This window comes from Medicago sativa, chromosome 3, assembly GCF_051527215.1.
Source record: "Medicago sativa cultivar Bolivia chromosome 3, Bolivia_mono, whole genome shotgun sequence".
NCBI lineage: Eukaryota > Viridiplantae > Streptophyta > Magnoliopsida > Fabales > Fabaceae > Medicago > Medicago sativa.
Genome location: NC_140751.1, coordinates 71,870,783 through 72,012,920, shown reverse-complemented (window position 1 = coordinate 72,012,920; position 142,138 = coordinate 71,870,783). Strand labels below are relative to the sequence as shown.

At 34.5% G+C, this 142,138-nt stretch overlaps 16 protein-coding genes, 1 non-coding gene and 1 pseudogene across 38 annotated transcripts; 10 read left to right on the top strand and 8 right to left on the bottom strand.

Annotated features, from left to right (window-relative positions):
- Nucleotides 1-8,584: 8,584 nt before the first annotated feature.
- On the top strand, nt 8,585-9,533 carry LOC146939880 (dual specificity protein phosphatase 1 pseudogene; annotated as a pseudogene). The gene has a single exon (XR_015031822.1). The product of XR_015031822.1 is annotated as a dual specificity protein phosphatase 1 pseudogene (transcript).
- Nucleotides 9,534-10,175: 642 nt separating this feature from the next.
- LOC146939879 (26S proteasome non-ATPase regulatory subunit 7 homolog A-like) lies at nt 10,176-14,677 on the top strand. The gene is made up of 10 exons (XM_085753434.1): nt 10,176-10,463; nt 12,387-12,479; nt 12,558-12,639; nt 12,927-13,023; nt 13,167-13,242; nt 13,385-13,443; nt 13,613-13,735; nt 13,957-14,014; nt 14,100-14,185; nt 14,328-14,677. Exons 1-10 carry the CDS (start codon nt 10,277-10,279, stop codon nt 14,394-14,396), a joined length of 930 nt encoding a protein of 309 aa, XP_085609560.1. The 5' UTR covers nt 10,176-10,276; the 3' UTR covers nt 14,397-14,677.
- Nucleotides 14,678-16,205: 1,528 nt separating this feature from the next.
- Nucleotides 16,206-18,757, bottom strand: LOC146939878 (putative acetyltransferase At3g50280). Its single transcript, XM_085753432.1, has one exon. The coding sequence runs from the start codon at nt 18,343-18,345 to the stop codon at nt 16,924-16,926; it is 1,422 nt and encodes a 473-aa protein (XP_085609558.1). The 5' UTR covers nt 18,346-18,757; the 3' UTR covers nt 16,206-16,923.
- A 6,273-nt stretch (nt 18,758-25,030) lies between these two features.
- Nucleotides 25,031-26,332, bottom strand: LOC146939877 (Calcium-dependent lipid-binding (CaLB domain) family protein). Its single transcript, XM_085753433.1, has one exon. The coding sequence runs from the start codon at nt 26,266-26,268 to the stop codon at nt 25,306-25,308; it is 963 nt and encodes a 320-aa protein (XP_085609559.1). The 5' UTR covers nt 26,269-26,332; the 3' UTR covers nt 25,031-25,305.
- Nucleotides 26,333-28,215: 1,883 nt separating this feature from the next.
- Nucleotides 28,216-28,842, bottom strand: LOC146939876 (uncharacterized). Its single transcript, XM_085749829.1, has one exon. The coding sequence runs from the start codon at nt 28,840-28,842 to the stop codon at nt 28,216-28,218; it is 627 nt and encodes a 208-aa protein (XP_085605955.1).
- Nucleotides 28,843-33,257: 4,415 nt separating this feature from the next.
- LOC146939875 (uncharacterized) lies at nt 33,258-38,704 on the top strand. Of its 20 annotated transcripts, none has more exons than XR_015031818.1 (11): nt 33,258-33,676; nt 33,886-33,961; nt 34,377-34,410; nt 35,011-35,153; nt 35,316-35,387; nt 35,748-35,870; nt 36,093-36,188; nt 36,292-36,502; nt 37,279-37,444; nt 37,745-38,113; nt 38,187-38,704. XR_015031818.1 is itself a non-coding variant. In XM_085753430.1 (10 exons), the coding sequence occupies exons 1-10, from the start codon at nt 33,627-33,629 to the stop codon at nt 37,793-37,795; spliced, it is 921 nt and encodes a 306-aa protein (XP_085609556.1). In that variant the 5' UTR covers nt 33,314-33,626; the 3' UTR covers nt 37,796-38,704. The 20 variants fall into 20 exon arrangements, 1 of the variants encoding a protein (XP_085609556.1); XR_015031817.1 differs by having other exon boundaries at nt 37,721-38,113; nt 38,205-38,704; XR_015031816.1 differs by having other exon boundaries at nt 37,721-38,113.
- Nucleotides 38,705-42,088: 3,384 nt separating this feature from the next.
- On the top strand, nt 42,089-45,235 carry LOC146939874 (coronatine-insensitive protein 1-like). Its single transcript, XM_085753429.1, has 3 exons — nt 42,089-42,908; nt 43,539-44,019; nt 44,178-45,235. The coding sequence occupies exons 1-3, from the start codon at nt 42,421-42,423 to the stop codon at nt 45,003-45,005; spliced, it is 1,797 nt and encodes a 598-aa protein (XP_085609555.1). The 5' UTR covers nt 42,089-42,420; the 3' UTR covers nt 45,006-45,235.
- A 3,621-nt stretch (nt 45,236-48,856) lies between these two features.
- On the top strand, nt 48,857-50,525 carry LOC146939873 (GLABROUS1 enhancer-binding protein-like). The gene has a single exon (XM_085753428.1). The coding sequence runs from the start codon at nt 49,137-49,139 to the stop codon at nt 50,304-50,306; it is 1,170 nt and encodes a 389-aa protein (XP_085609554.1). The 5' UTR covers nt 48,857-49,136; the 3' UTR covers nt 50,307-50,525.
- A 7,735-nt stretch (nt 50,526-58,260) lies between these two features.
- Nucleotides 58,261-59,231, bottom strand: LOC146939872 (uncharacterized). The gene is made up of 2 exons (XM_085757955.1): nt 58,722-59,231; nt 58,261-58,616 (listed from the first exon to the last, which is right to left on the bottom strand). Exons 1-2 carry the CDS (start codon nt 59,114-59,116, stop codon nt 58,274-58,276), a joined length of 738 nt encoding a protein of 245 aa, XP_085614081.1. The 5' UTR covers nt 59,117-59,231; the 3' UTR covers nt 58,261-58,273.
- Nucleotides 59,232-59,839: 608 nt separating this feature from the next.
- TRNAR-CCU (transfer RNA arginine (anticodon CCU)) lies at nt 59,840-59,912 on the top strand. Its single transcript has one exon. It is a non-coding gene; the product is annotated as a tRNA-Arg (tRNA).
- A 2,587-nt stretch (nt 59,913-62,499) lies between these two features.
- SBPASE (sedoheptulose-bisphosphatase) lies at nt 62,500-65,500 on the bottom strand. Its single transcript, XM_085753427.1, has 8 exons — nt 65,347-65,500; nt 65,058-65,177; nt 64,710-64,895; nt 63,838-63,919; nt 63,511-63,732; nt 63,246-63,346; nt 63,084-63,155; nt 62,500-62,925 (listed from the first exon to the last, which is right to left on the bottom strand). The coding sequence occupies exons 1-8, from the start codon at nt 65,443-65,445 to the stop codon at nt 62,644-62,646; spliced, it is 1,164 nt and encodes a 387-aa protein (XP_085609553.1). The 5' UTR covers nt 65,446-65,500; the 3' UTR covers nt 62,500-62,643.
- A 1,208-nt stretch (nt 65,501-66,708) lies between these two features.
- LOC146939869 (uncharacterized) lies at nt 66,709-68,401 on the bottom strand. The gene is made up of 2 exons (XM_085753426.1): nt 67,673-68,401; nt 66,709-67,563 (listed from the first exon to the last, which is right to left on the bottom strand). The coding sequence occupies exon 2, from the start codon at nt 67,330-67,332 to the stop codon at nt 66,823-66,825; it is 510 nt and encodes a 169-aa protein (XP_085609552.1). The 5' UTR covers nt 67,333-67,563; nt 67,673-68,401; the 3' UTR covers nt 66,709-66,822.
- Nucleotides 68,402-70,859: 2,458 nt separating this feature from the next.
- Nucleotides 70,860-73,294, top strand: LOC146939868 (uncharacterized protein At2g39920-like). Its single transcript, XM_085753425.1, has 5 exons — nt 70,860-70,985; nt 71,161-71,240; nt 71,533-71,980; nt 72,411-72,611; nt 72,759-73,294. The coding sequence occupies exons 2-5, from the start codon at nt 71,177-71,179 to the stop codon at nt 72,967-72,969; spliced, it is 924 nt and encodes a 307-aa protein (XP_085609551.1). The 5' UTR covers nt 70,860-70,985; nt 71,161-71,176; the 3' UTR covers nt 72,970-73,294.
- Nucleotides 73,295-73,518: 224 nt separating this feature from the next.
- On the bottom strand, nt 73,519-77,274 carry LOC146939867 (Myb/SANT-like DNA-binding domain protein). The gene is made up of 5 exons (XM_085753424.1): nt 77,143-77,274; nt 75,675-76,016; nt 75,055-75,585; nt 74,380-74,973; nt 73,519-74,295 (listed from the first exon to the last, which is right to left on the bottom strand). The coding sequence occupies exons 2-5, from the start codon at nt 75,987-75,989 to the stop codon at nt 73,828-73,830; spliced, it is 1,908 nt and encodes a 635-aa protein (XP_085609550.1). The 5' UTR covers nt 75,990-76,016; nt 77,143-77,274; the 3' UTR covers nt 73,519-73,827.
- A 3,116-nt stretch (nt 77,275-80,390) lies between these two features.
- On the bottom strand, nt 80,391-85,269 carry LOC146939866 (Transport protein particle (TRAPP) component). The gene is made up of 8 exons (XM_085753423.1): nt 85,128-85,269; nt 84,536-84,624; nt 84,185-84,248; nt 82,500-82,577; nt 81,105-81,181; nt 80,948-81,014; nt 80,748-80,855; nt 80,391-80,650 (listed from the first exon to the last, which is right to left on the bottom strand). Exons 1-8 carry the CDS (start codon nt 85,197-85,199, stop codon nt 80,621-80,623), a joined length of 585 nt encoding a protein of 194 aa, XP_085609549.1. The 5' UTR covers nt 85,200-85,269; the 3' UTR covers nt 80,391-80,620.
- A 4,241-nt stretch (nt 85,270-89,510) lies between these two features.
- LOC146939865 (LIM domain-containing protein WLIM2b-like) lies at nt 89,511-93,330 on the top strand. Of its 2 annotated transcripts, none has more exons than XM_085753420.1 (6): nt 89,511-89,633; nt 89,877-90,044; nt 91,227-91,332; nt 91,429-91,463; nt 91,562-91,651; nt 92,846-93,330. In XM_085753420.1, the coding sequence occupies exons 2-6, from the start codon at nt 89,910-89,912 to the stop codon at nt 93,053-93,055; spliced, it is 576 nt and encodes a 191-aa protein (XP_085609546.1). In that variant the 5' UTR covers nt 89,511-89,633; nt 89,877-89,909; the 3' UTR covers nt 93,056-93,330. The 2 variants fall into 2 exon arrangements, with proteins under 2 accessions (XP_085609546.1, XP_085609545.1); XM_085753419.1 differs by having other exon boundaries at nt 89,822-90,044.
- A 2,624-nt stretch (nt 93,331-95,954) lies between these two features.
- On the top strand, nt 95,955-99,262 carry LOC146939864 (NAC domain-containing protein 100-like). Its single transcript, XM_085753422.1, has 3 exons — nt 95,955-96,150; nt 97,003-97,283; nt 98,437-99,262. Exons 1-3 carry the CDS (start codon nt 95,955-95,957, stop codon nt 99,022-99,024), a joined length of 1,065 nt encoding a protein of 354 aa, XP_085609548.1. The 3' UTR covers nt 99,025-99,262.
- A 7,739-nt stretch (nt 99,263-107,001) lies between these two features.
- LOC146939863 (NAC domain-containing protein 100-like) lies at nt 107,002-118,988 on the top strand. The gene is made up of 4 exons (XM_085753417.1): nt 107,002-107,197; nt 108,091-108,197; nt 117,225-117,401; nt 118,224-118,988. The coding sequence occupies exons 1-4, from the start codon at nt 107,002-107,004 to the stop codon at nt 118,644-118,646; spliced, it is 903 nt and encodes a 300-aa protein (XP_085609543.1). The 3' UTR covers nt 118,647-118,988.
- Nucleotides 118,989-142,138: the final 23,150 nt, after the last annotated feature.

The following is a 142,138-nucleotide window of genomic DNA, read 5'->3' as shown; positions in this document are numbered from 1 at the left end:
GGAAACATAGAAGCTTAAAGGTATGGCAACAAGCAACAAAGAGTAGCGCTCAAATTTTAGAACAAGCAAAACATGTGTCAGACGATTGGACTCTAACTAATATCAAGAAATACTATATTGTGCAGCAGCATTAGGAAGTGTATCAAGAACAACAACTAATGTTGTGGCCATTGGCATGGATTGAATGCAACAACAAGAGCATACATGGAAGCGACATACGGTAGGAATACTAAATATAATAAGAGATGTGTACCCGTGATGATGAAGAAATATTTGTGTTAGGGACGACTTTATGGTTCACCCCATTGTGTTCCACAAAGGCTTTAGGCTTGCTACATGCTATTAATTGGATCCATGACTTACACTTACAACTTGAGAATGTGGATTTCGAGCTAGAAGCCAAGAAAGTCGCAAACCACTTCAACAAAAGCACCAATGACATTATAGAATTCGAAGTTATGATACATGAATGTAAAAACGTTGTTGTAATTTGTTTTTTTAACTCATACATACATACATATATATATATATATATATATATATATATATATATATATATATATATATATCACATTTAGTTGGAGACTAGTGAATGAGGTCTCTCACATATTATCTAGAGATAGCTCATTCTTTGCTAGTCCCCATATGTTTACTAAACAGTTAGAATTTTACGTAAAAAAATTGTGATAAAACAACCATACATCATGATGGTTATGTGTAACAGCCCGGTGGGCCCCTCGCAAGGCACTGCACCCACCGCACTGCACTGTTACTCACAAGCTTAATCACTAGCCCCCTCACCATACTAGTGTTTTTGCCTCCCGTGGGAATCGAACCTAGTACCTGGGGATAAGTACTACTTCAATGCATTCCCACTACCAATTGAGCTAGTAGCTCAATTGGTAGTGGGAATGCATTGAAGTAGTACTTATCCCCAGGTACTAGGTTCGATTCCCACGGGAGGCAAAAACACTAGTATGGTGAGGGGGCTAGTGATTAAGCTTGTGAGTAACAGTGCAGTGCGGTGGGTGCAGTGCCTTGCGAGGGGCCCACCGGGCTGTTACAATAAAAAGGCGCCTTTTTATTGTAACAACCCGGTGGGCCCCTCGCAAGGCACTGCACCCACCGCACTGCACTGTTACTCACAAGCTTAATCACTAGCCCCCTCACCATACTAGTGTTTTTGCCTCCCGTGGGAATCGAACCTAGTACCTGGGGATAAGTACTACTTCAATGCATTCCCACTACCAATTGAGCTAATAGCTCAATTGGTAGTGGGAATGCATTGAAGTAGTACTTATCCCCAGGTACTAGGTTCGATTCCCACGGGAGGCAAAAACACTAGTATGGTGAGGGGGCTAGTGATTAAGCTTGTGAGTAACAGTGCAGTGCGGTGGGTGCAGTGCCTTGCGAGGGGCCCACCGGGCTGTTACATTATGCATGTTGTAAAAGAGAAGAGAATAAAGTATTGGTGACAAAAAAAAGAATTTATTTGGACAATGAGAGTGTTGTTCCATACTAGGGGTGGACAAGGAACCGAGTCCGACCCGAAACTGACACAACTGTGTGCAAAAAATGACAAACGGGCGGGTTTATCCTGGTTGTCGGTTAATCGGTTGAACTGTCTCAGTTCTGTGTGGATATGCATGGGCGACGTCAGACATGAAAATCAGATCCATGGAGAACTGAAAACCGTCCGAGTAAGTCTTGTTATTTACTAAAAATAACATTATACAAGTGAAAACATGTGACAGTGATAAATCAAATATATTTTTTATTTATAAAATGATGAAAAGCCGTGTAGAAAGTACTAGTAACATTGGGAAAAGAGAACAGTAAATGTTGTGTGGTACAACTATAAACTTACAGGATTATGTCAACTTTTTGAACTTGTCAACAAAGAGCAGTTATTCATAAAATATCTTAAAAAAATCATGTATTATATTTGTGAGTTACTGTGTGTTAGCCTTGTATATTCATTTCTTTTTCAACCTCACTCACACCACACAAAAGGGAAATGGAATTGTACTCTAGTGGTGGAGACTGTTATGGTTATGCGACGAAATCATGATAGTGATGCTCATCTGTTCTTCTTTTTTTTCTTCTTCCAATCCGAATCTACCCACCAGCCACACCAATAAACCGAACTAACCGTAATCTGAACAAACCGAGACTTATGACGGACGAAAAAGAGCTGGTATACACCAACCGTGAGTTCATTCGGATCGGCGTTTTTGGTCAGTCATCGACTGAACCCTGCCGTTTGTCCACCCCTATTCCATACCATGAAATCTATGGATTTGCTGTTGGTGTTTTGAGTCATGAAGACGATATGGAAACCATATTTAATGATCCGGATATTCAACCTTGGATTGAGAACTGGAACTTAGTTAATCTTGAGGAAAAATATGAACTAGAGAATTTTATGTGGAAGAAGGCAGGGAAACCCACGCCTTGGATGTTGATAGGGATTTTACCTCCACCTCCTCCACCACTTAAGAATCCTCCATCAGATGTTTCAGAGATAATCGAGTCTTCTAGTGGAGGAGGGTAAGCTAATTAATTCCTAAATGAAATATTTTAGAATTCATAAGTTTGATACTATTTGGGTTATTTTCTTTTTGTATTAAGTTTACCTACTAAGTTATTAAGTTTTCTTTCTGTATTAAGTTTACTATCTGGGTTATTTATGTTAGTGTTTAGTATTGTAATTGCAACAAGTAAAATGCAATAAAGGAAATGTTTAGCTAATGAAATGTTTAGATCGAGCAAACTTTATAAATTTGATATTCACCAGCACTGAGCTGCTATTTTGAGATTAAGTATATATTTTAATGGTGAACAAATTTGTTAGATATTGAATACGTGCACATTGACCAAACCTGATGTTGTAAAGAATATTACATGGAAATGTTTAGCTAATGAAATTCTTTATGAAACAAAAAAGATATTGAACATTCAACGTAACTTTATTTTTCAACACAAATTGATATATAGAATAAATATTTATGAATTTTCATTATATTGTTTAACTACCAATACAAATTTGTTAAAAAAAATGTAAAATATATGGAACTGTATTTAGAAACCAATATTAACACAATTTTTTTTGCTTTTCAATTGTTATTTTCTTTTATATACAAGGAAGTTGAAATATAAATGTAAATATCAATATGCAGATTTAAGAATTCTAGATGATAAAACTTTGAAAGATTTCAAATGTTTAAATCGGTTAAATTGGTTTTAAAAATGATTTACTCGATTAAAAAAGTGTCGAGTGGTCATTAAATGGTAACGTTTTACAACAAATAATAATTAATTACCATTCAATAGGTGTCTCTAAACAATTGCTAACTGTCTAAAAAACAATTCTCTAAATAAATAATATGATCCCTGATCTACTTGGACTTAATAAATTTTACGCAATCACGAAGAGATTGTTAAAGCGAGATTATTTAAGAGGTTTGCATCTAAGTACTTTATACTTAACTATTGGATCATTAACACATGATCTAAGAAAATTGTTTAAGAAATATATATAATTTGCATGTTATTTCTTCCAGGAATTTCAAGATCATTGTTAAGATCATTCAAAAAAAAAAGAAGGAAGAAAGAAGCACTTGAAGTTCAAGATCATTTGTCAGGTTTATTATTCTAACAATATCAGCAATAGTAAGAAAGAGTTGGGAACAGAGAGTAAAAGAAAGTGCAAATCAACTCAAATGGAAGGACAAGCACTATTGAACCGCCATTCTGATGAGGATTGCTCTGGGTGTAAAGTGGAGCAAGCCAGAGAGTTGGGAACAGACCGTTCCTTTCAAAACGTGTCTTTAATATGGATCATTATCATTTCTGCTTGTAAGTATTGGACTATTTAAAATTATTGCGTGTTATAATAATAAATTTTGTCTTAAAAGTAAAAGTCAATCACATGTAAAAGTAAGAAATACACATATTTATATGTAAAATCATCTACTTCTTTATAATTTTTTTTTTATTAAAAACACCAATCACCCCATATCTAATATTATCATTGGAGAGCGAAAATAATAAAGAATAAAATGATAGATGTGGTATATTGATAATATGATAGATGAAGAGATATAAAAAAAAACAAATGAAATATTGAATAAGTTTGTGAAAAACAAATGTGTACAAATATATAACTGCTAGTAAATAAAAAAATTGATCAACAAAGGAACAACAATATTTCTATACAACATGATTTTTGCAATAGGTCAAATAACACGATCATTGCGATATGACAATAATTAGTTATTACACCATCACACACGTACAAAAAGTGAAGACCGTTATGCATACCTAGGCCCATGTTAAACTAACCATAATCTTGTACTCGAGAATAAAACTTAAACAAATAGTATATCTTAATCAAATTAAATTCTGGTATCAGTTAAAGTTAAAACCTAACATATGGGAAAAAAATTAGGAAGTAGAGAAAAACTCATCTAATACTCATGACTATATTGTAAAACTTTTTTATGTGAAGTTTGTTAGTTTATATGAACATACCATAATATATGCATTTATTATTAATGCCTCAACATTGCTAACTTTTAATAGTCGTAATGCAATATCTGTCACCTTAATAAAAAAAATCTTTCATTTTATCTCCTATAAAAGAAAAAGATTTTTAAAGTATACGAAAGAAAGTTGAAATGTTTATAAAGCGTAAGAGATGAGTAATCCCACAAAGCTAAAAATCAAACATAACAATATCCATTGGAGCAAAAAAAGATAGTGTACAAACAAGAAACAACAATAAAAACATAGCACCAAATGAAATTGAAGGAAACTCAACTCATGATATGGTTTTTGGTGTTTGACAACTGAAAACATGTTTCATGTCTAGTGAAATACATACCAAATAACATGGAACAAACAATGGAATAGGGAAAAACTTCACACCGTAAAATACCAACAAATTATAATGAAGTAGGGAGAAAACATTAAATGAGTTGTTACTTACTTATTTGAAAGTAGTAAATCTTTATTTATTTCTCTTAAAAATGATTCATTTTCCAACATAATCAGCAAAAATGGAAATGTTTGTAGGAGTGATGATGTTTGTAGGAATCCAGATTTTCAGTGTTTATGTGAAAATGATTGTGTTTTTTTTTCTTTTGAATTAAATGAATAATTTAAAGTTACTGTTTTGTTTTAATGAAGTCCGTTGATATTTTGGTTTAGAATCTTAGTGATATTTCATTCATACCGTCGTCACTTAAGAATTAATCAAATTTAAAATAAAAATCAGAGATAATATTATCAGTGCAAAAACCAATTTTTTAAAAGAGTGACAATTTAACCCGATATTGTGAAAAAGAATAAAGAATCTTCAAAGTTAGCTTTAAAATTCTTATGTCTCAATAAAGTCATACATATAATTTAAAATAAAAATAACTAAAGTTAAAACTCAATGTTCATATTGCCTACCATTTCACTTTCCATATGCTAGATCCCGGAGAACCCATGCAACATCGATCACAAGTTTATCATGAGTTATCACTCGATTGATTTTTCCATATCCCTTCTCCCCCCATTCCTTACCATGGGAGTTCCTGACAATCCAATACTTTACCAATTCTTCTTCTTCTCCTTCTTCTTCTTCTTCTTCTCCATTATTTGTCCATAGCCAACAATCATAATTGCATGATATTATTCATTTTTAAAAGCTTTTGCATCACTCGGTCCAGAATAGATGTCATTCTACAATTTTGTTAAAATAAGATTGAGCCATAAATTTGATTGAGAGGATGAAATTCTCATTTCTTATTATTTGAAAGATTTTTCTTAACAAACCAAAATGTGGTATATTACCAATGAAAAAGCTATTTGAATCGCGTCTTAGGTACCGTTTGCCCAGGTTTTTTTACGGTCTAAAAGCTCCTTTCAAACAAAGTTAAAATAAAGCCCTTTAAGAAAGAAGCTAAAGTTGTTTGGTTTCGTTATTTTTTTTAGTTTTAAAGTTATTTTTAAGTTAAAAGTTGTTTGGCAAAATATTGTACAAAACTTATTTCTCGATAATTTATTTCACAAGCACCTCTCTTCAAATCACGTTGAGAACCTTTTTTTTAATATTTATATTTCAATATGTTTTTTCTTCCATTTAATTTTTTTTAACCGGTCCATTTAATTTTCTTTGAAGGAGGGTCCATTTAATTTTATTATCTATTTTTGAAGGAATTTATTATCTTTTTATCACTTATATATTTAATTTCAATATCGTTTAATTATCACAACCTAGCAAATATTTTTATTCACGTTGTCATTGAAGACACCAAATATTTTTATTCCCTTTCTTCAACCTCTAAAATATATACACACATATTAGCGATTAGAGTAATACTTTATGTCAGTCTATCTGTTTTTTTGTTATGCTAATGCATATTTTTTTAAGTGTTGTGTAATACGTATAATTATTTTTATAAAATTTTGATTTTAATTAAAAGTACAAGTATAGATGGCTAAAAAAAATTATACTTATATATATTGTGCATATTTATATTGTAACAAACTATGCATATCTTAATGTCAAAAAAAAAACTATGCATATCTTTTTCTTATTAAAAAAACTAAACATATCTTTTTCAATGACACCAACAATGTAACAAATATAATATCATATAATATGAATTCTTATATTTTTTAATGACACCAAAAATATGGTATTCTTATAACAAAATTTGTTATAGAGTATAATCGGAAAAAAAAAACCAACTATTCTCTTTATATATACACACACCATATACATATTACATATATATTCTTCAGCTCCACAATCCTTTCACTGAGGCAGACGAACATATTATGCAACACTAAAAAAAATTATACACATTAGCGTAACAAAAAAAATAGACAGACTAACATAAAGTATTATTCTAAACTCTAATGTCTGTATATATATTTGCGAGGTTGAAGAAAGGGAATAAAAATATTTGGTGTCATTCAATGACAGCGTGAATAAAAATATTAGCGAAGTTGTGATAATTAAACGATATTGAAATTAAATATATAAGTGGTAAAAAGATAATATAATTCCTTCAAAAAAAAAGATAATAAAATTAAATGGACCCTCCTTCAAAAAAAATTTAAATGAGCCGGTTAAAAAAAATTAAATGGAAGAAAAAAGTATATTGAAATATAAATATTAAAAAATAAAAAAAAGGTTCCCAGTGTGGGTTGAAGAGAGGTGCTTGTGAAATAAATTGTCGAGAAGTAATTTTTTGAAGTAGCATTCAACAACTTTTGGCTAAAGCTCATTCCATTCAATTTTATGCATTCTAAAAAAAGTACCTTTTCAATAAGTAACTTAATTGATATTGTGTTTGGCCTAGCTTCTCCTTAAAAATGTAGAGAAGCTAAAAAAAGCCGGGTCAAACAGTACCTTAAGAACATTGGTTAGTATTTTCTTTAATCATTTATGCTTGTTCACGCTTTGACGTATTTGACTATCACATATCATCTGATAAATTGAGTTTTCATTTATTTGAAGTCATGCAATACAAATTAGAGTGTATTCAAATTATTTTCATATCATCTCAAATTCTCAATGCATGTTGGATTTTAATTTTATGGAATTACTAGAATATTTCATTAATTTGATGACTACAAAGAGGACCTAGAAGTCACACATGAAAACTAGGAACAACAAACAACAAAGTTCAATCCGTTTGTGATTTGTCCATTTTCCTTTTTTTATTGAGGAAACATAAACATGACCACTTACTTCAAATGGCATCAATCTGTTGTATTTGCATCGAGATCTTCATATAATTACTTGTAAATGTCTACTAAGATCTTGACCCTTATCTAATTTTAATTTGCATAATCATAAATTAATTTGCTGTTAAATTTCTTCAGTATTCGATCATAGTCAATGACTATACTGGTTGCTTAGGAACAACGCCTGATATGTTTCCACTTTCCACGTTCATTAGTTTTAAATACAATTAACGTTTTAAGTCTTCATTGATTGTATCCAAATGTGTTGTGATGTGGTAAAATGGTTGTGATGTGCTAAGAATTCGTATGGGTCAACTATGGTGCTAAAATTTTTCCCTTGGTTTAATCAACTAATAAATGTAAAAGACATAAAATTACACTATGAAAAGAACCATAAATTTGTATGGGTCAGGTAATATCACGGTAATAGTGTTTGGATGGATATTTAATATTAAACTTATTGATATTATATCGAGGTTTAAGTAATATTTTTAGGATTATGTAATATTATGAAACATGTCCTTCCGATTTACATACTATTTTGATGGATATGTGATATTTATTATGGCATTCATATTAGTCTTATTCATTCCTTCAACAAAAAAAAAATAGTCTTATTCATTTTGGATTAATTTTCCATATATTTAACTATAACAGTATCTTGTAATACGTTGTTGGTGACCCATCACACAAGGATTTATGTGTTTATATACTTATCAATCTTAAACAATTTCTAAGTATTCTTAAGAGCCAAAAGATAAGTTAGATTGACGATCAACTTTACATCGCATTCTTTCACTCTATTTATAATCACTTTTTTCACACGAAATGCATTGAAATGGCGGCAACGTCAGAAGCTATGAATCAATTCCTCCAATCATTGGAGATACGAAGACAATTAATCTTGAAAAAACCCCTAGTGATGATGGACAATATTCCCTGTGAAATTGATGAGGGTTTGTTTTTAGGTTCGGTTGATTATGCCATGAACAAGGTTGGTTTGAAAAATGTCAATGTTACTAACATTTTGATCGTGGCTTGGAAACTTCCACCTGCACATCCTGCAGATTTCATCTATAAAGTTTTATATGTTGCTGACAGAGAAAATACCAACTTAAAACAACACTTCAATGAGTGTTTTGATTTTATTGACGAAGCCAAAAGAAACGGTGGACATGTTTTGGTTCACTGTAGAATGAGAATATCGAGGAGTGTGACTATCGTTGTGGCATATTTGACGAAGTCTCGTGGAATGAGCTTATCCGAAGCTCTGCAATATGTAAAGAACAAAAGATCACAAGCAGCTCCAAATCGTGGTTTCATTCGTCAGCTGGAAGACTTTGAGAAATCTCTTCAAGGGTTTCATGGCGGAGTTGGTGGAAGGCTGGGGGTGGAGGGGCCAGTGACGGAGACCCCTTGCTGGGAAGAAGATTTGGGGCCCAGACAGGTTGTGGATAATGAGGAGAATGAGGAGGAGAATAAGAAGAAACAAAGCAAGTTTGACAGTCGTGCTGGAACGCGAAGAAAAACACCGAATGAACACGAAAAAGAAGAATGAATGAACACGAAGAAGAAGAGGGAAGAAGCATGCGTGGTTTTACTCACATTGTGAAGATGAAATATTAATTCAATGCTGTCAAAAATGGGGCTTCACGGGTTTTTCAAATGGTAGATCTATGCTTTAATTTTAGAGTTTAATGATAATGCCTAATATTTCCGCGATAATGGAATGCACACATTAATAATCTATGATGATCTTAACAAACATTTATATTTGACTTCAAAAATACTGGTGTTCTCTTTAAAAAATAAATAAAGATAAGTTAGATTTAACAATTAAATTGTCTGAACACCAAAGCTATTTTTATATTTCTTAAAACGAACGTTCAAACAAACACTCTCTGTCCGGTCTTTTTAATGGGGTAATGCATATAAATTACAAACATTGGTTTTTCTGAAATTTTGATTAAAATTACTTTGATTAAAATTATAGGTATATATATATATATATATATTTAGCATTTTCATATTGTAACAAACTATACCCATCATTTTAAATGAGACTAATAATAAAGCAAATATAATATAATTTCTTATCTTGTACAAAAATAAATAAAAATAAATTTTTATCTTTTTAAATGACAGCAAAAATGTAGCATTCTTATAAAAAAATTTGCTTAAGGGTATAATCGGAAGTGAAAAAGCTAGCTCAAAACCATATATTCTCTTTTCAGCTGAGAATCAGCATTTTTGGTTGGGGGTAAAGAGCAGAATTCTTGAAAATTTGAATTTAAATATTGGGCTACAGGCCCAATTCAATTTGAACACTAATTTGGGCCACTAGAAAACAAAAAAGAACACAGTACATCTTTCGTATTCGTATCGAACACGAAAAGAATAGAAAAGAAAAAAATAAAGCAAAATACAGCGGTGACTGGTTTGGTTAGTGGTGTTGCAGAGGGAAAATTGAATCGAAAGAAAACAGTAAGATACCGAGAAAGAACAGAGAAATCTAAGCTTCGAATTCGCCATGGATGTGATAAAAACGCAACAAATCTCATCACGTTCGATCGAGAAGGTGGTGGTTCATCCTCTAGTGTTGCTCAGCATCGTCGATAACTACAACAGAGTCGCCAAAGATACTCGCAAGCGTGTTGTCGGTGTTTTGCTTGGTTCTACTTTCAAAGGCACCGTTGATGTTTCCAATAGCTACGCTGGTTCGGATCTTTTCTCTTTTACTACACTGCTTTACATTATTTGTTTATTTATTTAACTCAATGTTAATGTTTTGTTGTGATGATTTTGTGCCCTAATTTTAGCAAGGCTAAGTATAGTTCTGAATTTAAAGTGAAATTTGCGTTTGTTCAATTTTAAATTATTTATGTGAAGAGGTCATAGAACTTGCTTAAGATTTGTTACATTTGAATCTAGAATTAGAAAACCTGATTTTGTTTTATGTAAAAATTAGTCTGAATGTGATATGAATTGAACCTAACTTCATGGCTCAAAGCGGAGGATTGCCCAATAAAGGGCATAGGAACCCCTGGGACGACCGAGCTAAACTGACAAGGTGGAACGTGGAACAGATGTAGGGACTGAATTAGGACTCGCTTAGTCCAAACACCAGCCCTTGTTACTGGACGGCCGACCTAGTACTAACGATTTATTTCAAGAAGGTAGGACGGACATTACATGGCATTACCGTGCTATGCCTAATCATTGCCAACGAAGGATAGAATATTCCTTGGGACCCACACTTCATATGGATTTGGGGCTGACAAATGATTGGAAGAGGCAAAAACCTAATGCAGATACTATAAAAGGGGGACTTTGCTTCTGGGGTAAGGGATCTAACCATTACACACTCAATACTCAAACTAAAACCATAGGCAAACCAGCCTTAAATATCAGGGCCAAACCCTAGGACTGTGTTCTAAACCAGAACATTGGTCGAATCTCTGTGCCAGTTATGTGTGATGGTTGAAGTATTTTTTTTAGCTTTTATATATATTGCTTTGGCTTTTGTGCCAAGACCTACATTTCTTTGTATATTTTGGTTGTCCCACAAGTTGTCTCATAAAATGGCTGTCCCACAAGTTGTCTCATAAAATGGCTGTCCCACAAGTTGTCACAAAATGGTTGTTCAAATATCATTTCTTATAAGAAAAATTTAACTATTTTGTGCACATCTAATTTTACTTTTTCAAAAATACCCTTACATTGATTCCTTAATATCATGAGGAGATAACCATTATAATCAGGGGTAGACCAGTAAATGTATTTTCTTTTTTAAATGAAATCAATAAAATTAAATGCACTCAACTTTCATCCTTAATAAGTACGAAAGTACATATTTTTGCTTATAATTGAGTCTAGAGTGAGTATATGGTATGATATGGTAATCAATATTTACTTTAATGTATTCTTCTCTATTTTGGTCCACATGTTTGCTACTCTGTGTAATGCCCATAGTTATTAGCAATTTCTTTGAGGCATCGTTTAGTATGAGATGGCTCAAAGCATGATGCGACTTGTTTGTGGAAATCTTAACCTTATTTGTTTTTTTAGTCTTGTTCTATGTGATGACTAAAGGGTTGTGTTAGGCAGTTGGCAACCAATGTAAAATTGGTCAAATCTCTTTAACTGTTCAGTATGATGGTTGAAGGATTGTGTTAGGCAGTCAACATCCAATGTTTATTCTTAGTGGAATCTGTATGACAGTTTTGTGTGATGGTTGAAATGTTTCGTTAGGCAGTCAACAACCAACATAAAACTTGGTTCAATCTCTATGACAGTTCTGTGTGATGGTTGAAGGGTTTTCTTAGCTTTGGCGCTTTCTTATTTATAATTTTAAAGAATTCTTGAAGACAGCTTACCACATTTGGGCTTCTATTAGTTTGACATGTTTGTTATATAGTATAAGTATGTATAATTATAAGAAATATTGAAGTTTCTCGTGACACTAGTTTCTCCACTGATCTGTTTACTGAGTTGGATATCCAATTGAATGTGTGAAATAATTACTTCAAATATAAATTTGGTTTAGATGATTCTATCATCTATGTGTGATTTAGAAATAGAATCAGCTAATAGAATATGTTAATTGTATATCTCTGACTAATTGGTTATCTATTCAACAGTGCCTTTTGAAGAAGATGACAAGGACCCTAGCATTTGGTTTCTCGACCACAATTATCACGAAGCAATGTTTTCCATGTTTAAGAGAATAAATGGTATGAGTTGGTAGAATTTTCATTTTCTTGTATCAATCTCTCCATTGAATATCTGATCTAAACAAACAATGTTTACAGCAAAGGAGCATGTGGTGGGGTGGTATAGCACTGGTCCAAAGCTGCGTGAAAATGACCTCGACATTCATGGGTTATTTAATGAGTATGTTTTATGAACTGAAATCCTGTGTGAAGTAATGTTTCAATTCTTTACCTTTACCCCATTTAGGCTTTAATATCTCCCAAAAATATTTGTAAATTTAGTGGCGGCAAATTCTTTACCCTTATACCCTTGTGAAAATGTTGTCATGATTTGGTTGGTGTGTTACAAGACATTTCTATATGTTGCTGCTATTGGGTTTGCCTCTTCACTTGCATTATTGTCTTCATCTGTGCTTTGTATCCCGGATCAATCTCTATCCAAATTGATCATGCTTTGGACTATTGCAGCTATGTTCCAAATCCCGTTTTGGTTATAATTGATGTTGAACCTAAGGAGTTGGGAATTCCAACAAAAGCATACTATGCTGTTGAGGAGGTTAAAGAGGTAGGGTTGAAGTCCCTTATACCCATGATAAAATTATTAAACTTCTATTTTTATTTATTGATATTATTGCAAAAACGACTCTTCTGTATATGGACGGTGGGAGAAGAGATAGTATTTTAATAGATAGTTTATTATGAATGCAGAATGCTACTCAGAAAAGCCAAAAGGTCTTTGTGCATGTGCAATCAGAGATCGCTGCTCATGAGGTTGAGGAAATAGGTATGTCATTTAATGTAGAACTTCTGCAATTTTCCATGGTTCATTTTTATTTTGTTTGTTTTTACTTGGGCTTTTGATTTTATCCATATAGTTGCTTGCTGAACATTTTCTTCTTTTATGAATTCTTCTTATCCTTGTGCAGGAGTGGAACACTTGCTCAGGGATGTGAAGGATACAACCATTAGCACCCTTGCAACCGAGGTTTTTTTTCTCCTTAAACAGATTCTTATTTATTAATTTCGTTTACTTCATTTCCTTTTTTCATAAAACAATCTCTTTTTGTATATTGTTTTCCCTGCAATGCTTTGTTGTGGTTTATTTTAGTGAAGAAAATGAATGCAGAGTGCTTACGCTGTAGCTTTTTACATAGGTGAGCGGAAAACTCACGGCCTTGAAAGGTTTGGATGCAAGACTTAAAGAGATAAGGAGTTACCTTGATCTTGTTATTGATGGAAAGCTTCCCTTAAACCATGAGATCCTATACCATCTGCAGGTTTGTTTCTCATAATCTTGCATATTAAATACTAATCCCTAGGCTTCGAATTGTTCGTGAATGTGGACCAACGTAAATAATGCTGATCCCCACCTCTAATTGTCAACCATGAGACATAAATGGATGGAAGAAATAATTGCGTCGAATAACAGAAGTTTTATTGTTGCTTTTGCTCCATTATTGTTTTTCCCCCCATCTAATTTCTTGCTGTAATTTGTTAGGACGTGTTCAACCTGCTACCAAATCTCAATGTCTCTGATCTTATCAAGGCTTTTGCAGGTTAAATTTTGTGATTTGATTGTATAAATATGATGTTTATCCGAATGTCTCTTCTAGATTGTTAATTCTTGTTCTACATGTGTAGTGAAAACGAATGATATGATGCTGGTAATATACCTATCGTCTCTCATTAGAAGTGTAATTGCACTCCACAACTTGATTAACAACAAGGTGAGATTCAGTATCATGAATTTTGGTTGAAGTATTATTTATCTTTGCTGATTTTGGCTCTATATTTAGGATTCATTATTATATTATATTTAGGATTCATCACTGTGATTTATTTGTTTTAATATTTGAAATGTAATTTCAGATGCTCAACAAAGAACATGAAAGGGCAGAAGACTCAAAACCAGCACCAGTACCAAGTGCAGCTGCATAAGGTTTCGACGATTGCAATGGGCTGAGCTCTAAAGGCACTATGATTGATTCCATGGACCGGGATTATTACATTTTAATTGCATTTGTCGGTCTTGAGCATATCTGATAGGGTAGAGAAATACAAGTAACATGGCATAATGATTCATTTACACTGTTTCCCGTGCGCTTAATTTCTGTATGTTACTCTTGTATCCTATGATCATTTTCTTAGCTTAGTATTTGTCGAAGAATCTATTATCAACAAGTGGATAAGGATCTCAGAAATGAAATCTGTCTCGTTAACTTTTTCTGATTATCACCTTTCCATCAAGTTAACACGCGAGCAGTGTTGTGAGTTGCAACTCATACATGACGTTGTGTAGTTAACAATGAGGAAATAGATTGAACAACCTTCACTTTTTTTTTTTTTTTAATGGAAACCGTTACTGAGTTTGCAAGTATATTTTTCTGATGAGAAAACAAAGGGAGTATGTTTCAGTCAGTACTTGACTCTCTAAATCTTTCCTATCATTTATGAAGTGCACTTCCATAAAATTTTGACAGATGTTTTTTACGCCACCCTATTTTTACGTCTTTATCTTTATTTAAGAAAACCTCGCTACACTGAACTTCTCATCCCCTTCCCCCCAACCCCCTCCCTCGCAAAGCACCATACCCTGAACCCTGCTCGAAGGCTCCCAAACCTTTCACCCTATGACCTTGGACATGAATTGTAAGCAACAAACTAAAAAAGAAGGGTCCCAAACCATACTCTCTAAACCTTTCTCTCAGACACTACTTTTATCAAATTGGTTGTTACAATTCCAATGGAATTACAGAAGAATGAACAAAACTACAAAAACAATCTTTATATAGTTTTTTTAATTGTATTTCCCAACTCAAATTATCTTTTGTTTTGATCAACCAAGCCATTGACGGCAATTCCCAAATTTGAAATTAAAGTGGATGACATAGCTAATGGTTATTGGAATGTGGTGTAATAGAAGTGTGTTAAAATGTGTAACCCTAGTATTTCTCAATCTAAAAACACCTTATGAGATAACTAAATCAAATTACATATTTGCTCATAAAAAAAATGCATTAAGCAGGTGCATATTTTGCACGTGAGATAAATTGCACTCGTTGTCCTAGGCTTTTCTAATTTCTACGATATATATGAATAACTGTCATTCATATACGTAACGGGATGCTTTGCCTTGGACCATAGCCGTTATCCCAATAGGTAAAACCCCATGTGATTCATTAATGTTCAAATCGAGTAGCACGCTTGGTCAACCATCTCTAAACCAAGTCATGACTATATTGGATTCTGCAGATAAATGGGTGTATGGGGCTGATAGTGAGTGACTAAGTTCAATTATATCTATAGGCATAAGCCTGTATTAAGAATTATGAAGTATCAAGAAATAGTCAAGGGGACCACGTATATATGTAAAAGATGGAGTGCGAGATTTATTTTCATCTCATATATTGATCGAAATATTGAATCATCAGTGATGCACATACATGCGTATATCTCATATGAGTCCAAACTGCAAACGCATAATAAAATGAAAGTACATTCGATAAAATTATGCATGCATGGGCATTGTAAGTGTATTGATACCGTTGTATTTGACTAGCCGGAAATCTTCATAGTTGCTTTCTCATATATTTTTCATCACCTGTTTAGGCATACGTCTTTGACTAGGTATGTACGGCCAACTAAATTTGAATGAACTACAATTATTATTATTATTATTATTATTATTATTATTATTATTATTATTATTATTATTATTATTATTATTATTATTTTTGAGAAAAAGAGTGTCGAAGCCCAAAGAAACTAGATGGAAATCAGTCTAGGAGTGACAACTCCTAACTAATCAACCAAATACATGGATTTAACTTGAACAAGACAATGCTCATAAAACATCAAAATAGACTCAAGATTGCATCCCATATTAGCCAACGCGTCCGCGCACGCATTATCTTCACGGTAGGAGTGCCAAACTTTGATTTTCCCGCGCACACATTATCTTCACGGTAGGAGTGCCAAACTTTGATTTTCCAATCCATAGCTTACATACTCCTTATCTTTTGTGTCAATCTCCAACCATACACACTTCCCATTTCCAACAAAATTTTTAGAATCCACATTAAGTTTAACTCTATAGTAACCTCTATCTCGAGCAATCTTCAAACTTTCATATACTTCCCATAGCTCAACAACACAGGCATTACAATCAACAATATATTTAGAGAAACCACACAACCACGTTCCATGCTCACCTCGGAACAAAATGGAACGGAGGAATTTCTACTCACGATTTTAAAACAGAGAAAAAATACAACAGTAATAATCAAAATGAAACTTATTGTGAGGGAGGAGCAATTCCTAATTTCTAACAATTACTCCATAAATTTCAAGACTAACTTTCAAGGACTACAACGTAACAATGGTTCCCAAAGTGCCATCACGGCGTTACAGTTTTATTCCAACTAGAGCAATTGACAATCACGCGCTTCCAACATTCTTCCACGTGTCACTGCTGACACGAAGCATAACCCAAAAACTCATCATCACTCTCGAGCCTTGCCATCGTCTCCGGCTCCAAAACCACCTCCACATCCACCGCACCACAACCTTTCCTCCCCGGAAACGCCGACATCTTCCCATCAAACTTATTCGCACCACCACTCCTCACCGCCAACGGCCGCCCCCACCCAAAATCATTCTCATACATCGGAAACCTATGCGAACTTCCCATTTGAAGGGTTGCACCGTCATGATTCCCCATCGGAAAACACTTCGGATCAACGTCCCATTTCAATGCGACGCGCCTCACCGTAGCACTATCGTACTCCCTCACACTGTTACTCAGCTGCATCGCACTCCATGTAAGATCGTTTTCAACGACTTCACTCGCTGATGCGTACGTGGCAATGCTTTGAATCGCGTTCCCGAAGTAATACTCTGATAACTTTGGTTCCAGACGGCTTCGAACATTCACAGCTATTCTATACGTCGTCGTTTTGGAACCTTCGAGTTTTCTTGCGCGTGTTACACATCGCCACATTAACGCGTTGAGAGATTGAAACGATGAAATCTCTGTCGTTACGACAGTTGCTCTTTCTGCAACCGTTTTGAATTCAGCATCGTCGTTTTTCATCTTTGATATTATCTCAGACACGTCAGCATTTTCCGGTGATGAACGGTGGTTAATGTTCTTATTCACCGTTGCTTTTAGCTTCTGAATTGATTCTCGAGTGAATGTGAAAATTCTCTCCCGGAGAGGAGCGTCGGCGTTGAAACTCACCTTGATTTTACCTTCCGGCAACTGGACAGGGACTTTCGACATCAGGATCGATTCCCGGCGGAAATCCGGGATTCTGGTGGCGTGTGTGAGTCCTCTGGAAATGTCTGCAAACGTGTTGAAGAAATTCCAGAAGGTTGAACCATCGGTGACAGCATGGCTAATAGCGATGCCAATGAAGATTCCATCGGCGAGGGAAGTGACCTGAACAGCCAAAATCGGTGAGAAATGAGCAGTGTAGTTGATTTTGTGGTGATAAGGGAAGAATTGTTTGAATACTGGATGGACATCAGTTGGTGATAAGAGGTCAGTGATAGTGAGATCAGTGGCACTGCCGTGGATGAAATCCACACCAGCGTCATTGCATGTGATAAAGATGTGACCAGCAGAGTCGGTCACGAAACGGCCAGCTAGTGGTGGGAAGATTGTTAGGGTTTTAGAAAGAGAGGTTTTAAGGTGGGGGATGAGTGTTTGAGAAGGGAGAGATGGTGATGTGAAGAGATTTCCCTTTTGGATGTAATGGCAACATATCATGTTAAGGTCTGAAATTGAGAGTTTGAGGTCTGTTAGGGTTGATTTTTGGTCTGGGAAAACAGTGCATTTTGAGAGGATGGTAACTGCACTAGAATCGTTAGAACAAGGTTTTGCCATTATGCTATATTTTACGTAAGAGAGCAGATATTGATCTTTCACTGTGATCACTTGGTGCAAGTTTTGTTCTTTTATGTGTGTTGTTTGCAAGTGATTGAGATGGTTTTAGACGTTTATTGTGTCTTGTTTTTATAGACAACCTTAAGGTGTGTTGATGCATGCACCCTATAAGTTGATGACGGGTGGTTGGTGCAACTTCTTAATAATTGGATTCTTTGCTCTTGGTCATCATCAGTAACCAGTGACCATTGGATCAAAATTAAACAGGTACATATTTTAATGGAAATTTTAATCTTTTCTTTTTTTAAAGAAATTTTAGTCTTTCAAATATTCAATATAAGCAAAAGTTGGTCAAACAAAATTGAAGTATTTGTTTCAAAATTTTGTCTAGATACATCAAATTTATTTGACTCACTTTTGGTTATGGATAGTATAAAATCAAATTTATTTTACTCACTTTTCCTTACGGATAGTATAAATAAAGTATCGATGAGATTTGAACGGTTTAATCTCAATCTAACAAACACAAATGTATTGACCGTATGAATGGATAAAAATTCGACTATGAGCAATCATGGTCTTGCAACTTCCCTTTTTTTGTCTTGACCCTCCATTTATTAATGGAATGGATCTAATTTGATAATCTTAAAAGACAGTAAAATTTGGCTAACGATTATTTTACTCAAATATGAACGTGATTCTTCAAACCCATACTGACCCAAGTGAAGTTCAAATTAATCAAAAACTCATCATATCCACAACAATAAGGGTTTTGTTAAAAAGTGTCCTTAGTGCCCTAAAGACACTTAGTAAAGATATAAAAATGAAAATAATTGATAATTTTAATTAGAAAAGGTTATTTTTTAAAGTTTTAATGTATTGAATACACCATTTCTAAGACAAAATTTCTTCTTTAATCTAAACAAGTGAGGACACTTGTTAGCATTTCCCTAATAAAAATAGTAGCATTCCCATTTGTATGATTGCTACTTTTTTTCTCTTTAGGATTTTTTTTTTTTTTGAGAAATTCTGTCTTGGATATCTGCACGTGGTTAATTTCAATCAAAATGAACTTATTAAGAGAGTTATTTCCCTAGAAAGGAAAAAAAGTGGGTTATTGCTTAGATTATAATCAAATTTTTTGCTGCTGATAATAATAGCAGTACTTTTATTTTAAGGAATAATAGCGGTACTATTTTGTATGATTTTTGCATTTTTTTCCCCTTTCTCTCTAGCTTATGTGCACATGGTTAATTTCAATCAAAATGAACATATTAAGTTAGTGAGTTATTGCTTCCTTAAAAAAAAAAAAAAGTTAGTGAGTTGCTAAGATCATAATCAAATTATTTGCTATATTAAAGTACTACTCCCTCCTCTCACTATTATAAGCAAAAGTTCACTTTTTAGATTTATTCAATAAATGATGTATGTAGTCTATATATAGACCACATACATAATTTATTGAATGAACCTAAAAAATCAACTTTTGCTTATCCTCTCTAGGTTATCAACACATGGCTCATTTCAATCAAAATGGACTTGTTAGGATAGTGAGTTAATGCTAAGATAATAATCAAATTCTTTGCTATTTGGACCAACATATATTGGGAATAGTTTTTAAGCTTTTTTACTATTACGTTATGTTTTTGTATATTTGTAATTATTTTGATGATATATGGATATTGGTTTGTAGTGAATAGTGATTGTGATTCTCTTCTTCTTTTTCTCCTATCGTACAATGTATATAGATTCAATTTAATTCAGTCACCCAGCACATACAAGCAAAATGAGGGATCCATTCATGATCGGATATGATCATATCATTCAAATCAAATCAATTACTTTGTCACGTAACAAATACAACTTGAAACTCATATACAATAGCAAAGTTAAATTCAAACTATGAAATTTTAAGTGAACGTGTCAAACCCAACAGTATAAACATTGTCAATTGAGTTAAATTATAGACAAAACAAATCAAATTTGTCACAAGGTTCTCATATCCAATAAATTTGTGTAATTAAACTTGAAAGCCATTTTACCAATTTTACGTTGGAGTGTCAATATTGAACTTTGAATTATGTGCGTTCTTCGATATCAAAATGGTTTGAGACGTTGGGTTTGTTGTGTCTTGTTTTTATAGACAGCCTTAAGGTGTGTTGGTGCATGCACCCTAAAGTTGATGACAGGTGGTTGGAGACCTTCTGCAACTTCCAAATCGGATTCCGTCCTATCAAAATTTTGACGCATGCATGAGTAGCGAGTACATTCATGAATATTAGATCAAGATTAAACGGTTAAGATTTTAATGTAGTTTTTTTTTTTTATTAAGAAGTTTATCGGCGTGAGGTCACACATTTAAATGTGGTAAATTAAGGTGTGTGATGTTTAAACTCCGACCCCTACATATAATATACATTGCCCTTACCATCTAACTTTTTTCTGGTGGTGGTTGGGTTTGAACCCCGGACGTTGCATACATTATGCATTGTCCATACAAACTGAGCTAAGCTCACGAAGACCCCTACCACCTAACCTAAACTCATGGAGACAAATTTTAATATTTTTAAAAATAAAAAATATTAGTTTGAAATTAGGAATGTTTGAACTCAACACAATGACCACTACAAATTACGTGAATGCGTCAAAAATATGAAACAAGCAATCATGGTCTAGCAATGCAATTTTTTTTTGTTGCTCATTAGCCCTCCTTTTTGAGAGAAATGATCTTTGATAATATTTTTTTAAAACAATCTAAAATGAGATATATTAAATCGAACAATGAATTTTATCCAACATAAGAAGTGTCAGAAAAAAAAATGGTCTTTGATAATCTTAAAGGAAAAGTAAAGTCTCGCTAGAGATTATTTTTGTTGGAACTCAAACATGGTTCTCCAGAACATCTCATCATTAATATTCACTTAAGTTTAATCATTTGGTTTTCATTTTCTTTTTTTGACAAATTGGTTTTCCGTTCTTTGTTGTAATGGGATTCATCATAGCCATAATAATTGTACTTCTATTTTGTAAGAGTCTTTTTCTCCAGGTTATCTGTATGTGGTTAATTTCAATCAAATGGACCTATTAAGAGGGTGAGTTACTGCTAATATCATAATCAGATTCTTTGCAATTTGGACCGGCATAAACAAGGAATAACTTCTAAGATTTTTGGACTATTTTGTAAAAAATAAAAAGATTTTTGTACTATTATGTTATTTGGACCAGCATAAACTAGGAATAACTTTTCAGATTTTTGTATTTATTTGGATTGAAAATTAACCAATGCATGAAAATTAACTTAGAGTAGCAACAAATGACAAAAATTGATGCTATTTAAAAAAGTTGGATAAAATGTGTTTCAAGAAGCCAATTTTATCCATAATTGACTGTTTACAAAATAGATTAATAATGTCTTTTCCAATGTAAATAAAAAGGTTATTTGCAAGAAATTCATCGTCCATTAATATGTTTATGACTATTGTCTGGATAATTTTTATTGATGAAAAAGTTTTCTCTATAGTTGTTATCGACATCGGAAGTACCAAACCTATACATATAAATCTATAATCATGCACCTCAATATTTATTATTTGGGGTAGTTGGATATACCAACCAATTAAAAATATATATATTATTTGAGGGTAGTCAAGGCTACTCCTGAAAGGCTATGCCATATGCCACAGATTACATACGTTAAAAAAATAAATTTTTTTTTTTAAAAGTTTTTAGTTTACTTTTAAGTTTGTAAGTTATTTGAATATTGTTTTGTTTTACGTTATAGTGCATTTTTTTTGGGTGGATCGAGGCACCATTGGTGCCAAGACTGCTGATTTAAGAACATGAACAAAGATCCCAAATCAAAAGTATCGGCTGCTTTATAACATTCATCCCACAAACCAGCACAAGGATGTTAGAGACAAGGAAACCTTCCCTATTCCTATATGAAGTCAGAGAGCAAATGGGGATTCCATTTTTCCCACAAGCCATACCAGACAGCCTATCACTCTCTGCATGAACAATGTACATGTTAACCAGAGAAGAATACCAAGGAAGCTTCCTAATGATCTCGCACCACACGTCCAGAGTCAGCACAATTCCTATAGGAGGAGCATGGCTAATCAAGACAACTATACACATAGAGCTAACCACAACAAGAAGCTGTTGTCAAAACAAAAACTACATCAAGAAGCATTTTTCGAACAATAAGTATAACACTGCAAATTATAATGATTTCAATGCACGTCTGGGAACGATGCTTGAGCCAATGGAGCCATTCTCTCATCTTGATTTTAGAATATCAGGGTCTATCTTTTCCAGGTTTATGGTGAATAAAATCTCAAGCGATTGGAATATGTATTCCTACATAGTTCACTGGAAAGAAGTTTTACCTACTGAAGGTTTGTGTACAGAACAATAAAGTATCACATTCAAATATATGGCAAAAAAATTTGTTTTCAACTTGAATAACCAAAAATGTAAACAAACAACCCACAACTGACAGAACATTCTTTTGTGCTAAACATTCTTCAGCCTTCACTACCAAAAAAAAACATTCTTCAGCCTTCATGTATTACGACAGTGAAGTAAGTTGCAATAATTTCCACTAAAAAACATACAGTATGAAAGATATAGTTCTTAGCAAGGACAATATCCATTCAAATCAAAAGATAAACAAAAGTACACTCCAACAACCACTATGAGCATAACCACAACGGAATGCTGCATCATTTTTGTTTAGCTACTGATACAAATTGGAGCTTCCTAATTTTCACAATGTGTCTACATTGCGACGCGGAAAAATGTATGTCACCACCAATCTAAACATAGGCTACATCATTCTAATGATACCTCCAATGAAATACGTACTCCCACTGGATAATTTGCTTATCAAATTAACTATCTCGATCATCTTTTTCAACACAAAAGAGCTGAAGTTCAATTATGTTTACCTATAGAGATTGGTCAGGACATGTGGATTAAAAGTGACAATGCCATTGCTTACTATATGAAGAGAGAACAGGGTGGTGAAAAACTCTGGAGTGAACAATCGCCAAAAGTGGTAATGTATGTCTAGCAACAACAAAGATACACATGCTTTTTAACATAAAAACTACGGTTTTAAAAGTAGAACTAAGTGAGAACCTATAGACCTTTGACATTAACCCATACATCAAGATTTCATTTCATTTATAATTATTTTACTCAATATTTCCATATCATTCAACAATGAATTCAACAAACTTAAGGAGAGCTGAAATTTTTTCAACTAATCATCCAAAGAACCTCAAACTCTTCAATATGGAACACGATTGAAAGGAAAACAATGCCATATGGGCTATGACTTCACTTTTGCAAAGTTAATTGATGAAAAGGCAACATAACATAATTAACACGAGCATATTATACCCATATTGAGTACATTAGGCATATATATAATAAAAAATGGAAACATCGCACAACATTGAGGAAGATCATGAACAAACTTATGCCACAAAATGATTTTGTATTATACAGACACTCATGAACAAAACCACAGAATATACTAGCCACACTTAAAAAGAAACCAACTTTATGTGTGAACACCCATACCTGCACTAGCACATCAGTACACTAAAAAACAATAATTTCACTAAAAAAAGACATGATGAAAGAATTAATTCTTAGTTCTTAGCAAGGACCAAAAGCAATATCATATCTATTCAAATTGAAAGATAAACAATTAAACATCAATACACTCCAACCACTATGCACGCAAACACGATGGAATACTCTATCACTGTGCATTTGGCTGCTGCTACCAATTGGAGCTTCCTAATTTTAACAGTGTGTGTACATTGGGACGCGAACAAATTATGTCACCACCAATCTGAACATGTAGGCTAAACTGTTTTAGTGATAGATCCAATGACACAAGTGCGCTCACTGGATAATGCATATTTGCCATTAAAAAAAAAAAAAAACTCACTGGATGATGCAAAATGCAAAAGAGATCAAGTTCAATTATGTTTCAGTAGTTGGCATTGGTTTGGATATGTGGATTAAAAGTGACATTGTCATTATTTACTATATGGAGAACCAGGTGATAAAAACTCTGGAGTGAACAAACGTCAAAAGTAGCAATGTGAGTCTATAGAAGAAACAAAGAAACACATGCCTTTTAACATAAGAACAGCAGTTTAAAAGAAGAACTGACTGAGAATCTATATACCATTGATATAACCACATACATCTTCATTTCAGATTTAATTATTTTACTCGATATTTCCATAAGCTCATTCAGCAATGAATTCAAATTATCAATATTGAAAAAGTCACTACACGCCCCAGCTGGTCAAATATTTGATAAATAAAGCAACATTATAAGCACCACAACTAAGTTCTAAATAAACTTATAGACAGCTGAAATTCTTAACAAGCAATCATCTCAAGAAACAAAAAATCTTCAACATGCCACACATTTGAAAGGAAAACAGTGCCATATGGGTTCACTTTCGCTAGGTTAATTTATGAAAAGGTAACATAGCCTTGAACCCATATCAGATACATTAGGCATAAATATAACGCTAAAAGGGAAACATCACACAACAATGAGAAAGATCATGAACAGACTTGCAAACTAATTCTGCATTATACAGGACCTATAGAAATCATGAACAAAACACAGAAGAAGCTAGCGTAGCCACACTTAAAGAGAAAACCAACTTTATTTAATTTTCATAATATAACTGGATGAACAATTCCAAATCATCACATCACATGATAAACATTTGCTTTCTTACTTCATTCATTATCATCTAGCATCAAATAAAGCAACATAGATGCATTCAATCCAACACTAAATTCAAATATATACATACATCACATATATATCTTTTCATATGTGCCAAAATAAACAACACCAGATAGATGATTAATTATCCTTCAAACTCCAAACCTTAGCAAACACCAGCCAAAAAGAACTCAATAATCTCGGTAATGCGCGTCTCCATAATCATCCCTCGCAGAAGCAACATCACTTTCAACCATATCCGCGAGCCTACGCTCTTCATACTTCATTCCTTCTTCCAGAGCAAGTCCACCCAGCGCCCCAGCAGCAGCACCAACAGCCAGCCCAGCTCCTAAGCCCATTTTACCGCCTTTTGGCCTCGGATCAAACGAGGACGAATATTCAAGCGGTGCAGACGGTCCACTCGGTCCAGCAGCAGCATAACTTCCAGTACGTTCGAAGAAAGGCCGTGGATGCGGCGGTGGTGGTGGATAAGCACCACCAGGATAATAGCCGGGAAAGTAACCGCCACTGGAATAGTTGTTATTATCAGAGTAATTGGTGTAGTAATTGTAAGGTGAAGGTGGTGGAGAAGGTGCAGAAGAAGAGTTTCCTCTGTAATAAACAAAGGAAGGATTTGAAGAATTAGGGTTAGGGTTAGGGTTAGGAAAAGGGTTAGGGATTGTGTTGTTATAATCAAATATTTGTGATATTGGTGGCGATGGCGGAGGAGGAGAGCGGCCAAGGAGGCTAATTTTGAGATGAATTTTCCCCTGCGGTCGACCCGAGGGTCGAACGACGGGGAATTTCTTGACGATTGTGGAGTGATGAAGGTCAGGAAGGTCTTTTAGCGGAAGACGGAGGGTGGCGACGAGGGGTTTAGGTGTATCAGAGGGTTTGGAATGGAAGATTTCAAGGGTGAGGGTGGAATCTGGAAGAGGGAGAGAGAGAGGGAGAGTGAAACGTTCGTTCCAAACGGGGGAGGTGTTACCAGAATCGTCGGATTTGGTGGCGAGACGACGGTCAGGATCGAGCCAGAAGACGACGTAGGGTTTGAGATCGCCGGTTTTCCAGTTGACGTTTTTGAGGTGTTTGGCGGAGATGATTGTGAGGTCGAGATCGATGGATTTTGACGGTGGAGGACGTGAAGATGCCATTGTTGTGTTTTGTGATGAGGTTGTAACTAATACTGGTTATGACACAATAGGAGTTGTATTAGGTAAGTTAAGGTGAAACTTATCCAATCTTTAATAGTGGAGACTAAAGACCAATTTTATTTCATTTTTGGAAGGTTGTGAAGACCAATTTCGCTCACAAATTGATCTTTCAAACAAATTAACTCAAAGTTTAGTGTGTTTGTAATGAGAAAATTTGATTATATATATTTTTTTAATTAAAAATATCTTTGAAGATTTAATTAAATTTGAGGAATTTATGTCTTTAATAAATATTTTTTCATACGCATTGGTCATAGATCAAACCTTAAAGTAGATGGATTACGAAACTCACGCATCTATCATTTATGTTATATTGTGTTGGTTCATTTTATAAAATTTATATTTAGTTGTTGTTTCTAATTATCTCAATTTCGTCCAATATGAGCTCCACGATCATCATCAATGCATACTTAGGCCGATTTGAATGGCTGCAATATGTAACACCTTATCTACTTAAATATCGGAGTGCTTGCAAATACCCTCAATTGGATAGATTGTTGTTCCACTCCGACCAATTGTTCTCAATCACACGGTATCTTTAGTTACAAGTGATTTGAATGGAAAATGTTCTATATTTAGATAGATTCGTATAAAAGCGAGTTGAATAAGAAAAATTTACTATTAAAATTATGTTTGGAGTCAAAAATTGATTTTAACAGGTAATATAGTCATTATAAATAATTATAAAGTGACATTTTTTTTATCTAAAACGATTTAAAATTCATTATTCATTTTCTTCTTCCTTCCTCCACTAACATCATAACTTGTCTTCTTCCTTACTCCACTAACATCGTAAATTGTTTAACATTATAAACGTGCAAATAGAACTCATCACTTTCAAATATCAGTGTTTGTACAAAATCTTACATCGAATCTTTGAGTACATAGATATCCAAATATATTTTTTTCTATGACAAGTTAAGTAAAGCTATCTACTTTTCTTTAAGGGTGCGAGTAAATTGTTTTGTTGCTATCAATATGGATCGGAGAAAGTAAGTTCATACACTACTCAACAAAAACTCATCAATCTCTGAAGCATAAGATTATGAAGTGCGCAATGCATGGTATTAGAATCTTAAACATCATTTATCGTCCTCCAATGACTTCTTCTCAACTGAGACCGTAACTCAATCAATGTTGATTCGACAAAATTGTATTTGTTTATCCTATTTTTATTGAATCAACACCAATCCTTCTGCTAAATATCGACTTAATTGTAACAACCCTCGGTTTTGTGGAAGTTTTGAGCCATTTTCAAACATCAATCTATTATAGATCACATATAATACTTCTCCTCGATCACAATATGTACCAGTTCTCGCCGGACAAACCACTTAAAAAATTCAAATTGGAACTGCCACTCTATATTTCTTTCAGTCCTCTCCATAATGAATGACATTGGTTTGATATAGATTGAATTGAAGGATCATTTTGGCAGCATTAAGATTGAACATATTGGTATTAACACATTAAGATTCACCATATTTTGGATGGGAATTCCAATGTTTTCACATATCCATTCAAGGGTCTAAACAAGCATGAACCATGATCCATCCATTTTTTACCAAGAAATTTCCTATCAAGATTCACAGCTAATTAACTACCAAATTCCATCTTTGCCTTTGTTCCAAACAACAAAAAACAAATTCCATAATTAGTACGCACTAGTTAACACAGATCAGTCATAAAATTTCATGATCATAACCACATTTTATCTAACCTCAAAATTTCACACATGAACAAAAATTAACACAAGCATAACAACTAGTATCAAATATCAATACAACTCCACTATTCACAAATGAGTTTGATTCAAGTAACTAGTATCATAACAGAAAAAAGAAAAAGAACTCATTACTCACAGAATCATAACAACGTAACTATCTCTCAATTAACAACATCATCTTCGAAAAACAAGTCATCAGCATAAAATTGAAGAGGTGTATCAGAATCACCCTTGATTCTCTGAAGTCTCATAGCAAGCAGAATACTCCCTTCAAGCCTCTTTCCATTTCCATCACTCCTAAGCAAAGGAAACGATCCAACTTTTCGTCGATAAAACTCCATGGGAACCGGAATCTTCACCCTCCCTACCACAACTTTACCACTAGAAGTACCAGGATCAAGCAAAGAATCAAACCTCTGTACCTCAACATTCAGAAAAACTTCATCATCAAGATTCTCTAACACGATCATATCATCTTGATTCCATTCAGGGTTAACACCTACAGCAATCTTGGTGGAAGCTTCTTCATCAGGCTTTAACCAATACACCACATTGTAAGCTCTATTGTTAACACTTGGGTAATTTTCGGGGTTGTCGATTCCTTGGGCTTTGTAAATCATCACATGCAAAGCAACTTTGAATTCTTCTGTGAGGATGGTTTTGCTCTTTTGGTCTGCATTGTTCAAGGGTTTTGGTGATGGTGATGGTGCAGACACACGTGTGATGCTGCATTTGCGGGCTTGTATTTCTGGGTTTCTTTTCTTGATTGGAAGAACAGTCTTGGTCATGGTGGAAACAAAGAAGAAAGGTTTTCACGTGCAAAACTGATCAAGAAAAAGAAGAAATATTTCTGGGTTAGGGCTCAAGAATTGTGAATAATGTGGGAGATTATCACAACTTGCAAGAAATGAAAATGGAATGGAAGAAGAAAAAAAGAGAGTGAAATTTGGATTTTGGATTAAGATTTGGAAGATATGTACCTGAGAAAATTTGGCGGTTCAGTTGCTTGGTTTTCTAACTTGACTTTGACTAGGTAGATTCTTCTAACTGAATGGATAACTATCAAGTAGAAAAAATAGGAGGAACACTCAAAATAACTAACTCACTCACTCATTAGATTTTTTCGGAATAAGTGTATTTAAGGTGTTTATTTTGGAGAAGGGGGAAACCTTTGTTAATTAAAGTGGCACATTTGGTCATCTTACAAGTGTTTCTGAGGAGAATTAAATTAATTAAATTTTAAATAATCACAAGGTTAAGATCTTATCACTAAACTATCACGTCTAATTAAATGACAAAATATTGACCTTCTATAAGACCTTCTAATGTTAATAATTTAAAGAGACCTTATATGATACATTGATCATTTAAAGTGTTTTGGTATATTAATCACTTTTTTTTACAAGAAGTATAATCACTTTCTTAACTAATAAGTTAATGATATTTATGTTCTATATGCATAACTTAATTGTTAGGAATATTTCATGTAATATGGAGGGATTAAGGGTCGAACTTTAGATTCTTCACGTATCTAGTCACTAGACTATTTGATAAAAAAAAATTAATGATATTTATTAGAATCGATGAGCTATTTGTAATATACGCTTTTCTTATCTAATTTTGTCTTAAGGTTATTTTATAAATATACAAAGTCCATGAAGTTGTAAATATAATTCATTTTTGTTCCTAAAATTTGTAAGGAGACCAAAATATTCTCAAAATTGATACATAATTACATATATCAACCCTTTTAATTAGACAAAAACACCATCAAGATTGAAACTTGAAAGACTACCAAAAAAAGATTGAAAGAGGTTATGTTAATCAGTTAAAAATTGAAATGTCGGTTCGATTACTTGTTAGTTTTTTTTTTTTTTTTTGAAAGGGTAAAAACTTGTTAGTCAGATGGAAAGAAATGTAAAAGCTTTCTTTTTTTTCTTTGGTTTGATAGTGAATGAAAGGAAACAAAGAAAAATGTACATGTGCCCATATTTAAAAAGGGTAAATGATTTTGGGTGATATTTTCACTTACAATTTAATAATTCATTTTATCTATTATGTTTACAATTTTATCTCTTGTTGTACTTTATTATTTAATTATTAATTAAAAAGAATGTTAAATCTCATTAAAATAAGAACAACAGCACCACAATAGGAATTTAAATTATTAATTAAAAAATAATTAAGTGTCACTAAAATAGGAACACCACTACAATATGAACAATCTTTATTTTGGTATTATTTGTCAAAAAATATTTGATAAAATTGATATATATCGTTTTCAATATGCAATTAAACTCGTTAGAAAAAGAAAAACAGATAGACATGGGCGGTTTCAAGGCCCGGCTAGCCTGGGTAGTTGCCCGGGCTCTGACCCAAATTTTTTGCAATTTCTTATATAAACCCCTATAAATGGGATAATTTCTTTAGATTTTTTTATTATTTGCTTGCGATTTCTTATGTAAACCCTTATAAATGTGTTGCGATTTTTTTTTTATCCACACTTTATAATAATCCTGGCCTCCGCCACTACAGATAGACGGACACTTTGCTCGTATTATTGTTGACAAACCTGACTATATTAAAGAAAAGTGGATATTGGACTTAGTCTAATTCAAATCAAGCTAAGCTGAGTTAAGCCAACTAAGTGGATATTGGCCCCATTTTTGTTTCCTATTTCCATTAAGCCCTTTGTCCTTTAAATTGATTTTGAGATGTATCCCATTTCACGTTATTATGTTGCTGTTGTAACTTGCTGCTTGTTCACTCCTCTTTTGTAGCTTAAAAAACTAGCTCAGTTTTCTCTATATTTATTTGTCATGAATCATCTTCAGGCTTCAGCTGTCAAAATAATTCAAATGGTATGAATAAAATGGCTTTTGAAAGTTTGTAAAGAGAAAAAGAAATATACTTGAGTGAAATCCATATACTTTAAAAATAGATCTTATATAAAGTGATAAGGTTCACCTAATAAAAAAGTGAATGTCAAAAAAACCGTTAGAAAACAATTGTTCCTATCATTCCTCTTCTATTAAAATATGATGATTTGAAATGCACCTTGATTATTTGGTCAGGCTAATTTCCTAGAAGGTAAACTCGTGCTAAAAATCACATGTTAGTTATCCAACAACACAAAAATCTCATGTTAGTAGAGTTACTGGTTTATTTCCATGCACAAAAGATGGGTTTAAGCACGCTTATTATATCTTGTTTTTTATTTTATTTTATTATTATTGGTCTAATGATCAACATATACTCACATAAATACACACGAGTGCGTGTGAACAAAGCTCAATTAGCAAGAATCACATTATATACCTACAGACTATGATCCAAACTCTTATTCTCCACTTATTCACCTTAAGATTTTTTTTTTTTTTGAATAAATTCACCTTAAGGGTTGGATTTCTAGTCATTGTACTATTTGACCAAACAAAAATAAAAAATACACAAAAGAAGGTGAAATTAGATGACCGAATTCAACATAGATTGATTAGATTCCACATGAAATGTTCTCAATGTCAAATCATTAAACCATAATAAGGACGACACGTATTTATGTTTTGTTTTATTTTGAGAAAACTTTTTTTTCTGTCTAATTTGTGTTAATTTTAGTATTTTACTTGCTATCAAACATATATGCTAGACTTTTGAAGTGAATAATGTGTGAATTTTTTGGAGATAAACAAAAATATCAGCATAATTACTTTTATTTTTTTAAAGGGATAAATATGTTTTTGGTCCCTATAAATATATTAACTTTTCGTTTTAGTCCCCCTAAAAAATTTCTTCGATTTTTAGTACTCCAAAAGTTTTCAATCTCCACTTTTGGTCCCTACTTTTAAGTCAACTCACGTGTAATTTGCATATTTTTGAATGAAATTTTCCAAAAATATTTAGAATATTATAAGAATTTCTCCCAAAAAAATTAGTATTTTTTAAGAAAACATGAATTAAATATGAATTTTTAAGCGCCGAAAACGTAAAAAAAAATATTTAATTCATGTTTTGTTAAAAAAATTATAATTTTTTTCAGAGACATTTTTGTAATATTTTTCTAAAAAATTTCATTCAGAAATATTAATGCTACACATGAGTTGACTTAATAATAGAGAACAAAAGTGGTGATGAAAATTTTTTAAGACTAAAAGTCGAAGATTTATTTTAGAGAGACTAAAGTGAAAAGTTGATGTATTTATAAGGACTAAAAATATATTTAACCATTTTTTAAATGCATAATCGTTAACTAGTATTCCATGTCCAATCGTTCACAATAGTTCATTTCAAAAATTTCACATTTTCTTCGTTGAAAAAAAATTCACATTTTCTTGTTAACACATTAAAATGAGCTCATATTAAAAAAAAAGTATAAAATATTTTTGGATAGTAAACGTAGTCTAAGTCTCATTTTGAATAATTAAAGGGAGCTAAGTTTGCTGCTAAAACAAATATTCTTTCTATGAATGGGTATGAGCCACAAATATTCTTTCTATAAATTATTTAGGGCACAAGTTAGTAATACCTTTTTTCTCAAAAAAAAAAAAAAAAGTTAGTAATACCTTTATTAATTGTCCATATTCTGAAATACAATTGGAATTTTGTTGTATGTGGACAAAAAAAAAAACTATATGATAAAAAACTTAGTTCACAAGGGTTCTGTAGTGAAGATCATGGTGCCCCCTACATATCATGAAGCAGCTATAAACATTGGTCCTTAATTGCCATAGGAAAGCTCAACCATTATTGTTGTTTTTCTCTCAGCTCTAGGCCACTACAAAACTAAGTCTTTGTCTCTCAACAAAAGATGTTCCTGCATAAAATAGTACTCCGTACAATATATTGGGCAAAAAAAGAATGGTGGGGATAGCATTTGAATATAGTTTGGACAAAAAGCCTCCTAGATTAAAAAATCTGAATAAAATATGAAGAGGGTGCAAGTTCTGATGTCGTTATCCTATTAAAATTTTGCTACTCAAGAAATAATACTCCTGCACAAAACAATACTAATTCACCATTTATGTAAGACAGAAGAATAGTAGCCCCCCTTCCCCAAAAAATAAATGGACAAAGTTGGCCTTCTAGATAAGAAACCTGAATAAAATATGAGAGGAGGATAAGAATACACGTTATGATGCCTTAACTCTTAATCTGATGAAAGGTAAAGTTATCAAGTCTAATATTAATTACATTATCTACTAAACTAGATAGGAAAATACATGTCCGTGGAAATTACCATTTTGCCCTTATTGGGGGCATTTTGGTAAATCAATTAATGGGAGCTGCCTACCTATATATATATATATATATGTGTGTGTGTTTTTTTGTTGATGAAGAAAAGAAAAAAAAGAAGAAGAAGGAAAACAGAACGGGACAGAGAAGAAGAGGGGTGAGAAGAACGGGAAAAGAAGGGAGGTCGAGGGAGATGAGAAGAAGAGGAAACGGGTACGGGAGAAAGAAGGGGGGACGAGAGAAATAAGAAGAAAAACAAATCCTCCTTCTTCTTCCTCAACTTGCATACTCCCTCTCACCCATAACTCACAAAACCCCCATTGTTGAGTAATTGAAGCTTTGCATGTATCATTTTCTTCTCAAATCTATCAACAGAAGTTACAGAGAATCAAGGTGAGTTGGGATTATTCAATTTTCGTTTTTGATTTGGCTGAACCACAAATACCCTTTTTTTGTTTGATTGGGTTTTTGTGTTTTTGTTATTGTTAATGAAATTGTTAATTATGTTGTTAATGTTGTTGATTTAATTGATGTTTTTTTCCTGGATTTTTCTTAATCGATGGTTTTTTTTTTGTGGGTTTCTGGAAATTATTCTAAGAAAGAAGATTGATGCAGATGAGGAAAGAATTGATGCAGATGGAAAGAAGAAGGAAGAAGGGAATGCATTGTTCAAAGCTGGTAATTGTTCTATTCTCAATCATGTGATTTTATTTAAACAAATTATTTATTTCAGATTTTTGATTTATAAGTTATCAGTTATGACTTTTGTTTGATGTAAAAAGTGAATTGATGTAAAAAATAAATGGGTTGGGAGTGGCACTCACCAAGTGTTTGAGGTAATGTCTCAATAACAATACTAATTACTTGGTCAAAAAATCCAAAAATGTTTTTCCATAATTTTTTTTTGGTTTCGATGGTGATTAAGGTTGGATGTCTCCAGAAAATTGTTTTATTGATTTTCAGGGTTTGATTTTTTTATTAGGGTTTTGTTTTGATTTTAAGAGAAAGGTGTTTGATTTGTTGGTTTGATGTTGTGTCTTTATTTTAGAAGGTGTTTTCACTTTTGATGATAGCCTCTAATTTCTTTAATCAGGTAAACAACATATATGATAATGAACTTAATTCTGGTAAGCACTTCTAATTGGAAGTGTTTGTTTACATATTAATTATTCAAATTCAGTTCTACCTAATTAATAATTAATTGCATTATTAAATGACAGAATCATCAGGTAATGCTGCAGATCACGATTTGGATTTAAGTTTGGGAAATTCAAATTCTAGGGTTGATGCTTTTTATAGTTTAAAGTTGATTGGTTTGGGGTTTGTTTTGGTTCACATATCTCTGACGTTATGTTAAACTTTCTTTCATTCATCTCTGACATTATGTGTAGATATTTAACTATCTATTATTGAGATTTCTTACAGTATCAAATGTGCAATTTAAAGTCTGTGATATTTGTGATAAGTTGCAGATTCGCATTACAATACAAGTCTACATTCTGTTTATAGGAATAATAAATTTGTGATATGCTCCATGTATTAAACTTTGGTGTCTTGCTGATGAGTTGTGTCACTTTGTTTAGGGATATTGAATTTTAAAGCACTTTTTTTTTTGCAGTCTTATACTGCAATACTAAATGGAACTTCATTTATTGTATAGTTAATAACCATGTATAGATGTCATAAGGTTTATTGTATAGTTAATAACCATGTATAGATGTCATAAGGAAAGGGTGACTTCATATCTGATAAAGAGATAAAGTATGTTATATTGGGAGAGAAAGCTAAGGCTCAGCTGATTTGTGACTCAAAGAAAGACATTGCACTCAGTTTAACTGAAATACAAAAGAATCCTCTGAATTATACTCAGGTTAGTCTATTGTGTCTTGAACCTTGTGTTTTACATATATCTAGAAAACAAGTTTAGTCCTAAATTAAATTGTTTCAAGGAATATTGCAAAATATGGACATTGCTCTTGATGGTTTTATAGCAAAATTGTTTTCTGAAACCTTGTGTTTTACTTATATCTAGAAAACAAAGTTTACAAGTGGTACTGAATTAGTTTGTTTTAACGCTACAAAGTCATCGATAAACTCACGACAGGTAATGAGGACTTCTGAGTCGCCTATGGAATCCAAGTATCATAAACTCCTCTGCTTCTGTTCATTTTTATTTCAAATATAGATGACTGATTTTCTATTTTCATTTTCATGCAGTAGCTTTGGATTGATTTGAATTCGATTTTGTTTCAGATTTTTTCAAATATTTTGATTCCCATAAAGCGTGTGGATCAGGATTCTACTGTTTATGACCTTGGTTTCGATGTTGAATTTTAGTACAGAAATTTAATCTATGCAACATATGTTGTTTGTAATGTGAAGATGGAACAGGTTGATTCAAAATTCAACACTTTGATTCAGTTCAAATTTGTGATTTCAATTTTCAACACCCTTTGTGGAACAGGTTGTAATAAATGGAGCAGCAAAGGAGGTAGGAAGAGCAGCAGTATTAGCTGTGACAAAGGCCAGAGGAATGGAAGTTTCTGGAGCTATTGATACTCAACATGTTGGGGAAGATATTGGACAGGTTTTTCTTTGGGAGAGATTATGGAAATAGTTTTATGATAGTAATAGATAGACATAGTTTTTAAAGCAATTTTTCATGGCTAAAGGAAACAACTTCAAGTGATAGGACAATAGGCCAAGATTGAAGACTATATTATGTTGAGAAACTCATAAGTTATATTTGTAGAATTATGCTGTGTTTTGGTAATATTTGACCATTGATTGTTTCTTCTTCACTATATAGGCAACATCATTTGGCATGAAAAGTGTTGTGTACATGCCGCGGATCAAATTGGATACGGTTGCAGCATTGTCTGCATTCTGCGAGAAGGCCAGCATGGTGAGCAAGGGGTGAGACTTATACATAAAGAACAAATAAATAGTCTACTTGAACTTAATTATGTTCTCTTTAGTCTTTTCTAAATATTTTGTTGTCCGTGCAGTTATTTCATACTCTAGACAAAACATACTTTAGACTAAATCTGCTACTACTAAACCATTTGTTCTTTTTTGGCATTTGGTTAACTATAACGTCGGGGTGTCTTGGTTGCTCCAACGCTTTCCATAGGATCAATATTATTACAGCAGGCTGCAATTTCAGCTTCTTTCCATTACCGCAACGTCGAAATTGTGGAATCCAAGGCTAATGCAAATGTAAGAATGATTAATTTTGATTTTCGTTGTTTATGTTGAATCCACTTAAAATATGAATGTTTGTCCGGATGTGATCTTATCAGGTGTTACGTTAATGCTAAAATTTTGTTAGCATTAGAAACCTTCTAATTTGTCAAGTACAACATAATTATTAAGAAAGTATAATATGCATTAAAACTATAATTTTTGTATGACATGAAATTTTAAATTGATGAGATATATGATATGAAGAAGATAACAAAATAATTTAGAGAAATTACACATTTCTTGGTATGTGCACTGTTTCAAAAAAACCTAATGTCGGCCTACCGATAACAATTTGGTTTGCTGCCATGGTAAAGAAATTTCTTAGATTTTCTATAGGTATAAATTTTTAACTGCATGATCTATGTCCATCATCTAATGTATGGGATCTAATTCTATTACTTTCCTTCTGATTTGTTTCATTGTGTTCTTCAGGTCTGTTCATAAATTTTTGTATTTTCATTAGTTAGTCCTCTGATACAGTTGCAAATTTATAACTAACCATTTTTTGAGTTGTCTTTCCCGTTGATCAAGGAGTGGAATATGAACATTGTTTGATAAATTTTAGTCTCTCTTTCCTTTTCATAGCTAAGCCATTTTTTAAAGGCAAACTGTGCTCTAAAGTTCTTGTCATTTGGTGAGGGCCAACCCCATTGTGCATGTGTTGTAGTCTACAATAGACAAGACAGTCTTACCTTGTCTGTAATGTGTTAAGATTCTAGCCAATATGTTTCTCTCTTTCTGGAAATCAGGGCTTATGACAAAGCAGCTCTAAAATGCAAGGGAAGAGAGGCAGTGACTAACTTTGATCTGAATTTGGGCATGGCGACTCCAGTACATGAACCTAAAGAAAACAAAGGATATCATCAATTTCAGACTGTTTCTTCTTACAACCTGCATCCTCGAAGGAGTTTAAAGGTATATAATAATTGAACTCTATTACTTCCAAATTTAATATATTAGTAAAATGTACATGTATTAGTCTAAATATAAGTGAAGAGTAGTCCATCATAATTTACTATGTTATTTTTCACCTTTCAAAGTAATTTCTTCCAGTATTGAAGTAAATTTGCATTTCAAGTAAATGGCATTAATTCAAATATTTAAGTTTCAATACCTATGTCATAAGATTTCCATGCTATTTTTTATTACTATGAGTTTTCAGTAGCATTGTTATCTTTAAACTTATTCCAGGTTTCATCCATGGGCTCTTCACAGGAAGTGGAGATCAAAGCCTCACAAGAGAGACTCAAGGAATTTCAAACCTGAGTTTGTTTATGGCTTGCCTATAACAGAAGATAGTTGATTATTGGTGTCTACAAGATAATTATGTTGCATACATAGCAGAAATTCTTTGAGGAAATTTGATTTGAATAATTGCAATCTTTTTCAAGAAATTAGAAGGATTCATCACGTGTAGGAGCATTCCCTCATAAGGCTGCACATCCTTGAAAGATTTAGACCTCACCCTTCTTGCTGCATACACCAGAGATTTTAACTTCTTCAGATTCAGTGGAATCTGTAAGGATTCTTAATGACAAATGCTCCAAGCCTAAGTGAAGATGCTATGCAAGCTTTGCAAATAGTGTAAGACTTCATCTTCATTGATGCTTTTGTTCTATTGCAACCTGCTTAGGTTAGCTCTCTAATTTTTCTGCAGATGATGATTACATATCAGGAGAAATGTGAACAATGATACAAGAGCCTTGATGGAGTTCAAAGCTGGAGTAAGGAATAAAATGAATCAAGTATGATAATTGACTCTGAATTGCTGCAAGCCGATTAAATACTTATACCATATAGCCTTGCAAATAGCTCAATGACAGATAACAAATGAAATATTTGATGGTGCTAAAGGTGAATAATATGCTCCCCCAACTGATTGGCCCTATGCATGGGACAAAATACAATTACTATGAGGTTGAGCAAATTATTATAAGAGTAAAGGAAAGATAATACTGTAATAGGGTTTCCAGATAGGATTGCCTATCATAAGGAGATACATGATACATGATATTAGAAAGGATCCCTGGCTTACAAATAGTCTGCAATGAAAAGGCCTATAAAATATCATCATATTATATTCTATATATATGAGAAACTATGAACTTGGATTATGTATGTATGTATTAATATGATGTATCTCATCTTAAATAAGATTTTTGAATTCATTTTGAAGCAAGACTTTCAATATATGCATGGCATCATCAACTATATTCCTATAAAAGTATGCTTTGATTCTATAGTAGTGTATTGGTTAGCTCAGATTTTAGAGCCTAAATTATTTTCCAACACAGTTGGAATCATCATTATCAAAGACATTGTAGTATAGGGAAGTATTCAGCTAGATATATAACTGTTTTCTATCAAATGCAAGTGGATTGTTGAAAATAGACTAGACAAATTAAAATTTGCAAGGCACGGGTTGTACCAAAAAATAAATAAATTCAAAACTCCATGGGTACCCATGGATACCTGAATACCCACGAGTACCCGTATAGTGGGTACCCACGAGGTTAGATTGACTCTGCATAGTGCAGGGGTGGTGGATCAGATCAAGTACACAATTCACAATTATTCTACTAAATTAACTTTACAATTATTAAGTTGTTGAAAGCCACTACTTTTCCAATGCACGTTTAGCCTTCTCAATTGTTGTCTTCGCTGAAACTTGCTTTCTATCTCTCTACAAAAAAAGTCCTTGACGTTTTCATTTGTTACTCGTGATAAGCCGTTTTGAACATTTCATTTTCTAACGCCTGATGTAGGAGTACTCTAAATATTGTGTTATGGTTTATAATTATCTGTCATTTCGCAATCTATCTGTCCGATATAATATTTTGTCAAAAAAGTAGCTAACCCCCGTGCGAAGCACGGGTTTGTAACTAGTTATATTATGAAATAATGGGTGCTTTGTGTCCTAATTGGAGGACCACTTATTCACCACTAGTGAGGTCTTTGTCGCTGTGATATCCCCCGTCTAGCTGTTGCTGGTGGGTCACAAGTGGGTTGGAACATAGATACTGTCACATAACTTCACCTCTACTCTTGATCAATCTGGAGTATTAAGAAGTGTATCTACATGTGTTCATACTTCATAGGGAGTTATGCATCGTAGTGCAAAAAAAATTGAAAATTGAATAACTTTCGCATGGGAACATAGATTAAAATTTGAAAATTGAATAACTTAGTATGTATATTTTTGTATGAATTGTTTAGACAAACTTGAAATTTGTCCCTAATATGTGAAAAAAATCCATGTGATTTGAGATAAATTGATTTCGTACGAAAATTCTGACAAAATACTACTAGTTTTCTAGTAGTGGTTGTACCTCAACATAGAACACTCCTTGTACAAGTCGAGCTTTTATCCTCTCAAAGTCGCTATGTTTAAGTCCAACTGCAACACAAATCAATATTATTTGGTCGAGTTGGTTCTAGAGAGTGTGGGTTAAGGAAGAAGCGAATAAGAAGGGAACTTTAGAAACCCTAGCCAAGGATCCGCGGGTTCTTAATATCTTGGTAAATAGTCGGCCTAAGTCCCTAAAATTCCACCCTAGAATAGTGCTACAAATACATATTCGACAATCTCAAATGTTAATAGTCATTTAAAATAGATGTATTGTCTTTGCATTATAAAGATGTTTGAATAAAAAGAAACATGCCTTATATTACATCAATAAAATTATTACATTATTTATAGATGTTCTTGCTAAGAATTTGGGGTCGGGCCTAGTCGGCAGTGTGTCAAACCATAGGCTTTATGTATGTAGTATACTTGTGTGTGTGTGTGTGTGGGGGGGGGGGGGGATGAATGAATTTAGGATTAGCTAGTGACCCCTATATACCGGAGAAGTTTAGGTCTTCCTGGGTGGTGGATGAGCAACGTATTTCTATATTTCATAAGTTTACTTGCTTATGAAGTTTAGCTTGCTTGCTCATAAAACCTCACTTAGGGTCTGTTTCGCCTTATCCCTTAAGTCAAGAGGGTACATGGCTCATATAATGGGTTGTCTAACTCTCTTATTGGGTATAGGCCACAAAAGAGATATGGGCTGAGTCAATAGCTCATCCTATAACCCCTAGAAAATTGCTCTTCTCCCATAAAAAATTGCTCACTCCCATACAAATTGACGAAAATATCCTCTACGTGACTTAAGTCACATTTGGTCACGTTCCAAACACCAACGTGAGTTAACCCACATTGGTGTCAAAGGTCATTCCTTTTCAAAGTGATTCCACTTATTTGCAGTCTTCTTTCGTTTGTTTTTGTGATTTCGTCGTCTTTGCAGGATTCAGTTTGTTTTGATTTCCCGTTTTTGTTCGGTGTGTTTTTTTACTTCTCGTCTTAGTGCGGTGTTTATTTGATTAAGATTGAAAGATTAGCTTTGAGCAAGTGCAGATCCAATCAATGACTTTGGCGTCGTCAACGTTGCAGGTATGGAGACATGACTATTCCAGAGACTCGAATATAGTTATATTTGTAGGCATATGTACGTTGTTGTTTTATGCTATTAATATGGATGTTGTGAAAGATTAGCTTTGAGCAAGTGCAGATCCAATCAATGACTTTGACGTCGTCAACGTTGCAGGTATGGAGACATGAATATTCTAGAGACTCGAATATAGTCATATTTGTAGGCATATGTACATTGTTGTTTTATGCTATTAATATGGATGTTGTGAGTTTGTTTGTAGATTCATCCCTTTTGTTTTTAACGATTTTGAATTTGTATTGTATTGATGTACACTATCAATTTGAATAAATGAATGTCGTTTATTTTTGTAAAAAAATATTTTTTTAGGGTCTTACTAACCACTGCCATCAGGGCATTGGTTAAGGAATCTACTAATAAAATTTTTGTCTCGGAAATATTAGATGTTACTTTTGATTAAATAATAATTACACATCTTTTTCATAAAAATTTATTTATTTTAGATGTTTAACCAATACCCTTGAAATATTAGTTAACATTCTCCTTTTTTTAAGGTGTTGGAGATTTTTTCTACTTACACTCAATTCACACGACTTAGGTAAATTAAACTAAGTTTGCCTACAATTGGATAAATCACTTTACATGATTTACGTAAACCCAATTTATGTACACTATTGTAAACTCATTTTAGATAAATACCTCAACTGGATCTGAATTGGGTTTAAGTACACTCTTTTTAGGAACCCAAACAAGAGAACTCAAAACCTTCATTGCTCTAAAAATACAATAGTAGGTGTACTAAATTATTCTTTCTAGTTCTAGAATTAAATTGTTATATAAGGTTAATTCCCTTAAAAATATCTCTTTGCTTAGTTTCATATTGATCGTACACATAGTCATAAACAATAAAATCAACTTGGAATAAGTGCAGCAGTATGGCAGCCACATTACCAATTACCACCTCCTCCAATGAATAATCTCAATCCATCAAATAACAGAAAAGATTACGTGTCACATCACACCACGTAACCAATGAATTCTGTAACAAGTTTTGTCGTTTCCTCTATTCCCTCTCCTTCAACCCCACCACACCAATAGTATACCACTCTCTCTCTCTCTCTCTCAAAACCATAATTCACAACAACAAGATTAAAAAAGATTAGTACACTTACACAAAAAACACTATCATCATCCTCACCTTCTTCTTTCTTTTCTTCCATTTAACCAAAAAACTTTCCACCTTTTTCTCCTTTATCGTTTTCCCCCTTATAATAGTAACTACCTCCCTCTCATCTCATCCAATCCAATCTCATCTCTTCAATCTCTATATCAATCTTATTTTCAAAGTTGACTTCTGTCTGTAACTATCTCTGTTAACACTCGTTGAGTCAGATAACCTTGAGACCCAACTCATCTAAAACTGATATAGATCTTTTCAAATTCTCGTTAGATCTATCTATGGCGGAAGAAGATCGGAACGTAAGACTTAACGGCAACCGCATCATCGACGTAGTCTTAGACTGTGTAATCCCTTACATAACCGATCCAAAAGACCGGGATGCAGTTTCACAAGTCTGCCGACGATGGCACGAGCTAGATTCGATGACACGAAAACACGTCACCATAGCTCTCTGCTACACAACAACACCGTGGCGGCTCCGTCGTAGATTTCCACATCTAGAGTCGTTGAAACTGAAAGGAAAACCACGAGCTGCGATGTTTAATCTGATTCCTGAAGATTGGGGAGGTCACGTGACGCCATGGATTAACGAAATTTCTCAGTATTTTGATTGTTTAAAGAATCTTCATTTTCGGAGGATGATTGTTCAAGATTCCGATCTTAAGATTCTTGCTGAATCGCGTGGTCATGTTCTTCAGTCTCTGAAGCTTGAGAAATGTTCTGGATTTTCTACAAAAGGTCTTGGATATATTGGTCGCTTTTGCAGGTATAAAAAGTTGTTAAATCTTGTTGTATTTTAATCATGAAAATTTTGTTTGGTAGTTCTTTATTACTATCTTTTGGTTTTTTGAGTTTTCAATGCTTAATTTAAACGCCAAGTGTTCTTATTTGGTTTGGTATTCTTGTAGCACAATTTTTTATGTTATTCTTCAATAAATCTAATTGCTTTTGTTTATGGGTGCGTCATGTGACAGATTTGACTATTGGATCATTATGTTTTTGTTACTATATCTCTAATGGGTTTCCAAAATATTTCATGGTTAACCTTACATTGATTATGCTTGTTTTTTTCTTGCTTTAGAAATTTGTCTTTTTCAAATTGATAGAATTTTTTAGTGATTGATCATTTTGGAGCATGTTTAAAGAAGATGAAGTGTATATACATCTATTGACTAAAACTTTGTGACAAATTTGTTTGGACTTACTTTATCCTTTCATCATCCTTTTCCCGTGTTTTTTGAATAAAATTTCGCAGGGTAATCAATGGTTTTATGATAAACAAATTATTATGTAGTATAAGTCTTTCAATTACAATGATCTGAGACATTGTTTCATGTAAGTGTATGCCAGCAGTTATCAGTTATTGTGACTAACTGTAAATTTTGGGTTTTGGCAGGAGTTTAAGAGTTTTGCTTTTGGAGGAAAGCACAATTGTTGAGAATGATGAAGAAAATGAGAACGAATGGCTACACGAGCTTGCCATGAATAACACGGTTCTCGAGTCTCTAAATTTTTACTTGACAGATGTTGAAGTCAAAGTTCAGGACCTCGAGCTTTTAGCTAGAAATTGCCCCAACTTGGTGTCGGTTAAGATTACTGATTGTGAAGTCTTGGATCTTAGAAACTTTTTCCGCAATGCAACTGCTTTGGAAGAATTCTCTGGTGGCACCTACAACGAGGAACCTGAAAGATACACTGCTCTAATTTTACCGGCAAAGTTGTGCCGATTGGGTCTAACATACATTGGAAAGAATGAATTGCCAATAGCGTTTCCGTATGCAGCTGCACTAAAAAAATTGGATCTCCTCTATGCCATGCTAGACACAGAGGATCACTGTATGTTGATCCAAAAATGCCCAAATTTGGAAGTCCTTGAGGTAAGTTCCCGAAAACCTTGGCTCATTAAAATTTCAAAATTTAAATATTGATCATTCACATGTGGTCTGTGTGGTTTAATTTTATTCCTTACAACTGATATACATTAATATATACTCTTAGTCTCTTACTATGAACTGATATCTTCCCTTATGAACAGACGAGAAATGTAATTGGAGATAGAGGTTTAGTGGTTCTTGGTCACTGTTGTAAGAAGTTAAAAAGACTTAGGATTGAACGAGGTGATGATGAGGGAGGATTGGAGGATGAAGAAGGTACTGTGTCCCACAGAGGATTGATTGCTTTATCACAAGGGTGTACAGAACTTGAATATTTGGCTGTGTATGTGTCCGATATTACAAATGCATCTTTGGAAAATATTGGCACTCACTTGAAGAAACTTTGCGATTTTCGCCTTGTGCTGCTTGATCATGCAGAGAGAATATCAGATTTGCCACTTGACAACGGGGTGCGGGCTTTGCTGATGGGGTGTGACAAGCTTATAAGATTTGCGTTATATCTGCGGCGTGGTGGCTTGACTGATGTTGGTCTTGGTTACATTGGCCAACACAGTCAAAATGTGAGGTGGATGTTGTTAGGGTATGTGGGGGAAACTGATACAGGGCTTTTGGAGTTTTCAAAGGGATGTCCTAGTCTTCAGAAGCTTGAAATGAGAGGATGTTCCTTTTTCAGCGAGCATGCGCTTGCTATTGCTGCAACACGATTGACTTCTCTTAGGTACTTGTGGGTTCAAGGGTATGGTGCATCTCCATCTGGACGTGGTCTTTTGGCAATGGCTCGCCCCTTTTGGAACATTGAGTTAATTCCTTCTAGGCAAGTTGCTGTCAGTAACAATGTCAACCCGGATGAGCCTCAGGTTGTTACGCATCCAGCTCATATTCTTGCATACTACTCTCTTGCTGGCCTGAGATCGGATTTTCCAAATTCTGTTGTACCGTTGAACCCTGTTGCGTATGTTGATGCCTAGAGTTGTGTATACACCAATTTTTGCTTTTCTTGTTTGTAAGTTCCTGCTGTATTTGTAGTTGAGGGTTCCCATTTTGCTCTGCAACTCCCTAGACAATAATAGTCTTGTAATAAGCCTACGTTTTCATTTTGTAGTCCAGAAATGAGTCTACCAGTTATGCAGTTTGTTCCCTTTAAATCAAAGATTCTCAATTTTGTAAATATATTGTAATAACAACTGTTTTTCCTTTACATTCATATTTTTTTTATTTGAGGGCCTTTGCTTGCACCTGATTAAATAAATAGTAAATAGGAAACTAGATGTCAGATATGCACATTGTTAGGTCTACTATCTGAGACATTGATTGAATACTTAATTTTGAGTATTTTTATTTACTGTTTTTTTTAGTATCCTCTTGACATTTATTTTATTTTTATGAAAACTTCATTTTTAGTTAATCCTTATTGCTTAACTTCTTAACTTAATTTTGTGTTACCAGTTTGATGGATATATTCTTTTTCTTCAACAAGGAACTTCTTAACTTAATACTGGCTCAACTTTGTCTTTTGGAGATAGTTAATGTTTTCAATTTATTGAAGAGTTCAATCTAAATACTCAAACAGCGGCACTTTCCACTATTGACAACATTGATAAGTACAAAACAGAATAGTCTGAATATGTTCTGTACATGTTTGAAGTACATTATTGTGAATCTATCTGAGTAATCCCTGTTTAAGAAAGTAGTCCTTTACATGGCTCCAGTGGCTGTGGTTTTCCTTCTTCCATCACATTGACTCTCCCTTGAGATGATGTCAAGATAATTTGGTATCTGCTATTTAACTATCCTCTTGACTATTTTGTCAACCTGACCAATTTTTTTGTACCATTGCTCTGACCCTTCAGGTAAATTTCAGTTATTAAAATTAGTTGTTATCCCTCTTCTGAAACTAGTATTAAGTAAGACTTAAAATAGAGGTCAACAGGTTGGTAATAGGCATAATCTATGATAGTCATTGTAGCATAGTTTGGTTCATATGTAGTTTGGTCCTGCCCAAAAGAAATAAATTTGGTTGTTGGTGTTGCTGTATCCTTCTTTGTTTTTCTATATTTAATTTAACTTTGTTCACTAAAACAAATTTTCTCATCTGTTAGTGGTTGTCAAATGCTTATATCTTTCAAATCACAAGATATGTATCACAATATTAGCATGATCTGTTATTTGTTTACCTGTTATTTTGCAATGTACATCAGTGCAGCCATATGTTTGTGGTTTTGGAATCTCTTGTTCCCTGACAAATCTCCTTATTCGAGAATGAAATTCTTTGATAACAAATTACCTTATGTCATTTTAGTTTTTACAATGCCTTGTAATATTTAGTCTAGTTTCTGAAGATTCATAAATGTCAAGTATTTATCGATTCTTGTTCTGTTTTCTGTGATTATCAGAGATTCATAGGTAATTTTTGCAAATTAATTCAGGGAATGCCACTAAACTTTCTGCTGGATCTCTAAAGCTAGTGCCAGGCTAGTGTTTCAAACACTGCTACTGATAGTTCACAAGCATCGAAACTAATTTGGTCGTGAAATTATGCTTGTACAGTTCGATTATTCAATTTAGTTGCTACCAATTTAGAGCAGTTTTTATAATCAAATTTTCAAGATGACTTATAAACCATGACCAGAATTTGTGTGGTTGAGTTCATAACTGAGTGGGCCAATTTCCTTCCTTTACCATATTTAGTTGTGATCTTATTTGATTCCAGCAGCTATATAAATCCTTGATCAGGTTTTGCAATGAATCGCTGCATATGACCTTGAAATGATTAACCTTGATCAGGTTTTGCAATGAATCGCTGCATATGACCTTGAAATGATTAAATAAAATGTAGATTTTGTAAATGTATACAATTAGTGTTTAGAGTATTAGTCATGAAAACATGCATTCAAAAATGAAATTCTACCACATTACATATTACTTCTAGTTACAGAAACCTCAATTAATTGTTGTCACTTTACAATTCTCCAAAAGTAATAGATTACTTCTAGTTACAGATCACATGATTAGTGACAGAAGTAACAACTGCTACCGAAGTTAATCAAGAAGTGATATCCTGTATCTCAGATCACTTAATACCACATTTATCTGAAATAAAAATTTCATGAGGTAACTTTTTAACTCACCTTGCAAAATAAGGTGACTTCATAATCCATGTCAGTCTCCAAAAGTACACTTCAGAACCTGCAGAATAACAGTATATCAGAGTTAATCAGAAATAATTGTTTTGCATCAAAATATTAAAAGAACAAAATTGAATACATATTCAGCAATGTCAAGCCATATAAAGAGAAATGAAAGCCAGTGCTGAAACCCCTGAAAGTTAAAACAATAGCAAATATTTTGCATATAGATCTAATTTAACATTACAGGTTCAACCAATGATTTTGGTTCAGTACTTAAAAACATAATTTTTAATCAAAATCATAAGGCTAACTTTAAAAAGTACTCTCCAAGCTTCAGAATTGTAATCTGGTGAAGGTTTAAAGCTTTCTCATGTGTAAAGATATACTCATCAAAATAATAATATCATCACCATCTGCATGCATCCACTGAAAAAATAATGGAAAAATGTGCCTGAAGTGAGCTAAAAGCGACCAACCCATTAAATAGTGAATCAACAGATTTAAGCCATGCAATGTGACACTTTGGTTGACACTCCAAGTGACTTAACATTTCATTTAACATCCTTCAAACAAACTCAAGACATTTATAAATTAAATTGAAGACAGAAGATATGCCAAAAATTAGTAACATTGAAGGCTCATCATTGACCAATTGAAAAGCATGTACATACAATATCAAGAACCAAATTCATTTTATGACCGGAGCATATCATAGTTACATGATACCCACTTTCCAGCTTATTCAGTCAACTCAGCTATGATCTGTTTGAGAGAGCTTATGACATGTCCATAAGCTGATTTCAACTTATTACCATAAACTCTCTAAGATAGCTTGTGAAAACAGTCTATAGCTATGTTAAAATAGTTTGACTTTATTTTATCTTTTGTTATATAATAAATAACTTATAATTAAACACTTAAATGATAAGCGCTTACTTTAGAAGCAGTTAATTAAATTGTTTATCCAAAAACACATACGTTTGCTGCTGACAATCGATGATCAACTTATAAGGACATTTAACATGTTGATGGATGACATGATTGAGTCAATCGCAATTCGACTTGTGGATGACTTATTCATGATTATCAAGGAAAATTCATCAAAGACTTCTACTCCAACCTAGGTAAAATTAATGTTATTTTTGTTGAAATGTGTGACTCCTTCATGGTATGAAATTATTTCATGTTATTTCTGAAATTGATTCCTTATTAGTGGCAACTACTGTCATTAGAAGATCGACCTCGACCTCTATCTTCTATCTCAAACCTCTCATCGAAGAGGTTCTCAATCTCCTCATACTTTCAAATTCGTCTCGATTTCTTAATACTTCCACAAAATTAATTGTTGTGCGGATTCCTTAACTTGTCAGGATTATAACAAACCTTTTTTTTTTTTCCAGTTTCAAACCACTCATTGAAGAGGTTCTCAATCTCCTCAAACTTTCAGATTAGAACATCTCGATTTCTTAATACTTCCGCAAAATTAATTGTTGTGCAAATTCCTTAGCTTGTCAAGATTATAACAAACCTTTTTTTCGCAGTTTCTTTTAATTATGTCAATCATTTAGTCTTTCACTTGTTCGGCTAACACGTTAATTTACACCTTTTTTATATAAAAAAAGTTTTAAACTAAGATTTCTAGTAGTATGTGTAGATTTCTCATATCATTTACGCAGATGATGTAATGACTTTTTTTTGTACAGATTCCAAATTCAACTTATTGGTAGTATGATGATAATTCTAACTAAAAATAAACAGCAGTTTTTCTTCTGACACCACCCTTTACGTCACTTTAGACCAAATTCGGCAATTTGGGCCTAACCCACTCGAATTCACCCACAAATCCATATTCAAACCGTTTCATATTCCGAGAAAAATCTATTTCACTTCCAATCTCTCACTCACACTTCCAATCTATTTCACTAACTCCACCGCTTTCTTCCACCCAAACCCTAATCCCCAATTCTCTCAATGGCAAAGAAAAACTCCGCAACCGCCGCCGTCAAAGACGACCCACCACCGCAAGAAGACAAAATCGAACAACAAGATGAAAACGATGAAGAAACTTCATCAGAAGCAGGTTCTTCATCTGAAGGAGGCGAAGAAGAAGAAGAAGAATCATCCGAAGAAGAAGACCAAAATCCACCTCCAAAAACCACTCCACCTCCAAAAACCAATCTCAAGAAAAATTCAGCAGAAGATGATGAAGACGAAGACGAAGAAGAAACTGATACTGATGAAGACGAACCCCCTCCAAAAACCAAACCCATTGAACAAACCCTAAAATCAGGAACCAAACCCTCCATAGCACCTGCCAGATCTGGAACCAAACGTCCTGCTGAAAACAACGACGCGAAACAATCGAATAAGAAGAAAACAATTGAGGAGAAGAACAAGAAGAAGGAGAAAGAGCCGGAGGAGGATGACAATAACAATAACAAGAAAGCGTCGTTTCAGAGAGTTTTCACGGAGGATGATGAGGTTGCAATTCTTCAAGGGCTTGTTGATTTCACTGCCAAATCAGGGAATGATCCTACTAAGCATCTATCGGCTTTTTACCAAATTGTGAAAAAGTCAGTTCATTTTAAAGTTACGCTTGATCAATTGCGCGATAAGGTTCGGAGGTTGAGGCTGAAGTTTGAGAATAAATGTAAGAGTGGGAAGACTCCTACCTTTTCGAAGCCGGTAGAGGAGACAATGTTTGAGCTTTCGAAGAAGATTTGGGGTGGTGGTAAAGTTGATGTTAATGAAGGTGAAGAGAATGGGAAAGTTAATGGGAAGGCCGGGAAGAAGGAACCGGCTGCTAAGAAAGCAGCCGCAGCGAGGACAACTAAGAAATTGGTGATGGAGCCTGATTCACCATTGGTGGTTTTGAAGGAAAATAGGAAGGTGGACCGTGGTAATGGAAAGGAGGATACTGGTTTGAGTTTGGATTCGAATGAAATGATTCATTTTGAGCCGGTTATAGATGTGGTGAAGAGGGGAGTGGAGTCGATCGAGGAATCAAAGAAAGGTGAATTGGAGAGATTGATGAATAAGTACAGAATTGCTGAAATGGAGCTGTTTATGCAGAAAACTGAGTTGGCTAAGGAAACAGCTACCAAAATAAGGGATGCATTGAATTCATCATCAAGCCATTAGGTTTGTTGTTTTAGGCAGGGTTAACTTTCTGTGGCCATAACTTTTGATTTATGTAAGTGTCTAATTTGTGGTCATTTTGTTGCTATGGTGTAGTGATTTTTTAGTTTATAATTGTGTTGTTTTATTTAAGTTTTTGAAATTGGTACTATGGTTTTGGAATTGATGGATCATCTTATGAACAAATATGCAAATGCACACATTATGATGTTTTGTTGATTATAGTATTGGTATAGTATTCTGGAAATCAGGTTGTAGAGACAACCACCTGTGTTCAATGAAACACAGACTGCTAACACGACATTGACACCGAACACATGTAAATGCACTCATTTTGAAGTTTTGATGATTGTAGTAACGGTATAATATTATGGAAATCAGGTTAGAGAGACAAAAACCACTAACTGGACAACACTGGCATTGTTTTTCACGTGTCATCATCGTTACTAATTTAAGAAAACAACATAATTGAATGTAATCACACGTGTCAGGTGTATGTATTGGTGCTATAGAGTTGTGTTTGAACCTTTGTTGCTTGTACTTCAACTATTATATGGTGATCATTATGCATCAACTATCAATAGATCTACCAGTTTGAAGGATTTAAATTTTGGTATACTTGTGTAGTTGCAACTTACAATTAAACAAAGAAAATGTCGTATGTTGAAGGAATTGAGAACTAGTGTGGGGATGGATATGTTTGTTTGTGCCTCCCTCAACCTCTGACTCTCAATCCTGGTGTCTTTTATCTTCTCATAGAGAGAATGCACTTTAGAGTTGAGACAAACCTACTGTTATCAAAACAAACCATTTCCTGTCATTCATACCACTAATTTTATCACTGCATTTTGCATTTAAAGATACCTTTGAAACCTTCTATGAATTTGACACTAAATCTAAAGTCAGAACCAAACTGGCCATTGCCTTTGGTAGATAAGACTTTTGAAGGGATTTGAAAATTGCCCTTGGTGGTTATGACTTTTTAAGGGATCTGAAGAGAGGCAAAGTGGTGCTAAAATAGGTGATTTTAGTTTTTATGATAAGGGGAAAGAGGAATGGAGTTTATTGGGGATTCCAAGAAGGAATAGTTGAGAGAAGATGAAAGAAGGGAATGGATCATCTCCAGTTAACTTTTTCTCCTGTTTTCTCCTGTGCCAATCCTAACCATCCATTTTTAGATCAACGGCAACTAATAAAAACAATTAATAAAATGGATTTTGGCTGTTTCCTTTCTTTCTTCCTCACGAGATCCCCTTCCTCACAAACCCATCTCTGCACAATCATATACCTTATTCACAATTAGTTTTGTGCAAAATCCAATTTGTACCCTAAGTCACTTTGCAATCTAGAAGAATTTCAATTATGTTATTTGCCTTGCTTTGCTTTGCTTTGCTTTGTTGTTATAAGATTCTAATTTTTTTTTCTGTTATAACTTTGTACCCTGTGATCTTAACATCATATCAGTAGTATTTTGTCCAATTTTTCATATTAGTTTCATAGGCAGCAACTGTTATTGGTTGCAAGCAATTTGTTTCCAAGTAATTTACATAAACTGCCAAGACATAGGCATGGGATGCCGCTACCACAACTCCCCTCAACCTTCGCAAATCACCGTTGTCTCGTCGCGAGTCGCATGATCTCGAATGGGTTGCCACCGCCGGTGTGAAGATCTGAATCATGGAGTTGCTGGCGATTGTGAAAAAGTAGGATTGAGATGAGTTTGTGAAGAGAACAAGAAGAGACCCAAAACGACATCGTATTTATGAGTTTTTTTGTTCCTATCCATAGATCAGTCATTAAAAACAATGAAGGGCTGAGATTGATTCATGGGAGAATACTGGAGAAGATCCATTCCCATGAAAGAAGTTGCTGAGTTAGATTTGTTTGTGAAGCGCACAAACCCACAATTGTTAGTTTTTTTTTTTTTGGCTAAATACCTCCAACGATTCTTTAACTACATGAAGTTAAAGATTTGTTATCAAATTTTTTTTTTTTGAAGTTAAAGAGAAATGGATTTTAAGAGTCTAGGAACATTTTTTTGATTACTGCTCTCCCCCCTGCACTTTTCGCTCGCATCCAGTCAAACTGACAAAAATACCTCTGCGTTACTTAACTAGCGCAAGTGTAAAAAAACATTTTACACATGCGTTAAGTCACGCTGCGTGAGTTAACTCACGCAGGTGTTTACACCTGCGTGAGTTAACTCACGCTAGTACTTTGGGGCAATATCAATGTCAAAATATCTTCCTTTCCATTATAAGTTTGTGATTGTTGTTCATCTTCGGCAACAATCTCATCAACTCCGCTTTCTGTTACTCTTTCATCAGCAATTCAACCAAATTAATTAAGAAAACATAACCTATTCAAGCTTCCATCATGAGACAAATTAATTAAGCATAACAGGATTTCAATTCATTAAGGAAAATTCATTAACTAAAATTCATCGAGGCACGCAGGATTTCAAAATTAATTAAGCATAATCTTTATTCAAGCTTCCATCAGGAGACAAATCATCACTCTGTCCACGCACACTAGATGTGAAGTCAAAGGCAAGGGATATTGATAAGAGGCAAGAGGCAAGAAACCATGGGTAAGAGGCAAGAAAGTGTAAAAACTGAAAGTCAGATTTTGGAATTTTAAAACTAGCGTGAGTTAACTCACGCGGCGTGACTTAGGTCACGCAGGGGTATTTTGGGCAAGGCTGCAGGGCGCAAGTGTTTTGTGCTGGGGGAAGAGCAGTAATCCATTTTTTTTCAGCTCTAGTTGTGCTAACCAAAAGGCCCAATGAAGTTAAACGTTTGACACTTCATAGTTTGCTGGAAAACACCAGTAAATTACTAAAATGATCCCTAGGTGCAGGAGTTAACCGGCGGTAGTTAACTGCCGATCTCCAATTCCATCCATCGGCAGTTAAGTGCCGTGGAGCTAATTGTTCTTTAAGCTGCAAATATTACTCACCTGCGCCCTAAAACCCTCAATTATCTACAATTGAAATCACCCAAACCACCAATTATAACCTATAATCTAATGACCACTTTACACACTCCTTGCTTTCATTAAGACGTAAGTCACACACCGGACCATTAACAACCAGCAACTTTACTTTAGACCAACCTTCCCATACTTTAACCTCTACTTCACCAGCAAGTCCACAACTGACTCACCTCAGTGCTGCACATCCCTAACACTTGGCACCCTTGGCCATGAGTACCACATTAGCCACAACAAACAGCAACTGGATCGACTGATGAGCAAAGATCATCAACCACATTCACACACAACAACCACATTGACAGAACAGAACTAGACTGCATATATGGGAATACACCACCACCACTCTACGAAGGCTGTTTGTCTTGAATTTGCAGCCTCATCCAAACACCCAATATTGACTTGTTTATAGCATACTACTCGGCACTCATTTATAAGCAAAAATGCATACTCACAGTTTTTATGTATTAATTTATATAGCTGTAGTTTGTTGTTTTTAAAGAAAAATTGCTGTTAATTGTGTGAAATATTTGGCTAATTATTTTTTTTTTGAAGAAACTAAAATGGATTAAAATACTGAAAGCCTGAAGATTTCAGCACAAGGAGTGCCAAAACCCCAGCTGAAAGAGTCAATTACAAGAATGCCAAACGGCCAAAACAAGAACAAAAAACTACCCTGTTACATAAATATTCCCAAGCACGGTAAAGGGTTCAACCACCATGAATGGTAGGAGAAAACAAAGCTAGGGCGATTTGCTTTCAGCCACCAGTATGATTGAAGCTTAACTTTATCTAATAATTGATTAAAAGAAGCTTCTTTTTGGTGAAAAATTCGAGCGTTCCTTTCAAGCCAGATCACCCACACACAAGATAGCCAAATAAGATTCAGAGCTGAGCGTTTGCTATTAGAGAAGCCGCTAAAGGTACTAAATTGATATAAATGATCTGACACAGTTTCAGGAAACACTAAGTGGTAACCAAGCCAGTGAGAAATACCATACCAAAGCTTGCCAAAAAAATCACAAGAGAGGAATAAGTGTTTTGCATCTTGTATCATGCTGCATCCACCTACACATAACTGCGCATTCGGATGTAAAATGTGTCTTTTGATTAAATTGTCCGTTGTTGGTAACCTATTACGTAACAAGCGCCAAGCGAAGAGGCTGATTTTTAGAGGCACTTCCTTGTTCCAAATTTCAGTCATGTGAGTAACCGCCAAGTTGTTACTGGTGAATGTCAACAGATGATTATAAGCACTTGTGACTTTATAACTGTTGGAGGCATGCAAGTGCCAAATCCACCTGTCAGAGTGAGTAGGCTGCAAAACAATATTAGATAAAATATCACAACATTCCCGCACTTTCTCTTCCTCCCAAGCCAACAAACGACGTCGCCACTGCCAAGCTTCACCCTCGACCCCCCACCCAAAAGAATACATTTCAGCCACCGTTGTCATTTTATTAGTAGCAAGATCAAAAAGGCGGCTGAAACTATTCTTCAAAACTAGCCCGTCAATCCAAGGATCCCACCAAAAGAATATTTGGCTAATTATATTTGTGTATTTGTATGTGTTTTGTATTGCATGTTGTGAGTGGCGGAGCTTCACTTGGGCTGAGATGGGCCATGGCTCACCCCCAATTTTTTTTTAATTTTTTTTTCATGTGTGTAAGTACAAATATACCATTAAATTTAAATACAAACTTCAAGCTGGCCCACCCAATTATTTTCACCTTCATGTGTATGTTTTGTGATTTGTTTAATTTAAGAACAAATATACTTTTGGATCTCATAAATGGTTGATATTTCATTTATTTGAGAAGTGTATAATACCTTAATTTTGAGATATTAATTCTAGATATAGCATGATAATTTATATTGAAAGAGAAGTTAGTGTAAGTATTAGTTTTGATTCTATTTTACATGATTTCAAATATTTTTAATGTATATTGTTTACTTTTTTTTTTTTTATTTTCAACTTTATGTTTAATGCACACTACAACAAGTTTTTTTTTTTTTTTTTATTTCAGTGGCCACCCGGAATATTTTTTTTTTTTGGCTCCGCCACTGCATGTTGTGGTGTCTATACTCTATTTTATAGTGTTTGCCACCAGTGGTTTTGATGTACTATTAGTCATTTGATGCATGATGGAAAGATTGGTGCCAAGTTTAACATGATATGATATGAATGAAGTATGAAATTGAGATTCATTAATGAAGTATTTAAACACACAAGTTGTACTTCATTAATCACTAATATTATGTCGTTAACCATTAATTTAACGCATATCTCATTAACCATTTAGAGTACTCCATTAATCACTAAAATGCTGGTAGACATTAACCATCTACTTAACAATTTTTTTTAAGACCGTCTACTTAACGGTTATGTTATGAAATGTATACTTAAGTGATTTTATAACTGTTAAATAAGTGATTAATATCATTCATTTTTTAGTGGTTAATGAAATACTTTAAATGTTAATAAGATATGTTAAAAAAGTGGTTTTTTTCTGTTTTGAGCAATTTTTTTTTTTTTTTTTGTGGTGGCCGGGGTTTGTGTTTTGAGCAAGTTAAAAAAATGGTGAACGAGCATTTTGAATCGTTTATAAAATTATGTGACTTTTATGAATTTCAATAATATTACTTTAGTTTCCTTTAAAAAAGTATTTTAATTAGTATTTGCTGCCCATCCTTATTTACTGCCCATCCCAATGTTTAGGGCAACGAATGGTTTTTTTTTTTTTTTTTAGGTTTTCTTTCAAACAGTGAATTCTTGGAATTCTATCACACCTTGTATTGGTTCGTACAGCTAGATTTATGTCCCTCCATGTTTTTCTTATTTGTGGTGGTGGTTGGGGTTTGAACCCCGGACCTTGCTTATATTATGTATTGTTCATACCATAATCGAAGTTTGTATTATTTTGTGGAATTGATCTTATTTTAAAATTTAACAATTTTGGTCCCTCAATTAAATATTCGGTGTAAAATATGGTGATTTCATGTTTTAAATAAACTTTTAATGCTTAATTACAATTTTCATCATCCAATTTTACTCGCTCGTAAAATTGGTTTTCCTATTTTAAAATCATCTAATTTTGATCACTCTATCATATTTTTGTACTTAAAAATGGTGATTTGACTCTAAATAACTCTAATCAACATTCATTAAATTACAAAAAAGAACTCATTATAACCTTCAATTTTCACCATTTTGAAGTACAAAAATTGGTTGGAGGGACCAAACCTTAGCGATTTTAAGATTTTAAAATATGGGACCAATTTCCTGTTGAGTGAAAATAGGGGGACCAAAACTATAATCAAGCGAAGTTTTAAAACAAATTTTCTTATAATTCATCGATGTTGATGTTTTCTCATCATCATATCATATACGACAACATTTAAAATACCTACTTATTAGTTCAAAATTATGAGTGAGAGACCAAAATTGTTAGATTCTAAAATAGGAGGATAAAATTCCCCCAAAATAATAAAAATATGGGATCAAAATTGTTAGATTCTAAAATATTTGCTCGTGGCTTTTTAGTTTGGTTCGGTGATACCAACTTAATTAAGATGATTGTTCCTCTTCGAACCTACTTGCTTTTAATATTAAAAAAAAATCACTAAAAGTACCAGAAGATATATTTTGCAAAAAAATAAAACATTGATGATGCATGTAAAGGAAATAAAAAAAAAACAAGGCATCATAAGGAAATTGTGTACATGCCGAATGACAAAAGATTGGACAAAAATTCTTAAGTTTATGCAGAAATCATGTCTATGTGACAACTTTTAAAACCATTTTTTTAAATCATTTCTCTTTGTAAAATTGACTTAATGATTATTTTGACAATTCACAACTGCATAAGATGCAAAACCAATGGATTAACATTCTTATTAGGATGCTAAGTCTACATAGAACACTTTGTACACATTTTTAAGTAAACACTATTGTTCACACAACACTTGTTCTCCCCCTTTCTTATAAAAGTAAATGGGACAAATAATTAAGGAAAATAGATACCAAAAAAAAGAGCTAAAGAGTACACTAGGTATAAATAAGAGTTGACAAGTAAACAAAACAAATACCAATAACGATACCAAGGACAAAAAAAAATGTAAATACAAAATATGCATATCAAAATAGACAAGGAAGATATAGACTAACTAATTTTAAATGCACACACATAGAAAACCTAAAGACGAGGGTAAGAATTAAAACACAATCTAGACGCAAGGAATTAAGAAAAAATGTAGAAATTAATAAAATAAGAGAAATAATATAATGTAAGATACAATCACATAATTAAGAGAGAGAAAAAATGATTAGGGTAAACACTAAGGATAAACAGATGCAAACATAAACGAGACAATATGAAATGGTTGTTCTATATATTTTGTTTGTAAGTACGATATAATTTATATATGCATGGATTATTTTTGGGCATAATGTTGTATTAATTGTGGCGCACGTTTGCATTTGAACCTATCATTTGCATGCAGCACATAACAAAATATGGACACTGCTATATATCACGAGAGCAAGGAATCACAAACATCACAAGAACATGCATCACTGTTTCAGAGTAACTTATTGGCTAGAATTCATCATTGAAGATGAATAAGTGGGGATGTCCGAGGTTCGAACCCAACCCTTACGTATAATAATGCATTCTCTCTGCCACAGAATTCACGGAACCGCGACAATAACTTTCACTATACACACAACAATATCCATAAAATACATTAAAATAAAAAGTAAAGGCCAAAATCAAGGTTACAACCATGTTACGGTGAACAAATGTTTCATCAAAAAAATTACTAGAAAAACCCTGAGATATAAAACCTTATAAAGGAATAAAGAGTGGAGTGTATAATTAAAATAAAACAAAGCTAACCTATTCTATAAAACAAAACTCAGACTGTTTCATCTTCACTTGGATCATGTCGTTGGTAAATTAAAGATACATATGAACATATCAAGTGGAAGCAACAACTTCATGATCTTTATCACATTCTTGGTTGAAATTTGTGACTGAGAGTGATCCATTGTTATTGTTGTCGTCTTCAATCACTTGGTCACCAAATAACCACGCATATGAGTCATCACTTCCAAGAAGATCAAGAGTAGTTATATCATGGATGCTACCCCTAAGTTTCCTTTTGATATTTTTGCTATCATCATCAAGTCTTTGCTTTTGCCTTTTTTCGTACTTTTGAGCATGGCTTGCTACTTGGGATGGAGTCTTTGTTTTTACATAGTCCTTAGAGATTTCTTTCCACTTTCCGTCTTTGCCGTGTAGAAGTCCCTTCAAGAAACGCCTACAAATAAAAAATCCATGTCAAACACATGTGTGCGCGCACGAGTGTATAAAGAGAGATATAATTCAAACTACATGAAACAATAAACGATGAAAAAGGACTTACATGTGTTCATCACGTGACCAATGAACCACTTTCTTGAATGATTTCTTTTTGGATTCTACGATATTCGTAGTTCTATTGTTATTATTATCGGTTGCATGAGGAGAGAAGTTGAAAGAATCAACTGAATCATATCCAAAAAGTGAAACGCTCGTCGATGCAATATTATTTTCTACCACCACTTCATCGATGTTGTGCTGATTGATTTGATCAACACTACATAGCATAGTTTCCTTCATCAACCAATAATCATCTTCTTGGAAATTATTCATCATGCTATGAAGACTGTAACCTAGAATATTCTCTACCATTCTACTACTTTCTTCGATGCTGTCATATATGTAGCCATAACTATTATTTGAGTTTGATGAGTTCAAACAAGAATTCATCCATTCCATTGTTAATGCTGAGTGGCGATTGATGATGTGTGCGATATGGTGATAAAGAGAGGTTCTTGATTGAGAAAGAATGAGGTTGGGTTGGGATCAATTGAATAAAGTGAGGTGAGGTGAAGTGAGGTTTGGATTTATTAATCAAACTCAAAAAGCATAAGTTTGTTAGTTAGTTCCCAAAGACTTGGCAAATTTATCTTCTACAAATAAAATAGTGTGTAATACTGCCAACTCATCTTTTTTTTAAGGAATACTCCCAACTAATTGGTATACTTAAATGGTACAATATTTCGTTTTATGATACATAGTTTAAGTTGTTTTTTTCGTGAAACTACTTTTAACAACTCCCGTTTAAGTTGTTTTATGATACAATATTATCAAAATTGAGTATTTTTTTAATGTAATTTTTTTCATAAAAAACTATGACTAACAGACTCTAAAAAAAAACAGAACGAATGAACGGAAAATATATTAAAATATAATCTTAATAAATCCTAATATAATTTACCATTGCTCCTTCAAAAGCTATGACTAACAGACTCTCAAGATGACTCATCACTCATGATGCACTAATTAAAATATAATACTCTTATACTTTTATAATAATCATCATGTAACAACTTGAAATACAATTTGTTATATATTTTCTCCTTTGTTTGAAAATTGAAAACAAGAATAAAATCTTCAAAGTTTGTTATATATAAAAACGGAAGAAACGTATCACAAGCAGCGCCTGTAGCTCAGTGGATAGAGCGTCTGTTTCCTAAGCAGAAGGTCGTAGGTTCGACCCCTACCTGGCGCGTTTTTTTGGCATCCTAAAATACAATTTTTATTTTTTATTTTATTTTTTTCAATAACTAATAAGAAACAAACAGTATCAGAATATGAGCAAAGTTTGTTTGTTTGTTTTTTTAGAACTGGCAATCGCAAGGTTTGTTTGTTTCATTTAAATATACCTCAAAAATATAAAAACAATTAGAAATTTTTGGTTTGTATATTGAATTTGATTTAACTTTTAAACTATGACACACAAAAAAGCAACAACTTTTATGGTATTAGAGCCCGTTTGTTATAACTTTTTTAAGAAAAAAATCACTTATTTTAAAAAAATAATCACTTTTAAGAGTATTGTATCCGTTTGTTACAAATTTTTTAAAAAATCAAAATATAAAAATAATCTAAAAACAGCTTCAAATGAGAAGCTGTTAGGAGCAGCTTAAAATAAAATAGATTTTTTTTAGAGGAGAGAGAAAATATAATTTAAAAGATTGAACTAATTTTGTAACAAAAAATCCCTTTTATATAGTTGTATCCAAACAAACTAGATTATTTGTTTAAAAAAAGTGATTTTTATTACAGTAAACAAACGCAAAATAGATTTTGAATTTTCATATAATCTCTAAAATATAATCTCTAAATTATTTTATATCAAAATCACTTTTATTTTAATCCGTAACAAACGGGCCCTAAATTATTTTTTTTAAAAAGTGATTTTTATTACAGTAAACAAACGCAAAATAGATTCTGATTTTTCATAAAATCTCTAAAAAATAATCTCTAAATTATTTTCTGTCAAAATCACTTTTATTTTAATCCGTAACAAACGGACCCTTAATTTTCCTCAAGAACCACTAAAAAAAATTCCTCAAGAAAATATTTTATGGTATTAATTTACTTTTTTTTTTATCTATATATATAAACTGTGATAATTTCATAATTCCTGTTATTGAAACATTTAAATGTAGAAAATTAAGCCCTTAAAAAGAATATACTAGAAAATAGTACAGGGAACGGAATACCGAACACCTATTCAAACAAATTGTGAAAGGTCAAACAAAAACAAAAACAAAACCCCCCCACAAATAAATGTAGAAAGTTAAGCTCTTAAAAAGCATTACACATATTGGAAGAGATAAAAGAAAGAAAAAAAACTCCACTCATAACTCACACATCATGCCTAAATGAAATTCATTTGTCAAAATTTTAATTTAGACATACCTCATATTGATCGATGTTAAATCTATAAAACGTGTCTTTTTTATTATAATAAATGAATATTTGTTGGTGTGAGTTTAATTCAGTTGATAAGGACAATGCATTGTAATATTCAGGACAAATTTCGAACCCTGGTCACTTCACTTATTTATCTTATAAAATGGTGAATTCTAACAACTAAATTATTTGACCAAACAAAATGAATGAGACTAAAAAATACTTGTTAAGTATGAATTCAAAATATAGGAGTCTTCTCAAATATTTTATAAGGGATGTCTTGCAAAGCACAATTTTATGCAAAAGCTTGACTCATATAATTCACAATGATCAACTTTAAAGGATAAATGAATTAACACTTGTTTTATTTCATATTTTTATGATCTTGTGATAAATACTATAAGTGTGTATTGATTGCATTGTTTGTCAATATTTTATATGTGCAAGTCATGTTATGTGATTAATAGAAAACTTATTCTTATTGATCAATGAATATTTTTTAGAGTTAGTCTCTTAATTCTGTTTTATGATAAACATAATGCTTAGAACAATTAAAATGACAAAAACTCATGATTTTGATAATTAAATATATGTCATACTCATATGTTGTTTTAATATAAGCATAACTTATAGTAAACTTTTCATGAAAAATATTATTTCTTCAAGTCTTTTCATGTGCACTTATCTCAATACAACAAAATTTTGGATGAATCCATATTGGTTTGCTTATCTTGACTAGCCCTATACTTTGCTTGATGCCTAAGTATAATTTTTAAACTTGGTTTTTCAAAAATTGAGATTTTGATATGGCTTATGTAAAAGATCTTTCTTCAACATGATTTAAATGAATATCCTATTTTAGGATTTATTTTTGAAGGATTTCAACAAGAGGATATACCACTGAAATTCATGAGGATATTTTGTATTAACTTTCCATAATATTCAAAAGATTGGTCTAAGAAGAATAAGACTTACATATTTTGATATTTGACTTATTCTTAGCATAAAAGTGTTGTGTTGAATATTGATGAACGACCATCTTGTCGTACTTGCATGTTTTGAAGTAAAAAATTGAGATCAAGCAAACATGAGGCATATGAGTACATAATTAGTGCATCATGAGTCATCTTGTCGCACTTGCACTCGAGTATTGATGTATTTATTGTATTATATTATTTTTCTTATGAGATAACTAGTCAAGTTTACGAACCGATTTCGTTAAACAAAACGAGTTTACTTAAACTCTCGATTTTGATAATCTTGATCTAGATCGAATCCTGAATTTTAAAAACTTCTTGTATTATGGTATGTATTTGGACTACACATGGCCAAACTCAACCTGTGTAAATTCCGAATTGCTTAATGGAAGGAAGCCTTAATGTCTAGATGCTTAGATGTTGGCCATTTGAACATAAATTATATTTAGTTCTAGTCATAAATAGGGCATCTATGACTATATTGTACACAATTATCTCAAAGATAACATATATATCTTTTGCACAAAGCAGATAAAATTTCAAAATGAAATGTAGGTTAAGTGCTTAAGCACTTGCTCCAACAGGTACACCACCCTTGAGCCTTGATGAACCATACAATGTTTCTTCAAACCTAATGACCTCATTCTTTGATCCATAAGCAACTTGAGTTCTATCATCAATGTTCTCAATGACCTTGTCTAGCACAGATTTATGGCCATCACTGCTGTAACCTCCAGCATTTTCAATCAAGAGTCCTAATGGAGCTACCTCAAACAACAGTCTCAACTTGGCTTTGGCAGTTGGTGATGTCACATTTGTAAATATTCCCTTTTCTTTTACAATAATCTGCATATACAAAGATAGTTAACAATATTTTATAAAATATTCATCTACAACATAGACACATAAATGAGTTCAATTAATAGTATAGATAAATGTTAGTGAAGTAATTTTATATCAAGGACTTATTATAATGTCATGTATGAATGTGTTGAGAAAAGAACCTGGTTAACATCCGGCACCATTCCTCCGGTGTATCTCAATGTGTATTTTTCTCTAACATAGTAATCGACCAACTAAGGGATGAAAAACGAAGTTAGTATTCATTGATGAATGCTAATAATACAAACAACAATGTATTTTTTGCATATAAGATAAATGTAGACCTTAGCATAATCTGCATTGTCAAACGTGGCTCTCAAATTTCCAGGGGAGAATAGTTTTCCTTCACCAATTTCATGAGTCTCTTTGACATGCTGCCATTTTCCTGAAATATCAATTGGATAATTTTGTCATATGATAAGTGCTGATTTCCTCAAACATTTTTTTGGTCTATAGAGTCATTGCGAACTTTAACGCTAAAATGAACATATCATAAAGTGTAACAGCTACCTTATTAGAATCTCATAAATCTTATGACATCAATGTTACCTTCATCAAGAAGTAGAAATTCATGAGTGCCGGGGAAGTCCTTAAGTGCAAGTACATAAGTGGTTCTAGGACCTAAAACTCCCATAGCTGCAGCAACTTGATCTCTTCCTGTTACTCCAATCAACTTATCACCAGGCCATACACCAAAGATGGTGCCTACTGTGAAATTTGTGTCTACTATGCTTGAACCATCAAGAGGGTCAAATGCAACACTAAATCCTCCTGTTAGATGCGTATATTATGAGAAATCCATACACTCAAAAATTATATATTTGTATAAGACATTAACAATATTTTTAGTGATAGTTTGGTATAATTATGACATACCATCAACTGGACCTCCCATGTCTTGAAGCTCAGGGATTTCTTCTGAGCAAGCGTACTTGCAGAAGTGAGAGTGTTTCAAGGCCTGTGCATAGAAATTTGGTGACTTTAGCTTCATTGTACATTGAAAATAAGATGCCATTTTTTATTTTTTTTTGGTCAAGTAGCCTAGTGGCTAGAGCTCACACAAAGTAGCCTAGTGGCTAGAGCTCACACAAAGTAATTGTGGAGAAGTGGAGTGGCTAGAGCTCACACAATTTAATTTTAATTGTGGAGAAGTGGAGTGTCCGGGGTTCGAACCCCGGCCCCTGCATATAAAATGCAATATCCCTACCAACTGAGCTAAGCTCATGAAAATAATAAGATGGCATTTTATTCCTACTATTATGAAATAAAGAAAAAAAAAAGGTCAAGAGTTTAGTTCAATACAAGATCAAAGAAGCTCATATCATTAATCCTCATCATAACAAAACATGTTTCCTTTCATAAATTTTAATTGTTTCTATAAATGAACTTTAGGAATAGAGAAAATAAAATTTAACAAGGAAGTGGTTATGTACATCAGATTCTAACGTCGTTGATAGCATCGACAACTAAACTAATTGTTCTAACAAAGTCTGATACAGTTGACAGATAATTTAGTCCTTTAAGTGTGTTATCCCGAAGTCGATTCTAGGTGTGGAAAAGTTCTTGTAGGAATCTCATTGGTTCATTCATGTATCATTTTTCAGTTATATCACAATTTTACATCAAAATCCTGCATAAAAGCCACATATTCATGTTATGGATCCAATGTCTAGGAATTGGACCAAGACTAATCTATGTGCATAAATTGGATTAAACTATAAGCATTGATAAATATGATATTTTCTAACCTCAAAAAGAAGATTGTTAGCCAGCATATCCACTGCAAGTTGCTCATCCCCAAAAGAGTTAACACATTGTGTTCCACCACAAGAAGCTGTCTTCACTTTGAAAGAAATTGTTCTCAATGCTTCTCCCATGCACACCATCAACCTAATCAGTCCCTTATCCGGTGTCGCCTTTGACAAGAATTCTTCCTACAATATACAAACATCAACATAAAGTCAAACTGTTTTCATAAGCTAATGGACATGTCATAAGTTGTTTACATAAGCTCTCGCAGAAATTGTCACGACTCGCGAGTGCTTATGTCAGTAGATAAGTTCAAAACACATAGACCACACATGTAAGTAACTCACCAAACTGTCGCCAATTTCGCATTTGGTTATGACTGAAGTACTCTTTGCCCTTGAAAACTTAAGTGTTGATTTAGATGACACTCTAAGAGATTCTCCAAATAAAGAGCTTGATTTCAAACTCTGCATCATTGCAAAAATATGTTAGTATTATGTTCAATTAAATTAAAGCATAAATATCACACGTAAAAGAAGTTACATAAAGATAGAATAAAGTGCATAGCATAACATAACTTTCCAATAAATTAATCATTGAAATAAAAAACTCTTAAGATTATATTATTGTGCATACCCTGAAGGCAGAAGAGGGAGTGATGGAGGGTAGGGAGTGTTTGGCAGAAACACTACGAAGAAAAGCACCACTGGAGTAACATGCTATACTAGTTTCCATGGCTGCAAAAAAAAATTATGTTGAAAAGTTTTGATGAGGATGTTGTTTAGTTATTGCATTGAAAAAAAGAGAGTGGGAATGGGATATAGCAATTATAGATATGTGGCTAATTATGCATGTAGTGCCATGTGGCATGTGATGAATAGATAGGCTAATGAAACTGTATTTTGAGGTATGAAATATTTGCATCACAAATATTTATGTGGTTGTGCTATGGTCTTGTATAGGAAGAGATATGGTGGGGGGGATGCTATCACCAATATTTGCTAGTTTGTAACTATTGTTTTAAGTATCAAGTGTTTTGTATAAAGTTTCACTTGTTAGAGGCACTTAGGGCTTAGAGAGGAGTGTGTGTGTGTAATCAAATGTAAGTTGGATTTTGGAAGTGAAAGCAAAGCTATAAAATTTCACTTAACTTTTTTAAACCAAGGATACTGCTTTTCATTTGGCTAAACTGTTTAGCAAATTATACCTTTTGCAAAATAAATAAATAAATAAATATTGGATACAATTTTGATTCAGCTTTGTCATACTTCTAGCCTTAAATGGGATTAAACTTGTAGCTAGTTGGCCAATTTTGGTACTTTACTTTTGGTGGTATGGAAGTTACCGATTGTTAAGGGATTGGTATCCCAATTTTGGTCCTAAAGACTTGGTGTTTATAGTGATACTTACATGTTATCCATCAACAATATCCTCATATAAGTAACGGAATTTGAACTCTAGTCCTTATTAGATATGAGATGAATCCTTGTGAAATAAATTAAATAATCTTTGGTTATTTTTTCTTTCTTTCCTTTTACCGCAAAACTTGTGTATTTGGATGAGGTAATTGAAAATTCGAAGAAAATTTAAATTCTGAACAATTCAAATGTTTTAATCAAATTCCCTTCATTTTTAATTGTGGGAGAATATAATTCCCCTTGAAAATTGCTTTTCTCACATTAGAAATGTCCTAATAACACAAGTAAAATACCATTTTGCCCTCAACGGCAGTTAACTACCGTTCTCCTGTCCGGGAGCAGTTAACTGTCGCTGAAGCCAACGGTAGTTAAATGCCGCTACAACAGCGACAGTTAACTGCTGTTGCGTTCGTGGGTCAAATTCCAACCGCTTTCTCCTTCCCTTTTTCCCCACATTTGAATATGTTTTATACATACCATTTTAAACAAATGTTTTCACTCTTTTTCATCCAATTGCAAATTCATGAATATAAAATGTACGAAATAATATTTGACATGATAAAAATATAGCGCAAGAAAAAATATAAAACGTACGAAAATGTCATAGAAATACGAAACGGTACGAAACATGTCGTAATAATACATCACCATCACCATAGTCAAAATGTACAAAAAAAAAATAGCCTAATCAGAATCAACCCTGCTTCCTACGATGCCTCTGCCCCCTGCGCTGCCTGGCAATCTGATACGTAAGGGTAGTGCGACCAGTACTGCCAATCCGAATAACCTCATGAACAATCTCCTCTTTAGTCATCTCGCCGCTCCTGGCCACAATATTATCAGTTATCTGCATCACATCCCTGATAATCGTTAGTGTGTCAAGCATCTCTCTAGCATGCTCCTCCTCTATAATCTGCTCCACGTTCGCTGGCCTGGGAGGAAATCCTTCATCAGGTGAGAGAATACGAGGGTGAGAGACTTTGGCATACCAAGCCATGTAGCCAGGATCATGATGACATGGTCTCTGACACCTCTGTCTCCAATCAGGGTAGAACCACGCAACGGGGTCTATCAACACAGTAGCCAACATCTCCTTAGGCATCTTAGTGACATCTGACGGATGTCTGGGAATGTCCTGTACAAAGACAAACTGCCTCTTAACCCGCTCAGGTAAATGACGGTACACCATCTCCTTCCCGTACATAAGTCATCCCGAGTAAGTGACAATAAGCTGAAAAGGGCGTATCTCTCTATGATCATCATATGTAGACCACCTCACATCATCCACCTCTAAGAGATCTAGTCGTGAGCGGTAATGGTGCACAACTGTATGTCCTCTGGTAGTAAGCCATCTCCCCGCACATGGTCTCTCCGGCCTCCAGCTCTTGTTTTTCTTCCTTGGGTACGGACCTGGTAGATGCTCCAAAATCCATCCCTGCAACAAAAAGATGATACACAAAAATAAATATTCGAGTTAAATATTTAAATAAAATCCTAAATAAAATAAATTCATAAATAAATGACGATAAATATTAAATTTATACCGTAAGAAGGGTCACACAACCAGCCATCGTCCCGTTATTCAAACGAACAGAATCATCAAGATAATCATACAGGTAAGCTAAGGTCATCCCTCCCTATGACCACTTACCAATCGCTTGCAAGTCCGCCATACAATCAAGATATACCAAGTCAATGTGTCTGTTTGTTTTGTTAATGAACATCGCATTACCGACGAGATAAAGAAGAAAACTCCTCACACACCATTGCCTCCTCCTATCTCTCTCCAGCCTCTCCTCCCTCGTCTGTGGGTGCTCCAGCCGTCTAGCCTCTGCCAGGTGCTCCTCATAAAGCCGCTTCAGTACGAGATAACTAATATGAGCACCATACTCACTCTTTGCCTCAGCACGAGCAGCAACATCTGACATGCCCAACAACCTAGTCATCAAATTAATCCCATGGTCCCGATCCACTATCGCGTCATGGTCCAACATGCGGCCCTGAATAGGAAGGTGGAGGAGATTATATACATCGTCCAAAGTGATCGTCATCTCCCCCACGGATAGATGAAAACTACTGGTCTCCGTGTTCCACCTCTCGCACAGAGCACGTACCATGGCATGGGTCACAGTCGAATACCCGGTGTATATCAAGTCATGTAAGCCAGACGCCTCCACAGGATCCCAAAACCACTTCAAACCCTCCTCCGGCAATGAAAGCTCTCTCACCTTTCTCCCTGCATTTATACACTTATACTCCCCATCATACCAAATCTGAAAATCAAATGAATTAAGACATTATCACTACAAATTTTAAAGAATTTAAGGAATTTAAAGAATTACACTAAATTTTTTTAAGAATTTAAACACTTACATTATGGTGGTTCACCCAAAGAGGATCACCACGTGCCTTGCGTAGTTGGACAACAACAACGTGATCTCAGGACCTCCAGGAAAGGGAGGCCCTACAATAGGGCATGGCGGTATCAACGGAGCATGACGACGTCGCCTCTGAGGCTCGGGCTCAGGCACAATATCATCTACCTCAAGATAATCTGCCTCAACATCCTCTTCCTCTGTCACCTCCTCATCCTCTGCCTCCTCCTGCGGCTGATAAAACATAGCCTCCTCCTCCATCCGATCATATCCCTCAAATCCCCCTGCATACCCGGCATACTCATGCGCCTGTGTCGGATCAACCACTTGGGAGGAGTAATCCATCTGTGACTGTGAGCTCTCTCCAACTAGCCTCGGGTCCCTGCGCTTTCGGGTCTTTGGGACATACAGGTTTTACTCCTGCCGCTCTTTCCGATGGCTAGCGGTAGTTGCCTGTTTACCTTTGCGCATCCTGGCCTCTCTAATAAGTCGCTGTTGCTCATCCTCTGGCGCAGACATATCTGTGCATATACAAAATTAAAAAAAAAACTAAATAAATGGATGGACAATATATTTAGGTATTTCCTCAAAACTATATACTTTAATGGTAAAACAACCTAAGGCATGGAACATATTTACATATATTAAATGGAGACCATATATCATACTAACTTATTTAAATGGAGTATAAGATTAAGATTAAATTGATTCTATAAGTGGATTCCATATTTACATACACCCTCCGGTCACTATTATAAGCAAAAATCTACATTTTAGATTCATTCATTTGATGATGCACATTGTCTTTATTATAGACCACATACATCATTAAATGAATGAACCTAAAATGTAGTTTTTTTGCTTATATTAGTGACCGGAGGGTGTATATTACTAACTAATTTTACTAACTATTTTAGCAAGAGAGTTAGTACCTACAATAAGTGGAGATCAAACGAAATAGGAATTGCATTTAATTAACACTCATATATACATTATAAAGTTTAACCAATTTGCACAAAAATAACACAAAAAAAGCAAGAATATCTCACTTAGGCATTTCATCAAACACCTTAAGTGCATTCTAAATTAGTGTTATTTGAACATCTAAACAACTTGAAGCAAATTGGATGATTTTCGTGCAAATGAAGGTTTGGGTGAATTTCGTATGTTTTTGAACAAGTTTGCATGTGTTTGCTGCCAGTTTGCCAAACGCTAGTTAACTACCGCTGGGGGTATTTTGGGTTTTTCCATGTGTTATTAGGAAGGTTTCAATGTCAAAACAACAATTTTCATTCCCCTTAATAATAACTATGGGCTACAAAATCTAGTCCAAAGAGAAAGTAGGGATGACAATTGTTCTTTAGACACCCAAGAAAGTCAAACGATGGTTAACTATCGTTCCATAACACTTTTTAAATCGGATAAACCAGTTTTAAAAGTGTCTCAATCGATCTCGAAAGTGTCGAACAACTTTTAACCGTTGTTCGGTGGATGCTTGAGAGAAATCATTAGGAGCCTAAAGAGCAAACATTAGCTGTGATTACCTTAAAAAAATGAAACTGGCCCATAAAACTTCATACATATAAAAAATAAAACTTGAATAATTTATTTATTTATGTTATGTTTTTTACCGGAGATTTATTTTATTTGTTAAATTGTGAATTTAGGGACAAGTGAATATGAGCCATCAAAAGAAATACAAGAGCCAAATAAATTACTTCATAGTATTCCTTTATTTGGTCTATGTCCCCCATATTTCTATTTTTTCTCATATTTTATGAGTAAAATTTTAGCTTAAAAAAATTACTTCATAGTAGAATTTGTTAAATTGCTCTGGAATGGTTAAGGAAAAGTGCTGGTAAAGCATGTAATTTCTTTTTGAACGAATATATAAAAAAAAAAAATGTAGACCAAAACTGTTGATCTATAGTTTTGTAAGCTCCTACTTGTATATTAATAAAATTGTAACAATTAATCAATTTTAAATCTATGTCAGGCACTAATAAAATTGATGCTTAATTGTTCATCTCTTGAAAAGATAAAAAAAAAATATATCTATAAATCACTTTGAAACTTAACTAGCTAACCAACTAACTACAATTATTTCCTTAAAAAAAAATAACTACAATTATTAATAAACTCTAACCATTTCAGTAGCATTTTATCATTAAAAAATCTTAATTAACTCATCCTTTTGAGATGTCACAACAAGTAATTAGTATAACTATGCTTAATATGCTGACCCAAAAAAATTTGACATTTGACAATATTGACGATTTCTCACTGAACTAGACACACAAGGGTATGATGACATGATAACAAAGGAAAGACACATAAAAAAACAAAGGAAGCTTCCTTCAGAGAGTGACTCACACAACAAACAATTGCAAAACATATATATTTTCTCATGCATTCTAGTGAAATATCCATTCTAGTATTATCTCCCACATTTTGTTTTGTGGCTCATTAATGTCTTTCACATGTAATTTTTTTTTTCTCACTCTCTCAGCAACCATAGTTAAATTTCTAACTGCATTTTTTTGTTTTGTTTTAGTGGCACCCTTTTATTTCATCCTGTTCTTAAATTTGAACCAAATTGTAATTTTGCAAACCATGTTGTTTTGAATGATGACCAAATCTTTGTTGAATTGTTATAGCTTATAGCTTGAAACTATGTCTGCTTATGCGCATCAAATGGAGCAGCAGTACGCTGCAGCTAGTCTTTCAGATGATTCTGGTATGTCAGGACTAAACATTATGTATTTATAATCTAAGTTTATTCTAGAGAAGTTAGATTAATGCAGTATAGATATTTTAAAAACCGAACTAGACATTGAACCAGCGAGACCTCTGGATTATGCTTCAACTGGTTTAAAGTTCTATAACCAGAACAAACTGCGGTCGAACTGCTCAAATAACTGAATTGTAGACGGTGTTGGTTCACGGTTCAACCGATTGAACTGTCCGGTTTGCTTTTTAAATAACTGTTAAAGAAAAGTTTGTAACTTTTCTTTCTGTGTTCTTCACAGATGCATCATCAAGCCATTATGGGATAGAATCAGGATTCTACATGACATCTCTTACAGCAACGATCTTTTTTGCTTCACTTGTCACTCTTGGAGTGTTATTAATTACTCTGCTGGTTTCGTTGACGATTATGCTGCAATCATGTCAAAGTAAAAGTACTGGAGTTATTGAACTTGTGAATATGAATGATTACCACAGTTATTGCAGTGTGCATTCTATGCATGCTGAGATCAATAGCTTAGAAGGATATGTTCTTCCAAACATATGTAGAGATCTGGCTATACATTACGTCAAAGGAGGTCATTATGCCCGAGACTTGAATATAGCTGTGTCTATGATTGATGATTATCACAAGAGTGTGAGGCCTTCAGATGATGGTATGGATGTAGTGTTGATGGACATAGATGACATTGTTCCTCCAAATCCTTATACTACCGAATTGCGTCACAGGTATTCCCTTGCAACTAATGCTCCTTGATATAGGATGGTGTAAATATATAAATGTGCTCACATGAGAAACAACTGGTGCTGTGGATTCTAGTATTGTCAAATCACGGTTATAGCTAGATGGAATTTGAACAAAATAGTTAATGTTCAGTGATAGCTATTTAGTACAAAGTGTTGTCAAATAACAGCTATGGGACCGCTATAACTTATAGCATAGAAAAATTCGAACAAACTAATATATTCCGGGATTGACGATTGACAACACTGGTGGAGTTTAGTTTTATTCATTAGTGACTTGTTGCACCAACTTGCAACATTTAACAGATTTATAGTTCTGGTTACTTGATAGCATCATTTATGTAGTTTTTCCAACTTGATTACAATTTCCATTATATGGTTTTGATAACAACCTAACAGAGTTTCTTTTGTGTAGGTTTCATAATGACAGCATTAGCAACTGTACGGAAGAGGCAAAGAATGTAAAGCTCATGTTTGTTTTAAGATTATACATGAACCTTCAAACTGATGGGTGGTCTATAATTTTGCTATCAAGAGAGTCTGAAATAAACCAAAATGTCACCATTAATCATCTTGTTTCTGCAGGATTTAGTAGTTGGTCTTCCTTGATGATGAGGTATGATGACTATGTTCCCTTTGTATCTCCAAGATAATGTCCAAGCAAATACCTCAACTATGCTTTTTTACAAACTTATATTTAGCTTTGCCAAAAGTTTGATATGATAACCGGATCTTTAACTGTCAATGTTCTGCATTTTTTCAGAGCTGAAGAATCGGACTCTGCCAAAGGGGATGAGTACTTTTCTTGGCAGAGAAGTATGATACAGAAGAAGGGTTTCCATATAAAAAGTATTATAGGTAGCCATTTGGATGCGATGAGCACTCCAGATACTCGAATACGTAATTTTCTGCTTCCAGGCCTTGTATGTGACAAGTTTGAACATCAGATAGAGAGTATAGATCCTGAACATTAGTTTCATGATTCGTCTTACATCCATCAGGAAGACAGAATTGCTTTTACTTACTTAGGTTCTTTTTATTAGAAACTAGATTTGTGTTTCTTATACTTATAACATCAAACACTACATACAATTCAGTATGTAATTGAGGGATCAGCATAATTCACCAACCTGCTAGAGGTATTTTACTATGTTCTCACCCATCCTTCTTTTTTTTGGTGGTGGCCGGGATTCGAACCACGGACCTTGCATATTTTATGCATTGTCCCTACCAAAAATCGATGTGTGAGACACCATGTAATTAAATATTTTCTTGTTGGAAAACAAAGTTGTATGCCAAGAACAAGGAACTGCAATTTCAAATATTGAAAATGAAACTTCAGAGGTCCATAAACGCTTGGGAATCAACCAGTTGCCATGGCATATGGTCTATTAAGACACTTTTGTTTAACCATCTTAAGTTTTTTTTCTGTTTAGAAGAAAACGGTTAACATGGAGAGAGTAAATAATAAGGACTCTAACTGCATGTTCAATTATGAAATAATCAGACCGAATAACTCTATCTGACAGAGTAAAAACTTCATACAAATTATAAAGCAGTCGCAACAAAATAACATTGAAATAGTACAAGATTACAGAGGTTTGCAAAACCAGAGAAGGGAAGAGAAAATCCACAATACACATTTCTAAGCTTCCAAGTTAGCTTACCACAATATCACCATTATGCAAGGAACAGACCAATAACTAAACACTTAATATATGCAGAACTAGAAAGTATAATTATTAAATAAAAACAACATGATGGTGGTGGTGGTGGTGGTGGTGGTGGTGCGGTGACTGCGATGGCGATGAATGTATGACAAAAGGCTAGACTTAAGCTTGACCAACAGACTGAAGCCGCTGCAACCATGAGATCCTCAGATTAGGCTTTTTCAACTGGAGAAAAATTTCCCTATGTTCCTGCCTAAGGAACACATCTAAAGCAAACAAATAGAGGTCACTTCCTTGCTCTACGTCTTCCATTCCATCAAGGCATTCAATGCATTCACCGATGCTATAACTACGTTTGCCTTCAGCACACGAGATTGGGAAGGCATTCTTTTGAATAGTCACGCCATTTCTTGATGCAACAGCATCACCAAGAGATGCAGTCTTCTCATCTAAGCTGGTTACATCTGGTTCTTTTGGGTGCGAAGGCAAGGTATTAACGCTGTCATCACTTTTCCTTTGTTGCAGAGCAGGTACAGTCTCCCCAGTAGCAGTAGTACCATTAAAGAGAGTTTCCAATGCATCGGCTAATGGTAGTGCCTTATAGCGAAACTGGGCAGCTTCTGGGTTTGCCTATACCAAATGAGTAGCGGGGGGAATCAGGAATCTCCTTAAGATGAACATAATAAAGTAAGTGCATTTGGTAACTTAACATACCTTTAAATATTTAGTCCAATCTGCTTCACTAGCCTCAAATGTACTGTTAGATGGATCCCATTTCATGTAACTAGTGCCAACAAGCTTAGACCAAGCTCTCCATTGTTCCTTTGTATTATCCCAGTGATTCTTAAATTGTAATCTACCATAATTGAAACCAGATTTCAAATAAAATGAATCTATAATATTCTTCCAACCTTCCTTGGTAAAATGTGTCCCAGGCTTATTTCCATTTAATGTCTCCTGCAGACATAGATCAATAAAGGTCTTGTGCAATGAAGGGGTCCAATTGGCTTTGACCTTGGGATGAGATGAGCGTGGCATGCTTCGCTCGCTTGCAATTGACCTGATTGGTGTAGCATTCATCACAATAGCATTCTTAAAGTCAAAATCCTCATTAATACTCTTATGTTTCTTCCCTCGCTCCACACGTAAAGGAGGTAAAGGAGGTGTAGCTGCTGAATCATCATTCTGTCTCTCGCTACTGGTTGAAGGTTGCATTTCCCCAGTTTGTATACTTTCAGCATAGATGATATCCAATTTTTCGGGAAATGGGATTTCCTTAAAGCGGAATTGTGCAGCTTCTGGGTTTTCCTGTAACAAAATGACTTAATTGTTATTAGTCTCAAACATGAAGAGAATCTCTCAATAAATTGAATGAATAAACCTTCGTACCTTTAGATAATCAAGCCAGTCTTCCTCTGAAGCATCAAATGTATTGGTCTTTGGGTCCCATTTCATGTTATCATCACCAATCAACTTAACCCAGATTTTCCACTGTTTTCTGGTGAAATCATAGTGATTCTTAATTTGTCTTTTGTCATATCTCACACCGGTCTTTGCATAAAAGTATCCCATAATATTCTTCCAGCCCTCCTTGCTAAAATGTGACCCGGCTTTGTTCCCCTTCAAAGTTTCTTCAAGGCATAAGTCAACAAATATTTTATGGTATGCAGGTGTCCACGAGGCTTTTGGAGTTAGTGGAGAATTAGCCATTTCGGAAGTCTCCATTTCATATTTAATAACACACTTGCGCTTCCTCCCGCGTGTTCTTCCCTGCAAAGGTGTGGCTAGAGCATTATCCTGCCACTTCAGACGTACTGATTTTTTTATTTCTTCAGGAGGCATTTCTCCGTCAAAGATGATATCCAATTCTTCTTTAAACTGGATTTCCTTGGACTGAAACTGTGCAGCTTCTGGGTTTTCCTGCAAAAATTAAAAAGGCTTCATAATTATTTATCTGGAACCACGAAAATGTCCTACCATCTTGGACGAACAATAATAATTACCAATACCTTTATATAATCGCACCAGTCTTCTTCAGAAGCACCAAACTTTCCAGTTTTTGGATCCCATTTCATGCCACTATCACGAGTCAACTTATCCCAGACCTTCCATAGTTTCCTGGTGGAATCATAATGATTCTTGAATTGTTTTTTGTCGTACTCCACTCCAGTCTTTTCATAAAAGGATCCAACAATGTTCTTCCAAGCTTCCTTGGTAAGCCTCATCCCAGGCTCATTCGCCTTCAACACTTCTTTGACACATAACTCAACAAAGATCTTATGGAACGCAGGGTTCCAATTGGCTTTTGAAGGTGAAGTAGACATCCTTGACCTTGTGCGATGAAAAATGTCCTGCCAAACATTTCATGCAAACCAATATACAAGTTTCAATTAGATCCCATTTTACAAAAGGTCTGCCAAATATTTCATTTGTATCCCTACCAAACCCACCCCAAACAAGATGATTTGAGAAAAAGTCAATCAAGCACGTAACAGCTAGGGTTTTAAAGAGGTTGGCGGCCACAATCTGGGCCACAGCATTAAAGTTTTTTGATGCATCTACGCAACGCAACCATGATTGAGATTGCGTAGACTGCATTCGACAGCCAGTCAATGCAAACAAGATAATTTGAGAAAAAGTCAATCAAGCTCGTAGCAGCTAGGGGTTTAAAGAGGTTCGCGGCCACAATCTGGGCCACGACATTAAAGTTTTTGATGCATCTACGCAGCACAACCATGATTGAGATCTCGTCGACTACATACGACAGCCATTCAATGCAATATAAAGTATCGCAACACGACTTCAACTACAATTTACAACCTTGATAGCAACCAATACTATCCTTCTCTAGATTACTATCATAATATATAATCAGCAACAACTATCGACACAAAAAATAAATGTTTAAATATGATTTTAGTCCCCGCAATTAGTGTTTTTTAGTTTTAGTCCTGTACAATTCTTTTGTTTAGATTCAGTCCCCGCAAATTAAAAAACGGTGACTTTTAGTCCTTGACGTCATACGTGACCCAATAAAATCACACCACATGACCCAATAAGCTAACAGGACTAAAAATCCAAACAAAAAATCTTACAAAACTAAAACTGAAAAAAACACTATAATTGCATGTACTTAAATCATATCTAAACCAAAAATAAATCACTTACACTAAAGACTAGAATAACCCATCACCTACAAAATTCCCTTTTTATTAAATAAATAATAAAAATTCAAACTTAAACGAAACAGGGTCATAATTCATAAAACCTAAGGTTTAAAGGCATGCACATGGAATTTGTGAAGATACCAGAAATTAAAGAGATTTACAGTGATAGAAGGTATACAATTGAGAGATTAATCAAAAACACTGAATTAGCACTAAGAATTATGCTTGAAATTAACATGTATAACAACAGTGTAGAAAAATTTTGGGGAAAAAAATGGAAAAGGGTTAAAGAAAGATTTAGAGAGAATACCTGAGCTTCAGGAACAATGGTTCTGCATTTGAATTGAAATGTGAATTTTGTGCGTTGTAACTTCTCAGAGCAAGAGAAAATCTAGATGATTTTTCTCTCTTCTTCTCTCTCGTGATTTCTCACTGGTTTTGTGAAACCCTTCGTCGAAAATGTTGATTTTATTTCGTTAACGTTTTGTTGTGTAAAAAAAATAGGCCTAAGATGAAGGCCCAATTAAAATCTAATTAAATTTTAGAAAATTGCTGTTTTGCACCCCCTACCAATTATGCTCACACTCCCTCTAGAAAACCTAAAATAATATCCATTAGAAGTTATGTTCTGATAGTATGGGAAGATAGCTTCTGATAAATAAAAACAATAGATTCGTTGGAAACGGAAGTTATCTAGCAATAACCATATAGCGTGGAAAATACAAACATCAGATCCTAACTTTCGTTATGCTCTAATTTGATTTTGAAGTCCATCAGAAGATAACTTTGGATTGGTCGGTATATTTGATTCTTTAACCGTTTTTCATGACATAGGTATTTGTGATTCATAAACAATATTATGCGTAAACCATGGACATATAAATCAAGACACGATGTCACACTGGTCTTATAAAGCAAGACATAAAGTAAGTATAATACTGAGATACAAGTTCAATATAAACTAAAATGGTATTAAATCCTAAAATACATATCCACACGCAAGTGCATGTATCCAAAATACATTAGTAGTAAACAATTGTACGTTTCCATAAACCAATGCCGTGTTCATTAGCAAAAAACTTGAAAATAAAAGTATAACTACTTAGTGACTCTGAAAGTTCTTCGTATACACCTCACTTGATACGAGAGATAGACATTGTTTTTGTGGCAATGTCTTAAAGAGTAGCATTTACCCATTCTACACCGGTAGTCACCACATTCAATGATATGTTTTTAACTCTCCTGCATATCTCCATAAGATTATTCAACGCACGTTCTATGTGGACCGAACTACGCAAAGCCTCCCTACAACCATATCCCATTCTACCAAGATCATCAACCATATCTACAACAACCAATAGAAAAAGACAAAAACTTAAGCTCACTGTCATTCAAGCATTTCGTCAAGCATTTAGGGCACAAAAACTTAATTTCACAATCCTAAATAAAATTTAAAACCACGTTTCACAAATAACAAACAATAGCTAAATATCTATGTAATCAACCCTTAACCTCAACAAACACAAAATGAGAATAAATTCATACTTACTTATTGGGTTCAGAAGAAATGTGTCAAACAATGTGATGCCTTTTGCTTCGGTTTGATGAAAATCAATGGAGGAAGGAATGATAGGGCTTGGTTGTCAACAATTCAAATTTTTTTATGTTTTAAAATAAATAAAACGCATGTCTTTTAACGAGAGTGTGTTTTGACCTTATTTTGCAACATATCGAAACATATCTTATATCTTATTGAAAGGGTCTTGTTAACGAGTGCTTCCAGGGCACTTTTTAAGCATTCCTAATAAAGAAATTATTCTTTAAAAAAAGTAAAAATTTCGATTTTCAAAGCAATAAATGCACAAACTTTCATAAAATCTTACTACTTTAGGTGCTTAAAGAGTGCCCCGGGGTACTCGTTAACATTTCCCTTATTGAAAATAAGAACTTAGATATAATACTTTTTTAAACCAATTATTATTGAAATTGATCTGGACCCGCTAGAAGGCCAATCCAACGCTGACACGTGGACCAAACGTCCACCAGACTAAGGTGTATCGCCTGAAGGAATACGCCAACGTCAGTGCACCTTACCCCACTGAAGCACACCCTCGTGCATCAGACACCATACACACGTCCCTTAACTGCCTCCTGATCAGGCGCCGCATCTCATGGAAGCGGTTATTCTCACACACGCCTATATAAGGGTGACTTAGCTCCACCCATTCACTTTTCTCACACGTTTTACACACTCCTTCTCATTTCCTGTACTGACTTGAGCGTTGGAGTGCAACGTGCCTGCAAGCACTTTTCGTTCCACCGTGAAGATTCATCGCCACCGTACTGGAACATTTTCCGCTACCGTTGCCTCCAGCAGTTCCTCACTGGACAAATCAGAAATTATTATTCAAAATAATTGAGAATTTATTTGGTTTTTTTGTACATATTTGGTATTTTATTTCTTGGTGTTTATTTGATCACATCATGAGACTTAACATCACGAGACTTGTTGTAAATTGTTGACTAATCATAATAGATTTTAAGGATAAAAAGGTAAATTTGTTTTAAAATCTCTCTTCTCTAGTTGTGAACTAAGCATATATTTAATTATAATATCTTCACTCTCTTCCTCTCCTTTGAACTAAACATATATTTAATAAAAAAAAAAAAAAAATTCTCTCTTTCCCTCCCTTTCCTTCGCCTCTATTAAAATCTCTCTCATCCGTTGAACCGAACAACCCTTAACAAATTTACCATTTTGTTAAAATTTCAAGGGTTTATTTGTCAATTCACCAAATCTAAAACTGATTTTGATTGATGGTCACAATTTATCTATTTACTCATTTTGGGGGGGGGGCTGGCTTTGTGTTGTGTTTAAGGAGTACATTGTGAACTCTCCTTCAAAAATCCAACTTATAAAGTTTCCTCTCCCCAATTTAATAACTTAAATTGAATTCTATACTTGTTAAACAGTTTGTTTTGTTGGTTTAACGTTGAAAAACTCTAGAAATAGGTTGTTAATAGAGTGTTGATGAGATCGGTGAACATTGCAAGCTTTTCAACCAAACAAACTCAATATTCAGGATCATGTTAACAACGATCAATGAACATTGTTAAGGAAATCAAAATAGTAGTTTTCCAATTTTTTTTTTGGTTACATAGTAGTTTTACATTGAAAACAATGATTTTTAAACTTCAAAAACGTTGAATTTGCCACTTTCCAACACACTATTTCAAAATCTGTTACTTTAACCAATGTCTAAAAGCACTCTTTAACATTTTCCAAATATTTATAAACTTATATATATATATATATATATATATATATATATATATATATATATATATATATATCCTTAAAACAAGCAGGGTTTCATTGTCTGACCATAATACGTTGAAGCTAGCAAGAAAAGTTGTGGTGATAAGATGGAAGTAAAAAATGCTTATGGGGAAAGGAAGAAGTTTCCATCAATAACTTTTTTTTTGTTGCTTACTGGCAAATCAAGCTTTACTTCACCCGTGAGTTACCCTCAATCAATATGCAGGATGACAGAGATATTGAAATTAAACATGAGATTTTTTGTACATATTCAAGACAGTAAGAACTATTCCCAACTTCAAAGGATAACATACAATAGAATGAGAAACGAGTTTGAAGCACAACATCAAATGGATAGGCTGGGCAGAATCCTAAAATACTTTTCACACGCATAGGTGAAAGTTCCATATCTTTCTATATCGGTGCTCAGCATTACAAATATCTTAATTGAAAATTCTTCGTATAAACATCAGCCTAATCTTGCTTCTCTAAGTAACACCTGGAAGATAGCGCGAAAAACAAACTATCAGTTCAGAACTTAAGAATGTATGTTTTTTGCGTGCACTGAACAAAAGCAAAATCAATGAGAGGTTTACCTCTTCAGCAAATTTTATCAAAATTGTGGTCCGAGGTCGTTGTTGACCTTCCATGGGCACAAAATGAGCTGTTACAACAGCTGGAAAGCCAGCACCATCCAAAACACCCTGTTCAATAGAACAAAACAAACTAATGATTTGACCTTTCTCTTAAAATCAAATAACCAGCTGATGGAAATACAGTGAAGCAAAGCACTCACCCGAACTATTCCAGCAACGAATGCGCCACAGTTAAACGTTCCCATGTCCTTTGGGATAGAAATGAATCTAAAAAACAAGAGATCCATCAGCTCACTGCTGATTGATGTTAAAAAATTCAGTGTGTAACAATCAAATTAACTTCTGAGACTAAATTACTTGTTTACTAGGAGTTCCTTTTCACTGATCATGTATTCATCTTCGTGTTCAGTGCCTTTCTCCAGTGAGTCAGCTACCTAATATAATAACAAAAAAACATGTATTGAAACTAAATGAGTTGCCAAAAAAGTAAGACATTCCCGACCAAAATGAGTATATGATGCATCGATAACAGGATATAAATTAGCTAAGAACTTATTCTAGAAAAAAAGAATGTGTCAAAGATCTCCAACACCAGATCTTGAAGTTGACCAAAAAACATAAGAAATCTCAAAAGGCACGAGGAAAATCATGATACAGAACACTCTGATAAAATTATACAGGTTGGCAAGAACCAAGACTGTATAAAAATACATATATATATTGATGATTCTGTGTAAACAACTAAACATGGCCAGCTCAACAAAAATGGAATATAGGTATGTGACCAATCTAAGTGTAAGAATAATCAGTGTTAAAAATGGCGGATAGCAGAAAATAGTGAAACGCCAAAAGTCTGTTATGTGAAATAGCAGACAGCGTTGCAGACAAATAGCGGTTGAAATAAGTCAACTATACATTGGAAAACGTGTTGCATACAAATAAAAAGGACCATGGAGGCAGAGCATAACTTATATTGAAAGGTGTACGTATTACGGTGAATATAGGAGTAAAACTCACTGACTCTAAGTTTTCTATTATAAAAATAGGTCATATTTGGCACACATTTAGATTCTTCAGTTTTATTATTTTTAAAAAGCCTAGATTTTTTTTTTCTGCTATTGTTGCTAAATCAGCTAGCAAAAACTAGAATAGTCGCCGCTATTCCCTCAATATTGAAACTATAATTGTGTAGCGGATTATCAAAATCCACTATGTTAAAGCACTAAAGCGCCACTACTTAACAACAATGGTAGATATTGTTTAACATCTACAGGTTCTTTAAATTGGCACTGATAAACAGTTCTTCTCATACCAAGGGTGACATCAAGTTGAACCTCAATGATCAAACAAGTTAAATATTGTGAATCCCACACATGACTTATAAAGCCAACAATCATAATATTTATAGAATGAACAACCAAAACAGCTTTGTGTGAAATAATCTATCTAATCATCTTATGCTATCCTGCATGTTTCAAACATATGACAAGACCATAATGTATAATTTCTTTTCTGAATGAATTTTTTTTTTTTTTTTTGCATAGAACCTATTTTACATTCTAAATTAGCATACTACACCGGAATGTAAAAGGGTCAAAAATCACGTCTTTAAGAAGGATATTTCATGCCATTGAGTAACGGTGTAACACAAACATATAGCTTCATGTAACACAAACATATAACTTTCCTGTCCAACTTATGATAAATTAGGGGGGATAGGGCATAAAAGCAAATTTTGATAATGGAGCTAACCTTTCCAAATAGTACTTTCCACACTGTACTGTGTACAAAAGAGAGAATACCTAACAATCGTGTCTCCCTTCTGTTTCCCTGCAGTTTCAGAATAATATTGCTACATCAATCACGATAACCTTGTGCGAAAAAGCATAGATATTCCAGCCTCATGGTCAAATTTTAATCATTATTAAAGTGCTAGTTTCCAATATATACAGACGATCACCTAACAGACCCAATGGATGTGCATGGATCCTCTCATTTTAGAGAATGAAGAAATGAAGCCAAGATGGTGGAAAAATTTGTTGTCGGAAAAAAGATATTGAATGGTAAAAAAGTTAATTTTGTAAGTAACCAATTGTCGATGCCAAATAATTATAATCAAATAGAATATAAAGCAAATAAATGGTTGTGAAACAGGCTCTCATGCCCAGACATTGTATTGGATGAGTTGAACCCATCTGTTAGCCTTTGCCCTTTTCATTTCTATGATAAAAGAATTGAACCCAAGTCATAGGTCATACGGCAAACCTTTTTTTTCGTAAAATATAGAAGAGAAATGATATTTTGACAACCACTTTTTGACAACTTTTGGACAACTTTCTCTCTCATACTCACTTGATGTTGTTATCCTCTCTCTTCCTTTTTCTCTCACCATTGTTTTTGACCAATAAGAAGTGAGAAAAACAAGGTTGTCAACAAAGTTGTCATCAAATGGATGTCAAAATATCATTACTCAATATAGAATATGAAGCTGGTGGTGAAGTGAACTGCTACAATTTACTGACAATTGGATGAATAAGCACAAAAAACCAACGTTTTATGGACATTAATTAACATGTAACAAATAATTTTTCTTAAAAAAGTCAAATATATAAGAAACCTTGATATCAAAAACTTATCGAGTCCAGGACTCCAATGAAAGGCTCACAGATTGAGATGTTAAGTGGGTGTTTAGTTTCATTATACGGCATATGAAAGTCAAACTGATTTGGTTTTTGATAGAACACTATGGCGTCATTTACTATGGCGTCATTTGATCCATGTAGCCGACCCCACTTAGTGGGATAAGGCTTGGTTGTTGTTGTTGTTGTAGAAAGTCAAACTGATTAGACCATTCAACATGATAAATTCTTCAAAGGGAAGCAACTGCTGGTGAACCTAATGTAGTAATATACCAGGGAAATTAGTAATGTGTCAAGAGAAATTGGTACAAGAAGCCGTGGGATACACTTGTGGATAATGGAATCCATAGACAACCAATGAGGACTCGCCTTAATAAAGTTTACAAACTGTTCTCAGATATAATTGAGTGCAAAGAGGGAAGATTTTGAGAGATTCTACTTGGAAAATGAGTTGATTATTCGGGATGTTCTTTTAATAGGTCCATCACAGAACACGGGTCTAGAAAACCCGATGTCATAGGTTCAAATCCTAGACAGCGTGATTCCATTCTAATTAGATATAAAGTCTGAACTTGATCTCCCATTGACAACACTGCTGTGAATTGGGACTAAAGTAGAGAAATAGGAGATCAATAAACAAAAGTGAAGTTATTTAAACAAAGATCCAACTAATCACCGCATATAGTCCACTATCTCCTCACCTCGGGTTCCAGAATTGTATAATTTAATTTCCTTAAAATTTAATATCAGTTATGACAACCAAAGTAAACTTTTGCAAGATTTCTGACAGCAACATACCTTATCTCTGTGGCAAAGCAGCTCAAGAACACGAGCCCCAACAGCATATCCAGCATCCTCCAATCTGGACAGTTTACATGTTAAATATCAAACTAATTTGTATTGATTAGATATAACAATAATAAAACATTGGAAAAATGCTATATTCAAGCCAATTCACATGAAGTGAAAATGTCATATTAATTGTTTGCTGTCCTGTGTCAAGGGAAACAAATCATCCTTAATGAAAGAGAACCTACTTTTATCATAAACAGAAGAAGAACATACAGGAAAACACACTAAAAGAAAACTAAATTGGCATATTCAGGCACGAGCGACGAAGAATACAAGCGATGAACAAGATTGGATCACCTTCGTTCGAGCTCGCCAATATTGTCAACCTGTGTTTGGTTGTACTGAACAAGCTCGGAGAACAAGAATGCAAATGCACTCAAACTAACCTGCACAGACGCATCAAATTAGCCTTGGAAACATGAAAACGAATGGCTAAAACTAAACACAATAGTAGTACATGTACGTTTGGTTTCGCAATGGCAAAAGTTGATTTTGAAAGAATTTATTTAGTAAATTTGATTTTAGTTAAAAGTTAGTTGAATGTAAATATCCATAAAAGTGGGTTGAAGGATAAATTGAGTGTAAAAATAACATTTTGAGTCAAAAGCTACAAATATAAGCTTCAAGATAGAAGCAAAGCAATTCTGAAAGTAAAATCAATTCCACACCTCTAAAATCAATTTTTGCACCTGTAAAAGTGCAACCAAACATACACTAATGATAAGGTAAAAGCGGGAAAGTGTTCCCCATTGAAGTTGAAGAGAATTGGTGAAGAATTAATTTGGCGAGAAATAAGAAAGAAAAGCAAGATCTATAGTATTGAAGGAGCGGTTGAAAGAAAATGCATTTGAGGGAGCAGATCAAGGAAGATAGATAGATAGATAGATACCTCGGTCTTGCCCTTGTTAAGAGGTTTATCGAGGACGTTGCCGTATTGCTTTACCTTTCCTACTCCGATCATCTTCTTCCTCTTCCTCTAACTCACCCACTAAACACCTCAGTCCTCTCTTTGCTTTGGGTTAACCCGATTTGATCTCGCTACCTTTTTTTTTTATTTATTTTTTTTTCTTTCAGAGTATTTTGTTCTTAATTTGAATTATATCATATCTAATATTTTTTAGCCGGAAATGCTAACGAGTACTCTTTAACAGCCTTAGAGTAAGTTTTTATAAAATTTGATGAACTTAATGTATTGAAAATTGAATTGATTTTTTTCAATTAACATTCTTTTAATTAGGAATTCTTAAAGAGTGTCATTAGTTGACGTTAACAACACCCTTTTTAGTTTAATTAGTATTAGTATACTCTATTATATATATATATATATATATATATATATATATATATATATATATATATATATATATATATATATATATATATATATATATAGAGTCAGGATCCGTTGACACCAGGTGTCAACGAATCCGTTGACACCAAATCTCAACCATTTATTTTGTTTAATCTAATGGTCAGTAATTATTTGCTAAATTAATTTGTGTGATCTTTTCTCCCGCAACTCATCTGATTGCTACTCGTTATTATACTCCATCCATCAACACAAACCAAATTAGATGAAATCACATTTCTACTCAATTTAATTTAAAGGGTTTTCTATGTGATCAATTGAAACCATATGCTAAAATTCAAAATCAGATTCCTTGAAATGATGTTTCTTCTCACCTGTTTCAATTTCGACACAAATCCCTTCAGTAGTAAAAAATTCATCTAAAATACCCTAGTTTCACTAGCTTCCCCAAATTGGGATCAATCTCATGAAAATTGCAATCCATGTGGGATGGGATAGATAACGCTTGATTTTTTGTTTGTACACCAGGAATCAGCAATTCAAATTAAAGGTTCTTTAAAATGAATTTTAAATATAGATATAATTTGCATTCAGATGTGTAATTATTTTCAATGATTTACAAACTAACCATTTTAATACTGATCAGTCATGAGATGTGAATGTGATTGATTCTCAACATAAAATCACATCACTAGAGGAAATATCATCCAATATATCCCTAAATTCACCGTCTTCTTCATGAGCTGTGATTGATGTGAGGAATTAACCAAGAGAGAATAGATCAAGAATTAAACAAGAATAAATCATGATGCATCATATATGCAATCTGAGTTTTTGAATGATTGAAAACAATAATAGTGTGAGATTGAGAGAAAGGGTGCATACTGTGAGTTAATTTACAAACTATTGTGAGCCTTTGATTAAATATAGTGTATGGTTGAGATTTGGTGTCAACGAATTCGTTGACACCTGGTGTAAACGGATATATATATGTGTGTGTGTGTGTGTGTATATATATATATATATATATATATGGGTTTGCTACAATAGATCCACCCTTTTTCATGAAGGTCTATTTTAGCAAGATGCACCTTTTACTTTAGACAAGAAATACCCTTATGTTATTTTTTGGGAAAGACAACTCTGAAGGATAAAATTGTAAATTGATGTTTAAACATTTATTTTTATTTCTAAAGTAAAAGGCGCATCTTGCTAAAATAGACCTTCATGAAAAAGGGTGGGTCTATTGTAGCAAACCCTATATATATATATGTGTGTGTGTGTGTGTGTGTGTGTGTGTGTGTGTGTGTGTGTGTGTGTGTGTTTTCATATTTATTAATTGACGTTGCAACATATTATTAGATGAATGTGTAAATTAATTGTACACCGACAATAGAGTATACTAATTATAATATTTTTTTTTAAAAAAAATCTCTTTTAAGAGGTCATATCCCGAGAGAGACAAAATTATGGTGCTAAATCTTAAACACGGAGTCCTGCAAATATCATCAAAGTGAATAACTTAGAGTTCTCTAAGAGGAGTCTTTAGTATCATTACATCAAAAGAATTATGGAAAATAATATGATTAGCTAACTGATTGCGCTTTTATTGTCTTCACGTCATGTGTGCTTGCGCTAAATCTACATTTTTCAATTTAATGAGATCCTGGGCATCCTAGACCAAAATGGGTGTTGCCCCGTTGAGATTACAACTCCTTGTAATCATATCAATGAGCAACTTGGAATCATTTTTTAGGGTGAGACAGGTGACTCATCGTCTCTATGTCAACTCTATGTTGGCCTACATACCCCATATTTCAACATGTAGGTGTCACAACTGCCGTTCTTCCGAGTATATTCCTGAGTCCAATAACCATCTAAGTTTCAAACCAAGTCGCCGCAACCAACAAGATATGCAGCCTTTTTATAGGTCTTATCATAGATAATATTGATCTAACTTTCATAAGGACACTTACATCCTATGTATATAATGTTCATCCACCTTGGAAATATGTTAATGTGAGCATGCTCGTATTTATCAATATTTCTTTCCATCTTAATGATCACATGGATAGGGTTTTCAGGTCTTTCGAAGTCTTCATCGAAAATTGATTTGTTTCACCACTTCCACGTGTACTTACAAGCAACCATGACAATGGTCTTTAATCCTCGTGGTTGCACTCCATACAACTCATTGTTGAGATTCTTGAAGAACCAGTCCCTGAAAGTAAAAGAAAACAAAATTTGTAATATTATTGGAAACATCTAACATGTTTCATATTTGGGTAGTGTACACATAATCCCTCATCGTGTAGATGTTTGGTTTTCATTATTTCCACAGTTGTGACAAATTGGTGAAATTCCAACCCCTTTTTTCTCCTTCGATAGTTGTTCAGAAGAAGATTGTGTGTCGCTAACCACATACAAGTTTGAATTCTATGTGGGACCTTCAAGTTTCATATCCTATTCTAATCCAACAATATTTGATGACCATTTTCCTTTAACAAATTGTAGGCGCTCCAAACTGCAAAATTACGAGTATTGGTGCCTCTCCATCCTGATAAGTCTAGACCATCTGTATCTATAGGAGCCAAAAGTGCAACCTCCTGGTTCGCTATATTATGAGGTAAGTTGTAGTATTGAAAATTCGGATCACACTTCCCTTCAGACGAAAGGACATCTTTCACCACAAGAGTTGAGTCAATAAGTTGGCTGGTAGACATCAGCATGAGTAAATAACCACTGGGCACCCATCTGTTCTTCAAGAAGTGTATGTGGTATCCATCTCTAACTTACCACACAATATGTTGACAAAATTGTTCCCAAATACTTGCAATAACCTTCCACAAAGGGGAATCATAAGATTGAGAGCTTTAGCCATCCACAAATCCTTGTTACAACCATATTTACTAATATAGAGAACCTTACACCATAAATGATCATGCATTTTAATCATATTCCAAAGCATTTTTTATCAAGAAAGTGATGTTCATCTGGCCCATTCATCCATCCTCTTTTAGGAAAACAACACATATTCCACTTAATCAGGTGATGTTTTTGAATATGCTCAATATCATCCCACAAAAACCCACCTTGAATTTTTTCCATCTCCTTACACAATTCTTCGGAATCTTCGCATATTGCATGTGATAATATGGATTGAGTTAAACACACATTTCATAATTGTAAGTCTGCCACCTAAACTCAAACACCAATGCTTCCAACCACTAAGCGTTTTCTGCATTTTTTTCAATAATATGATGGAATTTCCCTTTCATAGTTCTTCCAAATGCAATATTAACTTTTTTGTCTTATTTAAATATATGTCAAATTACTTATTCAAAGACGTTAATATAAAATAAGCGTTTAAATATGCTAACTAATCATACCAGACTTTCGAAAAGGTCAGATTTAGGTCTTAAAAAAAAATCTTATGTCATACAACAAGTTAGATGTAGAATTTTTTTTCTTTCCAAACCTAATTTGTATCTTGCAAAATTTAACTCGATCCAACCTATTTTTAAATGAGATGAGCTTGACTTGAGAGAAAGAGAGAAGGAAAAGAAGTGTGAGTAACAACAAATAAGAGATGAATAATACAAGAGAGAATTTTCCAAAAGTTACGAACATCTTCCTCCTGCCATTTCTTGCTCATGATTGAGTTGTTGGTCGTGGACCATACCATTGTAACATCAAAATAAGTAATATCAAACAAAAAAGAAATACAACAACATATCTTCTGTGAATAAAAGAAATAAACATTATTGGATCCAGCAATGATATTTGCATTCCTTGTTCCATTAGTTTGTATTTTAGCATTTGTTTATTAAGTCACAAAAACTATTTCTTTTTTTCACAAAAAAAAATAAATACTTTAGTATACTTTTATTTTTTTTTAGTATTGAAAATGAAAATCTCTCCACTTTCCTTATTTAATAACGTATTTACATAATGGTGGTGACCATGACATGACTCGTTATCACCATTTATATTCATCTCCTTAGTCTTAACCGGAGACTCTTGAACTTTGTGTGAACTTCCCTCTATCTTCACCGATCCACCATTTATCACTTCCAATTCACAAAGGTAATAATTCCAATTCATTCATATACTTATTTTTTAATTGTTACTCCAATTCATATACTTTAATACCCATTTCAGCTTTATACCATTAATTCATTTCATTCCTATTATCTACTTTTTAGCTTTCAAATTTTAATCCCTTTTTTCACCATTTTCTGAAACTGAAACTATCTTCTACTAAAATATTTCAGCTCAAGTAATTGACTTCTGAAGCTGATCTACCACCTTGTGCATTTTGAAATTCAGTGGTAAATTCAGATCTAAGAAGCTGCTGCAACGATGTCTTTTATTGGTACCCAACAAAAATGCAAGGCTTGTGAGAAAACGGTTTACCCCGTTGATCAGCTTTCTGCTGATGGAACTTCTTACCATAAAGCTTGTTTCAGATGCTCTCACTGCAAAGGAACTTTAAAGGTTCTTTTTTTTCTTCATATTTTTGACTTGCTGCATTGTTTATTCTATAGTACATTGATGATTTTTTTATGTTTATGATATTGGGTTTATGTTTATCTGTTCAATTTTGATTAGATCCTTGCTTATGATTGACGCTGCATTCACCATCATCCATGTAAAATTCCAATGAGAGCTTTTTTTAATCTAAGTTGGCGAATATATAAAGTATAAAGTATATTTAGACATATGAAAGTGGGAATTTTATGGGTATAAAATATTACTTTAATGACATAGATAGATCAATTCCTATTTAAATTGTTGAAAGCGTGTTGGATCGGCTTATTTGAGCTTATTCACTGATATGCACTAGTGAGTGACTGTATGGATAAACAGCTTATTTGCAGCTTAAAGCACAAGTGATTATCATGATAAGCACTTATGTATAAGCTTGCATAAGTTTAAATTGTTTTTGTATATGCTATAAGTTGTTTATATTGGAGAATTTATGAAAATGAGTTGAAAGAGGTTAATCCATAATCACTTATGTATAAGCTCGCATAATTTGTCATAAGCTGTTTTCATAAGTTCTCCCAAACAGTCTGACAAAACTTATGCCAATAGATAAGCTCAATTAAGCCAATCCATAATCTTTCAAGTTTAGTTTCTCAAATATTGGAGAATTTATGAAAATGAGTTGGAAAAAGCTTATGAAAATTGTCATAAGCTGTTTTTGTAAGTTCTCCCAAACAGTCTCACAAAATTTATGCAAATAGATAAGCTCAAATAAGCCAATCCATAATCTTTCTAGGTTAGCTTTTCAAAACAGCTTATAATTTATGAGTTTAGATTTCATGCGCTGTATACTGTGACTCCATGACAATCAATCATGTGTGTGACTTTAAGGTTATTAAGATAAAAGTCAAACTCTCATAATAATTTGATGAGTATAATTAACTGACAGTGTAAAATATCTTTACACTATCAATGCATATGAATTAAATTCATAGTTTATATGAAACTGCTTAACTTTATTTTATCTTTTGTTATAAAAATAGCTTATATATTAGCACTTATACTAAGTGTTTATGCATTAACCACTTAGTTGAGTTGTTTATTCAAACATGGTCTTAACTCTTAATTAACATTTTTATTTAAAGTTTGAATTTTTCACAAGGATTATTGTTGATTATCTTTATGTTTCAGCTTAGCAGCTATTCATCAATGGAAGGTGTTCTTTACTGTAAGCCTCATTTTGAGCAGCTCTTCAAGGAGCATGGCAACTTTAGCAAGAACAAGAACTTCCAATCACGTATGTCTTCTTTTTCTTCAAGGATAATAAAGCTAATTTTGTTAATTTTTTTCAATCAGATGCCTCTTTAATTGGCAATAATTTTATTTTGAACAGCTGCAAAGGTAGCTGACGGTACAACTCCTGTGCTGGTAAATTTGCTTGATTTTGCATTTTTATTGTTCTTTTAATCCGGTCCTTGACATATGGTATTACTGAATAAACTAATGGTATCTTCTGTTTATTCCAGACAAGGACCCCTAGCAAAGCTGCGGGCATGTTTTCTGGGACACAAGAAAAGTGTGCTACATGTGGCAAAACTGCTTATCCATTGGAGAAGGTAAGATTTAAAAATCTTGGATATAAATTAGTTAATAATATTTGGTCAGATATATCTGTTACATATGGATATATGAGATCATACCATAAGAATAAGTATCTTTAGTTATTACTCTCCTGTACATAAGGTAGACTAGAGTATCCTCCTTCTCTGGCTGTATGGTATGTGTGTAACCAAAACATTTAACATCAATATGTCTTTCTTAAAATTGCGAGCACAAAGAAGGCCTGTATGAAGTACAACTTTGCCCCATTGCAAGCATGAAACAATTGTTTAGTGCGACCTTTTGCTTTTGGGGGCGTTCATTGGTTTGTGAAGTTAAGCTATATGATTTTCTCCCTCTTACACTGTCATTGCTATGCTATCAAAATCATAGAAGTCTGAACTTCATTTTCAATATTTAGACCACAAGTAGACTTTGATATGACTTCATTATCTTATTGGGATATATATGTAGAGAAGAAATTTGTGTTATTTCTGAGCCAAAGATGATAAAACCTACATTATGATTCAGTTCACGGTCCTTAAAAAACATGAAATTGAAGTTGCATTTGCTCGTGATTTATGAATAGTTCTGAAACTTCTTCCCCAACCCACAAAATCATAAAACCGAACACCCCAAAATGAAATCTTTGCTGGTACATAACATAAAGCTTTTTGCTGGGTTGGTTTAAACTGGAGCTGAAGTATGTCTATTAATATCTCCAATTACAGGACCTGAAATGCATATTGATTAGGAAATTAATGTTCACAACTAGTGTTTGTCGTAATATCAACTAACATCGTCTTTTATTTTTGTATGTTGTATCTGTGTCAGTTAAATCTAGTTTTTGATCACTGGGAAGGGAGAATAGACTTTATCTCTCCAGCCAAATTTGAACCGGGGCTAGTTCTCTAGGAAAACAGTTGTTTGGTTCAAGTTAGCGAAAGGATCATCAATAATTTATTCTAATCAAGAGTCCTAAACTAGTTATCACTTATCCAGTCTGCACTCCAATAAGAGGCTAGACCGCCTGAAATGAGAAAATGTTACATATAGCCAAAATGTAGAATCTGCTGCGTCCATTTGTCAATAATTGCCCGAATGAGTAAATCTAATTACTATAAATCTGCAGTTTTGCACGGTTACCCTGAACTAGAATGCCTTGGTTTTCTTGTCGCTATATTTTACTATATATCTCATTCTGAATGTAGGTAACAGTCGAAAGCCAGGCCTATCACAAATCATGTTTCAAGTGTTCACATGGTGGTTGTCCTATAACTCCATCAAATTATGCAGCCCTTGAGGGCATTTTGTATTGCAAGCACCATTTCTCTCAGCTTTTTAAGGAGAAAGGGAGCTACAATCATCTTATCAAGTCTGCATCAATCAAACGTGCAGCAGCCTCCGTTCCAGAATCTTGAATGTTGGTGCCTTCTAATTATTGCCTTTGTTCTGTTTTGAAAGAAGAGGGTGTTTTGATCTTTCAAGCAAGTGTTTGTATGTGTGGTTTTCTTTTTCCTTCATAATTGTTCCATCATTACTTATCATTTTTCTGATGTTTACTTATACATGTGTGGTGTGCAAATCTTGTGTGATTTATTTATCCGGTGAACATTCAGTACTGACATGAGAGATTGACTTGCAAAATGTATCTTTCCAATTTGATGATGTAATTTTCATTGCATTTTCTACCGAATGCTGTTATATAGAGACACCTTGGAGGCAAAAAAAAGAGACAAAAAATCACATTCTTGCGAGTTCAAAATTCTGTCGAAAATAATACTAAATCATTCTTTTTTTTTTAGTGCGCGATAAATTGACAGAACTTTATGTGTGAATGTACAAGTCCCGTCAAAGATTCCACAGTGTCATAAAGGGGATTCTTCACTAGATCCTTTTGCATCTTGTTGGTATAAACCGGTGGTGGCAAATCAAACCTAAAGCTTAGCGTGTTTTCACACGCTTTATAATTTATATGCACTCTTAATTTATATAACATTCATTAAGAACACGGAAATTAAATACTGTCATCTTTTTTTAGGGGAAATATCATCATAGTCATTTAGGTATATTTCTTCATAATCAAATATGACACTGGAAAAATAGTGGCGTGTGTTCAATTTGTGGTGGATCGAATTCTCTATATCCGCAGTTAAGGTTAGTGAGAACAAAATATCAAGAAAAAAAAATAAAAAAACTATAAACGTGTAAAAAATAAATCTTGACTTCTACATTGATATTTGGAAAAAAAAATCAAGAACTATGGAGATCAAACAGAAAAAAAGAATATGAGAAAACAACACACAAAATAGAAAACAAAAACAAATCATAAAAATACAAATAGAAAGAAATAAAAATTCATAAAAATACAAATAGAAAGAAATAAAAACTCAATTAAGGAATCAAGAGACTAGTAGACATCCTTGAAGAAGAAGAAACATGAAGGGTGATGGAGCAATGACGTGTGGAAGGAGGAACAAATGGTTTTGGTAGCATCTGCGAAGGCATTAGAAAAGAAGGAAGGAAGAAGGGTTTTATTACGAAGGGAAAGAAGTAAAAATTAGGATTTTTGTTTGACCGAAGCCAAAACCACGTCGTTTTGGATTATTTTTAAAAAATGGAAGAAAAAATATACGAGATTCAAAACTGTTAGAACATAAAACGTGTTCTTAAAAGTGCTTATTCAGATAAGCTATTTGTAGCAAGATGAGAAAATAGCAGAAAAATAAACTATAAAATTGAAAGCGAATAGAGAGATTACTATGAATCGTGGAATCTTTTTTTGGTGGTGGTCGGGGTTTGAACTCCGAACCTTGCATATTTTATGCATTGTCCATACCAACTGAGCTAAGCTCACGAGGACAGTGAATTGTGGAATCTCATTAAGCATTGAAGTTACACAATACAAAACCTTTTATAGGAAACTATAGCAGTTGCTTGTAGAACAAGCTATGTAACCAACTAACAAACTTTGAAACAAATTGTAACTAACTTTGTTACAAGGCAGTTATGTATTAATCACTTAACAAAAACAACGCCATTTTAATCTTTATTTTTAATTAAAATAGCATCAGAGAACAAAGAAAACCGGATAAACTGTCACTTTTTCCGGCTTTTAATAATTTCAATAAAAATCCAGGCTCCCAATTTAATAAATTGGTTACTTTACAGTTCCAACTATTCAAAATGCCAGTTCAATACATCTTGTTTCTATAAAAGTGCATTGAAGTTAGATATTTTATTATTTGTGATTTCAAGTATCCCTGACAGAACATTTTAATAGTCTTTCCCTTAAAGGCACACAATCATGATCCATATCGTATCTTTAGAAAAGTTCAAAGCACACCTCAATTTTTATCTTACATCATATATGAATGGGTTAATACCTTAAAAAACCTTTGTAATTAGGCGAGGTATGAAATTAGCCTCTGTATAAGAAAAAGCACAAATTCCACCCCTATAGCCTCTGTAAATAGTTTTAGTCCTTATGAAGTTAACACATATTTTTAAATGATTTTTGACAAACATGTTTAGACCATTATAAAATGTTTCTCCCCATATAATTTAGAACTTTTTAACTTGCGATGAATCAAATTTAAAATTCTTAACGCGAACAATTCATTCAAAAGTAATAAAAATCTAGACAGAATTTAAATTTTGATCTGTTTTTTCATGGATGATCTTTTTAATCTTCTAATCATGCTTGTAAAAAGTCATTCAAAAATATATGTTGACTTAACAATAAAATTAAAACTGTTTGAAAAATAATTTTGTAAGAACTAAAAAGTGTGATTCATTTGAAGACAAAATTTGGAAATTTCGTAGGCCGAAAAATTTATTTAACCTATTTTATTATTATTATTTAGCTTTTTTTCTTCATCATTATCATTTCACAATTTTCATATTTCAACTTTTGACATACTAAATCACGCACTTACAACATAATAAACACTTCTAAAGTATAAAAGATTGAACCCTCCTCAAATTTCGTTATGAGCCACGTTTTGCATACCTAAAAGTTCACCATTTAAGGAGTTTTGTATTCTTACAACTCAATATCTTTATCAATTTTATCAAAACAAACCGTCTCTCACATCATTCACTCTCTTCGCTTTTTTTGCTTTTTGGTTACATCATTAAACCAAAGTGTTTTTTTTTCCTCATCACACCTCACTCCATTTTTCAAACTTTAATAATAGGTTGGTATCGGTCGTTCATTTTATCAAGACTTCCAGAGATACATCTTTTATGCTTGTTTTTGTTCTTCTTAGTTCTTAACCTAGTTTTTTTTTTTGATGAAACAGAGGATTTTAGTGCAAGATGGGATCAAATGAGAATGTTTACAATCAAAAAATGGAAAATGAAAAGGTCAAATTTCCGGCTGGTTATCGATTCTCTCCGACCGATGAAGAGCTTATAAATGAATACCTTGTCAAGAAGGTTGATGACAATAATTTCTGTGCTATAGATATTGCTGAAGTTGATATGAATAAGTGTGAACCATGGGATTTGCCAGGTGAATTTATTGTTTTTTTATAAGTAAATATTAGTTGTTATTATATTATATTAGTAGTCTGGATTTGAAAAGCTACGCCTTGGAGTTTTTTTTTATTTTATTTTAAAATAAACGATGTTGATAGAACATTTATAACACATACATTTAAAGACATTAAAAACTAAAGGGGTGATGCATTTGCAAAAAGAACAGCAAAATACAAAAGTCTACAAATATGAATACATTCAAGTGTAAAAAAAACCGATGCCTAGAGATCTGTAACATCGATGACGCCAAAGTCATTGATTAGATCTGGACTGGATCAAAGCTAATCTTTCAACCTGAATCAAATAAACACTGCATTAAGATGAAAAATCAAGAAAACACTATTCAAGAACGAGAAATCATAACAAACAATGTCGTACTAAGACGGTGAAATCATAAAAACCTACCAAAGAAGACTTAATTTATGTGGAAATCACTTATATAACCAAAATAGAAAGAAAAACAATTTGGAATGGTGCTTTTGGGACAAAATTAACCCTAAAACACCCTCATTGGTAGATCTGGTGGAAAAAGAAGAAAAGTGGTGACGACTAGGGTTTGGCAAGGAGAAAGGCCAATGGTTTAATTACACCTTAGAGATATTGGCGTTATCTTACTTTGATGGTTATATATTTTCTCTTAATTACTATGTACCACCGACACATAAGGTAACCGCACCAACACGACACTAATAAATGTGGTTAGATTTAATTATTTTATTTTTTAAAGTTATTATGAGTGCGGATCTGTCAGTGTTATGTCTAATGTATGTATGTCTTTCGGTGTTTCATAACTTACTTATGCTTTCTTATTTTTTGGTTTATTCAGAGCTGGCTAAAATGGGAGAAACAAAATGGTATTTTTTCTGTGTGAGGGAGAGAAAATACCCAACTGGCCAAAGGACCAATAGAGCTACTAATGCTGGCTATTGGAAAGCAACAGGCAAAGACAAAGAGATTTTCAAGGGAAATGCATTAATTGGGATGAAAAAAACATTGGTTTTCTACAAAGGAAGAGCGCCGAGTGGTGAAAAAACCAATTGGGTCATGCATGAATACCGATTGGCGGGTAACACACTCTATGAGCACAACCTATCCACACATGGAATGGTAATATTGCTATATTTTTTTATTGCTTTGTTTTTGTCTATGATTTCTACTCTTACTACATGTGAAAATTCATTAGTGTATGTTCACATTGACCATGTGTTTGATAGAATTACCTTGTGTTACCGTAATTTTGACAAAAATTTTACTTTTGAATTTTGACAAAACTACCGTGTCATTATTGTCAAACTTATCGTCGATCCAAACATTCATCGAGGATCTGTTTGTAATAAATAATACAAATAGTGATTTTATTTTTTTTTAGGGAAATAGTGATTTTGATATATACAATTAAGAGATTAATTTCCTTTTTCTAAATAAAGTAAATTATTTCATGTTTGATTGCAATCATAAAAATAAAATAAAAAAACTTTTATAAAAAATCAATTAAAAAATACAACTTTTAGAGAAACTACTGGAAACAACTTTTTGTTTGAAGCAGATTTAATATTCTTTCAAATAGAATTAAAAAAAACTGTAATAAATGAATAAAAACTAAAAAAAAAGAGATTGTTTTGTTTAAAGGGTTAATTATGTTTCTAGTCCCTATAAAATAGCGACCTTGTAAGTTTAGTCCCTACTTAATTTTAATAGCATTTTTAGTCCCTATAAAAAAAATTTACTTATAATTTTAGTCCCTGCTAAAATAAAGTTTGATTAATTATCCTTAAACTCTTAAATTTTTGAACGATTTTTTTGAGACAAGATTAGAACACTATGAAAGGTTCGTTTACTAAAATTTAGAATTTTCTGACATGAAATGAATTAAATATGAATTTTTTAAAACGACAAAAGTTAAAGATAAAAAGTAATAAAATCTGGATGTAGAAATCAAATTTTGCAATAATTTTTTGCGGACGAACTTTTAGTAATGTTCTAAACATGTCTGCAAAAAATTGTTCAAAAATTTAAGAGTTTAAGCATAAATTAAACAAATTTGAATTGAGTAGGGACTAATACTCAGTGCAGAAAAACAAAATTAGGGACTAAAAATGCTATTAAAATTAAGTAGGGACTAAACTTACAAGGTCGCTATTTTATAGGGACTAGAAACATAATTAACCCTTGTTTAAAATAACGTTTTTTTCATCTAATATTTTTTTTAACAAATTTTTTCATCTAATATTAATGTGTTAACCTTTTTTTTTTTTTATAGAGTGAATGGGTTCTCAGTAGAGTCTTTAAGAAGGATAATTGTGGAAAGAAAATGGATGGTTCAAAACATGGAAGGTTTAACTCCTCTAGAGAAGGACCATCAAATACTAATGAATCTCTATTGCCTCCATACAATAGTGAAAACCAAACCACTCTTTCTGATTTCTCTCATGTGTTCAATTCATTCTCCAATCCAAATCAAACAGAGAAACCAAAAACACAAGATGACAACATTGTTCATAACAATGAAACTAGTATCTTGAACATTTCATCCTCTTCAAAACAAATGGATGTTTATCCTTTAGCTGAAGTAATAACTGCTGGCTTGAACCAAACCTCAATGGTCGGGAATTCGTCAAACTTTTTCTTCTCTCAAGAACAATCACTGTTGAGGATGCAGTTGGAGAATGAGAATCTTGGAACCACCTCAAACCAAAGCCTAAACCAAGAGTTTTCTTTTGGGAGAGACACTGATGCTGATATCTCATCTGTGGTATATGGAAATGGCATGTTTCAAAGGTGGTCTGGGAATCAAGAATTGTCATCAGCTTCAGGACATGTGGTCAATGATAGCTTGTGGAATTTCTGATTACAAACAAAATTTCATGTTGGTAGTGTGTCTGCATGTTCATTTATCTATTGTGATTTGTGGTATACATATTTTATAAGGTGTATTGTATGATGTTTGTTTTATCATGTGTATTATATCTATTTTATCCGAACTTATCTAAATTTCAGTTGTAATATATATATATATATATATATATATATATATATATATATATATATATATATATTATCAAGTGAGAGGAGTATTTTTACTAGAATTTGATCTTGACCGTGTATTTTGATCCAATGGATATAACTGAAACTCATGGATATGCATTTGTATACGAAGCCATATCCTGAGAAAGTTGACAGATTGGTGCCTCTACCTAGAGGTTACAAGACTCCTAATTTTGCAACCTTTTTCGAGGAAGATGAAAAATCAACTATGGAACACATTGGAAGACTTATTGTGCAGTTTGACGAGGGAAACGATAATGAATTCTACAAACTTCAGTTGTTCCCTTTATTGACAGGAGCAACATTGACTTGATATTCCTCTCTCCCACTAAACTCGATACAAACATGGATAGACATGGAAATGTGTTTCTGTGATAGATTATGTTGGCTTCAGTCCAAGGTTACCAAAACCAAATTCATGAATCTAAAGCAACAAATAGACGAATAGTTGCTGACTTCCTTAAGAGGTTCAGAAACCATCTAGGAAATGCCTAGTCCAATTTCATGAGGCTGGATATGCATAAATGACCATCATTGACATGCACCCGCAATTAAAAGATAATTGGTTGGGAAAATATTCCATGATCTAAACATATTAGCTTCCTAAGGAGCACACATAGAGAAATTCATTCAAAAAAAAAAAGAAAAGATGCATGCTATCTGAGGGAGAGGTCTACACCTTATCTCCATCGTTCAACCGAATATGCGAGCCGATCCAATGGAAGACGTTCTAACGCCTGAGATCCTTTAAGGGGAAAATAATAGATGTCTTGTCTTAAGGTCAACCGAAAGGAAGAACACAAGCTCATCAAAAGTCAGAACACAGTACACCTTTGACATCACAAAAGCTAACCATATATATTTGATTATTTTCTTAAGGATAAGCTGATTCAGCTATTAGATGACCATAAAATTCCTCTAGTAAAGGAGATCAAAAGCAAGAGGTATTGTAAATAACATATATCTTACAACCAAGTCATAGCTAATTGCGCTGTCTTCCGAAAAGCTATTTAAAACACTACTAAGAAGGGCAGGTTTAAGCTAGCTGATAAGTGGGTGACATAAATGGCCATTGATAGCTATCTATTTTCAGCCATAAAAATGGTTATGATCGATATCATTCTCCAAACCCACATGATTTAGAAGAACTGAAAAATTGCAACACTTCAATGAAACGGAAATGGAAACTTGGAAAAACTGAATTGTTGTATTAAACGCCTCTTGATGATTTTTTTTTCCATAAGAATATATATATAAAGAAAAGAGCATTGCTATATCAAGTGAAGGATATTTTCACGAATATCATGTGAACGTTTGCGTGTTGCTTTAATAAAAGAAGAGTTAAACTTTCAACTCTAACTTATCGTAACACAACACTGCTATTCATAGCGACATAAAAATTCACGAAACTCTCGCGAAATGATTGCTAACATTGGATCTAAATTGGTGGAAAACATGGATGGTCAGATAAAAAAAGAGAGTGTGTGCAACATGTTACAATTAAAACTGCCAAAACGGTCGTGATGATTTCGCTATAAAGCTGTCGCGAGAAGTAGCATTATCGTAACAGAAAACAGGGAGGGTAATGGTTCACTTGAAGTAAATAATACACGGTCATGAAAAATCACGAAGTTGCAATTCACAATAAATAGTATTTTCCCCTTTAAAGTTAAAAAATGCATGGCTATATATTGAATGAGTGGCTATCACATGATTATGTCATTATATCCATTGTGATAAGAAAGTGGTTCTAGAAAATGAATGACATCAAATCGGAATTAATTATCTTGATTCAGAACAAAGTGTAAGATATCAAATATAACATTCTTGTCTTGACAAAAAAGATATATACTAAATACATTCATGTCAATCAATACTTGATCAATGGAAATGAATGAAATACCAAGTATTCGTTGATTTTAAGAGAAATAGTGGAAAGAAAATTGCTGAACTTTATTCTCTATGATGAGAATTGAAAGCAATGATAATTGGAGGATCATACAGATACCTTGGCAAACCAATTCCCATTCATAATATATAAAAGCATCGACGTTGCAGAAGTCATTCATCTCTATACCTTTCCCTTCATTTTTTTCTTTTTTACGAAACCACTAGTGTCATTCAAAGACTATTGTATAATACTCTTTAGTTGAACATTTGTTTATACCAACTTTACTAGCCCGAATACTATTTGTCCAATCATTCTCTTCTAAACAGCTTGACGTCAATTTTTCTTTGCTTACAAAGACAACAATGGTTTCAATCCCTTGTGATATTTTGATTGAAATATCACCTTGTTTAGCAGCAAAAGTCATTCACAAATTTTGGTTAGTAACAATATCTTTTAAAACTTTTCGAAAGACGTATATCTTCCATTGAGACAAGCTCAAGATGCATTGTTAAAAGGTGAATCTTCTTTTTTCATTCAACCTGTTTTTTCTCAAAGATTCAATGACAACATTGTTAAGTTACACCATTTTACCTGATAAGACAATTTTCTGGGTGTTTCCAAAGATGTTTTTGAATATTTGATTAAATATACTAAGATTTTATTTTCAGCCAACATATTGATTTTTTGTCAGGATACAACAAATAACTCTGAAGTTCAAACGTTTATTAGCAAGCCAACAACACAAACTTGATTGCCAATTCTAATGTCAAGTCAACTACAACATATGAATGTTGATGCATACCTTAAAGTTATCCTTGAATGTGATGACAAGGAAAACTCCAAGGTTATTTTTTATGATAAGGCATATGAGTTTTGGACCGCATGTGGTGATTGTAAAGTTTATATAACAAAGGAAGGTATTTGAAAGGTAAAGGAGGTAAGTTTTTTTATGGGGAGTAGGAACTAATAACTTAGCATGTCAATCTTTTACAATGGAGATGTTCATTTCATCTCAGATTGCTTCCCTTGATAAAAATTAGTTTTTATATTAGGTCTTATATATCTTACAATTTTGAGAATAGAACAGCAAGAATGTTGAGGGAGCCAAAAAAAGCCATAAGGGGTCCTCATTATTTAAGTTATAGCACGAGAATTTATAAATGGGTAAGAAACAATAGTTCAAATCAATCCATTCTTTTGGCACCCTCGACATTTTTGTTGTTCCATTCTCAAAATTGTAAGACATGATATAAGACCTAAAATAAAAACTAACTTTTACCAAGTAAGAAAATCAACCTAAGATGAAATAAACATTTGCGTTGTAAAAGATAGACATTCAAAGTTTCAAGTTCCTACTGCCGGTAAAAAGACTTTCCTCCTTTACCTTCCAAATACCTTCCTTTGATATATAAATTTTAAAATCACAATATGAGGACAAAAACTCATCTGCCTTATCATAAAAAAATTACACCTTGCCGTTTTACTTGTCATTGCATTCAAGGATAACTTTAAGCTTTGCATCAACATTCATATGTTGCAGTTGATCCGGTATTGTAATTGGCACTCAAGTTTTTGTTGATGGGTTGCTAATAAACATTTGAACTTTAGAGTTACTAGTTGTATTCCAACAAAGAATCAATCTGTTGGCTGAAGATAAAATCTTACCTTATTTAGCCAAGTATTCAAGAACATCTTTGGAAACACCCAAATAATTATCTTCTTCAGGTAAATGAAGTACCTTAGCAATGTTGCCATAGAATATTTGGGAAAGATCAGGTTGAATGAAAATATAAGATTTACCTTTTAACAATGCATTTTGAGTTTGTCTCAATGTAAAATATACGTCCTTTGAAAAGTTTGAAAATAACTAGTTACTAGTCCTAAGTTTATGAATGGCTTTATAGAGTTGGATGCAAAGAGGGATATCTCGGGTATTATGAAATATGTACTTATCATCACATGATGAAGACATGGACAAGAAGCTTGACAACAATGAATGTTGAATGAATCAATTTATTTTGTATTGAAAAGTACTCATTTGTTTACTATTTCAGCAATTTTTTTTGGATTAGTAACTTATTGTTCTTGTTTTAAACTTGAAATTGTTGCGACTCCAAGTTTTTTTTATTATGCTGAATATAGTTTCCTGGCTCATAAGAAATAATACTTTTCAACGTGTAATACTATTTAATGTTCTCATGTATGGTTAATGATCAATAGAAGTGTTAAGATTGTGTCCCTCAGGTGGATATATTGGTTTGGTTCCTTTTTTAGGAGGATCAAATGGTGGCTACTTAGTTGACAAATACAATGTCAAACTCAATAAAGGGTAGAATTGTTCAGGTACTATAATGTGATTTCTAGAACTTCCATTCGTACTAATAAAAGAGTGCAAGTTGATGGAGTAAGTATCCATCGTTATGTGACCAGGGCTTCTTTCTCTACTAGCTAGTTGACCAAAATTATGTTTTTGTTCTACTGATTAGAGTAAGTACGTGGATTAGGAACTTTCAGCAGGCGCATAACTTGCAACTGTCATAGCAGAGTGGAGTTTAGGGGTGGGTTGTTTTTTTAGCCTGCTTGGGTTTTGGTGTTCCGTATATATGCGGCACTTGTTGTATCTTTGTTTCGTCCATACCTTGCGTCTTGCGGGGATGGCGTTAATATTATTAGCCGTTTCAAAAAAAAAAAAAAAACAAAAAAAAAGTTAACTTTGAGCAGGAGACTGTCAAAGGCTGCTCAACACCGTCCGATAACTCGATGAACGATCCAAATGTTGGTTTCTACTAAAAACTATCCCTTTTCCCTTTTTGTTGATATGTAATTAAATTACTCATGTTTACAGTATTTTATCTATCAATTGCTTTTTTTTCATCATTCATTTTTTGATCCTGCGATGAATGTTAATTTGTCAGTGATTGTTGCATTTTTAGTTCTGTTTTAAAGTGCAAATTTGTATGATCCTCAAAAGGTACTTTGATGAGGAGTGCCATTTAAAAGGTACTTTTAGTTCTGTTTTACTCCTATGGTTTATTGTTGCTTCCAATCTTCAATTTTATGCATTTGTCAATAATTGCCCGAATGAGTAAATCTAATTACTATAAATCTGCAGTTTTGCACGGTTACCCTGAACTAGAATGTCTTGGTTTTCTTGTCGCTGTGTTTTAATATATATCTTATTCTGAATGTAGGTAACAGTCGAAAGCCAGGCCTATCCCAAATCATGTTTCAAGTGTTCACACGGAGGTTGCCCTATAACTCCATCAAATTATGCAGCCCTTGAAGGCATTTTGTACTGCAAGCACCATTTCTCTCAGCTTTTTAAGGAGAAAGGGAGCTACAATCATCTTATCAAGTCTGCATCAATCAAACATGCAGCAGCATCTGTTCCAGAATCTTGAATGTTGGTGCCTTCTAATTATTGCCTTTGTTCTGTTTTGAAAGAAGAAGGTGTTTTGATCTTTCAAGCAAGTGTTTGTATGTGTAGTTTTCTTTTTCCTTCATAATTGTTCCATCATTACTTGTCATTTTTCTGATGTTTACTTATACATGTGTGGTGTGCAAATCTTGTACGATTTATTTATCCGGTGCACATTCAGTACTGACATGAGAGATTGACTTGCAAAATGTATCTTTCCAATTTGATGATGTAATTTTCATTGCATTTTCTACCGAATGCTGTTATATTATATAAGATAGAGACACCTTGGAGGCAAAAAAAAGAGACAAAAGATCACATTCTTGTGAGTCCAAATTCTGTCAAAAATAATACTAAATTATTCTTTCTTTTCTTTAGCGCACGAGGAAAATATTGACTGAACTTTATTTTGTAAACTACCATTGATCGATATGTTTGGTGTGAATGTGCAAATCCCGTCAAGGATTCCACAGTATCCTAAAGAGGGTTCTTTACTAGATCCTTTTGCATCCGGTTGGTATAGACAGGTGGTGGCAAATCAAACCTAAAGCTTAGTGTGTTTTCACACGCTTTATAATTTATATGCACTATTTATTATGTTTGTTTTCATCACCTTCTTGTTTAAGTTTTGCATAGTGCCTCAACACAGAATTGGTGGTAACCAATAAAAAAATTGAGTAAAAGATCAAGAACTACCGAGAACAAACATGAAAAAAGAGTATGAGAAAACAACAAACACAAAATAGAAAGAAAAAAAAACAGAAACAAATCATAAAAATATAAATAGAAAGAAACAAAAACTCAATTAAGGAATCAAGGAACTAGTCGACATCCTTGAAGAAGAAGAAGAAATGTGAAGGGTGATGGAGCAGTGGATGGAAGGAGGAACAAAGGGTTTTGGTAGCATTTGCGAAACATTTTTATTTATTTTTACCAAAAAAAAAAGAAGGAAGGAAGAACGGTTGTATCAAGAAGAGAAAGAAGTAAAAATAAGGATTTGAGTTTGACTAAAGCCAAAAACCACGTCGTTTTGGATCATTTTAAACAAATGAAAAAAATGAGGCTTAAAACAACACCGTTTTGATCTTTATTTTTAATTAAAAAGCACAGAAGAATAAAGGAAGCCGGATAAGCGGTCACTTTCGGCTTTTAATAATTTGAATAAAAATGTGGGCTCCCAATTTAATAAATTGGTTACTTTACTGTTCCAACTATTCAAAACGTCAGTTCAAACTGAAACATGATAAATCTTGTTTCTGTAAAAGTGCATCGAAATTAGATGTTTTATTATTTGTGCTTTCAAGTATCTCTGACCGAAGTCTTTTCTGCCTTAAAGGCAGACAATCAGGATCTGTATTGTATCTTTAGGAAAGTTTAAAGCACACCTAAATGTTTATCTTACATCATATATGAATGAGTTAATACATTAAAAAACTTCTGTAATTTGGCGAGGTATGAAATTAGCCTCTGTAAAAGAAAAAGAACAAATTCTAACCCTATAGCCTCCATAAACAATCTTAGTCCTTGTGAAGTTAACACATATTTTTGAATGATTTTTGGAAAACATGTTTAGACCATTTTAAAATGTTTCTCCCCATATAATTTAGAACATTTTAACATTTTTGAATGATTTTTGGCAAACATGTTTAGACCATTATAAAATGTTTCTGCCCATATAATTTAGAATATTTTAACTTGCGATGAATCAAATATAAACATTTTAACGCAAAAAATTCATTTAAAGGTAATAAAAATCTAGATCTAGATTTAAATTTTAATCTGATTTTTCATGGATTATAGTTTTAAAGTTCTAAACATGCTTGCAAAAAGTCATTCAAAAATATATGTTGACTTAACAACAAAATTAAAATTGTTTGAAGAATAATTTTGTAAGGACTAAAAAGAGCGATTCATTTGAAGACAAAATTTGGAAATTTCGTAGGCCGAAAACTTATTTAACCTATTTTATTATTTTTAGTTTTTTTTTCATTATCATCATTTCACAATTTTCATCTTTCAACTTTTGACATACTAAATCATGCACTCACAACACAAGAAACACTTCTTAAAGTATAAAATATTGAACCCTCCCCGAATTTCATTATGAGCCACGTTTTGCATACCTAAAAGTTCACCATTTAAGGAGTTTTGTATTCTTACAACTCAACATCTTTATCAATTTCATCAAAACAAACCGTCTCTCACATCATTCACTCTCTCTCTCACTCTCTCTCTCTCTCTCTCTCTCTCACTCTCTCTCTCTCTCTCTCTCTCTTGCTTTTTAGTTACATCATTCAACCAAAGTTTTTTTTTTCTCTCATTACACCTCACTCGAACTTTCAAATTTTAATAGGTTGGTATCAGTCATTCATTTTATCAAGACTTGCAGAGATAATTTTTTTATGCTTGTTTTTGTTCTATTTAGTTTTTTTAACTTTCTTCTTTGATGAAACAGAGGATTTTAGTGCAAAATGGGATCAAATGAGAATGTTTCCAATCAAAAAATGGAAAATGAAAAGGTCGAATTTCCGGGTTGTTTTCGATTCTATCCGACCGATGAAGAGCTTATAAATCATTACCTTGTCAAAAAAGTTGATGACAATAGCTTCTCTGCTATAGCTATTGCTGAAGTTGATATGAATAAGTATGAACCATGGGATTTGCCAGGTAAATTTAATGTTTTTTTTATAAGTAAATACTAGTTGTTATTATATTATATTAGTATGTCTAACCAAAAAAAAAATAGTAATATGGATATGAAAAACTATGCGTTGAAGTATTTTTTTTTTAAAATAAACGATGTTGATAGAGTGCGTCGATAACACATACATTTAAAGTCATTAAAAACCAAACAGATGAATTTGCGAAAAAAGGGGCAAAATACACAAGACTACCAATATGACTATATTCATGTGTCAAAAATATTGATGCCTACATATCTGTAACATTGATGACACCAAAGTCATTGATTAGATCTGGACTAGATCAAAGCTAATCTTTCAACCTGAGTCAAATAAACACTGCATTAAGATGAAAAATCAAGAAAACACTACAACAACGAGAAATCATAACAAACAATGTCCTACTAAGACAAGACGGTGAAATCATAAAAACGTACCAAAGAAGACTTAATTTATGTGGAAATCACTTATTTAACTAAAAAAAAGAAAGAAAAACAATTTGGAATGGTGATTACGGGACAAAATTAACCCTAAAACATCCTTCATTGGTAGATTTGGATGAAAAAGAAGAAGAAAAATGGTGACCACTAGGGTTTGGCAAGGAGAAAAGCGAGTGGTTTAATTACGCCTTAGAAATATTGTCGTTATCATCTTACTTTGATGGTTATATATTTTCTCTTAATTACTATGTATCACCGACACATCATAATGTGTAAGGTATGCACACCAACATGACACTATCAGATGTGGTTAAATTTATTATTTTATTTTTTAAAGTTATTACGAGTGTGGATTTGTCAGTGTCATGTCTAATGTATGTACTATGTCTTTTGGTGTTTCATAACTTAATTATGCTTTCTTATTTTTTGGTTTATTCAGAGATGGCTAAGATGGGAGAAGCAGAATGGTATTTTTTCTGTGTGAGGGAGAGAAAATACCCAACTGGTCAAAGGACCAATAGAGCTACTAATGCTGGATATTGGAAAGTGTAACACCCCGTTTTCCCAACATAAAAATTTCATTTAAAATCAGAGTATTTTGATCACAACGGAATGTCACATACTTCATTTAAATCATAAAATGGATAATAATAATAATTATCCTTCAAATTCAACATCATAAAAAAAATCTTAAACTATTGCAGCGGAAAATAGTTCAACATTTTAAAGTCTTGGCACGCAGGCCTTATTGGAAAATCTCATAAATTAGTTCATAAAAGAGACACGTAAGGAATAGAAGTAAAAGCAAGCCCCCATCCCGTTACGTATCAGAGCACCTAGACACCAACTGAGGAGTCCACTCACGAACGCCTCTAATCTTTATTACCTGCACATTACCCACGGTCGAGGCAACATATACGCAGAAGGGGTGAGATTTCATAATCAATACATTAAGCATATAATCCAATAAAATGCATTTAACAACTTAAACATTAATAACATATCAACAATTAACAATTGGCATATTTTTCATTACATAACAAATACGATCATCAAATACCATTACTAATTTTCATCACAAATCATAATCAACTTAACACTCAACTTGACGACACAACTCATCCTTGACCATGCAACTCTATCAACTCAACAACAACCTAACAACACGACTCATCCTTGACCATGCAACTCTATCAACTCGACAACAACTCGACAACTTAGACATCATGAACTTCTTGATATGCAAATGCATGTGGTACCAATCAGCAACAAAATGAGCATAATAGGCTCTTCAACGTGTGAGCACAAAGGCTGCCGGGCCTAAAGCCCCCAACTTTAATGAGCACAAAGGCTGCCGGGCCTAAAGCCCCCAACTTTAGTGAGCACAAAGGCTGCCGGGCCTAAAGCCCCCAACTTTAATGAGCACAAAGGCTGCCGGGCCTAAAACCCCCAACTTTAATGAGCACAAAGGCTGCCGGGCCTAAAGCCCCCAACTTTAATGAGCATGCAATGAACTCAACTTCCAACAACTTAGACAACGACGTGTACAACTCACACGACTCATAATCATGGACGACTTCTTAAATTCCAACAACATAGACCGACTCATGCAACCTCAAGACACTAACAGTCGACAACAGAAAACAGCAGCAACATACAACAATTAACAACGCTTGAATGTGTTAACGTTCACATAAAGAATTAATTACATCAATATAAATATCATAAAACATCATTATAGCATTCATGCAGCAACACTTCTAGTTTCAGTCACCATAACAGACTTCTGGAGCTTATGAAAGCATCCTAAACAGCTCTCTAACTTACTTCTAAGGTCATCTCAAGACTACACGTGCGAAAGGATCGCATCGGGACAATTTTGGGCAACTAACAGCCTAACTCGCAGTGGCGAGTAACTTCACTCGCAATGGCGAGCAAAGTGTGCATTCTGGGTGCCTACGTATTTACTCGCAGTGGCGAGTTATTCTGCTCGCAGTTGCGAGATCACAGGTCACTCGCAGTTGCGAGTTGTGTTGCTCGCAGTTGCGAGTTCTGGGTTCTAGCTCGCAGATGCGAGTGTTCTTGCTCGCAGGTGCGAGCGATGAATGTCAGTACGGCCAGAAACCTAAAAATTCCAACTTTTCACTTAATCTCCTAATTCTAACCTCAATTTAACATCTAATTATCATCTTATGGTATAACTAAGTTCTGTACACTAATTTAGCATCAACCTAACATCTTTTCATGATTCAATCATCAAATTCGGTCTTAAACCTAATTCCCAATTCTCACCAAAACTTAACCTAATCATGCTAAATTCATCCTATAGAATCATACCCTTAATAGTAATGAAAATTAGTCTCACCCTTACCTTGTAATTGCAGAATCGATAGCCTCTCCCTCTGGTTCTCCCCTTCTGACTTTTCTCCCTTTTCTCCAAAAGCGTTTCACGTAAAAAACGTTTCCCACTTATGTCTGTATTATTTATTTACTCTTATTACTCATCTCACCTATAAACTTACTCTTTCCACCTCACAGCCCAACTTCTAATATTTTTATTTTATTTCTAATATCTTATTTTATTTAATAATAAAATAAGTCACACCAACATAACAACTTCACAACATCATATACTCCACATAATTTCTTCATAAATCGTATAACTTACTCAAATCATAAATCGCATAAATTACTCAAATTATAAATCATATAAGCATATATTTATAAATATATTCTAAACTTCATTGAATTAATTAAATAGTTAAGACGGGCGTTACAACTCTCCCCAACTTATAGAATTTTCGTCCTCGAAAATTTACCTCAAGAAAACAACTCTGGATAAGACTCCATCATCTTACTCTCTAGCTCCCATGTCAGGCTTTCACCAGTCGTTCCACTCCAAACAACTCTCACTAGAGGAATCTCCTTGCCTCTCAACGTCTTCATCTTGCGATCATCAATCCTCAAGGGTAAGGTCTCTACCGTAAGGTTGTCTCTAACTTGCACATCATCACTCTGAATCACATGGGACGGGTCTGGAACATACTTCCTCAATTGCGACACATGGAACACATCATGCAAATTCGATAAATGCGGTGGTAAGCCAACTCTATAAGCCACCGTGCCAATTCTCTCAGATATCTGATAAGGACCAATAAACTTTGGAGTCAACTTCTTTGACTTCAATGCACGACCAACACCGGTCGTTGGAGTAACTCTCAAGAACACATGGTCTCCCTCTTGAAACTCTAGGTCCTTTTTACGCTTATCATGGTAACTCTTCTGTCGACTCTGCGACGCTTTCATCTTCTCTTGAATCATTTTCACCTTCTCAGTAGTCTGTTGAACAATTTCTGGTCCTAAAACCACACTTTCACCTGTCTCAAACCAACACAACGGAGTCCTACACCTCCGACCATACAAAGCCTCGAAAGGTGCCATCCCAATACTTGAATGATAGCTGTTATTATAAGTGAACTCTATCAACGGAAGATGACTATCCCAAGTTCCACCTTGCTCAAGCACACATACTCTCAACAAATCCTCAAGTGACTGAATCGTTCTTTCCGACTGACCATCTGTCTGAGGATGATAAGCCGAACTCAATCTCAACTTAGAACCTAAAGCCTCTTGCAAACTCTTCCAAAATCTAGAAGTAAATCGTGGGTCTCTATCTGACACAATGCTCGTAGGAACACCATGCAGCTTCACAATGTCTCGAATATAAATATCTGCCAACTGAGCCACAGGAAAACTAATATTAATCGGAAGGAAGTGTGCCGACTTCGTCAATCTGTCAACAATCACCCAAATTGCGTCATTCCCTTTAGGAGTATTTGGCAAACTCGTCACAAAATCCATGGATATACTATCCCATTTCCATTCTGGTACATCTAACGGTGTCATCAACCCAGCAGGTTTCTGATGCTCTACCTTCGACTTCTGACAAATCAAACAAGAGTACACAAATTGTGCCACATCACGTTTCAATCCTGACCACCAAAACAGCTTCTTTAAATCATGATACATCTTTGTAGCTCCCGGATGAATGCTCAAGCTACTCCTATGACTCTCTTCCAGAATCATCCTTTTTATCTCATCATTGTCTGGAATACAAATCCTACCTCGGAACCTCAACACACCTTGATCATCGACTTTAAAGTCACCATCTTCAGTTTGATTACTAGCAACCAACAAGTCCACAAACTTAACATCAACCTTCTGTGTATCTCTAATACTTTTCAAGAAATCGTTATCAATTTTCAGCATTCCTAACTTAACGCTCCGAGACGACATTTCACAAACTAAGCTCATATCTCTAAACTGTTCAAGTAACTCAAATTCCTTCACCATCATAGCAGACATATGTAAACTCTTCCTACTTAAGGCATCCGCAACAACATTAGCTTTACCCGGATGGTAATTCAAACTAAAGTCATAATCCTTCAACAATTCGAGCCACCGTCGCTGTCGCATATTCAATTCTTTCTGATCAAACAAATACTTCAAGCTCTTGTGATCACTAAACACCTCGAATCTCGAACCATACAAGTATTGTCTCCAAATCTTAAGGACAAATACGACTGCAGCTAATTCAAGGTCATGAGTAGGATAGTTTCGTTCATGAGTTCTCAACTGTCTTGATGCATAAGCAACAACTTTACCATCTTGCATAAGCACTCCGCCTAAGCCCAATTTGGACGCATCACAATACACCGCAAAAGGTTCATCAGGTTTTGGCAAAATCAAAACTGGAGCCGTCGTCAAACGCTTCTTCAATTCATTAAAACTATTCTCACAATGAACATCCCACACAAAGGCTTTACTTTTACACGTCAACTGTGTTAACGGAAGTGCCAACTTAGAAAATCCTTCTATAAATCTTCGATAGTATCCTGCCAAACCCAAAAAGCTTCTAATCTCTGTAACTGACTTAGGAGTCTCCCATTGTGATACTGCTTCAACTTTAGATGGGTCGACTGCAATACCACTACCAGAAATAACATGGCCCAGAAAACTTACCTCGTTCAACCAGAATTCACACTTAGACAATTTAGCATACAACTTCTTCTCTTTCAGCACTTGCAAAACGATTTTCAAATGTTCCGCATGTTCTTCTTCTGTCTTAGAGTAAATCAAAATATCATCGATGAACACAACCACAAAGCGATCCAAAAATGCATGGAAAATGCGATTCATATACTCCATAAACACGCCAGGCGCGTTACTCACACCAAAAGGCATCACCTTATATTCATAATGACCATATCGCGTCCTAAAGGCCGTCTTCTGCATATCTTCATCTTTTACTTTAATCTGATGATAACCCGACCTTAAATCAATCTTGCTGAACACACGTGCACCCACCAGCTGGTCCATCAAATCATCAATTCTAGGAAGTGGATATCTATTCTTTATAGTTACTTTATTCAGTTGTCGATAATCAATGCACAACCTCATACTTCCATCTTTCTTCTTAACCAACAATACCGGCGCTCCCCAAGGTGAAACACTCGGTCTAATGAATTTCTTATCTAGCAAATCCTCCAACTGTTTCTTCAACTCAGCCAACTCAGAAGCTGACATACGGTAAGGTGTCATAGACACAGGCTTCGTTCCCGGAACAAGGTCAATAGAAAATTCAACTTCTCTTTCCGGTGGTACATCAGGGATTTCATCAGGGAAAACTTCAGGAAAATCACACACCACCTGCAACTTATCAATCACTGCTTGATTCTCCAAAGATAAGGATGCCATTAAGGAAAACATCAAGATCCCATCGCGTTCTAATTGCTTCAGCTGCTTAGTAGACAAAAATTCTGCTCCACTTTCCTCTTCAGCAGAAGAGAAACGCACCGTCTTACTAAAACAGTTAATGAGAACATGGTTGTACTCTAACCAGTTCATACCAAGAATTACATCCATTCCACTCAGAGGCAGACAAACTAAATCAATCTCAAACTCACGATCAAACATAGACAAAGGACATCGTAAACAAACAAGAGAAGTAGTCACCGAACCCTTAGCTGGAGTTTCGACGACCATTTCTCCACTCATATCAGACACAGCAAGACCCAACTTAGAAGCACAATCAAAAGCAACAAAACAATGTGTAGCACCAGTATCAATAATAGCAACTAAAGGAGTATTGTTAATATAGCAAGTACCTCTGATCAAACGATCCTCATTTTCAGTCTGAGTACCAGTCAAAGCAAACACTTTCCCTCTAGTCTGAGTCTTCTTCGGATTCGTACACTGAGACCCAATATGACCCTCTTCTTTGCAGTTAAAACACACAATGTCCGCATGCTTACACTCTGCAAGTGTATGTCCTTTACTGCCACAACGAAAGCACCGTTTAATATCCTTAGTACAAGCAGTACTCTTATGGCCTTTCTCGCCACAAGTGTAACAAACAACCTCAGCACCAGCATCCTTCTTATTAGACCTCCTCTCATCATTAGCTCTTCCTTTTCCTTTGTCAGCAGGAGCACTGTAAGGCTTTGGGCGACTTTGTTGGCCCTTACCCCTCTTCTCACTCATAATCTTATAATGAGCCTTGCTGTCATCTTCATAGATTCTGCATCTGCTCACCAAAGCAGAAAAGTCACGGATCTGTTGGTAACCAATGGCTCGCTTAATATCAGCACGCAAACCATTCTCAAACTTGATACACTTGGAGAACTCAGCATTGTCCCCCGTGTAGTGTGGATAGAACTGAGCCAGCTCCACAAACTTTGCTGCATACTCCGTCACCAACATGTTTCCTTGCTTTAGCTCAAGGAACTCGATCTCTTTTCTCCCGCGAACATCCTCAGGAAAATATCTGTTTAGGAATTCTCTCTTAAACACAACCCAAGTAATAACTGCATCATCCTGCTCTAGGGTAGGTTGGAGGCTCACCCACCAGTCATCAGCTTCCTCAGCCAGCATATGCGTTCCAAAACGCACCTTCTGATCATCGGTACATTGCATAACTCTGAAAATTCTCTCAACCTCCTTGAGCCACGTCTGTGCTCCATCAGGGTCGTACCTTCCTTTGAAGGTAGGAGGATGATTTCTCAGAAAGGTCTCCAACATCCTCACATCCGCATTCGCACCAGCACCAGCATTTGGATGTTGTCCCACAGCTTGGGCTACAGCTTCCAAAGCAGCAGCAATCGCAGCATCATTTCTTCCAGCCATTCTAGTCCTCTTATATCAAATAAGATTCGCAGCCTCCAGGTCTCTTCTCTGCACAACACACAACGTTTAGAATATCATAATAGTGGTATTCCAACTGCTAAGGACACAACTCGACTCACTACTTGGCCGGACGGACCGACCTGCTCTGATACCAATTGTAACACCCCGTTTTCCCAACATAAAAATTTCATTTAAAATCAGAGTATTTTGATCACAACGGAATGTCACATACTTCATTTAAATCATAAAATGGATAATAATAATAATTATCCTTCAAATTCAACATCATAAAAAAAATCTTAAACTATTGCAGCGGAAAATAGTTCAACATTTTAAAGTCTTGGCACGCAGGCCTTATTGGAAAATCTCATAAATTAGTTCATAAAAGAGACACGTAAGGAATAGAAGTAAAAGCAAGCCCCCATCCCGTTACGTATCAGAGCACCTAGACACCAACTGAGGAGTCCACTCACGAACGCCTCTAATCTTTATTACCTGCACATTACCCACGGTCGAGGCAACATATACGCAGAAGGGGTGAGATTTCATAATCAATACATTAAGCATATAATCCAATAAAATGCATTTAACAACTTAAACATTAATAACATATCAACAATTAACAATTGGCATATTTTTCATTACATAACAAATACGATCATCAAATACCATTACTAATTTTCATCACAAATCATAATCAACTTAACACTCAACTTGACGACACAACTCATCCTTGACCATGCAACTCTATCAACTCAACAACAACCTAACAACACGACTCATCCTTGACCATGCAACTCTATCAACTCGACAACAACTCGACAACTTAGACATCATGAACTTCTTGATATGCAAATGCATGTGGTACCAATCAGCAACAAAATGAGCATAATAGGCTCTTCAACGTGTGAGCACAAAGGCTGCCGGGCCTAAAGCCCCCAACTTTAATGAGCACAAAGGCTGCCGGGCCTAAAGCCCCCAACTTTAGTGAGCACAAAGGCTGCCGGGCCTAAAGCCCCCAACTTTAATGAGCACAAAGGCTGCCGGGCCTAAAACCCCCAACTTTAATGAGCACAAAGGCTGCCGGGCCTAAAGCCCCCAACTTTAATGAGCATGCAATGAACTCAACTTCCAACAACTTAGACAACGACGTGTACAACTCATACGACTCATAATCATGGACGACTTCTTAAATTCCAACAACATAGACCGACTCATGCAACCTCAAGACACTAACAGTCGACAACAGAAAACAGCAGCAACATACAACAATTAACAACGCTTGAATGTGTTAACGTTCACATAAAGAATTAATTACATCAATATAAATATCATAAAACATCATTATAGCATTCATGCAGCAACACTTCTAGTTTCAGTCACCATAACAGACTTCTGGAGCTTATGAAAGCATCCTAAACAGCTCTCTAACTTACTTCTAAGGTCATCTCAAGACTACACGTGCGAAAGGATCGCATCGGGACAATTTTGGGCAACTAACAGCCTAACTCGCAGTGGCGAGTAACTTCACTCGCAATGGCGAGCAAAGTGTGCATTCTGGGTGCCTACGTATTTACTCGCAGTGGCGAGTTATTCTGCTCGCAGTTGCGAGATCACAGGTCACTCGCAGTTGCGAGTTGTGTTGCTCGCAGTTGCGAGTTCTGGGTTCTAGCTCGCAGATGCGAGTGTTCTTGCTCGCAGGTGCGAGCGATGAATGTCAGTACGGCCAGAAACCTAAAAATTCCAACTTTTCACTTAATCTCCTAATTCTAACCTCAATTTAACATCTAATTATCATCTTATGGTATAACTAAGTTCTGTACACTAATTTAGCATCAACCTAACATCTTTTCATGATTCAATCATCAAATTCGGTCTTAAACCTAATTCCCAATTCTCACCAAAACTTAACCTAATCATGCTAAATTCATCCTATAGAATCATACCCTTAATAGTAATGAAAATTAGTCTCACCCTTACCTTGTAATTGCAGAATCGATAGCCTCTCCCTCTGGTTCTCCCCTTCTGACTTTTCTCCCTTTTCTCCAAAAGCGTTTCACGTAAAAAACGTTTCCCACTTATGTCTGTATTATTTATTTACTCTTATTACTCATCTCACCTATAAACTTACTCTTTCCACCTCACAGCCCAACTTCTAATATTTTTATTTTATTTCTAATATCTTATTTTATTTAATAATAAAATAAGTCACACCAACATAACAACTTCACAACATCATATACTCCACATAATTTCTTCATAAATCGTATAACTTACTCAAATCATAAATCGCATAAATTACTCAAATTATAAATCATATAAGCATATATTTATAAATATATTCTAAATTTCATTGAATTAATTAAATAGTTAAGACGGGCGTTACAGAAAGCAACAGGCAAAGACAAAGAGATTTTCAAGGTAAATGCATTAATTGGGATGAAGAAAACATTGGTTTTCTACATAGGAAGAGCTCCGAGTGGTGAAAAGACCAATTGGGTCATGCATGAATACCGATTGGAGGGTAACACACTCTCTGAGCACAACCTATCCACACATGGAATGGTAATATTGCTATAATTTTTTTTATTTGTTTTTGTCTATGATTTCTACTCTTACTACATGTGAAAATTTGTTAGTGTATGTTCACATTGACCATGTGTTTGATAGAATTACCTTATGTTACCGTAATTTTGACAAAATCTTTACTTTTGAATTTTAACAAAATTATTGTGTCATTATTGTCAAACTTATCGTCGATCCAAACATTCATTGACGATCTATTTGTAATAAATAAAGTAAACTATTGTATGTTTGATTACCATCATAAAAATAAGTTTTATAAAAAATCAATGGCTTAATTGCATGTTTGGTCCCTTATGTTTATTTTAGTTTTCAAGTTGGTCCCTTATGTTTTGAAAGTTTCAAGTTGGTCCCATACGTTTATTTTAGTTTTCAAGTTGGTCCCTTACGTTTTGAAAGTTTCAAGTTAGTCCCTTATGTTTATTTTAGTTTTCAAGTTGGTCCCTTATGTTTATTTTAGTTTTCAAGTTGGTCCCTTATGTTTTGGACTGACTTGAAAACTAAAATAAATATAAGGGACCAACTTGAAAACTAAAATAAACATAAGGGACCAACTTGAAACTTTCAAAACGTAAGGGACCAACTTGAAAACTAAAATAAACATAAGGGACCAAACATGCAATTAAGCCAAAATCAATTAAAAAACCTAACTTTTAGAGAAACTACTGGAAACAACTTTTTGTTTGAATTCTTTCAAATACTAGTATTCTAAAAAATATGTAGAAAATGAATAAAAAGAAGAAGATTGTTTTGTTAAAAATAATGTTTTTTCATCTAATATTAATGTGTTAACCTTTTTTTTAGAGTGAATGGGTTCTCAGTAGAGTCTTTGAGAAGCATAATTGTGGAAAGAAAAGGGATGGTTCAAAACATGGAAGGTTAAACACCTCTAGAGAAGGACCATCAAATACTAATGAAAACCAAACCACTATGTCTGATTTCTCTCATGTGTTCAATTCATTCTCCAATCCAAATCAAACAGAGAAACAAAAAACACAAAATGACAACATTGTTCATAATAATGAAACTAGTATCTTGAACATTTCATCCTCTTCAAAACAAATGGATGTGTATCCTTTAGCTGAAGTAATAATTGCTGGCTTGAACCAAACCTCAATGGTCAGGAATTCGTCAAACTTTTTCTTCTCTCAAGAACAATCACTGTTGAGGATGCAGTTAGAGAATGAGAATCTTGGAACAACCTCAAGACAAAGCCTAAACCAATAGTTTTCTTTCGGGAGAGACACTGATGCTGATATCTCATCTGTGGTATATGGAAATGGCTTGTTTCAAAGGTGGTTTGAGAATCAAGAATTGTCATCAGCTTCTACTGGACATAATGATAGCTTGTGGAATTTCTGATTACAAACAACATTTCATGTTGTTTTCTGGACATGTTGGTAATGTGTATACATATTTTATCAGGTGTATTGTATAATGTTTGTTTTATCATGTGCATTGTATCTATTTTATCTGAACTTATCTAAATTTCAGTTGTAATATATATATATTTGCATTTTAGAAGACTGGGAAGTATATGAGGATTTGGATTCTTGCTGCCTTGGGTAATCATTATGTATAAGAATATTAAGGTGTGAAAAATGATCCTTTGGATTGATCACAAAGATTTTCTTAATCAAGTTCTGGTTTGGAATGAATCAGAAAAAAGCCAAAACACAATACACCTTCTGCATCACAAAAGCTAACCATATATTTGATTATTTTCTTAAGGATAATATTAGAGATACATAGTTTAGTTACAAGTAGTATTAATCCTATTAGTATATATAGTTGTAACCTCCCCATAAGTGGGACAACTTTCTCATTGTGTAAGATTCATTTTCCATCAATACAAAGAACTTTTCTATATTTCTCTCTTTCCTTCCATGGATGCCATGTTTCATAACATGGTATCAGAGCAAATTTGGTATCCTCCTTGAAGGATTTTTCCGCTGCATTTTTTCGAGAAAATCCAATTTTCTCACCATCATTTTGTTTCTTTCCTACTTCTTGTTCTTTTTCTCTCTGTTCATCTCATATTTTCCCGAGAAAATTCGTGTTTTGCGTTTCATTCTTTTTCGATTTTGTTCTGATCTCAAGTTGAGATTCAATTCCTTTCCCATCTTCCTTTTCAGCTTGTGATTGTGATCTTGAATGTGATTCATTTTCTCTCGTTTTCCTTTTCCCCTTTTCTTCACAATCAGTTTTTGATCGTCCTTCATCCTTCAATCTCCATATTCAGTTTCGATTTCTTGATCGGAATCTAATTCCTGATTCAACCTCATCTTTGATTTGAGTTTCTTGCTTGAATTTTTTGATCGATCGATTCTGTTCTTGCGATTGCTCTTGCAAGTTTGTTTTAACCTTTTTTTTTTCTCGTTCTCGTAATTTTGCCCAATTTCTAGGGTTTCAGTGTTCAAAGATCAATTTCCCTAAGTTTTTTGCTCGATTTTAGTTTGATTTGGTATCTGCTCAAGTTGTTCTTTGATTCTGTTTTGCTATTCTCCTTTCATCGCCCTCTTTTGTTTACGATCTGTTTTCAGCGTGCCTTGAGTTTTGTGTTGTGATTTGGCTCTTGCAACAATTGTGCTTACAAGGTGTTTGTTGAAAGTCTTCACTGAAACAGTTCGGTGTTGTGTTCCGTTTTGACGACGATGGTGGTTCATGTGAATGCATCTATGAAATTTTCATCCACTTTGTAATATTCTGTTGTATTTGGGCAGAGAAGATTATGGACAGTGGTCAGCATTTTTTGGCTTCAGCATGCCACTCTTTATGGTATTGGAGGAACAACACTAACCATGACCATGATGCTGATTTTTATCCTTCTCCTAGACCGTGGCAAGAAATTGATAGCATGGTGCATAATTACAAGTGTGCTTCTGTTAAGAGTATAGTGCATCCTTGCATTTCGTGAATAGAGAACATTAGTTGGGTGCCTCCCCCTATCGGCTGGATCAGGATGAACACCAATGGTGTGACAAACAATGATGGCAGTGCTGGTTAAGTGGCCTCTTTAAATTTTTGGGAACTTGTAGTGCTTATGTGGTGGAACTTTGGGGCTTCTGTGAAGGTTCATAATTGGCTCAAGAAGGTATACATGTTGCAGGCAGAGTACAATTCTGTTTTGATTGATTGCCTTATGTTTTCATTCCTGGATCGTGTGTGACGTATTTTGGCGAGGAACCATATATTGTTGGATAGTGTTGGTGTCACTTGAGCCTAGCTGATATCTTGTTACCTTCTGTTTATGGTTCACTTGTTATCTCTATTCTTTGGTTATTGAAGAATGTGTGCTTCTGAATTGGATGCTCACAAGTTGTTTGAAGTTGAAAGTACAAGACCTTTAGAGCATATTCTTGGCTTCATTTTGATGTCTATTGGCTGCATTTTGGTTTTATTTTGTGCAGCATTACTGCTGCATTTTTTGTTCTGGTTTTGGCTATGTTAGTATTTTCTTAAGCTTCATTGTGGAAGCATTCGTTTTGGCCTATGGTTTGAATGCATCAACATGGATTTGTTTTCTATGGTTTGAAGACACATCGCATGGCTATGCATCTCTATTGGTTTGCTTTTGGTTTTTCTTGTCTCGGCTCGGCATAGGAGGGCATCACTTTTATCTTTGGAAGCTTGGTCTTGATGCTTCATGGTACTTTTGGTGTGAAGTTTGTTCAACATATGACCTCCTTCCATTGTTGACTATGGCTCTTCCTTGCATTTGATTTTTCTTGTCTCGGCTCGGCATTGGGGGGCATCACTTTTTATCTTTGGAACATTGGTCTTGTATATGACCTTCTTCCATTGTAGACTATGGCTCTTCCTTGCACTTCTTTTCTTGTCTTGTGCTTCTATCTTGAGTGATTGAACACTCTTGATGGTTAAGTGTTGTGACTTAATTGGCTTTGTTGATATTGGCTTCTACCGGATGGTGGTTAAGCGTTGCTTTGATGCTTCTTCCTTCAATTGGTTCAACCTTGAGTTGTGGTTGCTTCTTGTTGGATGAGCAATTGTTTGATATTTTCTTAGCCAATGTATTTCCGGCATCTTTCCTTGTATCTTCTCATTTCAAGTTGGATGTGTTTTTGAACACCTTCCAACTTGAGGGGGACTATTAGAGATACATAGTTTAGTTACAAGTAGTATTAATCCTATTAGTATATATAGTTGTAACCTCCCCATAAGTGGGACAACTTTCTCATTGTGTAAGATTCATTTTCCATCAATACAAAGAACTTTTCTATATTTCTCTCTTTCCTTCCATGGATGCCATGTTTCATAACAGATAAGGTGATTATTAGATAACCATAAAATTCCTCTAGTCAAGGAGATGAAAAGCATGAAGTATTGTAAATAACATATCTCTTACAACCAAGTCATAGCTAATTGTGTTGTCTTCCGAAAAGCTATTTAATACACTACTAAGAAGGGCAGGTTTAAGCTAGCTGATAAGTGGGTGACATAAATGGCCATTGATAGCTATCTATTTTCAGCCATAAAAATGGTTATGATATCATACTCCAAACCCACATGATCTAGAAGAACCGGAAAAAGGAATAAAGTGGTCAAGAAGGTTTGACATCCTAAATTCCTTTTGGTGAAAAATTGCAACACTTCAATGAAACGGAAATGGAAACTTGGAAAAACTGAATTGTTGTATTATTAAACGCCTCTTTATGAAAAAAATAATGTTTCATAAGAATATAAAAAAAAGAGCATTTCTATATCAAGCGAAGGATATCTTCACGAATATCATGTGAACGCTTGCGCGTTGCTTTAATAAACTTCCAACTCTAGCTTAGCAGAAAACAGGGAGGGTAATGGTGCACTTGAAGTAAACAATACACAGTCGTGAAAAATCATGAACATGATTTGCAATAAATAGTATTTTCCTTGAAGGATTGGCTACCACATGATTATGTCATAATATCCATTGTGATAAGAAAGTGATTCTAGAATAAGAATAACATCAAATCAGAATTAATTCTCTTGATTCCATTTTTTTTTTTGAACTGAATTCTCTTGATTCCATGTTAATGCACATATAATGAAAAAAAATAAATGATAATATATATTTTTATTTTATTCAGAACAAAGTGTAAGATATCAAATATAACATTCTTGTCTTGACAAAAAAGATTATACTAACATTCTTGTCGTCATCAAGACTTGATCAATGGAAATCAATGAAATACCAAGTATTCATTGATTTTAAGAGAAATAGCGGAAAGAAAATTGCTAAACTTTATTGTCTAGGATGATAATTGAAAGCAATGATAATTGGAGGATCATACAGATACCTTGGCAAACCAATTCCCATTCATAATATAAAAGCATCGACGTTGCAGAAGTCATTCATCTCTATACCTTTCCCTTCATTTTTTCTTTTTTACGAAACCACTAGTGTCATTCAAAAACTCTTGTATAATACTCTTTAGTTTGTGTTGTTTTTTTTGCTTACAAAGATAACAATGGCTTCAATCCTTTGTGATATTTTGATTGAAATATCATCTTGGTTAGCAGCAAAAGTCATTCACAAATTTTTGAAGGACGTATATATTGCATTGAGACAAACTCAAGATGCATTGTTAAAAAGGTGAATCTTCTTTTTTCATTCAACCTGTTTTTTCTCAAAGATTCAATGACAGCATTCTTAAGTTACACCATTTAACTTGATAAGACAATTCTTTGAGTGGTTCCGAAGAAGTTTTTGAATATTTGATTAAATATACTAAGATTTTATTTTCAGCCAACATATTGATTTTTTGTCATGATACAACAAATAACTTTGAAATTCAAATGTTTAGTAGCAACCTAACGACACAAACTTGATTGCCAATTTTAATGGGGAGTAAAGGAGGTAAGTCTTTTTATGGGGAGTAAGAACTAATAACTTAGCATGTCAATCTTGTACAATGGAGATGTTCATTTCATCTCAGATTGCTTCCCTTGATAAAAATTAGTTTTTATTTTAGGTCTTGTATGTCTTACAATTTTGAGAATAGAACACCAAGAATGTTGAGGGTGCCAAAAAAAAGTCATAAGGGGTCCTCATGATATAAGTTATAGCATGAGAATTTTTAAACGGGTAAAAAAACAATAGTTCAAATTAATCCATTTGCTTAGTGAGATTCAGGAAATGTGTCTTTACAATATGAATTTTGACCAACTACAAATCAATTTTGATGAAAAGGGTTTTGAAAATAAGGGTGAAAGCAATGGGAGTGATGAGAAAGACCCCGATGTTACAAGCTTTAGTGTTTTTTATAGTGTTCTTTTGATGTTTGCTACAAAGAGAAAGATTTATAGTTTTGTCTTAACTTTAACCGATGGAAACTATATGGAAATTGAGGAAATATGTGAGCATGAATGTGATAATGAGTTTTCTTTATATAGTTTCCATCAGTTAAGCTTAAGCCAGAGCTATAAATATATTTTTTCCCGTAGAAAACATCAAAATAAAGCCATTCAAAACATTAAAACTTGTGACAATATGGATCTTTCTCCATCACACCCATTGCTTTCACCTTCATTTTCAAACCCTTTCCACAAACTTGATTCGTAGTTGGTCAGAATCCATATTGTAAAGACACATTTCCTAAATCTCGCTAAACAAATTGATTGAGTTAAATTATCGTTCTTTCCCCATTTAAAAATTCTCATGTTACAACTTGTATCACGAGAATCCTTCTGGCTTCTTTTGGCACCCTCAACATTTTTGTTGTTCCATTCTCAAAATTGTAAGACATGATATAAGACCTAAAATAAAAACTAACTTTTACCAAGTAAGAAAATCAAACTAAGATGAAATAAACATCTGCGTTGTAAAAGATAGACATTCAAAGTTTCAAGTTCCTACTGCCGGTAAAAAGACTTTCCTCCTTTACCTTCCAAATACCTTCCTTTGTTATATAAATTTTACAATCACAATACGAGGACAAAAACTCATCTGCCTTATCATAAAAAAATTACACGTTGCCGTTTTACTTGTCATCGCATTCAAGGATAACTTTAAGGTCTGCATCAACATTCATATGTTGCAGTTGATCCGGTATTGTAATTGGCACTCAAGTTTTTGTTGAAGGGTTGCTAATTAACATTTGAACTTTAGAGTTACTAGTTGTATTCCGACAAAGAATCAACCTGTTGGCTGAAGATAATATCTTACCTTATTTAGCCAAGTATTCAAGAACATCTTTGGAAACACCCAAAGAATTATCTTCTTAAGGTAAATGATGTCACTTAGCAATGTTGCCGTAGAATATTTGGGAAAGAGCAGGTTGAATGAAAATATAAGATTTACCTTTTAACAATGCATTTTGAGTTTGTTTCAATGTAAAATATACGTCATTTGAAAAGTTTGAAAATAACTAGTTACTAGTCCTAAGTTTGTGAATGGCTATTCCTCGTTTATAGAGTTGGATGCAAAGAGGGATATCTCGGGTATTATGAAATATGTACTTATCATCACATGATGAAGACATAGACAAGAAGCTTGACAACAATGAAAGGAGCAATCATGCCTCATTTAACAACAACTATATCCGACATACAACGCACTTACTGAAGGTTGTACACAGAATCTACAAAATAAATTTATAATGAGTTTATGTTGAATTGATTATTTTGGTGATTGAAGAACATACTCAAACAGTTCTATGGGATCTCTTCCTCCTCATGATGAGTGTTTCTATTATTCTGTTCAACTGGATCAACCTTATAGTGCCAACCATGGAGTATTTTGTTGATTTACACATTTTTCTAGTTGTTCTATTGTGAAAACTACTTGCATTCATGATTCATTTTGTACAAGGAAGGACATTTGTTTTTGCAAAGTGGTCCTATTGTTTATTTTTATTGAGAAAGTACTCATTTGTTTACTATTTCAGCAATTTTTTTGGATTAGTAACTTATTGTTCTTGTTTTAAACTTTAAATTGTTGTGACTCCCAAGTTTTTTTTTTTAATTATGCTGAATATAGTTTCCTGGCTCAAATGAAATAATACTTTTCAACTTGTAATACTATTTAATGTTCTCATGTATGGTTAATGATCAATAGAAGTGTTAAGATTCCAATCCCTTAGGAGGTTATTGGTTTGCTTCCTTTTTTAGGAGGATCTAATGATGGCTTAGTTCACAAATACAATGTCAAACTCACTAATGGGTTGAATTGTTCAGGTACTATAATGTGATTTAACTTCCATTCATAATAATAATAATAGTAATAAAAGAGTGCAAGTTGATGGAGTAAGTATCCATGAAATTATTAATATTGTCCATCATGGTTATGTGACTAGGGCTTCATTCTCTACTAGTTGACCAAAATTATGCTTTTGTTCTTCAGGTAGCAACATCACTGAATTCTACTAAGCTTTTTCTTCAGCAATCTGGCGCAACAGTTTTTACTTGGAAGTTTTTCAAGGCCTCCTTAAAGTTACAGGACTAGATACTAATTTCACTGTCAGAGAAAAACTAGCAGATGATAATGAAGGAATTCAATTGCTGTCTAAACCGTTACAGTATGTAGATGGATCATTTAACTTTGAGCAGGAGACTGTCAAAGGCTGCTCAACACCATCCGAGAACTCGATGAACTATCCAAATGTTGGTTTCTACTAAAAACTATCCCTTTTCCCCTTTTGTTGATATGTAATTACTCATGTTTACAGTATTTTATCTATCAATATTTTTTTTTTTTCATTCGTTCATTTTTTGATCCTGTGATGAATGCCAATTTGTTAGTGAATGTTGAATTTTTAGTTTTGTTTTATATTGCAAAATTTGTATGATCCTCAAAAGGTATTTTGAGGAGGAGTGCCATTTGAAAGGTGATCCTCAAAATTTGTTTGATTTGCTAATTTTCTTTTTGTTTTCAGATATGCATGTCATTTTTTTAATCTGTACTTGATCTTCCTGTATCAAACTTATAGTTATTATTTTGTTAAAAGTTTCATCTAAGTAATGTGCTTATTAATTAGGATCATAGATTCGTAGTTACGAATTTATAGAATTATATGATTCTTCTTGGAGACATGTGAATAGTAAAGACTAGTTTAGCATTATGATTTGTTAAAGGCCAATTCTTTCAAAACCAGGAAATCACCTCCTCCATCGCCGGCGAAATCACCCATCCTCTCCATTGCTAACGAAAATCTCACCATCCTTCTCTTCGTCAACCTTCGACCACATCGTGAAGGAGCTCTGCACTACTCGAATTCCAAAACTAGTTTTCTTTGTTATGTTTTCATAATTTAGATCAACTTATGTTTTGTTTCTGTTGGAACACTAGTTAATTCTAGTGAAGAAAATTGGAAAGAAAAACACTATGAAAAAACTAGTGTGTGGGTGTGACTTAAAAATGTCCCACATTGAAGGGTCACCCCAACTAGTAAGTGTTTATATATGGGAAAAGTGACCTCTAAGGGTGTGCCCTTGGGGTACCCAATTTTGTGAACGGGTGAACGCTTAAAAAAATTGATATATATTTTTTTGTCACTTTAAAATGTTAAATTAATTAATTAATTAATTAATTTTTCATTATACGAAAGCGTTACGCGTAACAAATTGATGTGTTACATTCCGACCCGATCCAAACCCGTATCCAGAAGCTTCCGGATATTTCCAATTAAGAAAACACGTTTGCTTGAGGATTAAGCAAACTTAATCCCCAAGTCACGCGTAAAACGCGTTTGCTTAAGGATTAAGCAAACTTAATCCCCAAGTAACTCTGCCTATAAAAGGAGAGCTCGCCCCACTCATTCTTCACACCAAAATCTCACAGTTGATGCTTCCTGTGCGGTTTTCTCTCTTCTCCCTTTCGATTTTAACAAATCGTTCTTCTTCTTCTACTCCTTTCTGTCCCTTCGGTATTAAGAGTGTTCTTAAGACCATAGTCCCTTGGTCTTAGGTTCATATTCCCTTCGATAATATATGATTCTTCGGAATATAGAGTGCTATTAAGATCATATTAAAGAATGATCTTAACAGTATATATATTATTTTAATAATTTTAAGGAGAAATGGTGGTATCACCATATTTGAGTGATCGTAGTGCCATATTCATGTTTTGGAGAAGTTAGAATGGTGGTAACACCATATTTGAGTGGTCTCAGCACCATAATAGAATGGTAATAATACCATATTAATTTGAACAGTTTCGAATAGAGCGGTTACGTACCGTATCGAGTGGCTTCGATCAAACGATTGAGCCATATTTTGAGGGTGTAATTCTCGAACGATTTATCTACAGTGCAGTAGTTAATCGAACAGTTGTAGCTGGGCTTGTTTTATCCTGGAGGCGGCGTGGTTGATAGTCTACCTTGCACAACTTTGGGTAGTGCCACGAAACGTCTTAAAGAGAGCGACCTGGTCGTGACTCAACCTAGTAACAACTTCGGTAGATGATAGAATTTGGAAATTCAAATTTAACAGTTTGGAAATCCAAAATCAACAATTTTAAGACGTTTCGATCTGCTATGTCTACCGAAGAAGTTACATATTGAGGTTAAGTTGTCCCTTAACACATTAAGGATAAATCAAGCTATAGAAATACATCTTTTGACTGAAACGATGAAGTGTTTGTTGTTATAACAACAACACTAAGAAATTCACTTATGCAACTTTGAATTTGTTTGAAATTTATTTTCAAAATCAAAACTGCACCGTGAATAAATAATTTTAATTATTAAGAGAATAGAACCGACAAGTGTTGCTGCATCGTCCTTAATTTTCCATTGGATTCTTGACAATTGATAAAGACAGATAATTATCGTATCAATCTGCTGAAAATAGCTGATCGGAGTGGGATAAAAAATTGGTCGTCAAGTATTGGAAAATTTCGTACAATGTGACCCTTGAACGATGACAACCGTAAATGATGCAATGGTTCTAAATTTTAAGGATGAGTTTACCACTGAGATGGATCTTGTGCTTGCTTCGCTGTACCAACTTCCGTTCAAGCACAGGGACTAGTTTCTTTTGGTAAATTAAAGCACATGTATATCTGTGAATTTGAGCTTCAGTACCATTTTTTGGACTTGAGTATTCAATTATGTTAGGATTTTGATCCTATAAATACATGTCGAGTGACTTGTATACAATGTTTTTTTTGTTGAAAAAAAAAAAAACTACTTGTTTGATGACATGTTCTAAAATTAAATTCTCCTTCTATTTTATTAGTTGTGTGATTTTAATATTTGACTTGTCAAAATTTATAATGAGAACAAGCGTTTGATTTTAAACTTGAATAACTTGGATTTAATTCCAAAGTTATATGATCAGACAATTTTATTTATTCCAGTCAAGATATATGAACCAAAAGTTCATATAAATCAGAATTAGAGAATATGAATCTCTAAACATAATAAATTATGATATGTGTGAATTTGATGACACATAAATTAGAAATGATAAAAAGATATTTTATCATATTTATTGATGACTGTGAATTTTGGAAAATAAAATTGATATGCTTGATATGTTCAATTTTTATAACAAAAATTGAAATTTATATAGAGAACCCAAGTCTAAGAACAAAAATTCTAATTAAGAAATTTTTGAAGAAAAAACAACTCAACTTGTCTTATTTTTTGAACTTGGGATTGTCTGACATAAGTTCGGACTTTGAACCCAAGAGAGTTAAACTCACTAGTAGGGTCTATGAATATGTATTCATCAGGTATGCGATAAATAACGAAACATATAGGTTTTATGACCTAAATGTTAAAGTGATCATAGAATTTAAAAGATGTCGAATTCTATGTAAATATTTACCCCTTTAACTAAAGAATAGTGGGGGCACTAGTGGGGGCTCTAATGGGAGCACGACATTAGTGGGGGCAAAATAAATTTCCCTTTAAAAATTAAGAACTAGTGGGGGCACTATATCTAATCACATTCATGTAATTAGAAATAGTTATGAAAACATCATACAAGATGTTATAGAACCTCAAGGAGGTAAGAAAGCTAAAATTGCTAAAGAGTATGAACTTGGTTTATACATTGGAAGAAGATTCATTAAGCCTTAAAGAAGTTATATCCTCATTGGATGCTGAATTATGGCAAAAGCAATAAACGATGAAATGAATTTTCTAGAGTCTAACAAAACATGACACTTGGTTGACTTGTCTCATAGTTGCAAAACCAATCGGTTGTATTTGGATTTTTGAAAAAAAAGGAACTAAAACCTGATGGTACGGTTGATGAATACAAGGCTTTCCTTGTAGTCAAAGGTTTTAAACAAAGAGAAAAATATAGACTTCTTCGACATTCATTCACCAGTCACGAAAATCATATCCATAAGAGTACTAGTCCCTTTAGCCGCCGTTTATAACTCGATAGTACTCCAAAAGGATGTGAAAGTTGTCTTTTTATGGTGAACTAGAAGAACAAGTCTATATGGAACAACCTGAAAATTTTTGCAATTGATGGACAAGAAAACAAGGTCTGTAAGTTAGATAATTATTTGAATGGTCTAAAATAAACTCCTGAGGAATGGCATGGAAAAATTTGACATTCTAATGTTATCGAATGAGTATAAAGTGAATGATAGTGACAAATAATATTTGCACGATCATATGTCTCTATGAAGACGACTTGCTCATATTTGATTTAAAGATTCATGTTATGAATGATGTGAAATCATTGTTTATCAACAACATTGATAAGAAAGACCTAAACAAAAATTGAAGTAATTCTTGGTTTCAAGATTACTAGATCAGAAAAGATAACTTTTTTGATAAATCTCACAAGTTGAGAATATCTTAAAGAAATGTAATTATTTCACCGTAAACTTGCAATCACATATTATGATCCAAGTGTAAGAACACTTGAGATGGATTTAGAAAAACAGAATATACGAGCATCATTGGCAGCACTTAGGTATGCCACTGAATGTATTAGATCCGACATTGTCGATGTCGTGAAACTCTTGTGCAAGTTTACTAGTAGACGGATGGAAAGCATTGCCATGCTATAGAAAGAGTCATGAGAAGACTATGACTCTAAGATTACTTCACTAGGAGTAACATATTGTACTTAAATGGTACAAGATATAAAATAGAACATCTTTCAGATGAATATTTAGCGACTAGTGTTTGCACATTGAGCATCACTAGAGGAGTTGTTTGTTAAAACAAATGATATTGACTCAGTCCACTATGGAATGAATCTGAGATGAGAACACTAGAGAAAACTAGTGAAGAAGCAAGTTGGCTAAGATCCTTGCTAGCTGAGATCCCTCTATGGGAAAAACCGTTACCTGCTGTGTTAATTCATTGTGATAGTACCGCGGCTATTGCAAAGATTAAGAATCGTTATTACAATGGTAAGAGACGACAGATATGGCGAAAACACAGCACGATTAGAGAGTGTATCTCTAAATGGAGCGGTTGGAGTTGATTTTGTACGTACGAATGAAAACTTAGCTAATCCTTGTTATACCCTAATTTTGGACCTAAAAATACTAGTCCAATTCTTCTTTTCTTGCATTACAAGCTATTTGAACTATCTCTGATCAGTTGCATCTTTCTCTGCATTTTATTTCAATTTTATTTGCAAAATTCACATGCAGGGGCATTTTAGTCATTTCCTATGTCAAGTGTCTCTCAGTCTTTCAAAATTTTGTTTGAAGTCCTTTCAAGTAGTGTGAATAAGTCTCTGTATCATTCTATGTCAAAATCCATTTTTAAAATTGCATTTGAAGCCATTTTGAGTCAGTTTTGCCCCTAGGGGCATTTTGGTCATTTCAAGTGTCAAGTCACTGTTTAAATCCTAAAAATTGTCTCTGAGTCTTTTAATTTTGCTTGTATAAGCCTTTGTTTCATTTCTCTGTTAAAAATCCATTTTAAGTTTGCATCTGAGTCATTTTCAGTCGTTTTAGCCCCAGGGGCATTTTGGTCATTTCACACGAAATTTCGGCAAAGAGAGGTTACTTTAAAGTACCTCATTTAGGCCATTGGTTCGTTTTAGTCCGTTTTGTCAATTTTAATCGTTTCACTTTACGTTATTTTCCAATTACCAATTTTAATTCATTTTATTTTATTTTTTAGTCCTAAATTCCTAAAAATTGCATTTCAGTCCTTTAAACTTTCAAAATTGCACTTTAGTCCCTTTTCACCTTTTTATTTCTTTTAAGAATTTAGGTTTTAGTCCTTCTAAGTCAAACTTCCATTTTAGGTCAATTGCAATGAAGTCCTTTTGTCCAGTTTATTTTTAGTCCTTTTTTAGTTATTTGCAGATTGGTCCATGAATTTTCAACAATTGCAGAAAAGCCCTCAAGTCCTAAATTCAGCAGAGGCCGAATTAGTTACAAGTCCAGACAGGTGGCAAGCACACATTGGCTATCATGAACACATGTCACCTATATAAAGGCCCAATCATCACAGTCCCAAGGGGAACGAAACAACTCAGCAAAGTTCAGTGCCACATCACAAACAGATTTCACATTCTCTCTCTATTCAGTTACGATCCAAAATCAGGATCAATCAAGAACACAGAAGAACAATCACAAACCCTAAGTTCTCAAAGCCAAAATTCAACACAATTCCGATGAATTGGTGAGAGTTCTCAGAGATTCGAAGCTGAATCATCATCACTGAACTCAAACCACTGCAATTCAAGCACAAGTTCGAAGAACTTATACGATCACAGTGGAGAAGAAGAGGAATTGAAGAAGGATTCGAATCAGAGAGGAAGAAGAGGAAATTTACCGGTACATTTTTCAGTTCGTAGCAACAAGTCACCTACCAGAAACTCAAAGAAGATTCACGAAGATTTTCTTCGTCTTCTCATTCGAATCTCCAGGTAAAACCTCAAAACCTTCTCGTTTTTCATGTCAAATCATCATCGAAGGCTTGTAAGCATAAATAAACGGTGAATCGAAGCAAAAACTTCGAAAAGATTCAAGAAAGAATTGAAACCGAAACCCTAAAATGTAAATTCTTCAAGATTCACCGTTTATTTCATGAATCCAAGTTTATAATCATCATCAGCGAAGAAAATAGGTTAGATAGGGGTTTAGTTTCAAGAAGATTAGAAAAAGTTTGAAAACCCTAGAAACCGTAAGTTCAAAGTCCGATCTACTTCGTTTTCATCATAATTTCATAAAAATAACCGTGGATCCGTAAACAGGGGAGGAAGACGAACGTTTCTGTGTAAAAAGTTTGAAAAAGTAGCATCAAGTCGTCGGAGAAGATGAAGATTCCGATGAATCTTCATCTTCCTCCGCCGTTCTCCGCCGTCCTCCCCAGTTTCCGGCTAGGTTAGGGTTTTAGAGAGAGAAGAGAGAAGAACGAGTGAAGAGAGAGAATGAGAAGTGTGAAATGAATTAGACCGGTCACCTGGCCTTTATATAAGCCTTTGAACCGGTCTGGTTCAGCTGGTTCGCTCCCCTGACCGTTGGATCTAGGGTTGATCCATCTGGATCAATCCAACGGTCCCTGAACTCCCTGAGGATCCAGGATCCGTTCATCCCTTGGGCTTGGGTTTGGGCTTAGTTTCCTGCGTGTTTCCTTGTTTTTTTTGCTATTCTTGCCACTGTTTCTTGCTATCTGCACACCTTTATGCTCAAAAAATTTGCTAAAAATTCCAAGTTTTTTTTCATGTGTTTTTGACTAGTTTCTTGATCTTCTTGTGATGTTATTATGTGTTGAATTTGGATAAAAAAATATGTAGCATTTTTTTTCAATAGTATATTACATTTGTTAAATCTTGTGAAAATTTTACATGTTCTTGTGATCAAAACTCTTTAAAAAATTCCAAAGAAATTCATGAGTGTTTTTTGACAATTATGTGACCTTCTAGTGTTGATTTTACATAAAAAAATTGGTGAGCATGGTGTGGTTAATTTTCCTAATGCTTTGTGACATTTTATGCTAAAAAATAAATGAAAATTCATTTGATTTCAATCCAAATTGCTTGATGAATGTTGGTGACCTATACCTTTTGATTCCATAGGATTTAGCTACTGTTTGTGTTTGATATTAGTGCATGAGTATGAATTTTGATTAGTTACTTAGCTTGCAAGTTAGTTGAATAGTTAAATAATGCAAGTATGTTCAAAGTTTGTTTTAAAATGCCAAGAAAATCATGTAGCCTTAATTTCCATTCCAAGACTTTATTATAAACCTTTTAAAATGTAATTGGAATGTGAGAATTATAGGTCACTTGGTTCTTGCATTTTATGAATAAATTTTAGCTATATTTGCACTCTTTTGCCTTTATTTTCTATCCTTTATGTCCTAGTACTTCTCTTGCTTTATTTCCTTTGATATTGCTCTATGCTACTAACCTTTCCATTTCATGTTTCATATTCATCATAAGCATTCCCACTTCATCTTCTTCTTCATCTAATTTCTTGCATTTTAAGTTACAATTTCATGCCAAGTTTAAAATGTAAATACTTAGAGGTTTTGTAATATTTTACCTTCATGCAATTTTAATTTCTTGGCAAAGAGGCCATAGAATGTATTTAGGGTATGATGTAAAGGACAATGGACTCTAATGATGTACACCGACACAAGCACTGACACATGCACACACATCACTATATAGCTAGAATATGCATGTTTAGATGTATGTTTAGGATTGTATGTTTAGATGAATGCCTAGGACTTATACTTAGGAAAAAACCAATTTTCCAAACAAATGTGAACAACTTCACTCAAAGCTTTTCCAAATAAACCTTGGGATCCAACATCCCATTGCATTTTCTTTTCCATTTTCTTAATCAAATTTCAATGAAAATAATCAAACTTTGACTCCTTTTGCAAATCACTAATCAAACCTCACAATTTCCTAATCTCATGCCCTTGAGGCCTCTTTCTATTCTTCAAAATCCATTTTCAAACTTAAAATCAACCAACAAAAACAAAAACATTTTTTGAGAGAGAACTACGGTGGATTTGATCCCTTAAACGGGTACGTAGGCAAGGAACAAAATTCCTTCAATTCAACTAAAATAAAAATCCAAAAACATTCTTCTCCCTCCAATTCTTCATTTAGAAACTCTTAGGTTTAAATAAATACTTTCAAAATAGCATTAAAAATAAAAGCGCGCGCGTAGAAATTAAAGACGGTTCCTATAGGTTACTATAGTCGTTATGGGTGCCTAACACCTTCCCGTAGCGAAAACAACTCCCGGACCTCGATTCTCAAGGGTTTTGCTTACTTTTTCCCTTCCCAAGAAAAAATAAGATATCACCGGTTTAAAAGGTTCAAACATAATCAATGTTTGACACCCGAAAACCAAGATAAAACAGCTGGCGACTTCACTGGGGAAATTCGAGAGTTACGCCTAGTCTTTATTTCCACGCTTGCGCTTGTATTTTTACTTGCTTCTTTTACTTGCTTTCCTATGTGAATAAATGTTTAATTTCTTGCAAACGTGTGGGGTGAGAATATCAAAAGTCCTGCACCCGGGCTGAGTGAACTTAGGATTTAGGAGGGATATAATCGACAATTCATTCCGGGGGTTGCCTCGTGTTTTGGATTATGCGATCAATCCCACATAGCTGAGGCATTTTGGGGGTGATGTTGTCGGCGCGAGTTGTCGCGTTTAGGCACTTTGCCTCTAATTGTTCTATGACGCTATGAACCGTAGATAACCAAACCCATCCATGGCCATTTTCTAGGATGTAGTGCGGAGGCTAAACCGGGTGTTGTCTCGAGTTTTAGTCGTCACGCGATACTACACTCAAGTTAGACCTTCCACGTATAATCATGGAGCGAGTGTTGACTCGTGACACCATGAGATACGTCGGAGAGGTTGCAACTTGGGAACCTTTTTAGAACCCGGTTACTATTATCCTAAAACCCTAGTTTCACCGGACACCGTGTCCACCCATGACTCCTCGACTTTGAACTTCAAACCCACCATGTTTTCTCCGAACTTGAACATAATCATGCATACATGCATACATGCATAAACTTTTTGTCATGCATTGTTATCGAAGGGCTTAGACAAGTTGAAATTGTAAACATTGTAGGGATGAAGATGACTAAATCCTACAAGTTCAAGGAAGTGGATTTGGCTAGTTTGAGGGATTTGGCACTCAAGATTGAGGATCCGACTGGTTTCCGACGCCGTTACGGGGCTTTACTTCCTATTCTCCATACTAATGTGGATGAGAAGCTTGTGCACACTCTAGCGCAATTCTATGATCCGGGGTATCGGTGCTTCACTTTTCCAGACTTTCAGTTGGTGCCTACTCTAGAGGCTTATTCTTCCTTGATGGGTTTATCTATTGCTAAGGGGGTACCTTTCTCAGGACCTGAAAACCCTCCTCCTCCATTGGTTATTGCTAAAGATCTCTATCTCAAGACCACCGATGTCTCCAAGAATCTTGTCACTAAGGCACACATCCGAGGGTTCACTTCAGAGTATCTTCTTGGGAAGGCCAACCTCAATACTACTTGTCAGGACACTCTTGAGGCTATTCTTGCACTTCTCATCTATGGGCTTATTCTCTTTCCGAATCTTGATGGCTTCGTGGACATGAATGCTATCATGATCTTCCACTCCAAGAATCCGGTTCCTACTTTGCTAGCTGACACATACCATGCTATTCACGATCGTTCCAGCAAAGGTCGTGGATACATTCTTTGTTGTGTGCCTCTCCTCTATAGGTGGTTTATTTCGCACCTTCCGCAGTCTTTCCACGACAATCCGAGGAATTGGTCTATTTCACAGAGGATTATGGCTCTCACTCCTAATGAAGTGGTTTGGCTCACTCCCGCTTCTAGGGTCAAGGAAATCATCTTTGGTGGTGGAAAGTTTCTTAATGTACCTCTTCTTGGTACCCGGGGTGGAATCAACTACAACCCGGAGCTTGCTTTGCGACAATTTGGTTTTCCGATGAAAGATAAGCCCATCAATCTTGCTACAGCTCCTTACTTCTTTCACTACTCCAGTGCTCCCACAGGCATTAGAGAAGATTTCATGCAAGCTTGGACCAAACTTCGGAAGAAAGAGATAAAGCATATGGGTGTGAGGTCCGGTATCGCTCATGAGACCTATACACAGTGGGTGATAAACCGAGCTGAGGAGGCTGGTACGCCTTACCCCTCTATGAGATATGTGTCTGCAACTGTTCCTACCATGCCTTTGCCTCTACTCCCACCTACCCAGGAGATGTATCAGGAGCATCTAGCTATGGAGAGTCGGGAGAAGCATCAGTGGAGGGCTAGATACTATGAGGCTGAGAACTTGATCATGACTTTGGATGGAAAAGGTGAGCAGCAGACTCATGAGGTCTTGACACTGAAGAAAGAGTTAGCTAAGGCTAGGAGAGAGATTGAGGAGAAAGATAGGCTGCTTATGAGGGACTCCAAGAGAGCTAGGGGTGCCCGTGACTTCTACGCACGATACTGCGACTATGAGTCCGACTCTGAGGACGACGCTTCCACTTCCTATGCTTGAGGATTTCCATTTCCTGTTGTTATTTCCATTTGTTCATGTTGGATTTGTCTTGTAAAACTATATGTTAGTTGTTTGATTCCCGTTTATGTTAATTGTTGTTTAGTAATGTTTACGAGTTCATAATTTGTCTAGAACCCTTCGATAACCTAAAAAGAGTCTTTTTTGCATATACATCAGCACATTTCATGCATCATATGCATTCATTGACCACAAAAAACTTCTCTCGTGCTCATTGCCTCCTGGTTTTGTCCGCCGCAGTCTGAAAAGTGGCTCGTGTTCGCAAAGTCTACCAACCAGATAGAATTCACCAAACAAGATTTCACAAGAGAAGGATAATGGCTAACTTTGAAGAAGAAAATGCTCAGCTCCGTGCCGAATTGGCTGCTATGAAAGAAGACTTGGCCAAGGCTCATGATGCTATGTCCGCTATGATGGCTGCACAGGAACAACCAGCCACTTCTGTTCCAGTTACTGCTGAGGTGATTCCCTCTATCCCACTATCTACTGTGGCTACTGATGCTCGTTTTGTTATGCCCAACGGCCGTCCTTATGGCCTCTCAGCTTACTATTCTCCTAATACTGCTGCTGGTGTCTCTGGTTTTGCTGGTCAAGGACAGATTCCTGTGTCTACTGCTATGCCTCAAGTAACTACTGTTGTTACCGATCCTATTGTACACACTGTGCAACAGGTAATTGATGTTGATACTCCGCGTGGACAAGATCCCGCAATGGAAGCTATGAAGAAACAGTTGAGGGAGTTGGCTGGAGAACTCCGTGAGGTCAAGGCTAGCCGGGGAAACAATGGTGCTCCTACTAAAGCTCGCGATCTATGCTTGGTATCCCGATTTGAGGTTCCTAAGAAATTCAAAGAGCCAGAATTTGACAAGTACAATGGGACTTCTTGCCCACATAACCATGTTATCCGGTATGTCCGAAAGATGGCTAACTATGCCGACAATGACGCACTGATGATCCACTGCTTTCAGAGTAGCTTGACAGATGATGCAGCAGATTGGTACACTAGTCTGAGCAAAGATAACATTCATACCTTTGAGGAACTCGCTGCTGCTTTTGAAGGTCAATATGAGTTCAACACCCGTCTGAGGCCAAACAGGGACTCTCTCAAAGCCCTATCTCAGAAATCAGATGAGACATTCCGTGAATATGCTCAAAGGTGGAGAGGGGCAGCTGCCCGTGTTTCTCCTCGACTTGATGAGGAAGAATTAACGCAGACATTCCTGAAGACTCTGAAGAAGGAATATAAGGAGAGAATGATAGTCTCTGCTCCTAACAACTTCTCTGATATGGTTACAATGGGAACCTGTTTAGAAGAGGCCGTCCGAGATGGTATTATTGTCCTAGAGAAAGGTGAATCTTCAAACAGTGCGCCAAAGAAGTATGGCAATGGTCACCACAAGAGGAAAGAATCTGATGTAGGGATGGTGTCTGGTAACCCGTCTGCAGCAGCCATGCAACTACCTTTGCCCTATCACTACATGCAGTACTCTCAACATCCCTTCTTCCCACCATTCTACCAACAATATCCTCTGCCACCGGGTCAACCACCAATGCCCGTCAATGCTATCCCTCAGCAAACACAACAACAGCCTCCTGCTCAACAGCAACGACAGCAACAACAGGGTCCCCGACCCAAGCCTTCTTTTCCACCAATACCAATGTCGTATGGTGAACTGCTCCCAACTCTACTGGCCAAGGGACACTGTGTCACTAGACCAGGCAAGCCTCCGCCTAATCCATTGCCTCCCAGGTTCCGTCAGGACCTAACATGTGAATTCCATCAGGGTGCTCAAGGCCATGATGTTGAAGGTTGTTTTGCTCTGAAATATATTGTGAAGGATCTGATAGAAAAGGGACGGTTGACTTTTGAGAACAGTGTTCCTCATGTCCTTGATAATCCGCTTCCGAACCATGCTGCTGTTAATATGATTGAGGCCTTTGAAAGGGTTCCCGTTCCTCAAGAGGATCCCATGTTGGATGTCCGCAATGTCGTTACTCCTTTGGTGCCATTACATGTCAAACTTTGCCAGGCTTCTCTGTTCAAACATGACCATGATTCTTGTTCAGAATGTCTGCAGAATCCTATGGGCTGTTGTGTTGTGCAAAATGATATCCAGAGCCTGATGGATGACAAGTACTTGATTGCCAGTGATGTATGTGTGATTGTGCCAGTGTTCCATGATTCTCCTGTTGAAACTGCATCTCATACAAGAAATGTTGAGCCTTTGGTGATCAGGTTACCTGGTCCGGTATCTTATACCTCTACCAAAGCAATTCCCTACAAATACAATGCAACCATGATTGAGAATGGGGTGGAGGTGCCTCTGGTATCCCCAGCTACAGTTGATAATGTTGCCAGTGAAGTTACAGCTCTGAGAAGTGGGAAAGTCCGTCCACCCTTGTTTCAGAAGAAAGTGGTGACACCTATTGCCACGATAACTCCACCAGTTGCCCCTCATGTTGACAAGAACACCGGCCCAGCAGGACAATCCATTGAAGAGTCCAATCTGGACGAAATCCTGAGGCTTATCAAGAAAAGTGACTATAAGATTGTTGACCAGCTGCTACAGACTCCTTCAAAGATATCCATCCTGTCTCTGCTCATGAGCTCTGAGGCTCATAGGAAAGTGTTAATGAAGATACTCGAGCAAGCTTATGTTGACCACGAGGTCTCTGTGGATCAGTTTGATGGGATAGTGAGTAATATTACTGCCTGCAACAACTTAGGGTTCGGTGACGATGAGCTCCCCGAAGCAGGGAAACGCCACAACTTGGCTCTACATATCTCAGTACATTGTGGATCTGACCTGATATCCAACGTATTGGTAGACACTGGATCATCTCTGAATGTAATGCCCGAATCCACGCTAAGACAATTGAGCCATCATGGAATTTCCCTGAGGGGTAGCAGCTATCTGGTTAAAGCTTTTGATGGATCCCGCAAGGATGTTCTCGGGGAAGTGGACCTGCCAATCACCGTTGGTCCTGAGACATTTCAAATAACTTTCCAAGTCATGGATATCAATGCCTCTTACAGCCGTCTCCTCGGAAGACCGTGGATCCACGACGCTGGAGCGGTAACTTCCACTTTGCATCAAAAGCTCAAGTTCATGAGGAACGGTAAGGTTGTCACTGTATATGGTGAGGAGGCATTTCTAGTTAGCCAGGTATCATCATTCTCTTGTGTTGAAGCAGGGTCCGCTGAAGGGACGTCGTTTCAAGGATTGACTGTTGAGGGTGCAGAGCCCCGGAGGGCTGGTGCTAGCATGGCTTCACTCAAGGACGCCCAGAAGGCTGTTCAAGCAGGGCAAGCTGCTGGCTGGGGCAAGGTGATTCAGATCTTGGAAAACAAGCGCAAAGAAGGCCTTGGATTCTCCCCGACATCTGCTGTTTCAAAGGGAACTTTCTACAGTGCTGGGTTCATCAATGCTATTGCTGAAGATGCTGCTGAAAGAGGTCATGTACCTGCATTTGTTATACCAGGAGGCACTGTGAGAAATTGGGAAGCCATTGATGTTCCTTTAGTCATGCATGCTTCCATGTAATGTGTCTTGCTGCTCATGTTTTTTGTTTTCAAAATAACAATCCTTTCGCTCTGCCCAAGGCGAAAGTGATATCTTTGTAAGGGCGTGTTTGTTTCGGCATTGCCGTTATCAATAAAAGTTGTCGTTTTTCTCACGACTCTTTGTTTTTACTTTTTAGTGCCTTTTTCTTGGAAATAATGGTAATGCCAGAAAAAGCCAAAACATCTGTTTTTTTCTTATTAATTTCAAAAATCTGCATGAAAAACATTTTTCTAAAATCATCCCAATCATATTATGCAGATTGAACCATAATAAACCCATTGAACACAGTGACCCTATGGTTCCTCCAAATTTTGAATTCCCTGTATATGAAGCTGAAGATGAGGATGATGATTATGAAGAGATACCGTATGAGATCACTCGACTGCTTGAGCAGGAAAGAAGAGCCATTCAGCCTCACCAGGAAGAGATTGAGCTTATCAACCTGGGTACTGAAGAGAACAAGCGAGAGATCAAGATTGGTGCTGCACTTGAGCCAGAAGTGAAAAAGAAGATCATTCAGCTTCTCCATGATTATCCAGATGTCTTTGCATGGTCCTATGAAGATATGCCGGGTCTAGATCCCAAGATTGTGGAACATCGGATACCGACAAGACCTGAATGTCCTCCTGTCAAACAGAAATTGAGAAGGTCTCGTCCAGACATGGCTCTTAAGATCAAGGCTGAGGTACAGAAGCAAATTGATGCGGGTTTCCTCATGACAGCTGAATATCCTGAGTGGATTGCCAACATCGTACCAGTACCAAAGAAAGATGGGAAAATTCGAATGTGTGTTGATTACAGAGACCTGAATAAAGCTAGTCCAAAAGATAACTTCCCATTGCCTCATATTGATGTGCTTGTTGACAGTACTGCTCAATCCAAAGTATTCTCCTTCATGGATGGTTTCTCTGGCTATAACCAGATACGAATGTCACCTGAAGATAGAGAAAAGACGTCCTTCATTACTCCGTGGGGAATATTCTGTTATAAAGTGATGCCATTCGGCTTGATAAATGCTGGTGCTACCTATCAAAGGGGTATGACCACTCTGTTTCATGATATGATTCACAAAGAGATTGAAGTATATGTGGATGATATGATTGTGAAGTCAAGTGATGAAGAGCAACATGTTGTGTATCTGAAAAAGATGTTTGAAAGACTGAGAAAGTACAAGCTGCGGTTGAATCCTAACAAGTGCACATTCGGTGTACGATCCGGAAAGTTGCTAGGCTTCATTGTCAGCCAGAGAGGCATTGAAGTTGATTCTGACAAAGTCCGAGCCATCAGAGAGATGCCGGCCCCTCAAACTGAGAAGCAAGTCAGAGGTTTCCTCGGACGTCTGAATTATATTTCAAGATTCATATCTCACATGACTACTACTTGTGGTCCAATTTTCAAATTGCTCAGAAAAAATCAGCCTGTTGTATGGAATGATGAATGTCAGGAAGCTTTTGATAGCATTAAAGAATACCTGTTGGAACCACCTATCCTTGTCCCACCAGTGGAAGGAAGGCCTTTGATTATGTATCTGTCAGTGTTAGATGATTCAGTGGGATGTGTTCTCGGTCAACAAGATGAGACTGGTAAGAAAGAGCATGCTATCTACTATCTGAGCAAGAAGTTCACCGACTGTGAGACTCGGTATACAATGCTTGAAAAGACCTGTTGTGCCTTAGCCTGGGCTGCCAAACGCCTGCGTCATTATATGGTGAATCATACCA

What these genes read in the sequence shown, in the direction of transcription:
- LOC146939879 (XM_085753434.1), top strand. Translation starts at nt 10,277, where the DNA reads ATGGATGTGATAAAAACGCAACAAATCTCATCACGTTCGATCGAGAAG. An exon ending in CTGTTGAGGAGGTTAAAGAG is followed by an intron (nt 13,024 to 13,166) that starts GTAGGGTTGAAG and finishes TTATGAATGCAG; the next exon opens with AATGCTACTCAGAAAAGCCA. An exon ending in TCTTATCAAGGCTTTTGCAG is followed by an intron (nt 14,015 to 14,099) that starts GTTAAATTTTGT and finishes CTACATGTGTAG; the next exon opens with TGAAAACGAATGATATGATG.
- LOC146939878 (XM_085753432.1), bottom strand. Translation starts at nt 18,345, where the DNA reads ATGGCAAAACCTTGTTCTAACGATTCTAGTGCAGTTACCATCCTCTCA.
- LOC146939877 (XM_085753433.1), bottom strand. Translation starts at nt 26,268, where the DNA reads ATGGCATCTTCACGTCCTCCACCGTCAAAATCCATCGATCTCGACCTC.
- LOC146939876 (XM_085749829.1), bottom strand. Translation starts at nt 28,842, where the DNA reads ATGACCAAGACTGTTCTTCCAATCAAGAAAAGAAACCCAGAAATACAA.
- LOC146939875 (XM_085753430.1), top strand. Translation starts at nt 33,627, where the DNA reads ATGTATCATTTTCTTCTCAAATCTATCAACAGAAGTTACAGAGAATCA. An exon ending in AGAAGTTACAGAGAATCAAG is followed by an intron (nt 33,677 to 33,885) that starts GTGAGTTGGGAT and finishes ATTCTAAGAAAG; the next exon opens with AAGATTGATGCAGATGAGGA. An exon ending in GAATGCATTGTTCAAAGCTG is followed by an intron (nt 33,962 to 34,376) that starts GTAATTGTTCTA and finishes TTCTTTAATCAG; the next exon opens with GTAAACAACATATATGATAA.
- LOC146939874 (XM_085753429.1), top strand. Translation starts at nt 42,421, where the DNA reads ATGGCGGAAGAAGATCGGAACGTAAGACTTAACGGCAACCGCATCATC. An exon ending in TATATTGGTCGCTTTTGCAG is followed by an intron (nt 42,909 to 43,538) that starts GTATAAAAAGTT and finishes GGGTTTTGGCAG; the next exon opens with GAGTTTAAGAGTTTTGCTTT. An exon ending in CAAATTTGGAAGTCCTTGAG is followed by an intron (nt 44,020 to 44,177) that starts GTAAGTTCCCGA and finishes CCTTATGAACAG; the next exon opens with ACGAGAAATGTAATTGGAGA.
- LOC146939873 (XM_085753428.1), top strand. Translation starts at nt 49,137, where the DNA reads ATGGCAAAGAAAAACTCCGCAACCGCCGCCGTCAAAGACGACCCACCA.
- LOC146939872 (XM_085757955.1), bottom strand. Translation starts at nt 59,116, where the DNA reads ATGGAATGGATGAATTCTTGTTTGAACTCATCAAACTCAAATAATAGT. An exon ending in TGGTCACGTGATGAACACAT is followed by an intron (nt 58,617 to 58,721) that starts GTAAGTCCTTTT and finishes TTTTATTTGTAG; the next exon opens with GCGTTTCTTGAAGGGACTTC.
- SBPASE (XM_085753427.1), bottom strand. Translation starts at nt 65,445, where the DNA reads ATGGAAACTAGTATAGCATGTTACTCCAGTGGTGCTTTTCTTCGTAGT. An exon ending in GCGAAATTGGCGACAGTTTG is followed by an intron (nt 64,896 to 65,057) that starts GTGAGTTACTTA and finishes TGTATATTGTAG; the next exon opens with GAAGAATTCTTGTCAAAGGC. An exon ending in CATGGGAGGTCCAGTTGATG is followed by an intron (nt 63,733 to 63,837) that starts GTATGTCATAAT and finishes CGCATCTAACAG; the next exon opens with GAGGATTTAGTGTTGCATTT.
- LOC146939869 (XM_085753426.1), bottom strand. Translation starts at nt 67,332, where the DNA reads ATGTACGGGAAGGAGATGGTGTACCGTCATTTACCTGAGCGGGTTAAG.
- LOC146939868 (XM_085753425.1), top strand. Translation starts at nt 71,177, where the DNA reads ATGTCTGCTTATGCGCATCAAATGGAGCAGCAGTACGCTGCAGCTAGT. An exon ending in TAGTCTTTCAGATGATTCTG is followed by an intron (nt 71,241 to 71,532) that starts GTATGTCAGGAC and finishes TGTTCTTCACAG; the next exon opens with ATGCATCATCAAGCCATTAT. An exon ending in TGGTCTTCCTTGATGATGAG is followed by an intron (nt 72,612 to 72,758) that starts GTATGATGACTA and finishes GCATTTTTTCAG; the next exon opens with AGCTGAAGAATCGGACTCTG.
- LOC146939867 (XM_085753424.1), bottom strand. Translation starts at nt 75,989, where the DNA reads ATGTCTACTTCACCTTCAAAAGCCAATTGGAACCCTGCGTTCCATAAG. An exon ending in ACTGGCTTGATTATCTAAAG is followed by an intron (nt 74,974 to 75,054) that starts GTACGAAGGTTT and finishes ATTTTGTTACAG; the next exon opens with GAAAACCCAGAAGCTGCACA. An exon ending in ATTGGACTAAATATTTAAAG is followed by an intron (nt 74,296 to 74,379) that starts GTATGTTAAGTT and finishes CATTTGGTATAG; the next exon opens with GCAAACCCAGAAGCTGCCCA.
- LOC146939866 (XM_085753423.1), bottom strand. Translation starts at nt 85,199, where the DNA reads ATGATCGGAGTAGGAAAGGTAAAGCAATACGGCAACGTCCTCGATAAA. An exon ending in TGCTTTGCCACAGAGATAAG is followed by an intron (nt 82,578 to 84,184) that starts GTATGTTGCTGT and finishes CTGAAACTGCAG; the next exon opens with GGAAACAGAAGGGAGACACG. An exon ending in TGATAAAATTTGCTGAAGAG is followed by an intron (nt 80,651 to 80,747) that starts GTAAACCTCTCA and finishes GCTATCTTCCAG; the next exon opens with GTGTTACTTAGAGAAGCAAG.
- LOC146939865 (XM_085753420.1), top strand. Translation starts at nt 89,910, where the DNA reads ATGTCTTTTATTGGTACCCAACAAAAATGCAAGGCTTGTGAGAAAACG. An exon ending in GAACAAGAACTTCCAATCAC is followed by an intron (nt 91,333 to 91,428) that starts GTATGTCTTCTT and finishes TATTTTGAACAG; the next exon opens with CTGCAAAGGTAGCTGACGGT. An exon ending in CTGCTTATCCATTGGAGAAG is followed by an intron (nt 91,652 to 92,845) that starts GTAAGATTTAAA and finishes TTCTGAATGTAG; the next exon opens with GTAACAGTCGAAAGCCAGGC.
- LOC146939864 (XM_085753422.1), top strand. Translation starts at nt 95,955, where the DNA reads ATGGGATCAAATGAGAATGTTTACAATCAAAAAATGGAAAATGAAAAG. An exon ending in TGAACCATGGGATTTGCCAG is followed by an intron (nt 96,151 to 97,002) that starts GTGAATTTATTG and finishes TGGTTTATTCAG; the next exon opens with AGCTGGCTAAAATGGGAGAA. An exon ending in ACCTATCCACACATGGAATG is followed by an intron (nt 97,284 to 98,436) that starts GTAATATTGCTA and finishes TTTTTTTTATAG; the next exon opens with AGTGAATGGGTTCTCAGTAG.
- LOC146939863 (XM_085753417.1), top strand. Translation starts at nt 107,002, where the DNA reads ATGGGATCAAATGAGAATGTTTCCAATCAAAAAATGGAAAATGAAAAG. An exon ending in CTAATGCTGGATATTGGAAA is followed by an intron (nt 108,198 to 117,224) that starts GTGTAACACCCC and finishes CGGGCGTTACAG; the next exon opens with AAAGCAACAGGCAAAGACAA. An exon ending in ACCTATCCACACATGGAATG is followed by an intron (nt 117,402 to 118,223) that starts GTAATATTGCTA and finishes CCTTTTTTTTAG; the next exon opens with AGTGAATGGGTTCTCAGTAG.